The 144,179-nt window shown below is 39.0% G+C and overlaps 1 protein-coding gene across 3 annotated transcripts; it reads right to left on the reverse strand.

Annotated features, from left to right (window-relative positions):
- Positions 1-497: 497 nt before the first annotated feature.
- EFR3A (EFR3 homolog A) lies at positions 498-73,618 on the reverse strand. Of its 3 annotated transcripts, none has more exons than XM_031044415.2 (25): positions 73,573-73,618; positions 68,540-68,593; positions 62,921-63,010; positions 51,384-51,460; positions 49,522-49,649; positions 48,594-48,744; positions 39,746-39,867; positions 35,981-36,130; positions 31,381-31,515; positions 27,707-27,785; positions 26,663-26,798; positions 24,506-24,670; positions 22,744-22,858; positions 19,942-19,993; positions 16,630-16,802; positions 16,114-16,189; positions 14,584-14,745; positions 13,265-13,396; positions 12,686-12,753; positions 11,442-11,569; positions 7,868-7,956; positions 6,517-6,565; positions 5,346-5,449; positions 4,692-4,741; positions 498-3,477 (listed from the first exon to the last, which is right to left on the reverse strand). In XM_031044415.2, the coding sequence occupies exons 3-25, from the start codon at positions 62,931-62,933 to the stop codon at positions 3,372-3,374; spliced, it is 2,460 nt and encodes an 819-aa protein (XP_030900275.1). In that variant the 5' UTR covers positions 62,934-63,010; positions 68,540-68,593; positions 73,573-73,618; the 3' UTR covers positions 498-3,371. The 3 variants fall into 3 exon arrangements, with proteins under 3 accessions (XP_030900275.1, XP_030900273.1, XP_030900274.1); XM_031044413.2 differs by having other exon boundaries at positions 31,381-31,518; XM_031044414.2 differs by lacking the exon at positions 62,921-63,010 and having other exon boundaries at positions 31,381-31,518; positions 73,573-73,616.
- Between the last annotated feature and the right edge of the window lie 70,561 nt (positions 73,619-144,179).

Consider the following 144,179-nt stretch of genomic DNA (forward strand, 5'->3'; position numbering starts at 1 on the left):
AAAATAAAGAATTGTTCTTCCCCTTCTCTCAGGGTGCACTATTAAAATAAATAATAAACATCCCAATAAATGGGTGCCCCCAGAAGAAGTGAGTAACAAACATCAGTGTAATACTCAGCCTAATTAGATGGCACCACTGTTTGAAGAAAGCTCCCTGTGGGTGAACTGCATGTAGATCTTCACACACACTGACAAATTTCTTCCTTCAAACTAATACAAAGTCAGTATGTTTTCTCAACAGGGAGGCAGGCCTGAAAGCACAGCTCATCTTCTTGAAGCTTATTTGCTACTAGAAAATGATGTTTGTATTGTTCCTTTCTCAAATTTTGGTGGCCTTAGCAATGTTTTAATCATAAACAAAAGCAGTTTAACAATGCTGCAATAACATTTGCAAGGACAAAAAAGGTATGTAAAATGAGGCCTATTTTAAATGTTAAAAAATATCAGTGACATTTTAATTGTGAGCAATAAAAATTAACTGACACCTTAGAAAACACTGATTTTAAATTTGGGTTTTATTGCTTAAATATAGATTGCACAGTGTGTTCTTACATTGATTGAAACTGGATCATGACATACAGTACAGGATATATGACCATCAGAACAACAGACAAATTAGCCCTAGTCTTGATTTGGGATAATCAATTAATTTCCTCTTTTGAAATCAACATGGATTTAAATTTACTCTAAAATGACCCACTATCATAATCTATAATTTTTTAAAATGACATAATGGGAAGAAGAACCCAAAGCAAAAGCTGGAACACATTGAAACAGCTGGATTTATAATCATTGTGACAGTACTCTGTGTGTTGCAGATAACACAGGGCCAGTATGCATTACAGAGCTTGTAAGTTCTGCAGCTTGCCTCAAGAACATAAACGAGACCCGTTAAAAAAGCAGCTTTATACTGTACAACAGCATTCTTAATTCATTTGGTTTCATTCACTGACTACACATAACAACAGCTACCAAACCAATACATTTTACAGTCACTCATCTCCAAGCTGTCTACAAAGGCCAGAGTGAACCAATTCTCAACTTACAGACTCCCTGAATTTCCAGAAAGGAAGAAATTAATTATCCTGTGAACACACAGGGTGTTACAAGCTCTTCATTCCCTGCGCGATACCTGCACAACACCTGCATTTCCCAAACAAACCTCATGTGAACATTGAAAACGTGGAACCTTACCATTAGCACAAATGAAAAATACTTCATAAACAGAAAATGAAATGCTGAATCTAGTTATTTTCACATGCAGCATTCATGCAACAGAATTCAACCACAGAAACAATCCTGTATTTACAGCACAGTCTCTATACTGCAAGAGTGCAAACAGAAGTACATTCTTTATTTCTTAGACTCGGTATTTCATTTTTGTACAAAAGTGCAGTGTTATTCTTAGAAAATGACAGAGTGGACAAGTGGTTTACATTGTATCCCTAGATTTACTGTTAAAAAAATTACACTCTTTATATAGGCCACAAAACGATTACGCATTACCTTAAAACCCCCCCAAAAAGTGAAAACTAAAAGCTAGAGTCCTAATTATGTGTAGACTGTGGTCTGATCAGGCTGAAACGCTGCAGCAGTAAAAATCACAACGGAATGCTGTAGATAAGGGGCTGTTTCGTCATCCACTAACAGCTGTGATTGCACTGTTAAACTGAAAAGAAGGTCTCAATTACCTTTTGAGTTTTGTGAATGCTTTCTGAAAGTCTCAGTAGGTTATCTCATAGGTTTAAGTAGCTGATATTTCTCTGACATCAGGCTTTTGAAAGCAGGCCAGTGGAATACTGTACTACAGGTATAAAAACCTTAAAATCCTTTTTATAGTGGGTTTGCAAATGCCCAGCCAGCACAATAGCTGGCAGAGAACCATTCAGATCATGGATTAATTTAGGGTGGGACTCGTGAAGGTCAACTAAACCAAGCTCCTGCTCAAAGCAGGATGAACTGAAGTTAGTTGACTTTGTCCATGGCCTGACTGCTGTTTATCTAAATTGCTAACTTAAGTGCCTTACATTGATTATAGATATTTGAGAACTTTCATTGATGTTTGTGCTGCTTCAGTCAGATTCAGACACATTAAGGGACTCCAAAGTTACTATTCATGCCATCAGTGAACATTGTTTTTTCTTTTTAACTACAGAATTTGGCAAGTCATAAAGACAGCCTTGAAGACTGTCCACAATTCAGTGATCTCTTATATCTAATATATATTTACTATATATTCCTTTCTTTAAATTTGAATAGTATACTCAGATACATAAACCTATGAATGTTACCATATTTTCTTTATCTCTAGAAAGGTTGGAGAAATGGAACAAAAACGAACACAGAAATGCATCTCTAAAAATGCTTTTGCTTGAAAACATGTAATAAATTCCTGGTCTTTAAACTGTTTCGTCCAGTTTTCTTTCAATTTCTAAAATATCATTACAAAGCTGTAATAAACTACAGAGAATAGAATACCTCGTAGAATATATTTGCAATTTCTGTATTTATGATTTAAAATGCCCTCAGTTTATTTTTTGCTATACTAAATATACCTTTTCTGTATTTATACCAAAGCAGACAGTAAAATACTACTGCATTTCAAAAAGTACAGTCTGTAAACCATACACCTTAAGACATTAAAAGTATTGCACAGTTCAGTGCTTCAAGAGGAGACTTCTCATCTCTTATGCAAAGCAGTTAAATTTTAACAAGAAATGCAGGACATACACTGGGCATACGTATCTAAAAAACATTATTATGTGATGCATCAAAAAAAATTACTTAATAAGTGTCCATTAATTCGTCTACTGTACTTGAACACATGTAAGGTATTGTTTTTTTTCCATATATTCCAAAACAAAGAAATTGGCTACCTATGACAGCATGAACAAAGGGAGCTAAGGTTGTGCTCCACTGGTTACATTTAATAAGATGAAGCAAGCCAAAAGCATTCCTGTTAAGATATATAATTGAGGTGAAGAGGATTAAAAACAACGATCAACCACCAACAACAAAAAAGTAAAAGGCTTTAACAGGTTTTTTTTCAGTTACAGTGCATGAAATTGAAGGAATTTACAGAAATACAAATTCCTAGAGTAACTGAAATATTCACCTGTATAGCAAGACAAGTTTTAAACTTGGCTTTTACATGTACTCAAACATGAAAATGAAGAAACATGATATATGAAAAACCTAACTTCAAATATATTACAGAAGAAAACAACTCAAGACAGTCTCATAAGTTTGGCTAGAGTAATCCTTATTTGGCTCGTGTCCATCATTAGAGGAAATAAACAATAAAATTTGAAAACTCATCTTGTTCTACTGTATTCTACTCTAAATAATGTCCAGCAGACTTCAGAAGACACTTAATACACACAAAGATCTGGAAACTTCATCTCGTAGACTGGAACAGACTGGTAATGAGCATGTCCAGCAGTAATGGTCATCGTTCCTGAGGGGCTGGGCGGAGGGCTGTGTGAGAAACACAATCAATATATATAACTTATAACTGTAGTAACTGTTTTCTTTAAGTTTATAAACCAATAGCTGAGAAAGATAAAGTAAACCACACCATCCCCTCTCCACCCCCCCAACGATCAGTATTTTAACCTATTCCTGAAATGCTAAGGAAATGATAACATCTTGGGTTTTGGGGTTTTTTTGGTATTTTGGTCTAGATAATCAATTTCAGTGATGTTACAGAACTATGGAAATGCGTTTGATTACTAAATACATCCTGGTTATCCTGCATAATGGATGTGCAAAACACTGTAATACTGTCATGTACTATTTTGGGTGCTCAATATCTAACTACTTTCTCAAGCATACGGCAATGGGAAAGCAACATCATTCTTCAATACTACTGATATACATAGAAATATAAGTATACTATGACATGGTTTCTTGATATTGTCCACTATATAAAAGATGGAAAATACTAACAAGAGAAATCAAAGTGGCTGTTTTAGATGAAGTCTACTACTTCAGTGTACTGGTTCTGGCTGAGATGAGGTTTCTTTTCTCCACAGATTGGGGCTCTGTTTTGGATTTGTGCTGGAAACAATGTTGGTATCATCGGGGTGTTTTAGTTACTACTTAGCAGCGCTTACACAGAGCCAAGGCTTTTTCTGCTCCTCACACCATCCCACCAGCGAGTAGGCCGCGGGTGCACAAGGAGCTGGGAGAGGACACAGCTGGGACAGCTGACACCAACTGACCTAAGGGATATTCCACACCATATAGTGTCATGCTCAGCAATAAGAAAGAAGTAGGAAGGGGGGGATGCTTTGAGTTATGGCATCTGTCTTCCCAAGTCACCATCATGTGTGATGGTGCCCTGCTTTCCTGAAGGTGGCTAAACACCTGCCTGTTGATGGGAGGTTGTGACTGAATTCTTTATTTTGCTTTGCTGGTGCGTGGGGCTTTTGCTTTATCTATTAAACTGTTCTTATCTGAACTAATGGGTTCTCTCACTTTTATCGCTTCCACATCCCACTGAGAGGTAAGCCAGTGGCTGTGTAGAGCAGAAATGCCTATCAGGGTTAAACCACAGCATTCAGGCAGATAATACTTGCCTTAACTATTACATATGTTTAAGAACACTGTGACATGACCATCTGAAAGTAGTCACAACTGCTTTATAACTCATTTGTCATCCATCACACTCTTCATGCATAAAGTCTTACCGAATGGTGAGTTCCAGTATCTGTGCAAGCCTATCATGAAGCAAGTTTGCCTAGGAAAGGAATTAAAATTGAATTATTAACTACTATATATTGAACTGAGTTAAAATGAATGTGCCAGGTCATACTCAGTGAGTGCGTGCCACATCACCCCATGGCAAATCTAAGGCAGCATTTCTTGTCTGAATTTCTTTTCTCACTGCTGCAAGGCTTCTAAGCCCCGAAGAGGCTGAGTGAGCCTGTCTTGAAGTGCAAGGAATTACACAGTAAATTTTGCTATTACAGCTAGAAGCTTAACAAACTTGAAATACATTTACTTATTCAAAATATATAATGGGATAAAAAGTGCTCAGTTGTCCCAGGATGAAATTCAAACAAACTGGGAATCTAGATTTCAAATATAGCAAGAAAAACATTAAGATGAAGAGGGTATGAGTTTTCCTTTCCAAATGTTCTAGGAACCCTCAAAAGCACGCTTTAAATAACTGAAATCTCCCAACACTGATAACAGTGGAGACTATAACTAAAGACAAAGAACTGAACTTCTTTAGGAGTAACTGCAGCAGTGACATGGCAACATAAATCACCTTTTGCCAGTGTCTCCCCATTAATGCTTACACTGGTATCTTCAGTGATGTACATTTGTCAAAAACTCACTTTGGTTTCACACTGTGCTGCAATTTCTTCAAATGGTGCTTTCTGGAACTTTTCAATCACAAGGCGCCTTTTTTCTTTTTCCTGTTCTTCAAGCCCATTGTTATCTTAAAATAATGAAATAAAAAATAAAGACATAAGCAACCTTTGCTTATCAAATGTAAGTGATACAGACCTTCAAATGTGAGATTCAAAAGCAAAGAAGCACTGTATTTGAAGTGACACAGCCATACTCAAGCAAGCTGTCATGTGCTATTGCTTCTAAAGCAAAAATGCAGCTAGTTTCAGGGTGCTGGTTTGAGGACCCCTGTTTGCCTCTTTCTTAGTCTGCTTTAATTACTGGTCCATCCAGGCTTCCTTTTGTTTTATTATTTGCACTCAAGACTGAACTTGTCACTCAATGCACACAAGTTCAGCTTCAAGAGAAAAGAAGGGAGTATCCTCCCTCCCAGTACCATGCAGAATGGTGGGCAGAATTTTCTACCAGAATCTGGGACAACAAAGTTCAACCTCCATAGGCTGAGTAAACCTACAGCCAGCTGGAATGTTCCAGAATGTAATGAATGTAAGTACCTCAGTGATGGGGAAACAGACAGAATTCTTGTTTCAGTGTCTGTGTCTATTGCTTAAAATATCAATGCCTAATCCGTATTTTGGTGGACTGGACAGTATTAATCAGTAATTACTTATAGCAATATTAAACAAGGAAACCAGGTAATTCTAAGTTTTGGTACCTGGGTCATTTGTCAGAAAACTACTCTTTTAAGAAAACTGGGTGTTTTTGAAGGCCACAGAATGTACCTTGCAATCTATTATCTGCGCACATTGAATAATAATATGCAAAAGATATTTAAGCTGCTTTATAAATAATCAGTGAATGGAACTTGAAAATCTCATGTTATTTATAGCTTGGTCTCTAAGGGCAAATTTAACGGATGACAGGCATTTCCAGATGCTTCTCATTCAGTCAGCTTCAGAAACTGAATTCACTAAAAATATCAAGATGTCATTTCAGAAACTTAGAAATAAATAACCAAAGTTTTAAATACATTTATCAGCTGATGAAAAACAAATGTAATGTTTTAATTATGTTATTCTGGCCACACCATTTTCTCTAGAAAATGCATAATAATCTAGAGCTATGCTGGATAAATACAACTGTATTAAATCTTACCAATTGCTTTCTTCAAAGCTTCAAAGGTGATTTCTTCAGTATTATCATTCTAAACACAAAGAAACAAAAGCCTTTAAATCTCTCATATTATATACAAGATTCCAAAAAGTAAGGAATTTGATAAATACAGAAGTTTCTAATAGCTTTATTTGGAGTTTCTGTGAGAAAAATTCCTAAGCCACTGCAACTAGTGAGGAAATTTTTATCAAATGAGATCAAGGAAAATGATCCAAGTTTTAGGCAAGATGCTCTATGGCAACAATACTTTGGAAAAAGACCTGAATTTTGGCAGGAACATGCTGTGGTGTTTCTATATTGTTAAGCCTCAGTACTGGTTCTCAGACAGCTGTTGCAAATAGCTAGTCTCAGGAAGCAGTTGCTGTTGAGTTACCAGCAATGTGATCGTAAAATAACAGATAGTAGTGGAGGGTAGAGGGAAAAACAGCTATTGCTTTTTGCTTCATTTTGCAATAACTATATTTCATTTTTAACTAATGTTCAGCTTGACACCAACCACACACTCTGTTTCATGTCCCTAGCTGGTTTGCGCTTGAAGATGCTAACAGCAGGATTCATTTGCAGGTACAAACACCTCAATTTCAACAGCTAATCTCCACCACAGTCAGCAGAAATCTGGTTAATAAAACTCAGCAGGACCTTGAAAAAGATCCAGTAGAAATAGAAATAGAAATGTATTTTAAGAAATACTTCAAATGAAGTGTCAAAAGATGCAGAATAATTTTAATTATAATGCAGTCTTCCTAAGGGATAATTAGCATCAGCTCCTGTACCTTACGTACAGACTTTTTGTGGCTGCCTTATCCTTCCCATGACTTTAAAGCTCTGTGTGCTAAACTCTTCTGGAAGGCGAAAGGCAATACCGTAACATCATAGTGTATGCAGTCTGCCTAGTCTTTACCTGCTACTGCCAAAGACAGCAGGTCTCCCACTAGTCATGTATCTGTCAGCCCCATGTTGATGAATAAGTCCCTCAGAGATTTCAAATGATGCAGCAGGGATGGAGATGCAGGAATTTATCTGATTCCTCAAAATGCAAAGAAAATGTTCTAGAATATTTACTTATAAAATATGTGTTGTTCATTCTGGGGAGGGATTGCTACCCTGTATTCTGCAATACTATCTGTAAGAGCTATGGTGACAAAATATATTGCATTGTTACACAGCAAGATCAGTAGCAGTCTTTGGCAACACATTTCTACACACAAAGGAGGTAAAAACATCAAAACCCCAAAGCATTTAACACTGCTAAAACAATGAGAGACTTTCTGGGGAAACTTCATTTGCATTCCCTATAAAGATGCTGCTTTAAAACATCCTATGATTTTCATACCTTATCCTCTGTGTTGTTGCCAGGCAGAATATCCACTTGAATAGACACTGTGTCCACAATGCTCTTTCTCCTGGAGAGTCTATCCTCATCTAGAAGAAAAACAATTTACCTCACTTTCTGTATAGCAGTTGAAACATGATCAAACTTCTACACATCAGATGCAGATTTGTTTCTATAAGCCTATTTAATCCAAGATCATCTATTTTATCATTTAGACTGTTGGGAAAAGCAAGCTGTTACTGCTCTAAATTATTAAATATGGAGGAAAATATCCTTTTTATTGTTTCTTCCCCCTTTCATCCCAGATTTTGCCAACTTTCCCTTGAAAGCCCAGAAGTTTTTAAACATAAGATTTTATTCCAATACACAATAAATAACATAGCACATGATGATATGTTTCTGCAGAGTCATTTACAAAAGCCTGAACTTACTTTTTTTTGTGAAATAGAAATATTAAGGTCTTAATTTGCAGGTATTCTAAAGCAGAAAAGGGCTCTTTGGAAGATGACTCACTGACAGAAGAAATAAAGACTTCTGAATGGAAATGAACAACAATCCTTCCTTAATCTTATTGCTACAAGCACCATATTCAGCAAGCCTAAAAATAATATTTACTTGGTGAAAAATCTTCTATTTCTAACTTCCTACAAACATTTTAGCAGGTCCAGCTGGCCTAAAAAGTTGTCAGAATGTGACCAACTGTGCTGACAATAAAAGCAGCATAATAATTTCATTACTAAATAAACAGATTATGATCAAATGATCCATCAGTTGATAGATTTTCCTTTTGTGACTACATTCCTGAGACAATACAACAATAATATTTTCTCATTTTTTATATTTGATAAATTAATCATATTTAAAATAAACATAATATTTAAAATACTTTTAAAAAGCCAGTAAAAGTAAAGTAAAAGCAAACCCAGTAAGTTTACAGTTGTGTCATGAGGATCCTCTGACAAATGGAGACTTGAATGACTTTCATGTATCGCATTTACAAAACCTTGAACTGCAATGTCACGTTTTACATTTTAACCAAGATCGAGCCATTTGGACCTAGCCATTATTATTTGCTGCACTGCACACAGTTAGAAGGACCTGTAGGCACCTGACACTAAGACAAAGAGAATGACTGTAAAACTCCCCCACCACAAGGTAATTTATTCTGATTCTTCCTCAACCTTTGCTTAAACCACTTCTAGCAAAGTGCTTTTGCAGTGCAAATACTGAGCATGAACAAACAGAATTCATTCCAGCAGAACTGAACATACTCAGCATTTAAAAATCAAGATATATCTTTCAGAAGCCATATAAATGAAAGTTATTTTAAGATCAAGAGGCAGTAAAGAACATGATTAGTGAAAACCATCTGAACTGTAGTTAGCTTGGCCAGTTTCTCAGAGACCCTGACCATGTGAAGTGCCATTTGGAAGGATTTGCTTAATATTTAATCCCTGATGGCTCACTGGTACATGAACAAATGCATGTAGCATCTGAGGAAAGCCCCTTAGACCTCAGCAGTAAACAGAGACAAAACTACATCTTTGCTGCCATCTTGCTGCTTTCTCTATAATTGACATTTGAGCACTGGAAGACACATGTCTGACACTTCTCTGGATGCCTCACTGTACTTGCCTAATTAAAATCCCAATTTGTCTCTAATTTTAAGAAATAAAGTGTGTGAAAAATTGTGAATATGGTATTTTCTTCTGTTAAATGATATGAAGATCATCTCCACACACATGAAGGAGCCTAGGGTCATGAGTGGTGGAGCCCTGATACCCCACTGTCCCAGCCCCTATGAGGGGTGTTCCAGGATCTGTGGTCTCATGGTCTGGGGTGGCACCCACTCCGTGGGGCAATGGGAGCAGCAATCTGGGTTACTTTACTGACTGAGCAGTGATGGGTACAGACACAGTGTGGGATGCAGAGAACAGCATCTTGGGACTGCACAAAGCTCACTATGGGACGCTCAGCAGATGAAGCGAGGGTGAGGAAAAGGAAGATTGAGATTATTTGAGGAGAAGCAAGCAAGAAGTATGGATAAGGGGGTAAAGGCATCGCTCCCAAGTAAACTTCTTACTGAATAGTACATGTATCTGGCCATGCCCCGAGCCTTTATCCTGAACATTGAGTAGGATATATCACTGTTCTACAAACAGCTGAGAGCTTCTTCCAACTTTCTACCAAGTTCTTGTTAACCAAGAGATAATTAGTACTATCATAAAAATGATACCTATAGCCCTGAATACCTTCTCAGGAAAATAGGAAGCTACCATATTGCAGAATTCCAAACACAGTAAACAGAAAGGCAAAACTTGCAGCAGCTCACATTGCTCCACGTATATTGAGATAGAAAAAAAAGCAGAAGGAAATGCTACGTACACCAAGTACAACACAATTTCTGGGCTAAAGGTCTAAAGGCCTTCTAAAAGCATATTGGTTTTGACTGTGCACATCCTATACAGACACACCACTGCTAGCAGGAGAGCAGGCTGGCCTACAGCTCATTTTTACCTTTTGACTTGTATCTGTGTTTATGAGGCTTTTTGCCTGATGGAAATAGAGCTAAATTTAATATATATACATATATATGTATAGACAAAAAATTGTTAAATGTCCATTTAAATTACCAGCTTCCCCCACTCCCAAATAAGGAAGAGGACATGGTACAATACATACTGGAATGTCTTACAGTGTATTACAAGAGCAATCGGTTACGTACAAGCATAAACTACTCATGGTTAATAAAAAAAATCTTGAAACACTGTAAAGTTTCTTTTTCAGTGAATTGTTCAACTGGCTGCTAGAAATCCATTAAAAGCCCAACCACACAATGTAACACACAGCCAGTCATTCACACACTATCACAGAACAGTTTAGGTTGGAAAGGACCTTAACATCATCCAGTTCCAACCCTCTGCCACGGGCAGGGACACCTTCAACCAGGACCAGATTGCTCAAAGCCCTGTCCTGGGTAGCAAGAACTCTCACAAACCTTTCCCAGGCACATTTCTATTTTCATTAGATACCTATGCTAGCTATTAGACACCTATGCAATGGAGGAAAACACAACATTCTTAATTAAATCAACATGTACTCGTTGAGAATTTGACTAAGGCAAAAAAGCCGGCATTAAGGGCATATAGCATAAGGATTGGATATGTTCCATCCAGTGTTGACATAAAAATGATAAAGAACACTGAATTGTACAATCCTTCCTCGCCTGCTAACTCAAGTTAATGCAGAAAACCAGTAACAATCACTACCTGCTTCTTAGGTATTCTTTTGACAGAAAAGACTTTACAGAAGAGTCAAAGTGGATTCAAGAACATCCTACCCCACCTCCTGAATTTAAGGAAAAAGGAATCAATCTTAAAAGGTCAGAAAGATGAAACTTCTCAGCAGTAACTGAGCAGCTACTGAGAAAAAAGAACATCTTGAGAAAATGGACTTATGCTACGATTAAGTTTTCTTGCCAAGCAGTCACATTACACTTCATGTTCACACAACACCTTAAGAAAGCATTCTTAATTACAGGTACTCAGTAGTTTTGCCACTAATTGCTGCTTACCTGTCACCTGAGGTACATATGGGACTGACAGTCTTTCCACACTGTATCCACTGCCTCCTAATGATTCTGCAATCTTGTTCGTGAGGAAAAATAGATCTTTTTCATGCTTCTCTAAGGATTTTGGAAGACTGTCAAAATATGTATTTGAAGTTAATTATTTACCGGCAGAGATTTTGTTCTTTAAGTAAAGCATTTTTCCAGTGTCTGCAAGCAACTGAAAAGGGTCAATGGTAATGGTTAGATGGAAATAAAAACTTGCTCATCTTTCTAGGAATGAATACACCCCAAAATTAGCCCATTGAATACTTGAAATTGAAATTTTCAATTACCTTAGCACTTCCTGGTTATCTGAAATATGTTCCTCACTTATCCTGCTACGTCTTGAAAGAATATTGTCTCTGTTACAAAACAGAAACTGCAGAACAGTAGGATTTTCCATTTGCCAGCAGAGTGAAGCAAAAAAGGCTAAGGGTATCTAGGCTACATTAGGAGGAGTGCTGCCAGCAGATGGAGGGAGGAAATCCTTCCCCTCTACTCAGCACTGATAAGGCCACACCTGGAGTATTGTGCCAAGTGCTGGGCTCCCCAGGACAGGAGAGATGTGGACTTACTTCAGAGAGTCCAACAAAGGGCCACTAAGGTGGATTAAGGGACTGGATCATCTCTCCAATGAAGAAAGACTAACAAAGCTGGAACAGCTAAGCCTGGAGAAAAGAAGATGGATCTTACCAGTATGTACAGCTACCTGAAGTGTAGGAGGGTGGAAAGACAGGCTCCTTTCAGTGGTACCCAGTGACAGAGGGAACATAAACTGAACATCAGGACACACTCTTTACTGTGAGAGTGACCAAGCGCTGGCACAAGTTGACCCCAGAGAGGCTGTGGAGTCCCCAACCTTGGAGATACTCCAAAGCCACTTGGATGTGGTCCTGGACTGCCTGTCCTGTGTGACCCTTTCAATCCCACCCATTCTGTGATTCAGTGAAAATGCATTTTGCTGTGCTAGCATTTACACCAAGCATCATTGCGCAGATGTAAGTCCCTCTAGCTACAATTAAAAACATCCAAACCCTACATTTTTTCCCATATATGCTTTTAATCCTTGGTTTTCTTCTGCCCATCCTGTATACTATTAAACCTCTAAATTATTTTTCATGTATGGAACACATTTCAATGATATGCTGTTTTTTAATAGTAAAATAGGTACTTCACTGTTTATTAACTCACATTCTTTATCTACTTACTTGCATTTGTCTTTGAAAATTGTTTCTGGTAGAAAGTAAGATGCTTCCAGACTTCTAGTCTCAATGACCTGAAAAAACCCCAAGACAAATAGCACAAATGGAGTACCACAGTTATTTTCTCCAATGAACAAGTTGCTTGAGGAGTTTCTACTACAGCAGATTACCAATCCTTCACCAACATCTGCTTCAGCACATAGTAGGCCTTTATAGTTTGTTTTAACCACAGGAGACTGTTGCACTCACCCTTTAGACTAAAAATCAGGTACTCATGGTTTTCTGCATGCCACTACTGTTTTACCAAAGCCAGAGAGGCTGTAAAGTCTTAATACCAGATGGGGACTTAGCCCATTATATGTGGTTCCATAAACAAAATAAAAATATTTATATATACCTTGAGAGAAGACTATCCTGTGCATAATTTTAAGAGTCAGCAAGTAATGCCATCAGAGACCAAAGAGAGTGATGTCAGTGGACACAAACACAGGAGATCAACACCATAATTACAATGGGTTATTTACCCATTTTACAGCAGAATGTGGGCTCTTCTAAATGACTTGAAACTACTTAATTATGTGTTACCTTGCTGACATGCTGACAAAAGGCAGGAACTGCAATCATCTGACTCAGAAAGTTTAGATATGCTGCAACCAATGCCATGACACCACAACGATTAAACATTGGCAGATTATCCTCATTGATGATGGCAATGTCCTGAAATACAAAGGATAGCATTATACTTTCCAAAGATAAGAGGCTGTCCTGAATATATGGAAGTCAAAATGATTATCAGGAACACTAGCTGACATGTGATGATTATCTGGTATTATTTATCATTTAATACCTCTCATCTTAAAATCTTAGTCTTTCAGCTCACTCATGAATAGTTACATATTGATATGAAGATAGAGCGCTTAAAGGGTTCAATCCTATGAAAAGAAATAAATCAACTCAACTATAATAGGTTGATGACTGGCAGACTCTTGTCTCTACCACCTGCTGATCACCATTTCTTTCAGGAAAATTAGAAACAGTAGCTTAATAATAAAAATCACTCTTGTGAGTCACAGATATAGTACCATAAAGGGAATTACTTAATTCTTATTAGCATGTCTATGTTTATCCAGATTGTATTTTTTTAGCTCTAGTAAAACTCCTAACGTAAGTTTCATCAAGGATTTATTCCAGAGATATATTTTAAAATTAAGGATGCACTCTGCATTTCAGAGGTTTCATAATGCAGGTGCACATCAGGAAATACGGCTAATGACAGAGAGTGAACTAGGAATACAGGACACAATCTCACCAAATTTCTATAGCACATGCTAGCACTACTTTTGTGAATGCTTTAATTTCAACACAGACAGATCTACTAAGTTACACAGTTTCTCTAAGGACTCTATGTAAATATGAAATAATGTTTGATCCTGTAAAGGAGATGTTAAGGAATAAAGCCTGACAACACACTGATAGAATTTTACTCTGATATAAGATTAAAAAGCCTCGTTGAGATATATTTCCAACAAATCAATTAACCCAAAGCTTTCTTCCAAGGTGAGCACAGTCCATGTATTTTATATGGAACACTGACACAAGATGGCAGGTTGTAAGAATATCTTCTCAGTATGATAATGAATATATCAGTGATTCTGTGGAATGTTTGAACATATTTCTATATCTGCTATATTTCCTGAAGAGAACATGCTGCAGAGGTTTTAACAAATCTGATTAATTTAAGCTTCCCTATTAGTAAGTGGTATGTACAAAGTGCAATGCCTTCATGGATTGATCAAGTTCAGACTGAATGATGAAGGCCAATATACAAACAAAAAAGTTATCCACATCTCCAATCACAGAATAAGCTCCCAGTCAATGAACCCAACCCTGACAGAGAATCATACCTGCAAAGCAATAGCTAATCGAATGAGGTCGATAACCACTTCTTCATTGGCTAGTTCAATTGTGGTAAGAGCTAGAGATGTAAACAGAAGTTCAAAGTTTTTTTGGACATTGTCTTCTTCTTTACAACCTAAGTAGATGTGTCTGTACAACTGCTGACCATGCTATAAAAGACAAAAGAACATTAGGTTTCTATGTGATACACACTTGAAACAGTATCACATAGATAATTAGAATGAATAATCACGTTCCCCACAGTTAATACATTTTTTAGAAGACTAATCTTTTCTTGACCTGCTAAGTCTCTTTTCCTCTCCTGTCCTCTTTTCTGATGAGTGTTAGCAATATAAATATTTAGTTTGATGGTTAAATTTTCATCTAGCAAAAATCAGCAAATACAACTTAGCCAAACTGCTTTAAATCCTAGATATTAAATGGATGAATTAACATTTCATTCACTTTTTACAAAGATATATTAGTAACAATTGTCAGTGTTGGAGTATTCCTTGCGTATTATTCCAGTATTAATCAAACCAGGTATAAATACACTGCAAAGAATACCAACTGTGCTGACCTAGCAAGAACATTTATCTTGCAATACTACTTGAAAGCTGAGCATCTCTAGTTAGCATATTATAATATATGCAGTATTTTTGCCTCTGGACAAGTTAAACTGCAATTCTTCTGATATTTATAATTAGAATTAAGTCAGCACCCTGAAGACACACGTTTTTTATTTCACAGCTAATAGCAAACAAAACCAAAGCAGCATGGGATAGCTGTAAGAAATGAATGTATTTTCTCAGGCAGATAACAGTGATAAACACTGTAAAGCCTGGCTGAGATGACTTGAGCACTTTGCATCTTTTTTGTTTACAAACATCCCTATGCAGATAAACCATAGACAGGAATGAAAGAGCACATTAATTATATGAGTCTAGCCACACACTGAGAATAGGGTGTATATTGTAAAGTAACTTCACTCTGCATAAGCATCATCTAAAAAAACATATATATTTTTTTTTTTAGAACAAAACATTCTCAGAAGCCAAGTGGCACAATGCCCTGTAAAAACAAATCTTGTGAGGAGATGTCTTTTTTCTTCAAAGTTAACTTTGACATCTTTGCCTAGTACATAAGACCCAAGTCCCTTTACAAAGGCTTTTAAAAGAGAATTTAAAATAGAAATCTGAAAATTTAGCAAAATAAAAGCCATACAAATGAAAAACTATCATGAGCATAAATGAAATGCTGCACGGGGATGGTCTTTTCAGAATCAAGGCCTAGATACACACTGTTCTAATTTCATGCATGCAAGGGTTTTCGCTGAAGACAAATTTATTCCATGGAATAACATCTCAAGTCTCTAGAGCACCTCAAGATTGAAATCACTGTAATTAGAATTAAAATCAGTTGATACTGATCTCTGCAACTTGTTGCAAGAGCACAGTTGCAGAAGAAAAGTAAAGCAACTGGCTCAGTTACTTTTATCTTCTATCCAGATAGAAAAGTTAACTTTTTCATTCTATTACCTTTTTCATGAAGCTCACGTCTTGCCTTGAGATTTTGTCTCGTTTTATCTTTAAATCAGAAACATCTGGTATTATTCTACAAAGGAAACAAAAATGTCAATTTAGCATAAAGAAGCTGAAAGGGAAGAGGATGTGAAATACATGAACTATTCAAACAAATCCTGAAGCAATTTCCATTTTAATTATATCTACATTTAACAATGACATTCAAATTTCAGTTGAAGAGGAAGAACCATAAACAGAATTATGAGAATCACCACATATTTGTTCCTTTATATAAAATACCACATACTGTCTTCCATAGTTAAACCAGCAGATACTTGGAATAGTCTTAATGGTATTGTGCACTGAGGCTTACCTGTAAAACTCCTGCCATCAATAAATGACACTAAGCACTATGCACTTATCAAATCAGTACATTAACATTTCATATAAGGAAAAACATTTTAAAATCCATTTATCCTTCAGATATTAAACTAGAATTTCAAGCAGGCCAAAGCAAACAAAAAGAACTACCTTATCCCTCTGAGCTTCGCTCTGTTGTCATGCCGATCAATGAGGTTATGCAGTATTTCCAAAACCAGCTGCCTTAGTTCTGAGTCTTCCATGAGTGAAGGAGACAATAAGGGGTCCAGGAATGGGGGAGGCAGTGCATTAGTTATCGTTGTTGCTTTGTATCCTGAAGTCACCTGTTCAATGGTGGAAGTAAAGTTACTGTGGGTAAGAATTTCTTGCAGCTACCACTTTCTAGTGGGCTCGCTTTGGCATCTGATAGTGGGATTCAAATTGAAGTATTGCATTAGTTTTGAAAATTGCTAACCTCACCATGAATCTGGAAGAGCCCACGTTCAGATGAACTCCCTCATCTGTTTTGAAGTTTATTGCTAAGGATTCTTCCTCTACCAAAACACCCAAAAGAAAAAATAAAGGTATCACAAAATCCTTTAGAAAAGCTGCAGGGCATGAAATGAGGACTCTTCTATTTCAGGCACTAAGTTGCTCATATATGAGTATGCTGATGTGAAGAAAATTGGTGCCTAGATGTACATCTTAAACATTTATGAATATTACTTTATTGCAAACAAGAAAGCAAGCAGCAAACACCACTTTCTTCGAAATCTGGTACCACAGCTTTTTTCCTCCTTTTTTTTTTTACACTGCTACTGCTCCTGACATGTCTCATTTGATTACTTTCATTTAAATCTATCTCTGCAGGTACATAAGGAAAAATTAACTTCTATGTGAGAATTTAAATATTAACCAGCTGAACACTTACAGCAGTCAGGAATGTTCAAAATTTACTTTCTCTTAAAATGGAGGCTACAAGAACATTCCAATCTCAGAAAAAACAGGATTCAGAAAAGGACAAGCATCAACTATTGGGGATGAGGGAAGCAAAATTATTCAGAATTATAGTAAAAGAAAACTATTGGGGATGAGGGGAGCAAAATTATTCAGAATTATAGTAAAAGCAAACATACTTTTTTCTAACACTATACATAATTTATCTTCATTATGCATACTCCTTACCATTACAGCTTTTACTTGTGAACTGTGTCGGACTGGTTTTGGATGGAATAGCTAATTTTCTTCATAGGACTCATATGATGCTGTGTTCTCAATTTGTGGCCAAAACAGTGTTGTTTTAGTGGCTGTTTTACAGCGACAGGGATCACTAAAACACAGGGTTGTTCTAGTTACTGCTGAGAAGTGGTTACACAGAGCCAAGGCCTTCTCTGGTCCTCATCCCACCCTGCCAGTGAGTAGGCTGGAGGTGCACAGGGAGTTGGGAGGGGACAGAGCCAGGACAGCTGATCCCAAATGACCCAAGCAACATTCCAAGACCATCGCATCAAAACAGGGGAGTCTGCAAGGGCTGCCACTGCTCAGGGTCTGGATGTGTATCAGTTGGCTGGCAGTGAGCAGTTTGGGTTTAAGTGGGCTTTTTGTCTGTTTTTGGTTTATTTTTTATCACTTTTTCTTGGCTTTTGTTTTTTTTACTCACTAAACTGTCTCAATCTCAATCTACTTTTCTCACTTTTACCCTCCCGATTCTCTCTCCCTCGTCCCACTGGGGAAGAGTGGGCAAGTGACTGGGGGGTACTTTGCTGCCTGCTGAGGTTAAACTGCAACATGTGAGCAAGCACTAATCCTACAACATAACTGAATTGTTGAAAGGAAACTGGATGGCAGAGGAACATGAGAGTACATGAAGGTATCTAATAAATCACTTTGAAAATGGAAAATTACTGATGTTACATGCAGTAAGGCTGCAAATAAAAGTAAATACTTTTAATGAAGTGCCAGACTTTAATTGCCTACACACCATGAAGTTGTCTGTCCGTGTGTATGCATGACAACAGACTAATTAGGTTATGAAGTATTACTCTTTTGTGAAGAATACATGATGTACAATGCTCAGTTCAGTACACAGAAGAGGTAAGGTTCAGTAGTTCCTAATTCTTTACTACGTGCAGACTAAACCTCATACACCACAATGAAAACTTTGCTCTGAACACAGATTCCCTCCCACATTTTTTCCCCAGTACTTGTCGAGTAATTTATTAAGGACCCAAACATTCATTTTCACATCTCTAGGCCATGATGGGATTCTAATTTTATATTCTAAAAGAGGCTCCAAACGATAATTCAGTGTTAAAAATGTTAAATTCTTTCCACATGTACAACTTGAATCCCTTAAAGCACACTTACAGGCTGTGCAGCACCCCAAATAATTAGAACTGACTTCAATGGAAATTTTTAGGATTGGTGAGATGAGTAGTGTCAGGAATAGTTTAGGCATAGCTGAGTCTATCTTTAATGAAGACAATGTGAAAAATGGCCCCCTGAGGTCCTTCCTAACATGCTTTCTACCCTTGAACTGTTAACTATGAATGCTTAGCTCTTCTGCCCACCAGAATCTAGCATTACATATTTTGACAAGCAAGAAGAGTTTAACTGATTTGCCTAACAGCACACACAAGTTTAATATCAAAGCAGGGGTAGAAACTCATTCTCCAGGAATGCATTCTTTTGCTTCAGTCATGAAATTATTCTTTACGTTATTTTCTCTACTTTGGTCACAAAACAGTTTTCAGTTTCTGCAATGCAATAGGTCAGGATTCTACAGGCAAGAGCCTCCTTTACTACCCACTTCTGATTCCTGCCATCAGGGTGTATTTCCAAAAATACTCTTTGAGGTTTACAGTTGAAAAACACAGTTGTGATAAAACATTTAATAAGAGCTTAAAAGAAACTTGGGAAATACTAGGAAGGAAAGAACAATGGTGCCTGGGGCTCTAAGGCTTGGAGATAGGCATCCATCCCTATGGTTTTAAAAATATTAGTCATTCTGCTAATTACAGCTTTTCTGGTGTCAGACAAGAGAGATTATACTTTGATGTTGCCAGCACTGCTGTCAGAACTAGCCAACTCAACCTACTCTATGATGTTCTTTTGGATCTGCAGATCCAATTATAACTGATATTCACTAATCCACTAAGAGATGGAGGAATATTTCTTGAGCTGCTTGTAATGTCAGTTGAGAAAACGCTATCACAATTTTACCCAGTAGAACTACAGATCTATGTAATCTGAAGCTATGTTTAATTTCATAATGCAGAGTTGCAATGCTGTACTTACATGTATAAGGCCAGGCTGGATGAAGCCTTGCCTGGCATGCTTTATGTGAGCTGTCCCTGCCCATGGCAAGGGGGGTTGGAACTGGATGATCTTAAGGTCCTTTCCAACCCTAACTATTCTATGATTCTATAAACATATAAAGTGAAACACTGTGTGCTTATAATAGACTGAACACAGAAGGCTTACCATAAGTAAAGATCTCAACAGCATAATTTGAATCCGCCTGGTTCCCAAATCTCTACAATTAGAAAAAAAAAAAAAAAGATGAAAATTAGCTTCTTTATGTGTCTTCAAAATATTATTGTACTCCAGACATCATTTTAACAACTGCAGTTTTCACAACTGAACACAACAGTCTTGGAAGCGTTGCTGGTTGACTGCAAATAATTATCTCTAAATGAGATGCAATAACTAAATGTTTTTCAAAGTGACATTTCTTGAAGGCCGAAAAGAGAAACACACACAACTGCAAAGACTAAATTATATATGGGAAGCAGATCTAAATCTTCATGTTTCATAGAATCATAGAATGGTTTGGGTTGGAAAGGACCTTAAGATCATCCAGTTCCAACCCCCCTGCCATGGGCAGGGACACCTCACAGTAAACCATGTCATCCAAGGCTCTGTCCAACCTGGTCTTGAACCCTGCCAGGGATGGAGCATTCACAACCTCATTCAGAAATCTCTTTGCATCTAAAATATTCAGCCATTACATGCTTATCTTAATATTCATAAGCTTCAGCACTCAGAATTTCTTCTGAATGAAAATGTAATGGAGTCTTTTAAGACACCAGTAACTTTTTTAAACCAGATCCCTGAACTCTGAGACTGAGAAAAAGCTATCAGCAAAAATCAGCCAGAAAACCTGAAAGAACCCTCAGTTTTCAGATCATAGGAAAGTACATGGAATACCACTTAAGCTGTTCTTCCTTTGTTCTCATCTTCCATCTGCTAGTATAAGAAGTTAAATGCCTACTGGTATATAGTCAAATATGCACTGTTCATGCAAGATCTTACAGTACATGAGCACTTGGAATAAATTGCTCCGCTTACAGAGTCATGGAATTATTAGGGTTGGAAGAGACCTAGAGCAGGTTACACAGGAACATGTCCATGTGGGTTTTGCATGTCTCCAGAGAGGGAGACTCCACAGCCTCCCTGGGCAGTTCCAGCTCCCGTGCTCTGCCTGCTCCAGTGCAATGCCACCCTCAACAAAAAGTTCTTCGTGTTGAGATGAAACTTCTTGTGTTTTAGTTTACGGCCACTGCTTTTTGTCCTGTTGCTGGGCACCACTGTAAAGAGTCTGGCACCATCATCCTGGCACCTGCCTTTGAGATATTTGTATGTATTAATGAGATCCTCTCTCAGTCTGCTCTTCTCTAGACTAAACAGGCCCACCTCCTGGAATCTCTCCTCATCAAAGAGATGCTCCAGTCCCCTGATCATCCTTGTGGTCTCCACTGGACCCTCTCCAGTAGCTCCCCGCCTGTCTTGTACTGAGATGCCCAGAACTGGACACAGTGCTCCAGATGTGGCCTCACTAGGGCCAACTAAAGGGAAGAGACCACCCCTCTCGAGCTGTTGGCCACACTTCCCCTAAAGCACCCCAGGATACTACTGTCCTTCCTGGCACATGGCTGCCTCATGATCAACTTATCATCCACCTACCAGCACTCCCAGGTCTTTCCCAGCTGAACTGCCCTCCAGTAGAGGCCAGTCCCCAGCCTGTACTGGTACTTGGGGTTATTCCTCCCCAGGTGCAGTACCCTACACTTGCCCTTGTAAAGAGACATTTAAAGAGATTCTGCCAAGAAAGTAGGCAAGGTAGAAACACTTTTGCCCACCAAATAGCATAAAAAAAGAGTAAGCCTCTTCACGAAAGTTGGCCCTACATAACGGGAAAATTCCACCTTTCATAGGCTCTAATCCTGGCTATATCCCACTGGTAGCATCATTCACATCTTGTGTAGCAGAGACGAAATTTTCAGGTAAGTAATGCAAGATTTCATCAGCTGTCAGAAAGCTTCATTTGCTCACAATGACAAACATGCATTGTACAACAGTCAAGTTTACACAGAATCCCATGGTTGAAAATTGTACAGTTAAAAACAACCCCAAACCCCTCATAGCAACTGTTAACCCAAGTATAGAATTGTAAATAGTTTCATATTCCAGATGCCTTCTCAAAGAGTGGCAACTGTCTGGCACAGACACATCTCTATCTTGGAATATCGTCCCATACTGCAGGGACACAATACTGCAGCAAAAGCCACTAAGAAACCAGGAAAATGATGCTGGCTTCCTACTTATGCTCCCAGGGGATCAGACATATGTTGTACAAAGTGTCCAGGCATACCTGGAAAGAATAGCTACAACCTTTTCAGTGACTTTCCCCATACTGGGAAAAAGCAATCTTTTAAACATAATGATACAGGGAAAAGTATTACTTCAGCACATGGTAGCTTTTTAACTATGGGTTTACAACAGAAGTCTGCCCACCTGTGGCTTTATTTCTAAATAAATCTGGAAAATCTAAACCAAACTAATTAATTGGAATTTCTGCAGTTTATTTCTTAATCTGAAGTCATCTTGTACAGAATGAAGAAATCCCCCCCCAAAAAAATGTGTAATCCATAAAGCTATTTGAAAAAAAATTAGTCATAGTTCAACTTCCCTCATTCACAAAACACACATGTGAAGTTAAGGAATTAACCACCATTAAGAAGGCAATTTCAGGAACATTTGGACAGATTTAGAGAGAAGAAATGTTTTAGTGTAAGATAAGTTCCATTCCAATCAGATGTTTTCACATCTGGGTATTAATTTCATACATCTGACACTTGTCTTGATTCTGCACAGTATTTAATGTAGCTCTGAGTGAGGAAGACTTTGCACTTCACTGTTCTTAATGTTTTCACTTATTCATTTATCAGGATTCTAAACATCTAATTTTTTTATTAGAAATTAAAAAATGCAGGATATACAGACCCCAGGTGACTGGTATCCAGTGACTGTGATGTTGCCCCGAAAACAGGTACTTTTCCCATAATGAACATCATAATCTCTGATCTCTGATAATCTGGGAGATTGCTTCCAAAAAATCCTAAATAAAAATGCAACATAATCACACAAAAGAGATATAGGGTCCTTCTCTTTATAAGAAAAGCCTTATAAATACAAAGAATACATTAACAAGATCAAAACAGATGAAGAATGAAACTATGCTTTGGTTTAGGGGGCTTGGATTGATGTCAAGTTGAGTAGAAGTCAACAGTGTGTGCTAGCAGCCAAAAGGACCAACCGTGTCCTGGGGTGCACCAAGCACAGCATGACTAGCTGGCTGAGGGAGGTGACTGTCCCACTCTGAGGTGTGCTGGTGTGGCCTCACGTCAAGTACTGTGTGCAGCTTTGGGTGCCTCTATATAAGGACAATGAACTAGTAGAGTGTGTCCAGAGGACACACCAAGATGGTGAAAGGCCTGGGGGCAAGACTTAGGAGGAGCAGCTGAAATCACTTGTTCAGCTTGGAGAAGAGAAGGCTGATGGGTCCTCATCATAGCCTGCCCCTTCTGCATGTGGCTATGGAGAGGAGGGGCTGATCTCCTTTCTCTGGTGACTGGAAATAGGAAAGAAGGAATTGCAAATGCTGTATCAGGGGAAATTCAGATGCGACATTAAGATAAGGTTCTTCAACAAGAGAGAGGGTGGTCAGTCACTGGAACAGGCTCCCCAGGGACATGGTCACACCATCAAGCCTGTCAGAGTTCGGAGTGTCTGGACAATGCTTTCAGTCATATGGTTTAGTTTCAGGTAGTCCTGAGAGAAGCAGGGAGTTGGACTTGATGATCCTGATGGGTCCCTCCCAACTTGAAGTAACCTATTTTATTCTACTGTTGTGCAGTAATAAATGTCACTTTGACAGAAAGAAGCTTTACTTTAAAAGGCTGGGTTGTGGGTCTGGGGGGATTTTTTGGGGAGGTGGGATGTTAACATTTTAACTTAAGAGTTTTACTATAATGGTGAGAAATAATCTACTCTATACTTGCTACTGGCTGTAGAAAGCTTCATGGCATAAGCAAAGGTACAGATTAGGGAACAACATGAAAGCTACATTCCCCCTTGTTCTTTAAGTGAAGGAATACACACTGTAAATGCACTGCAATATATTATATCACTACCATCAAGAGAAAATCTGAAAAAATGGGACAGACAATTTTAATGAAATAATTGACAGAAACTGTTGCCCTTATTTTCAGTACTGTGTTAAGGAATACTTCAGTAAAGTGGTGGCAGCAGAACCAGCCATTAGGTGTCATTGTTGCCACTACGTTTAACATTGTTTTTTCAAGTAGCTCCTACTCAAATATATTACTGTGCTACTGCTTGCAATATGATTTTCATAAAAGAACTAATATGTTCTTTTTTCTAATATGTACTAATTCGTACCTCTGAGACCAAATGATGTCTATATTTCAAGTGCTATATAATAATATAATCAACAAATGTATTTTAAGTCCACAAGCATTTTTAATTTTCACTGAGCTTCTTGGCTATCTGCTCAGTTAACAGTTAAAATAACAGTTTTTCGGAAGTCAAATACATAAACCCTGAGATTCAGAGGCAAATATAACCAGAGACACCATCCTCACCATTATTCCTTTTTGATTCAAGCTGGTTTAATACCCTTTCATCGAGGATGATGCAGAAGGGGAGGAATTTTACGTGAACCCATGTTATTGTCATCACTCACCAATTGTTTGGATAATAGCATTTTGGACAATCCTCTCATCACTCTCCTTGGAGCTTGTGCTGAAAGTGGCACTTCCTGCTGAACTGCGCCTATCACCCAGCTCAAAGTCAACGCTGATGCGCAAGTGCTTCAACAAAGTGTTAAAAACCTCCAGAACTGTTGGGCCTGGGAAAAAAAACCACACAACAATGATTGCAGCTGTCAAGGAAAGATGCCTTAAGAAAATGAAAATCAATCTTTTCAATCCCTTTCCAGGAGAAATCAGATTAAGCTGAAAAGAACAAATGAAATTAACTGTCTGAGGGATATAGCCTCAGGACAAGTTCTTGAAGTGTGCCTACACCTTGATATTGGAGAAATTCATTTGGAATCAGGAGATGCAATCCGGTATATATGCATAACCCATTACTATCAAGCCGTAGTGAGCCTGGCTAGGATGGAGCTAACTTTCTCCCTCACAGCCTGAGTGGTGCTGTGCTTTGGGTTCGTGACTAAAATATTGCTGACAACAACACACCAGTGTTTTGGCTGTTGCTGAACAGTGCTAGCAAGTATCAAGGCCTTTTATTTTTCCCATTCTGTCTACAGAGTAGGTTGAGGTGTGCAAGAAACTGGGAGGAGACAGAGACGAGCCAGCTCACTCAAACTGACCAAGAGGGTATTCCATACCATGCAACATCACACTCAACAGTAAGAGCTCAAAGAAAGGAGGAGGAACTGGGGGACATTTGTTCATACGGAAATTGTCTTCCAAAGTAACTGCTCTGCAAGCTGAGGCCCTGCTTTCTGGGAAGCAGCTAAGTATCTGCCTGTCAGTGGGGAGTACTGAATAAATTCCTTTGCTTTCTTTGTGGATGCAGCTTTTGCTTCACCCACTGAATTGTCTTTCTCTTGATCCATGAAACTTCTGACCTTCTCTCTGCCTTCTCCCTGTCCTGTGGGAAAGAGAAGCAAATGGCTGCAGGCTGGAGGCAACCCACCATGGCAAGCTTTACACAAAATATGAGTGGTTGCTGAAATTAAGCATCAATACTATGTTAAACTGCTGATACTTGCACCCAAATTTCAGTTATTTCAAAACCTGCCACTGAAATCCAGTTCTAAGTATTTGATCAAATCCTGAGCTCTTTTATTAATACAGTAAAAGAATTCACAAGTTAGAATCATGGAATTGTTGGGGTTAGAAGAGACCTTAACGCTCATCCAGTTCCAAGCCCCTGCCATAAGCAGTTATACCTCCCACTAGACTAGCTTGGTCCAAGCCCCAGCCAACCTGGCCTTGAACACTGCCAGGGATGGGGCAGCCACAACTTCTCAGGGCAGCCTATGACAGCACCCTCACAATAATGAATTCATTCCTATTGTCAAATCTAAATCTACCCTCTGTCAGTTTAAAGCCATTCCCCTTTATCATATCAGTACATGCCCTTGTAAAAAGCCCCTCTCCAGCTTTCCTGTAGGCTCCTTTAGGCACTGGAAGCTGCTCTAAGTTCTCCCCAGAGCCTTCTCTTCTCCAGGCTGAACAGGCCCAGCTCTGTCAGCCTGTGTTCACAGAAGAGGTGCTCCAGCCCTCTGATCACAACTCTGACAGGTCTGTGTATGCAAGTGGATCTTGTATTAAGAGAAAGAACAGGCTCGGACTAATGAAGCAAAGAAATAATGTTTCAGTAGGAGACCAAGGAAAAACAACAGCAGAGCACATGTGCACCCATCTTCATAACTACTTTTATTTCAAAGAACGATGTTGCCTTAAATGACACAATTCACCTTATCAGCTGCTTCAAAATTACAAAAGTAAAAATGCACAAAGATCATTCTACTTGACTCCCTTCTTACCACTCATCTCACAGCACCTGTATCACAAAGCGACAGTGCTACTGACATTTCGTAGAGTCACACACAGGTCTCTTTGTGAGTTCTTACCAAACAGGAGTTTCCGCCTTTCACAAGGCTGTAAAAATGTATCCACTCATTTTTCAATGCAAAGGATTATAAAACAGTGAAACAACCAAGTAAATACATTTGAGTAACTGTAAACCAAGTAAGATAAAAAAACCTTCTCAAAACACATGCTTTCATTCAGTCTGAAAACAAAGCAAAAGTACCACCCTTCAAATCTATCCTTTGACCTGATGTCTTTAACTGAAGACAACTTACCTATTGATCCTTTGGCTGCTATTGCAACTGCTTCCAAAAGAACCTGAATAATGCCAGCACGAACTCGTGGTGAGTCTCTTTTACGAACATCAAGGTGTCCCAGAATTTCTTGTATTACATGATGGGAATACTGTGCCTATTAAAACCCAAACAAACAGAAAGAAAGGCTTAATCTGTGACTTTAATAAGAATAAACTCATACCACATTCAGCTACAGTCACAACCATATTCCTATTCCGTAACATTCTTACTCAGAAATGCATCTAGATTTCAATCAATTCATGATTAAATATGGATTTTAAAAGCTACCATGACTGATGAAGGCATCCAGCCCAGTGTACAAAGCTTTACAGCATTAAAATACTCAGGAACATCTAACAAGAACAGAGGAGGCCTGAAGCAGTACTTCATTCAGCCAACTGCAGACCGGGGCCTTCAGTTACTCTTATGAAAAAGTGCCATTGATAGAAACACTGAGAAAACTCAGATGACTTCCACAAACTTGCAGTTCCATAACTTTATGTTTTGTGTGTCTGTGCTTGATCCAAGCCAAGAAGCAGACTTTGATCATGTTTACAACAGACAATAGAGGTTGCTCACTAGTAAAAATCAATTAGCACAGCACAGTTCCATGTGAAGATGGATTCTTGGACTGCAATAGCAGTACAGCTGTATTAGCATAAGACATGACCACCTTAAGAGAGATTTACTTATCCAGCACCATGTCAAGTCAGTATGACTATCCATCTCCTTGTTCTGAGCTGGCTGAAGGACCTCCACCCTACCTTTGATTGGGAATTCCTTAATATCTTTTTTAGTTCTACAAGTTTACAGTAACTGAAAGTAAATCAGATAACTTCTCATCACAAACCACTATTAGGTCAGTATTGGAACAGTTTAATAATAAGGCTAAGGACTTATGGAAAGGCAACTTTACTTCATCTATTGTCTATCACTATTGTGGTGAGGTGAGCATTTAAACCTGTCTTATCTGCTCAAAACATGTAAATGAGGTAAGAAAAAAATCCCTGGAGAAAATCCTACCTGTATAGAATACATGATGATTTTGAAGCAGGAAACAGCAAATTCGTTGGGATCCCATAGTCTGTGATGATCTAAATGCCTGTAACCAAAAATTAAGGGACCTGAAATAATGACATTTTACAGAAATAATAAATGTCAACTTACAGTTTTCCCAAAATTCACCTCAAATTGGTTATTTCCTTACATAAAGCTTCTAAACAATAATTAGGTAAGAAAACTAGAACCTCAGAAAAGCTTTGTTTCAAGGTTTAGGATGTGGTCACAAAACATTCTGCTGTAACAGAAATTCCTAATCTTCCAGTTTGGGGAATTTAAGGAACCAGTCATACCAAAGATATACAGTTAAGAATATACTGTTTCCATATAAAGTGTATACATAAAAAATAGCTGTGACATTATTTATAAGGAAGAGAAACACTGAAGAAGATGGTTATCATACCTTGACAAACTCTAAATAAGATAATTTGTTTTGAATCAGGAGCTACAATATAATGATCACTGAAAGTTAAATCCAGAACAGAGACTCTTAAGAATTACTTTCATTTTCACAGTGGTTTCATGAATAATACATGGAAACAAAAAAAAAAAAGCACTACTCTTTGTGTATATACTCCTTTATCACTCTGAAGCATTTCAACGCTTTCTGCAAGAATTATCTAAACAGAATCAGAATGATAAATGCATCAGTTTCTCTTTAAATGGGATAGGAGCCACCAAGGAAACACTGTCAGTTTTAGAGAGGAACTCTGCTTAAGCACTGTGCTGAAAGCTATGAATAGGAAAGGCAAAATCTTCCAAAAAGAACCAAGTAACTAGAAAAGCATGACAAAAATCAATAAATATTTAAATCTTGGAGTCTGAAAAAAGTTATTTTGGATGCCTTTTAATTGGTATGATTTAGGTTAAACCCCCCTCAAAAAAACAAAAAACAAACACACCAACAAACAAAAAAATAAAGAAACCAAACAAAACCAACCAAAAGCTTCCTTACAGAAACTGAATCTTTCTAAATAGCAATCTCAGGTACAGAATCACTACTAGTCTGCCCTTTCTCAGAGAGCAGAGCAAACATATAAAGATGCTCCAAATAACAAATTTGAGAGCATACAGGTGAAAGCAGCCACTACCCTGAATGCAGGAGGACTGACTGGATGCTTTAACTTACTTTGTTTAGAATCTGAAGGTCTCAATTACCTCACTGGCCAGCTGCTACCAGCCTAGTGACCTAGTTGAGCACACAGGTCTCCTTCAAGGTTGATTAAACCAGCTGGCATAAAGCCACTCTCCACTGTGCCCTAAATTGTGCTGCAGTCCATCGCAGAGCTTAAAAGAAATACAGCCATTTTGACACATTACATAGGTTTAAATAGGAATCCCTATAGGAAATATTTTCAGGAATATTAAAGGTATCTGTCTGCCAAGGTAACAGCATATCTGCATTACTAAACATTAAACTGGACTACCTGGTGGAGATAGCTGCCTTTTTTGTGCACATGCCTAACACACAGGTACATTTAATCCTGCTTTGGGATAGAAAGACAAACAAAATTACCTCTTTAAATCCTTCAAGGCTTAGTGGTTCATCATATATTTATTCATATCTTCTTTCTCCCTAATAACATTCCAGTACAGCCCATCACTTGTGCATGACAGTTTATTTTAGCTAACCTATTTTATTTTTGTCTCACCAAACACAAAATCATACTCTCCACTGGCTTCTCCTGATTGCAGCTGAATCTCTTTCATCTTTCAGGGTAGCATGCTTTCTCTGTTACCTCTTTATCTGCCCCAAGGATTCATTCAGGCAGGCTATGGTAAGGATTTTTGGTCAAATTATACGTCTTATATCAAGTTTGTTTTTTTCTTCTCAAAACAAGACATACAGTTTTCCTTTTCCAGATAGGCAAATAATTAGCTGCATCAGGTACAAAAACTGATGGGGCGACGAAAGGGGAAAGATGACAGCCCAAGTTAACGTTTTGAGAAGTAGATCAACTGGCAGCATACTTTGTATATGGGAATTTTCCTCCTAAGAAAAGGAGTATTAGGTTACTGTAGGTGATATATTTTACTCATCAGAATGCAGGCAGTGTATGCAACACAGTTTTGCCTGTGTAAAAGACAGTTAATGCTATTTTGAGCATGCTGCATTTAGTTTAGTTAAAAATCAAGGCACATCTTGCCTGGGTTGTTTGGTTGTTTTTTTTTCCAATTACATTTCCTTTAACAAAAAATATCTATGTGAGATTGAAAAACATTTTATTGCTGGATTAACAAATGCCGAACTCTGCCTTCTACTAAGATCTGCTGCACATATGTAGCAAATGTGCACAACTGTGTTTCTGAAATTAAAAGCAATAGCAGAAGCAACAGTGCAAATAACTACTTTATCTAGTGAGAGCCACAAACAGTCCGAATTCAGCTCATTTTGTCACACATGCAAGCAGTCCTTACAGTACAAGATGATAAACTAATACTGATGATTAGAAAGTAGAACTGAGGCATATATGGAAATGTATGAAATAATCTTCTCATGAACTATGTTTACTGGAAGAATATTAAACACCAGTCTTCTGATATTCAAAACCCTTGCACTGCTGATCTGATAACTCACAAGAATGGAAATACAGTGAGATGAGTAGGGTGTAACTTGTTATACTTGGGAAGTTGTTTATATTCACTGTATCCCCCTGGATCTGTCTAATCTATTCACCATTGCAAATTCATGCTAAGTAAGTCTAAATAGCTTGTGACTGCTGACACAAAATACAAATCTTTTTTATGCAATATTAATACGAAATTTTTGACTTTTATTAAATAGTTTGCCAGATTAATTTGTCAGATTTCACTAAAAAATAGGAATTTGTGACTTTCCAGATGCAGACACTTCTAACCATGGAGAATTTCTGCCAAAGGCAAGGAGAATTAAAGTCAATCCAAAACCAGACCAAGAGACTGACTCCAGATTTCAACTGTCTTTATTACCCTCAATCATGATGCAGCACTGCTGTTCTCCCAGTTTTGCAAGAAAGTGATGGCATGCAGACTTTTTTGTAGCTTTTTTCACGTCACTTTTTTTAAGGAAGCAACTGTAGCACAGAACTGAAAAACATTGGACTTGATAGTTATACATCAGCTATAGTTTGTACTGAGTGCTGAGTACTGAGTATAACGTCCCTACTTTGTGCACGTCTGCCATTCACAACTAAGTGAGCTGTTAAAAGATATTCCTCACAGAATAACAAAACAGGTCTTGGAAGAAAACTGCAAGAAAGTAGAAATCTCAACTTTATATATTCATCCAGGCACAGTGTTCGCTTGTGCTACTTGTATTTTACGTGGCTTGTCTCTTCACTGATTGCAATGGTTATCTATGGGATGCCAATATCTAGAATAAACAGTTCCACATTCAAAAGAAAGGCCAGCTGAGGCAAATCCCTCCAAATCATTACATTGCACTTCTAAAATCAGTAAAATGGGAGCCATGTTTCTTCATAACTATCTTCAAGTTGATAAGCAACTAAGACTTGAGATTAAGAGAAGGGCAATTTCTTGAAGAAACATAAATGGAATCCCTTAGGTTGAAAAACAGGAAGGAATTTAATGCAACATAATTAGAGGATGAAATAAAAAGCAAGTCTCGAGATAAGACCTTCCATGAATTTTCAACTTACGCAAAAACTGGTCTGACAGCATTATTCATATTTCCATAGGTTGCTCTTCCTAGTAGCTCCCTGAAGCAGTTCTCAGCCAGCAGAGCAGGATTTTCCTCTTTCTCTCCTCCTGTAGGTGATGATGGAGGGCCTACTCTGCTAAAGTAAGACAAAAATACATTGATTTTACTGCTGCTTAATGTTCATCACTCTTACGTACCCACCCTTGGTTCTACAATGCTCACAAGTCACGCTTTTGATCCAAAAAATCCTGTATCTCAAATATGCATCAAACCAGAGTTTGGAATAAAATTTTATTCTCTTATAGCAGGACTATAAATCATTATCTGTCCACTCAGTAATGATCACTGTATTGGTAAATATTTATATGGCAAAACCAATGGCTGTTAACACTGATTTAACTTGTCACCCATTGCATTTTACAAACTATAATCCATTGTTAACAATGAAGGCTATGAAACCATGTAAAAAGTTAGGCAGAATCTCAAGTCATTTTGTTCAGACTAATGATCTAATTCACCTGCCCACTACTGAATCCACACTGTGTGGGTGACTGTTAAATAAATCTCCAATACTTCTGCAGGAACAGATGGCTTACGAGTTGAAAAATGTCTGATTGAACTGATTAGAACATTATCACCCACACGGTTACCTCTAACTAGATTTGTAGAAGTTAGTCACCTTCTAACTTTGCCCAACATCATTATGAAGACGATTGTACAGGGTGTCTGTGCACTGGCACAGGTTGCCCAGAGAATCTGTGGCTGCCCAATCCCTGGCAGTATTCAAGGTCAAGTTAAGACGGGCCTTGGAGCAACTTGCTCCAGTGGAATATGTCCCTGTGCATGACAGGGGGTTGGAAGTAGATGGACTTCCAACTCAAACCATTCCATGATTCTACGAATAAAAAAAACAAGAAAAAAAGATAACATGACAGAAGGGCGAGGAAGAAAGGAATGCGTGGGGGAAGAATTTATTACACAGCTACTATTTCTTCAGGTGCTAAAATACCCCAATGAATGACTTAAAGTAAAATATTTTTCTTAAGCTAGAAGGAATTAAAAGTATCATTTAAATATCAACTTCATTTCATATGGAAATTTCAACTTTGGAGTTTAACGAAACATGCTGTGCAAAGCAAGGCTTTTATTTTTTATACTAATGATCAAATGGCAACTACCAAGTTTTTGTAAGGTTCAAATACTGCCACTTCCCATTATTTCTTTTCTCTCTGTGACTGGGAATCAGGCTGACTATTTAAAATCAATGTGGTACAGAAAGAAAGTACAACTACTGAACTGAAGATTGAATCCAGACAAGAGAAGCAAAACTATAGGAATGCCAAAGTATTTTGAACAAACTAAAACCTACTGAGGCCCAAATTCTATCACCGAGTTTTGAAAGCAACAGTCTCACCTTGGAATAGCAAAGATCATCACCCACGCTGTAAACAGTGAAAGGCAGAGCCCTTGCAGAAGAGTTTCCAGTTTCCCACTTCTCATTTTTGATGCAGGCCCTGGAAATGTTTTTTTGGCTCCCTTTTTTTTGGGGGGGGGGCAGGAGGGGTTTGTGGGTTTTTAGTTGGGTTTTTGTCATTTTGTTTCCTCCTTGCCCAAATTAATTTCTTTTTTAGTACACAGAGACCTGAATTACTACAGCAAATTAAAGGCATTTGAAAAGTATTTCTGAATTAAAGCACTTCACACACCATACCATTAAACTGTTAATAATATTTCATTTAAACTGAGCAGTTGAGAGGTGAAAGACTGAAGAGGAAAGAAAGTCTCCCCTAAGAAGAACTCTAGCTACAGATGGCATGTATTTTTTTGCACAAAACACATTATAGAAACTTAAGTAAAGATTTGTTCATGTTAACATTATGTATCAATGTGTTTAGAGATTTATTTTAGTCTGCACAAGTCAGTACACTAAAACCTTAAACATATTTTCAGTTCTGCAGTGCAAGTTTATGCGTTAAATATGTTTAGAAGCGTTCATCAGCTTTAGTTAATGTACACTCCTTAGCATCCAAAACACGTAGCTTTAGAGCACTTCAACGAGTGAAATACTGAAATGCCACTCGTCAAATGAACATGTTAATATCACAGTTGTAGTATCTTCTGATAGCAGAAGATCTTCTAGTACTTCAAGGCTACTGCAGTCTAAAAGTTGCAATATACAAGTCCAGTTCCCTACGGTAACATCAGTGTTTCAGAAATTACCATAACATTGCTGGCTTGTCCGATTTTAATAATAGGAAAGCCCCAGGCACCCTGTTAGATAAGTAAGGAAAAGCAGTTTTACAAATATACAATGATTAGAATTTTGAAAGGCATGACAATTTGTACATAACCTATCATGAGCACCACTGAACCGCAGCTTCATTCAACTGCTGTGCCCCTCAATCTGCCTGTGTTTCTCTCCCTGTACTGTCTAGACCAATCCAGACAGACAGGCATCCTTCTCGGTGCAGAGAAGGTACAAACAACAGCACAGGACTGTTATTCCCACTGCTGTTTTGACTCAGATTCCCAAGAACACAGCATCAGTACAAAGTGGGTGGATGGAAAGAAAAAAGAGAGCAGGCTGCAGAACACACAGTGAGTCTGTCTGGAAGAATTATAGTTAAGGCTGTAAAAATAAGTTATGTGTTAAGCATTTGTATATGAAAACCTACAGAAGGTGGCCTCTCAGTATTGCCTGGAGTCTCATTTTAGAAGAGGTTAAAGAGAGAAATTGCAATCTAGTCTTCATGAGTCTTCAGACTGCATCAGAATGTTCAAAATCATCTCCCCTTTGTCTGTAGGAATCACTTTCTTATTTCGAACTTTTATAGCATCTACCTCTAAGTATTTCTCACTAAGAGTTCCTTCAGCATTATCAGATGAAAGATAATGAGTATAAAACTGTTTTATAGTTTTAAGGGAAAGCTTTGTACAGCCTTCCAAGTTTCCAAATTCAAATGAGCAACTTACTTTTGTTTCACTTACTTGTTTTTAAAAGAAGATCAGAAAACAAAGATCTGTTTTTTAAACAAAGATCTGACAAATCCAACTGCAACACAAATAAATTACTACTATTTCTCTGCATGCAGACTTTCTTTACTACCACAAGTCCAGAGGAGTGAAACATGAAATGCATTTTGCAATTAAATGGGCAGGAACTACTCCCTTGAACGGTTCTACCTGTTCAAGCGAGTAGTATATACTATATACTGCACATATATGCATGACAATTATTTTGTAACACAGAATCATGGTGAAGTACAACTAAGAAAAAACCCAATCTGATTTTTAGAACAAGATACACTTGCAGTTTTTTCTGATAGTCACGTACCTAGAATGTGCATACAGATATACAGACAACACCCAGAAATACAACTGTCTTTCTGAAGTGTTTAACTATTAAGAACTCCAAAAAGTGTCTCATCTGACAGGTTCTCAGAAGAATCTAGGATTAAGCTACTAAGTAAGGTTCCACAAGTAAAAATTATGCTGATCTTTAAGCTAAGCTTTAACTACATGTACATCAGCTTTAACCAAAAATGGTTATTTTCTGTGGACTTAAGATGGGGGTATTTTCTGGAATTTCTGCTCTCTCACAAATAATACTTCGATTCCATCTGCCAAAACAATGTGCTTCTGACTCCTACTCCTCCAGATGTCTCTGTTTGTGCTCCACACATACGATACCACAAGATGAGAAATTCTCTGTAACATCCCTTAAGGCCTGGAGATCAACAATTTATAAATACTGTTTTCAGCTTCTGTCATATGCACATCATAAAGGCCTCTGCTTGTCACTTGGGAAACCATTAGGGTTTTTTTTTTCTATTGAACATGCATTATAGCGAAAGCTTCAAGCAGTCAGTTCAGATATTTAACAGTTGCTTTTTGACAGATTTGTTTTCTACCACCACTACTGCGTTGCTCAACAAATGATAGAAATTGGTCATGCAGTCCATACAAACTGATCTGCTTTATATGGTTGATCCAAATCCTATTTCAGTCAGTTCTTCCATCAGCAAGTAGCTTACTTTTTTGCTAAATGGCCAACCTGCATGTAGAATCCCTGTAAGAACAAGCAAAGCCTAAGTAGGCTCTCATTCAAACAGCACTTCCAGAAACCTTTGTCTCTTATTCAGATCACTCTTCAGATGTAAAATTTAGGCAGATATTTCTGTACATACTGTGTGGCCCTCAGTTTTATGCAGTAAATAACTGAAGAATGTACAGAAAAACAACTATTGATTTTAGTAATGTAGTCTGAAAATCTGCTTTAGAAAAAGACAGGTACTGACAGTTAGAAGTATGAGAAAAGAATGAGGCTGAAGAATTGGAAAACAGACCATCTAAACCCAACAAACTAAAAATGAGAAACCTGACAGATTTAGCAAGCTGAGTGTCATATGAAAGCCTGAAAAGCGTGGTGGTATAAGAAGGCTGCTGAGCCTACTTACCAAGCGAGCTTTGAAGCAGCTTTCGTTGGACACAAAACAAACATTTAAGCTTCTTTGCATAGCTGAGACTGGTTTTAGGGAATTTTCCCAGTGCTAGCAATAAAAGTGCTTAAACACATGAGTGACCAGGAATAAAAATACCTGTCAATATCATCTATTTTCTGCATGTTAAACAGCAGTGAAGGTACAATCTTGTCCATGTGCTGAGGTTCCCATATAGTTGCTCGAAGTTCATCATTAACTGTTTTTCGAACCACTCCCTGAATGCCCCTGATTCCAGCAATCCGGATCCTAAGGAAGGAAGCAAAGGAATTAGTGAGAAGGAGAAGAAACACAGCGCCTCCCAGTATGGCTGTTTTACTAGTTGGCAACAGTAATTACATAGCCTGGAATTCCACTGGGTTCCCACAAGCAGCAACATGGAAATTTGGACAGTTCCTTCAGGTTGCCCATATTGCCTTTAAATGCCTTCAAAGCTCAAACAACTGAAGAGAAGATGATCTGTAAGGATAAGGATAATGCTGACACTGACCAGTGAATACTCAAGCTGTGTGCACCACCTCCAACAGAAGGCAAATAGGTAAAAATCCACCAGCTCTACATAATTTACCACCCATCAGTTGAAATTGTGCACAATCTCAACCTATTCCAGTGCTGAAGAAAACTGGTGTGAAGTTACCACAGCACAGCTGAAGCAATATCTAACCATGATCACATCCTTAGAAGTTGTAATTAAGGCTGTGGATTAATTATAACCAAGTTTTAAAGATTTGTGCAAGATTCACGGGATGGAAAGCAAAGGATAATGCTATCAAATTATGCACAATGCACAAGAGGGACTGCCACTTTTATCCCAAACCCATTTGAATGGAATTAACTGAGATCTGATCAACAACAATAAAACAAAGAAAAAATAATATTAGTTTTAGAAAAAGCCTTAGCCAGTCAGCCTGTTAGCTAGTTTTGTTATTTTGTTAAAAATACATCGCAGGAGAATCTGAGCAATTAAATGAATGGCAAAATGTTTTGTTGAAGTGGTAGTAACAAATCAGCCATTATAATAAATGGTAGGAATAGGATTTTACTTACTGAAAACAAGTAGAAGAAAGGGTGGTAGAGCCATCAAGTGAAATAAGCACAACATTTGCTAAAATTTAAAGTTACTTCTCTTAAAAATCCATCCTTCCTTTTTTAGATCTTAACTTCAGAATGCACAAAACGCAACTCGCCTTTGCTCAGACAAATTTGCTGAATGAAGATATTTACTAGATGAATAGAGCTCACTAAACTCTAATATTTTTCTTTAGATTTCAATCTTCCCGTTTTTCAGCTTTTTCTGACACAAACCACATACATTCAGTGTGCATCTGATACCACAATTTTCCCAGGGTTACACACAAAACAGGGAAGAAAAGGGATGCACAGCTAGAAAAGCTCTTGCTACTGCTGCACTGCAACTACAGTGCAGGATCCAGTATTAAATTTTCAATATTGAGGATCTAAGAGTGACATTTAACAGCTTCCAAAATTCCATCACTTGAAACTTGGGGTTTTTTTGCCTTTTAATTATGAGTTCTCAAGGTAACCAAGCTTTGTTGACACTGCAGGTTTAGATTCATTAAATACTAGGACTGATCTCCACTCCTGAAAGGGAAGGCTCACTTTATAGGTCAGGGTCTGTTTCAGTCTCAGAGCCTACATTACCTATGTGTGTAGATGATGTTGAAGCTCCCACCCAAGCCAGACAGTTCAGTGGAATCTCAAGCTATGCAGGTGGACAGCAACTTCAAATATCAAACCTTGGGCAACATGGTCTAGCGTGAGGCATCCCTGCCCGTGGCAGGGCAGCTGGAACTAGATGATCTTAAGGTCCTTTCCAATCCAAACCATTCTATGATTCTATGTCTGGTTTAGGACTGAATTACTCCCCAGTCCCCATCAAGAAAATAAATTACTTGTGGTATCTACATTTAAAGCAGTAATCTGCCACAGCTCAGTTCTTTTGTTGAATTGCCTCAGAACCTTCAGCAATTAGTGCACCAACTCCAATGACTGCAGTTCATAAAGATCTCTTTTGAAGAGATACATTTAAACTGTCTAGAATGAAGTAGTAGAAAAGTAATATTATCATACATTTGGTTAACCTGAGTAAAAAATTGTTTCAAAGGGGAAATAAAGGCCAGACTCATGTACTAGAGTACCACTAGAAGTGATTTCATGTTCTTACTAGTGTACAGGAGGGTTGAAAAATGAGGGTTGACTTACTGAGCAAGGTGCAGCATCAAATTTCATCGCATGGCTCTATAGGATGCTTAGATAGGTATTAAAGAAGAGATTACATTTAAATCAAGGTCATGTACAGACTTTTGTCACTAGGATGAAATTCCTCCTTGTCTAAGGGTACAACAACACTGCAAACTGCAGCACAGATAAGGTGCAGGGTGACACTCTGAAGAGCAAAAGATTAGCACAGTTCTCTTACTCCTAACAGCAATCACAATTTTGAGGTGTTTTAATTGTGGGATAACCTTATGAGTAGAAAATCATACCTGATAGACCAATGAGGGAAGTATCAGTCTCTTCATTCATTCCATGTCACAGCTCATTACTTATATTACCTCTCATTTGCCAGGGGCAATGAAGGTGAAAGTAACACTAAAAATCCTGAGTTTAATATCCTATCCTCTATGAAATGTTTCATGGTAAGTAAGCAGTTTAACATTTATGTTTTAATTTCACTAAGCTTAAAAAGGCAAAATCCCCCAAAGCTCATTAAAACATTTATGAATACTGTTTGCAATCCTCAACTTTAGGTAAATAGTCTGTACCTGACAGAAGCCTAAGTTTGAGGTAGCTGTAGTAGACAAACTGACTTAGCTAGTGCTATCTGCTTAAGAAGTTTCCATCCCCTTTGCACTTTGTCCCTCAATACAATTCAGGTCTTCCCCATACAATTCACATGGTCAGCCTGTAAAACCATTCACTGGAATAATCCTCCTAAAGGGCAAAGGGATGGGGGCAGGGATAAAAGTACAGGAGAAGCAGACTTAATCATAACCATTTTAGAGATACAGCTTACAGCAAAACCCTACACACCACAATAGGGCAGCAAATTACAGCAAATGAGAAACTAATTTTTTGGCTTGTGTTTCTTGGTTTGTTTTTTTCTTCCCTCCTAAGCAGTGTACAAAGTATTAATTCTTTTTGAAACTGCAGACTTTTGGACAAATCCTTATGTGTTGCAGTGAACATCAAAACAGCACACCCAAAGGGTTAAACAAACATAAAGCACATGGATTTTTCACAGTTGGCTAAATAACTTAGCACATGGAAATAGAAAAAATAAGTAAAATGGAGATGCAAATAATATAATCTGAAATGCCTTAAGTTTTCTGAGATACTCAGGAGTCAAATACAGCTGAACAATAAACACATCTGCTAGGGGGAGCTGAAGTAAAACCAATCGCAGAGCTTACATAAGAATGCCCAAATTTGTAATACTAACGCATGAAGGCGTTTCAGCTTCAGACAGTCTCATACTGCAGACATCTATGAGAATTCAGTTTTAATGAGTAATTCTCAAAAAGCAGACTCAAAACATGCTTTTGCTATTCGTATGAGTAGCCCCATTAATTTCTCAAAGGAGTTATGCAACTTGCACGCATTTACAATAGTAAGTAGAGCCTTTCTGGAGAGAAATTATTCAGGTAAAATTCCACTTAAATATTCCAGGAGGTTCAGCCACCTCAGATTTGCAATATTTAAATTTGCTATTTAAAATGTCAGGCTTTTATTTTCTTCCCTATGGAATGAAATAATCCACTAAGTATCACAAGAAAAGCTGTATTACAAACTATATTAACATGTTAAGACAGTTTTCCTTAACACATACAGAATGGCACTTACTCGGTTTGTGTTTCTGGATCATGGTCACATGAATGACACATGGCACTGAATCGAGACACAAAGAAGTCATAGCGTCTGTGATATGAAGGTGTGTCTTCCTCAATGTTGGCAAATTTGACAAACTGGAAAAAAAATACATTAAAAAAAGCTTTCAATACTGAATTCCCCCAAAAGTATAATGCATACTAAGCTTCATTTAAGAAGTAACATAGAACATTGCATGAGGAAAGAACCCAGATCTGCCAATACTTACATATTTCACTGCAGAGAAGAAAAAGTTAAATTGGAGAGTTTTCATTTTAAAGCTTTCCACTGGAACTTCATTTAGATCGTTAGGAGTGGGTGCCACCTCATTAAATACAACATGCTATGCAATATAGAAACATCTAACACCTCAGTAGTGAATGTCATCAATGCACTGAATCACAGAATCATTTAGGTTGGAAAAGACACTTAGGATCATCAAGTCCAACCCTTTAACCCATCACTCCCAAGTCCACCATTAAAACATGTCCCCAGGTGCCACATCTACGCATCTTTTAAATACCTCCAGGGATGGTGACTGCACCACTGTCCTGGGCAGCCTGTTCCAATGCTTGAAAACCTTGTCAGGGAAAAAAAAAAACAAACATTTCCTAATATCCAACCTAAACCTCTCCTAGTGCAACTTGAGGACATTTCCTCCTGTTCCTATTGCTTGTTACCTGTGAAAAGAGAGCAACCCCACCTTGCTACAACCTCCTTTCAGGTAGTTGTAGACAGCAGCCCAAGCAATCAAAGAGTACACTGTCACTAGCAGGTTAACTAGCAACATTCTGTCTTATCAAAATGCAAGCGAATAAACTTGGAGGCATTCTGTCAATTCTGTCTATCTTTACAAAAGGGAAAACGGTGAAGCCAGGGAATTAGAACCCGGTCAACTTTAATTCCATTCACAGAAAGACATTTAAAAGAAAAATCCAATTTGCAAACATCTACAAAGTAATGAAGGGGTAAGTAACAGTCAACATGGATTTGTCAAGAACAAATTGTATCAACCCACTCCAAATTATCCCTATGACAGGGAAACAGATGTAAATCCAGATGAAGCAGCATCTGTCATATGATAACTTCAGTGATGCTGTAACAAAAAATACACAAAATCCTAGAAGGGAAGGTAGAAAAACAGTGTCAAAAGAGCACTCCCATAAAGCAGATGCAAAACAGTTTGGAAAAAATAGAGTAATACTTGTGACATCAAACTACAAAAATGTATTGAGTGAACTTCTGAGGGGGCCTGTCTGAACACAGCAGTATCTGAGTTGCACTAGAAACCCAGACGACAGAGTGGGCTCATCAAATGTGCAAAGAACACTAAGCTGGCCAGAGCTGCAGGCACAGTTGATGCCTGGTTCTTGACAAACTGGAAATAGGACCTCAAAAATCAAGAAAGCAATTTAGGAATGGCAAATGCAAAATGCCATTTTAAGACAGCTGCACAAATATAAGCCAGACACAGCTGAATGCAGAAAAGAAATTTAGGGTTATAATAAGCTGCACATTCACAGAAGTCAATGCCGTTATAATGGCATGAAAAAGAAAACAATATATTGTGATACATCTGTATCCATGACACCTATGAAGAAATTTTTTGCCACCTAATTTGCACTAAGCCCTTAGATGAAGTACTGCATCCAGCTGGAGCATCACAGCTGAATACAGTGATTAACTGATGCAGTCCTTCACTTATTCAAGGGATGAACAAAGCTTTAGATAAACACCTTTTAAAACAGACAAAAAGACATTAAATTATCTAGTCCAGAGTTGCCTAAAAGGTATTAGTCTTACAAAATCCAGAAGACAGCTTTAAAAAGAAAAGAAATAAATTTTTTCTTTGTCCAATAGAGATAGAAAAAGCAATGATAAGCTGACACCTGGAGAAGAGAAGGCTGCGTGGAGACCTCAGAGTAGCCTTCCAGTATTTGAAGGGGGCCTACAGGGATGCTGGGGAGGGACTATTCATTAGGGACTGTAGTGATAGGACAAGGGGTAATGGGTTGAAACTTAAACAGCAGAGGTTTAGACAGGATATAAGGAAGAAATTCTTTACTGTTAGGGTGGTGAGGTACTGGAATGGGTTGCCCAGGGAGGTTGTGAATGCTCCATCCCTGGCAGTGTTCAAGGCCAGGTTTGATGAAGCCTTGGGGGATATAGTTTAGTGTGAGGTGTCCCTGCCCATGGCAGGGGGGTGGAACTGGATGATCTTGAGGTCCTTTCCAACCCTAACTGTTCTATGATTCTACGATTCTATGACACTGAAGTGTGGGCTACCTAAGTCAGACATTAAAAACCTCTCCTTTCTAAAAGAAGCAGGCTGCCAAAAGCCCTTTTGGATTCTCCATCACTGACAGTTTTAAGAACTACAGAAGGAATTAAAAAGAGAAAGAAAGGTTGAACAGTGCTGGTTCTGCCCTGAAGCAGAGAGGTGTCCCATTTAGATTCCTCAGCTTTTCCCCACCCGGTATTCTTCCTACCGGCTGCGAAGCACAGGCTAAGGCATTTCTTGTGCACTTCTGAAGATGTAGAACCTGCTTTTATCAGCACGTTACCCACATTCAACTAGACAGTCCAAATCACTTCAGCACGATCTGATCTGTGGGTAGTTTTCAAGCTGAAAGTGAAAGCTGTGTATTTCAGAAAAAAAAATACCCCATTTTTTTCCTTTTTTTAGTCTTTTTTCTGTTTTATGTAGAACACATTTCCCTTTCAACAGCATTAACAGTTCACTCACTGAAAGCTCCAAGCACAGCTGAAAATGATACAGTTCGTAAAACTATACTCTCAGCCATCACTGAGAAAAGGAGCAAAATTGTGTTATACTAATCCATTTTACATATCCTTCTGTAGAGATTATCCTGTACAGTCAAGTGGTGACAGACACTCAAACCCCAACTCTGTACAGGCTACTGCCACAGTCTGAAAGACAATCAGCACACAAACAGAAACTATATGTGATTTTCAATACAGCGAGTTACAAAAATGATCACTGATTTCTCAAGATGTCTTACATAGAATCTCTCTGGTTTGTTTCACAGAATTGTCAATTACAAAACAGAAGTAGATTTTCTAAAGGTTTTTGAAGAGAGGAACCTAATTAGGCTCTACAATTTCATAAAGCACTACATTCAAAGGTAAAGAAAAAAACAAGTTCAATATGATCTTAATATTTTCCAGATATTCAAGTGTTCAAGTCTACAACAGTCACCCAGCAAACTTCCATAAAAGTATGTAAAAGAAGAAAATGGTTTAAAGAAACAGAACACTGTAGGAGTGGCTGTAAGAATATTAATTCTGTGATTCTGTGACTTCCTCCAGCATTTAATATTAGCATATTAATATTTTCTAAAACACAAAATTATTTGATTGACAGGATCTTCCAACATGAAAATTTAATCCAATTCTAATAGCTGTTTTGCTAGAAGAAAGACTCGTATCAAGAAATTGCTTTGTAAGGATAAATGACAAATTTAGACAAATAAAGTGGCAGGGACTCTCTCCCTCTAGACATTTCCCCTGTATCATGATGTAGACTTGTAGCAGGGAAGCAAGAACCCAGAAGTTATGCCCCTCAAAATGGCACACACATTAAAATGTCCAGAAAGGGCAAAACTTCTTTTATTTCCCCATGTATATAACAAAACAATTTCACCCACTGAACATGAAGCATTGCTGAAGCATACTCCAGGATCAGCATTTAGATGACTGAACATCTAGGCCACAGGCAAGCTTAATTGTAACAACAGTTTCGAGCTACACTGTCAATTCAACACAGTAAACAATTCCGTTCCATTATAGAAATCTGTAGTTGTTTCAGTACACTTTAGCCTACAATTTCACTTTGCTTAGCAGTGGTGCTCCTAAACTGCTATCGCTGTTCAGTAAATATTTTACTCCTAAGCACCTCAGATATTTTCAACTATACTTCAAATATAAAAATCATTCAACCTAAAAAAGGACAAAACTCTTACGAAAGTCCAAGCACTTGCCTAGGATATACTTAGAAAGCTTTTAGAGATGTAAACATGTCATTCAGTCATAGTAAATGCTGGCAATCACCCACTGATAATTTATGGCAGTTTTACCAGTACAAGTATCTTCTATATTTGTACAATACCGAATGTACAAAATGGAACTGACACTGGTAATATCTTATTTCTACTAATTTTGAAACTAATAAAAGTTGATCAGTATGAAACCATATAGATCTACCTTGAAATAAAGAAGAAACATATTATCCATTCAGAAGATGTTCCAGACTGACTCAAGAAAGTTGGATTGTATTACCAGGGAGACAGAGATTGTGTGAGTCCTCTAAGTAAATCATGCAAGTTCTTAAATTAAATTTCTAAGGACATAATTTTTTATATGTATTTCTACTGCATTATCACTCTTATGTAGCAAGTATAGAAGAAGAAAAATCATGACTTTTAATGGAGCCTGGATATCTTTAAAGAAGGTCAGGGTTTTGTGGCAATTCAAGAACAGACTATCAGCATGCACCATATTTGAGTTACAGTTATGGCATTTAAAGTATCTCCCTGAAAAAAAAACAGTAGGCTGGATATGAGCAGTATTTTTTTTGTTATATTTGAGCTCCCAGTCTGTCTTCCACAGACTGCATTTTTCACAGGTTTCAGATGGGGGAAAGGGAGCGTTGATACTGAGCTAGTAGATAAAACTACTGTATTTCATTAGTAGAAAGCTATCACATACAGAAATATGATATCCTATAAGCAGAAGACTCTTCTAAACTTCCCAGGACAGCATTAATAAGTGTGTGAATACATGCATGTGCTTCACCAAAAAATACAAGACAAACACTTCCACTTTTCTAAACAGGAAACACCATATTCATATATTAACTTCACAAATACAGTATTAAAATGATCACAAATAATCAGAAGATAAGGTTGTCAGCAATAAAAAAGCCAGCTGACACTGCTCATTTTGAGTTTTATCAGTATGGGATGAACAGTTTCACTTTCTAGTTTTACTGCATGCCACTTGGATGAAAATTATCCTGAACACTGATGGTGTCTTGGCTCACAAGACACGTAGTAAGTGGGGCTATGAAACTGCAAGACCAGAGATCATGAGGTGGGGAAAGCAATACATAACTGTGACTGACCCTAACATTGCTGCATGAAGTGACTTATTTAGCATCACTTAAATTCTAGTAGATGCAGACTTAGAATTTAGAAGATAATTTAATAACCTAAAGGAAGAGAAAGAGCGCTTTGTATGCTTCTGTCACTTTGTATCTTCAACTCCTTTAAAAAAGGATAAAGCAGGGATCCTAGAGATTAAATAGTACCACTGTATATTAAATCAGCACAGGTTGCAAATTGGGGTTGTACAGCCTGGAGAACAGAATGTTCCAGAGAGACCTCATAGTAGCTGCTGTTATCTAAAGGGGTCCTTGAATAGACAGGACTTTCAGCAACCCAGTCTAGTGGAAGGTGTCCTTGCCCACGGCAAGGGGTTGGAATTACATGATGTTTAAGATCCCTTTAAACCCAAAACATTCTGCGATCTTATGAATTCTACACTGGTCATGGAATGAACGAAACATCTTGTAACAACAGTAAGTTTCCATCACACACTTCTAGATTACTATACTGCAGACAAACAAGACCAAGAAATAAGTAATCTACTAGGAATATTTATCCTGACATTCCTTAATTTCACAGTCTTGACATTTTCTACTATTTTTACATATAAATGTATTTCATTTTTGCCAAAACCAAATGCTTTTATAAGCCAATACTAACAAATACAGAAATCTTGTTATATCAGGCACTGCTCATTTTCCTGCTTGGGATACTGCTCATCTTCTTTTAAATAAGAAATTATAACAATCAGCAAAACCAGTCACCTCCTCATGCACAGAAAGCCAAACACTATCACTGTTGGTATCATTATTTCACTGCTCCTGAGAAGAAAGTGTCCTTCTTAAAAAAAGCACCCAAACAACTAATCATTTATGGTAAATTTAAAGTGTGGTAATACTGGGTTCTACATATAACTGCTATTTTTCAGATGAAAAAAAAAAAAAAAGCAAAAAACAATACTTTACTATCTAAATACAAAGAAGAATTCACCCCATCAGCATTCCAAATTAGCTTAAAATGGTTTGTATTCAACCGAATTTTCCCAACACAGTTTAAGATGAAAGTTTTACTAAATCATACACCCTACCGTTACTGACCAGCTGCTCATTAAAAACATTTTCTGGACTCTCTTGAAAAAAATTGGCAGAAAATTAAAAATATCAAAAAAATTCTGTCTTGTCACAAAAATTTTGACCACAAGTCCAAGGATTTTAAAGCTTTTCACCCCTGGACAGGAAGAACAAGCATAATTAATCCATTCTATCCTAGTAATATAACCACTATAGATCTAAGCAACACAACTATTTGTTCATGAGAGACACGTTTTCCATAATAATCAGTTACTGAAATTCTGCAAAACAGAGAGAGAAATTTAGCATTGCCATAAGTTCCTATGTAACTTACTGCCATCAGACTTCAGATTCTGCAGTACTTAAGCCAAGGAAATCTCACTTACCCCACCACATTTTTTCAGTTTCCTCACCAGCATATGCTTTCCTAGCACATGGTTAATAAAAATATCTTCCAAGATAGAAAAAGCCATTCTGAACTTCATAGACACTGCCAATTCGAAATCTGGTCTACGTAAAAAAAAGTAGCACTGTTCAACATATAACAGGTTGCCCAAGGAAGTGGTAAATGCTCCTTTCCTGGCAGTGTTCAAGGCCAGGCTGGACTGAGCCTTGGGCAACATGGTCTAGGGTGAGGTGTCCCTGCCCATAGCAGGGGGGTTGGAATTAGATGACCTTAAGGTCCTTTCCAACCCTAACTATACTATGACTCTATATCCACTAATGAATTTCAAAGTATCTGCCCATATAAAGTAGATTTACAATTTTTATTTAAAAAACAAAATCATTGCTGCTACAGGAAATAAACTTAACTTACAAATACAATATAGAAAAAGGTAATGGAAATTAATTATATGGAACCTGAAGATCAGGAATAAAAGCACATAAATGAAAAGCAAATAATTTATCTAAACCAGAAATCTTCAAGTTTGTTCTTTAAAAGTGAATCAACTTAAGTTCCGAAATTTAACCTCAAAAGAGACTTTAAGAAGACAAACAGCTGAATGAAACTTACAGGGTTTTTTGTATGATGTCAAGTACCAAGCTGAATAAGATCTGCATCCAAAACCAGATATTTGGAAGTCAGGGGAAAAAAACCCAACCCTGTAACACAGTGGTAGCTTCCAGATCTTTCCAAGACTTTAAACTGCCTGGATCATTCAGTACACAGACTTGTTTCATCTGAAACCCTGATTTCTGAGCAATTGTACGAGTCCGCACAGTTGAAGCAAAATCTGTTTGTGAGGCTAAAAAAGACCTACAACTTGAGTATTACAGTTGAATCTTACTTGAAAAACATCACTACCTTTCTGAAGTGATGAGAGGTTTCCAGTGAAGCTCTGAAAGCCATCATTGGGATGGAAAATGAAGATCATCTTATAGCCACAATCTTACACCAAAAATTCTTAAGTGTAAGGAGACTATAAATTTGGATTGATCTGAAATTGAGTTTAACCTAAGAGTATTTTGGAAACTTTTCCAAAGGTTGTCTGACATTTATCAGCTTAAAAACTTTTAGTTTCTACACAATACATTCTTCGATTCAATACCTATTTCCACTCCAAAGTGGTACACAAGAATAACTAAAGCATATGAAATTTTATTCAGTCCCTCTATCTCTACTCCTTGTTGTTTATTTCCTTCAGGAAGAGAAGAAAAAATAAGAGGCTAAATGTGATGGGAAACTTTATGTCTAACAGAATTTATTTAAAGAGCACAGTATGTCATTGTCCTTGGTAACATACAAGCTGTCAGTGCCAAGACACTTCGCTCCTCTTCAGTCAACACAAATAGAACCCATCTTTTCATCTATTAGGGAAATTAGCACAATTGGGCTGAAATTGGCTTTTTGATACTTTGAAGAGCCATATAGATTCACCCTCCTCACAGAATCCCAACACCTGATTTAGGAAAAAGTAACAATGTAAAAGCATTCACTCCAAGTTAAAATAGTCCACATCACAATCCTGGAACTTAAGAAATTTGTATTGCACCACCTGGGAAATGCAGCAGTGTGACAGAACTAGGATACTGATTGCACCCATCACTCTATTTGGAAAACCAAATCTCCAAATCTTCATTTTTGACACTTTCAGTTATGCCCCTTAAGCCTGGATCTAAATCCTGAAATATTTAAGCTACTAAAATGGTGAGGTCATAACACTGAATATTTTTACCCTGGCTACTTTTCAGTTAATAGGAATCTTTCTGGGTAGTGTCAATACTGTGGAGAAGGATGTTATGTCCTCCTTCCCACACCTTTGCTCTCATTGCTGGAGTTTAAAAAATACAACCCACCACTTTCTTACATACACAATGTGTCCAGGAGGTCTGTTTAAAGATTCAAAATATAAACTCTCAAACCAGTTTTCATGTTCCTTTCAGACAAAATTATTTCTGCAGGGGATGAGCCCAGACATCAAAAGACATTTTATAGACTGGAAGGAAACAGAGTTTCTGCTTCCAGCTGGTGTCTGATCTGTGTTTGGGCCAAATGGTATACCCTTACACATATAGAAGCTTCTCAGTTCATGGTAAGTGGCAAATACTTGGACTTCTGAAACCACTTTCCCACAGCAAATAAGCAAAGCTTTACTCTGATTCGACTCAGCATCTCAATTTACTTACAGAATTAGTTCCAAGAACTTGCAGCTTTGGTTCGCCTGATTCCAGAAGCTTGGCCACCATATGAAGAAAACTTTCCACGAAGGGCTTTATGCTTTGAGAATGGCAAGCCATTAGGAGCTGGTCTAATGCCTCCATGGCAATCAAAACATACCTGAAAATTAATGAGATGCACATAAAGGCATGCTGCATTTATCATTACTCCAATTAGCTCAAGTTAGGTCCTTAGTACAACAAAACTTAGAAAAAAAAGGATGGAAGGCGTAGATTTCCCACTGTCTTAATAACTGAAGTTGTTGGTATTTCCTAAATTCATTTTTCTTTTTTCTTCTTTTTTTTTTGGGGGGGGGGGGGGGGGGGGGGGGAGGCAGGCAGCAGTGAATTGAGTGTTTTTAGAAGGGATGTCATAATACTTGGTAACAGAGTAAATATCATCCCGTTCTCTTTCCTACCACATTTTATTTTAACTTATAAATTCCAGCTTTCTAGTCTGCAGAGCCTCCTTCCACCCAAATCACAGTCTGGAAAGCCATGCTCCTGGACAATCAAACAACATGCAAAGTAAGTAGAAAAAAAGAGTAAAGAAAGCAGTGACTAAAATTAATTATGCTAAAAAATGGTCACTTATTCATTCTATAAAGTTTCTGAAAATAGCTTTTGACATCATGGGAAGACAAAACTGATGGCCTGTGGTGGATGTTGCCTTTCTTTTCTGAATCCTGCTACTTCTTAGACTCAGTATTTTCCTATTCCACTCACATTCTTTAAAAATCTTTTCCCTGTTTTGACTCTATATTCTTTAAAATTTGAGCTCAAGTAAGACTTAAGAGTATGAAAGTGTTTCCAAGTCCCCACTAAAATACAATATAGCTAAAAGGGCTGGAAAAACATGTTAACATCTATTTCTAAATGCTGCAACTTATTTCCTTACCCATATCGATGTCTGACAACATCTCTGCTCAGTCTCTCTGCTAGGTAAGCACCGATTCGATCCAGCTTTTCTGGCGCAGACACTGCATAAAAAGTCAGCTTTTCCATGTCAGCTTTAACAAGACCATCCTAAAAGCAGACATACAAAATACATAAAGCAAAAATGTTCACAGAAAGTATAAAGCTTTTGAAGTATTTTTCCTTTTGCCTACTCAACATTTAAAGATCTGAGCCATACAGATGGGAATAAGCTATTGAAAAAACACCAAACAACCTACAACTTGAGCAAAATTGTCATCAGCTTTGCTTCAAAAATCAGCAATATAAAAAAGTAAGTACAAATTTTTTTAAAAGAAATAAAGCAACTATTTCTCCCATCTTTTTGGGGGGGATGGGAGGCAACATATGACAGGTATTCAAAAGAAATTATTTAGTGAGACGTATCACCAGTTCTAAGACACACTTTTTTCCTATTGGTACAATGTAATCTTTTACTTTTCCGCTTCACCTCCCAGAAAATGTATCTGATGAATAATTTTGACACTACATACAAACAAGATTGCACTTTAAATATTTTATTTCGCCAGTGTCGTATCTTGGACAAGGCTGACATACAGGGTACCTGAAGCATAACTGTAGAGAACAAGAGCAAAGATTAGCATATTAGTTCCAACATGAAGTGTTATATGTTATACAACACGAGGCTGTAGTTATAGCTACCAGGTAAGGACAAGGCTTTTTGTCTTTTTCTTTTCAAATAAATGACTTTAAAGCTTTTAACACAATCATTAATTAATACATTGTATCAAGCAAGTCTTCTCATGTGTATTTCCCTCTAAAACAGGCAAAACATCATGGCCTGGCTTCATCCTGCACTGAGTTCATGAACACTAAAAAAAACCCAGAGCCTAAGGAGTGCCATCTTAAAGCTACTGAGTGAGATTAAAGCTGTAAGACTACAACTGTAGTAATTCTGGATGTTTCTACACCTGTATTAAAAAAGTAGATTAAAACAAATCTATGAAACCATGTTGTTCCATGCCTTCAACACACTATAACTGCAGAAAACATTTCCCTTGAAGCCAGTAACATACACTTAGAGAGAAATCCGGACTCAGTAACAACACATTTTAAAAAAACCCCACATACTATGTAGGCTATAAGGAAAATGTTATACAAATGCTGACTGTTCTGCTTGCTTCTGCTGTAATACAAGAGAACAAAATCTGGTAAAACATTTAAAAAAATACTGCAGCCCATACATAAGCTCTTGATCAGTGTGAGCCATCACATGGTTATGTACAGATACATGCACTGCTGCTTATTTTCAGGGAGTAAGAACCAGGCTTTAATATAGCACCAAGACTGCTCCAGGGTATATGAGTAACTGAAGAAATTAAAACAAAACAACCAAAAAAACCCCTTTTGGATCACAACAGTCTACAGAACAATAAAAACACAGTCAATACATCAAGAGTTAGGAAATTAAAATCTTGTAGAAAATCAGAAAGTGCGCACACCTGCAACCACAGAACTACAAACACTTCTTTTGTTAAGTAGATATGAAACTAAACACCACCTCTGCTGCAGAATACCCTGTTTAATTAAATCTCTATTTCTCTGAACAAAACGTCCTAATTTTACTCTTCAATATACACAGCCCTGCTCTGAGAAGAGAATTACACCAGATGATCTGTAGAGGTTCCTTTCCAGCAAAATTATTCTGCTAACTTCTATTAAAGCTACAAAGTGCTAAAGCAGGATTTACTGTAAAATGTTAAAATAGGAAAATTAAAAAATATAAAGCATTAGTTACTAATCATTTTTTTTCAAATGCCTTAAACTTTTAAAGTCATCACTCACTTTTGGATCTTCAGGAAATATGTTGTCTACCAGACGCTTGTAGCGAGGTCTCAAAGCAGCACAGCAGCAGCACACTCCTGCAGAGAGATTCACCCAACAGAATTCAGAACTCAGTTTTAGGAACTCTGGTGTTTTCATTTGAAGTGACTAGCTGACAAGCAAGGAGGAGAAAGAGTGAGTTCAGCTTCTCGTTACTACCAGCAATAAATCAAAATGAAGATAACTGAAAACGACTGAGAAGTCAAATAAGCAACACTACCAATATAACACAAGAGGAAAACATGCAAGCACCTTGGGTACTAGAAATGTAACTGCCATCCTAAAAAACACACATGCAGAAAGACAAATAAATTTAGCAATATTAAAACCAAGAGTACTTCATTTGCTGTTTCATCTTCATTCTGACTATCACCATTTCAAAATATATCTAAATGTGTGTTATGTTCACTTTTCCACAAAGTCAACTATGAAGTTTTACAGGCACATATATAAAGCAATAGAAACCACAACATAAAAGATTAGCTTCAATATTCCACTATTTCACTGGGCATTAGGCAAAAGACAGTCACTTGGAGAAAGGAATTTTTTGGTCTCAGTTCTACTCTACTACTAATACACATAAAGATCATCAGAAAAATACATGCAACTTGCAATTTTATTAATTTTAAAAGTATCATACAGCCTGCTCCAAAAAGACAGAAACCTACAAAATATGGTTTAATTTTTGTAGCACTCAGGACTACTAGGATATTGAAATAATTCCAGTTTATATTAAAAAATATCACCTGAAGTAAAAACTCAGTACAAAAAGAAAAATAAAAAAGGCTTCAGACACATCGCCCAACTATTTCATCAGCGTAGGTTTATTCTAAATGAATTTAAATGTTTTGACATATCAGGTTTTAAAGGTTCCAGTGGACACAGTACAAGACCAACTCACTGGTCAGGTCTCAGATCAGCTCTGATGCACAAGAGCCACTATGTAGAAAACAATACATTGCGTAATAATACCCAAGTATGCATGCAGGTCAGTGGCTTTCATCAGTCTTCCAAATCTCAACACCCAGTGCATTCAGAGTAGCCAAGTATCTTATAAATATCTTATTACAGGTATCCATTTAAGTACTCAATCCTAAAACACTTTGCCAAAAGCAGTAAAAGCTGTAAAAGCTTTTGCTGCAAATCAAAATAGGCAAAAGAATGAAGAGCATCCTGGCACTAACTCTGATGATTACAATTTATCTGCAAACTTTTCAGGCTGTGAAGAAGTATTAGACACATGCACCAGGATTTGTATTTCTTAAGATATCCAAGTAACCTTAGCTGGTTTTATGACAAGATTTGACATGAGTAGACATTCTCCCCCTATTCCCTGTTTTCTGCTACTACTTGTCTTTTGGACCAGAAAAGGTAATTCTGCTCATAGTCTGACAACTTAATTCTTGCAAATTATTTAATCAAAACCAGCTGTCAAAGATATATCTATGATTTTAAAAGCATGCTTTAAGATTTCATCAGTGGTCTTTTAACTCAGCTCATGAACTAAGAGGGTCATACATTACCAGTAAGATGAACACAGACTTACAACTTCAATACGTAACTATGACAACAAAAAGCACTCAAATAAACAACTGGAATAGTGAGATGTTTTGTATAAAATAGTACTTTGTTACTACTGCCAAGTTCCTCTTGTGATTCCTGTTGACATCTTCTCACTGAGGTCTAAGCACTGTAAAAATCTACATTTAATAAAGGCTGCAGCTACAAACTAGTAAAAATCAAAGCTATTTCGTACGCCACTAGAAAATGTAGGTATCAAAAGAGGTTAAAAACCTGCTTGACTTAAATGATTCAGTTGCACAAAAACATTCTACTGAGAGAAATGTTGTGCATTATTTTTAAAGTGAAATCATGATAAGAAATGAGTTATTAGTGTATAAGATATCACTCAGCATTGGGAAATTCAAGTAAGATCATCAAAATCCACCAAAACAAGACTTCATCCTGTTAAATGTTTCTTGAGTTAAATACACAGGTCTGCACCTGGCTCAATACTCTTAGTACTTGTGTCTTCCTACTTGATATTTCTACTTTATGGACCTCTAGCACTGGTCCAGAGCATACAGTATAACAAAATATTATTATAATAACTGCAGCAAAATATTTTGCCTCAGCTACCTAAAATGTTACAAGAACAGAAAACACTGTAAAAAACTGCATGCAAGATAGAGGCAGCTAAAAAAAATCTTTTCATTTCTTCTTTATGTAACAGAAGAATAAAATCTTTGCAAAGAACCACAATTTAAATCTTCAAATGCTCTTTCAGAACTGTGTTAATGACATAAATTTAACATAAAACCTGCATAGAATTACTCTTTTGAGAAGGATAAAGTCTATCAGGTAACAGCACCAACTCGTTCTGGCAGCCCTATCAGACGGTTTCAGTTAATGGAAACTCCATATTGTTCAAATACTGTTCTTCACATTTATGGCATACAGTGAATTCTGACATAAAGAAAAATGCCCAGCTAAGTATATAATATAAGATTGGACAATTTTCTCTTCTCCCCCTCTGGATTTTCACTAGTATCTTTACAAGGCTGTGTATTTAACTATAGCACACTTTACATGAGAAAACCCTAAAGCAAACACAAAACAACAAACTTTTCAAAGAATTCTCTAAAATTAAAATATAAAACTAAAATTAGCATGTTAATGTCATTAAAAGAATTTTCTAAATTGAACAGAACATTCGAGTATCACAAAGTGAGAGTTAATCTATCAAAGCTTTCAGCCTCCAAAGGTATTACCAGTAGAGAAATTAAAGCAGAGCACTATCAGAAAAATAATGAAGTGACAGACTCCCAAAACAACACAGCAAAAAAGGAAACCAAAGGCAAATCCTCAAACAGTTAACAGTCATTAGATAGATTTTGTGGAAAAACTATTAACTATTGCTCAGTGTTTTGATATAACCAGTTAAGATTAATAAAAACATAGGAATAGGTTAAAAAAGAAGTATGAGTATTAAAACCCCAACACATCGCACAAAAATAAAGTCTTAACAACATACATTGAAAGTAGACTGAACTTGAAGAAATAAAACAAAATCTAGGAACATTTCACAACATAAACTGGAAAAGATGAATGTTGTAAAGGATGGATAGAAGCTAAGCAATTGAAAATGGATTCTCTACTTCTCGGATACAAATTTAACCCATACAAAAGTTGATCCAAAGCACACATTTGCTTCACACAACTAAGCTGTTTTGTAGGTCTACAGAACATGGTCACTAAGCCAGGCAAAAGAAACCCGCTTCATTTTATGCAGGTTTATCGACGAAAATTCCTATGACAATTTCAGTCTCCCCCAGGACATCTCTATGTCATTTTATACAAGTAAATATAAAGGATAAAGCAGTATCTACAGAGAAGTTCACACTTACATGACAGTCAACACAAAAGGTTTAAAAACTACTTATTATGGGATTTTCTGAGTTAAAATATGCACCTTCTCTCCTGCTAAAGGAGTCCCGCAATCTGCACTTTACATGTTAAAAGCTGTACGTATTTAACCAGCTGTACAGGTTCTTTTTAAACACATTCTACTCAACAGCAGTAAGAAGAAATAGTCCACATTATCAGAAAATGGTAATTTCACCTACCCAAACACATACATGGTCTTGGTTCAAAAGCAGAATTATAATCATAGGCTTTTTCTTGCTCAACAGTTGGAACCTGAACATACTGCCTCATTCTGGATATGATCTCACTCCCTGGGAACTCTCCTTTTTCAGAAATGTGCTCTCTCACACTAGCACAGCAGCAGTTACTTCAGGCGAGGGCTCTGCAGTACTAGAAGCTTATCTGATGAGCTCTGTGACACTTACATAAAGCCACCAAGCACGTGAAAAACTTCAGTATCAAATTCTGTTAACAAGGCCAGGCACAAGAAGAGAATAAAGAACGAAAGATACATCATCAATGTGTGATTCACAGCTCATCGAATCATACTGCAGAGCCATTTTCATTACTTTAACTTTCCCAGAACACACAGTCATTATTTCTGTGACTAGAAGCTAGAAAAACTGTATAGTTTCAGGTAAAGCTGTGTTCATTCAGCTGCCACACATCACTACAGAGTGACAAAGAAATTGGCAGAACGTACTCACTTGATCTTGCTGAAGAATGGCCAGAAAAAAAATATTTAAGACAGACTGCTGACCATAAATGCTTTTTAAACTAAAGGGTTTATCTCTAAGATCTGAGAAGCATTTAAAAATTAATAGGTTAATGAAACTAACATTATCTCTAATAATACCTCAGAATTCAAGAAGCAAGGATTACAAATTTAAATCCTTTATATCCTTACAAAGATTGTGACACATCAGGTAGAAAATCAAATTGGAGTTAAACAATTCTGAAATTCTTTTCTAGCTTCCCAGCACATCTCATCATTTTATCGTTTTACTTCCTACATTACATCCAATTGGGCAACACAAATACAAGATTTCCATATAGGTATTTCTATAAATCATGGAAATCATAATGTCCTGGTTTTAATAAAATCACAACTAAAAATTTCCACACAGTAACAATTCCATACCAATTCTAAACTTAAGAGACTTGTGCTAATAGCATAGTGTTTACTGCAAAGAAACTCAGATAAAAGACTGAGCTGCACAGAAACTGTCACCACACAGTTTATTAAAGGAACCCTGTGGTGACAATTAGAGAAATACCCATTGCAATAAAGTTTTATTTGAAAAGAGTTTGCCTGAATCTTCACTTACATCTTACTCATAAAAATTACAGGAACACAAAACCTTCAAGCTGGCTTTAGACATCAAACACCAAGTTTTGCCTATCAAGCTGAAAGCTGCCAGATTATTTTCCAATTTTTCAAAACATGCCAAAGCAGAAAACAAATGGATTGCATAATTTATCTCATGCTAGAATTTCTTCCACAATTCTGTAGTGCTAATATTGCTGTCAAATGTCTGCAGAACATTAATGACCTGAACCAAGATTTCATATTCACTCACTGAATATTTTTGTTGTCTCAAGCTTGTATCTGGTTATCTGTATCTTTATTGTCTGTCTTACAAGATTAAAAAGAGCCTTATCAAAAAATAGTATAATTAACATAAAAGTTTGAATCTACAGATAAATGCGTGTTTTGCTAATATCATAAAACGGAGCAATATTAAAAATACATTTGGTTGCTCAATGTACTATATATGTGAAAATTGAGTACTTTTACACTTTAACATTTTATTTCAGTTGTCTATACTAGAGATGAGAAATAGAAACAAAAAGTTATTGGTTTCAAATATCCAGAGTAAAGTGCATAAAGTAACACTTTGCTACACTAACTATACCTGCTTTGTTCTAAACTTCTAATATCAGCTGATGCATTTCATTTTCAAGGGCATTCCCTTTCCACTATGAAAAACAGACCAAATATTTTAGAACAAGGAAATTATTCTGTCCATATAAGGGAGTTAATTAAAAATATTCTTCAGCCTGCTATAAAAAGAACAATTGCTGTAAGGACGCGCTCATCAGCCATTGCAATGTCCTGGGAGCACACTCCCAGAGAGAATAGCGGCCTTATCACTTAGCCAGGATGAGGTCCAATCCCCCACAGAAACCTTTCCCTCTCCTCCACCTTTCACCCTGGTGTCATTTGAGTTCTCAACAGCTGGTTTCCAGCCTCTCTCCACCAAAAGTTGGTAAAGAAAACGTCCAAATGAAATCTCTGTCTGAAGAGTATGATATTCATCTCAGTGTGGACTTCTGACCCCCATGACAGCAAAATCAAAGAAACAGTCAATGTGGAAAATTCCACCCACTTCTTTGGTTGGACAATTTACATTTCTTCTTAAAAACAATTTGGTGCTCAGTTAATTTGAAACAAATGGAAAAAACCCTTTCTCCCCAGAATTTCTTCTTACAGTAAAGCTAATTATAAAGCTAATTCTGGCACAGTATGACTCCAAGGTGTGTAATTCTATACTTGGATCAGATCAACAGGGAGAGATGCACAGCATGCTACAGGGAAAAGCATGCAAAAATAACTTGAATATGAACTCTTTGTGGAAAGGAGAAATGACAATGCCTGTTGAGCTACTAGGTAAGAAGTATGAAAAAGAACCCCAAACCCTACCCTAGTCTTTGTAAGACCCTAGATTTACAAAGCTTACCACTAGGCCTCTTCAATGAAGTATTCTTTCAGACCCAGTAGCAATTCAAACAAATCCCCAGGGAAGACATTATCTTTGGGACTATGCCTTTTAAAGGCTTCTAATCCATTAAAAAGAAGTTTTGCATTACATCAGGTTCTCTGGTTGCATTCTACTTCACCAGAACCACCACCCACGGTGTTTCCATACTGTCTCTTCTTTCTCCCACCTTTGTTGTTTTCACAGAGTAACTTTGTTTCACTTGCTCATTTCTGTTCTTTTCAACACCGCCTCCTCCTTTCCTACTCTTCAGATAGTACCAGCACTCTCTATTTTTAATACAGCATTAAGAATACCTAAAATTAATCTGGTTCCAGCAAAAGCAGCTCTATGGTTTATTATGAATTTTGATTCTTAGCTCTTATTCTTACCTATCTTCCTATTAAGTTGGCCATAACAAGGTCATCAGTGAAGAGGAAATTCTGTCACCCACTACAGAAGGCACCAGGAAAGACACATCTAAGACATCTCCTTTTCTCCACATTTGGCACTGACAACCTGTTCACAGTAAAACACTGGGTGAAGCCCAACTTTCATTCCTGCTTTCAACATTGGGTTCACAGTCAGGAAATGAATTCCAGGGGATAAATCCAGAGGAGGAAAAAGAAGAGTGTGTCATAGTACTCCCATTTCTAATAAATACTGACTTGGCAACAAGCCGTTTCATAAATCAGTGAAAAATGGGGACATAAGCAAACTACTGGGCTAAAGGAGAAGGGGAAGTAAAAGGAGGCTCATAATGCTTTGTGTAATCTCTGAAGCACATGAACTGGCATCATTCCTCCATCCAGGGAAGCAATAAAGCACAGAGCAGATTTGTAACAAACACTGTCAAAACACCCACCAAAGCCTCATCCAGTAACACACTGTGACAGCAGGTCATAGAATCATAGAACCATAGAATAGTTAGGGTTGGAAGGGACTTTAAGATCACCGAGTTCCAATTCCCCTGTCATGGGCAGGGACACCTCACACTAAACCATATCACCCAAGGCTTCATCCAACCTGGTCTTGAACACTGCCAGGGATGGAGCATTCACAGCATTCCCTGGGCAACCCATTCCAGTACCTCACCACCCTCACAGTAAAGAATTTCTTCCTTATATCCAATCTAAACCTCTGCTGTTTAAGTTTCAGCCCATTACCCCTTGTCCTATCACTACACTCCCTAATGAATTCCCTCACCAGCATCCCTGTTGGCCCCCTTCAAATACTGGAAGGCTGCTATGAGGTCTCCACGCAGCCTTCTTTTCTCCAGGCTGAATCCCCAACTCAGCCTGTCTTCATACGGGAGGTGCTCCAGTCCCCTGATCATCTTCTACCTACTATTTAATTCAGAATAAAAAAAGTAAAGAAGGGTTGACATTATCACAGCAGCCTCCTCCTCCCACTATTCAACACAAAATACTTTGATCTGTCTCTCCCTGTCCAAACACATGGCTCCTCCCAGGGCCAGTAAATACAGGCAGAGCCACCCCAGTACAGGGATGACTGGCACAGAAGTAAGCTCCCAGTACCAGACAGGCTATCCTGTTCAAAGCCTGGCTTCACCTTGACCCCATCCTATTCTCTAACCAAGATGAGCAACTGTCAGAATACTGCATCCCTGAACACTTCATCGCTGCAGAGGACAGCTGCAGGCGACAGGTAAGCATGCTGTAACCCTCATAGGCACTCAGAGGCCAACAACTTATTCCTCCATGAGTTCCACTGAGAAGGAGAGCTGCAACATCTGTAACTCTCTTATCATCTTGTTCCCACTCTATTGCAGCATATTTAAAGACATAAGCTCAGGGCAGTAGCACATGTGGATTACTTAGTATCTACTGGAACACAAATGGTCACTCAAACACCATAAACAGTTCTGTCTTTCAGCAGATGTTTTGATTCCAAGGTCAGCATAACAAAAGAAATTGGAATGACCCCCAACACATAGGAAAGCTGCCAAAACATCTAAAGATCTACCCTGCTGGTCAACTGAACTCTGTATTACATAGTAGCCTCTTCTTGTTTTGAAACTGTGGCATCCCTACACCAACCAATGGAAGAAACTGTCAAACACTCCCTACTTCTGAAAGGTCATGAAGACTTTGTCAATACAACACATTCACACCATTTGTAGAGACCTTAGAGGATGGCACTGGTAAACTTTGTCTGCCACCTGTCCTGCAGAAAATAAGCATGTGCATCATGATGAAAAGTCTTGATGATGAGGAAGCAAAGGTCCACGTTCACAGCCCTTCTTCCTGGAAGCCTTAAAGCTAATGCAGTGAGAAGGTACAGCTCAGGGAACTAGATTTTAATTAATTCAGTGTAAACCACTGAATCGTACATGGTATCCAAGTGTGTTGTTCTATATACCCTTTTCTATGAAAACATCCCAAATGCCAACATAAGCAAGGCCAGAGCTTCAAAAACAAGTTTTACTCTCATTTAAGCACACTCCACTATAAACTGCAGTACATACACACTAACTATGGAAAAGCATTTCCTAATTAAAAGAAAAATTTCTGTATAGAAGTAGCTCAGTACCACATGACATTTGATGCTCCCACACATACACATTGTATATAGAAAGCAACTTAAGAAAGAGAATGGATGAAAACTTTTCTGTGAATCTAGAACCATACTGTGTTTCTCATCTACACTGAGAAAACTGAGTGAAGAAATCTCTTGAGGCACAAACACAGGGCTCAAAACTTAGAATCATGCAATCAACTAGGTTGGAAAAGACCTTTAAGATCAAGTCCAACCATTACAGCAGGACTGCCAAGACTACCACTAAACCATATCACTGAGGGCCTCACCTATATGGTTTTCAAACGCTTCCAGGGACAGTCTGCTCCTGTTCAGCAACAAAGTGTTTAAACTGCACTGACATTATTGAAAAATACAACTCTAAACAAAAATGTTGCAATGTTACGCTGAAAATCAGAGTCCCAGAAGATACACAGGGTTAAGAACTCAAATTCTTGTTTAATTGTCCCTCTAATCTTCCATGAAGTTTACACTTTGCTTGTGTCTATAATTATTCATTTGATTTTTCCAAAAGGCATTTACAAAATATGTTATTGCAATTCAGACATGTGAACATACATATAGAAGAGTAATAACACAATTTGGAATTAAAAATCTGAAAAAATCTCTTTACATATTCTTATGAACAGATCCTTAGAGCTGCCCATAGTTTCCATTTTAAAGACTTTCTTTTCTCTGCAGACAGCTTTACCTAGTTCATCCTGCCCTCATAGAACAACTTTGTGCTACAACAGGCAGAAGTGTATGCAACAACTTTTCAGTATTAATAGTTTTTAAAAGAGACATGAAAGACAGCTTTTACACCAAAATCCTTCCTTCTAGGTTAATGAATTATATCCCTGTGGTTCTTATCTTCTCATTAGTTCTAAGCAGTGCTCCAGCTTGCAAAAATAATATTCTGTCACTTCTGAAGAAAAATGTAAATATCAAACTCATTTAAAAAATACCCAAACACATATAGAAACAGCCTTGGATCCAGCTTGCACTGCATTTATTGCAAGAAAATTCTGTTAGTTCAATCATATCAGACACAGATCAATTATAATTTAAGAACTGTTTATATTTTATCCCATGAAGTTCCATCGGTAAACAGTTTTGTTGTTTTATGAAAATAAGGAAAAGCCGTTTTAATGGCATAAATTATTCTGTACTTGGTAGAACTACAGAAGTACACAAATAAAATACCTGTGAAGATTTATCTTCACGTATTGCCTTTCATATTAACAGCTTTATAAAGTATCAGGAAGGAGCACTGATTTAGTATAATGATATAGCTAAGTGTTAGGTTGTAATTCCTTACTCATTCTCTTCGTAAGGAATGACTAAGCATTCTCAAGCCACAATTAAAGGCTCAGAGTACCCATATAAAGCCAAAGTACAGATCTTAATCAGCAAAATAGTGTACAAAGTCCAAGTACAATTTAGAGTCACAATTGCACTCTTCTTGAAAAATTAAAGGGCTAAGACCTCTAATAGATCTCAAGCTGGACGTTAAAGACAGGCTGAGTTATACAGGCACCAAGTATTCTTAAAAATCTTGGGGTGTAAAATTCTACTCAAACTTTACATGGTATAAATCTTTTTTTTTAAAGCCACTGAATTTGAAAACAAAAAATGCTTATTTTCAAATAAAATCTTTATCTTTTCTCAAATAATTGTCAGGGATTTTGCACATCTTTACAAAGATTAATTCTTACTGACATGGCTTTAGAAGAACAATTCAGTGTCTGAAAGAAGTCAAAATTCTTAAACACAAAATACCAGTAGTTCAATGGCATTTATTACATGAGCTCACTTAACACACATAGATTATCAAAGGTTGAACAGTTCTTTATCTCCAAAGAAAGCTTTTTGCTCTGAATTAAAAGCATGCAGGTCAGACTACTGCAATATTTGTTCTACACAAAAAAACATATTTACTGATTTAAACCTCTGTTCCAAGAACACATAAATAGATATAACTGATTCACTATTTGTATTCTGTTCATAGGCAAGCTAAGAGGTTTCTTAGTTTACAAATTACTTCTTGACCATAAGATTCCTCAATATACCTGTAAAAGACAAGGATTCTGTAATTGTTTTAACTTTTGAAACGTAAACAATTATGACACATCCTTATGTTATAAAATTTCACGCTGACCTCTACACGGGTACCAAAAGGCTTGTTGTATTCTTCGAGCCAGCTGGGTTATCAGTAAGAGTCATAGGCCCTTGAACACATCAGCCGCAAACAGAATTTGCTAGTATACTTCCTAGACACAAACTCCAAAATACAAAATAAAGCAGAACTTCCGCTATTCAGCTAAGTACTTTCAAAATCCAAAACCGTTCACCTCTGGACATGATCGCTAACTGAAATCTACAAGTTAGTTGATGCGAGTCTCATTCATCTACCTACCCCAACTTTCTACTCATTCTTGTCTAATTCCTACTAACTTTTTACAAATGAAATAGCAATCTTTAAAAGCCAAGAGTCATGTATACAGCTAACTTCCATCCTCAGTGATTCACAAGGTACCTGATTCTCGAGAGAGCCACTGGGGATCCTAGAGGTCAATGACAAGAAAGAAAGTCCATACACCATGTAAAGAGAAAGCCAAAATATTTTTAAAAGCAGTTTATCCTGGTCTTTCCACAGAGACATGTGTTTAATGAGAGTGAAAAATTTACCCCCCTTCTAAAAAATCAATTTTCCTTTGTTGTCATGCATAAAAAATAGGACACTTGCATGCATAATCAGCAGAGCCTTCTTACCCTTTCGTCCCATGACTGCGAAATCAATAGCAAACAATGCTGCGCATGAAGGTTAATCGACTGATAGGAAAACCAACTGCAAAGCGATTTCTGTAAATAACAATAGCAGTATTTTAATAAAACCTGAGAAAACTATTAAGCCACATTTTAACTTTTGATGAACTGCACATGTATAGTTTAAAAGGCTTGGATGGGAACAGAATTAAGTTCATCTCTAAAGCTTCTGATTTCCTGTGTTATATGACCAGATCGTGCACACATAAATGACCACAGCTTGAAAAAGAAATTCTTCAGGTTTTGGTAAGGAATAGATGAAACAAAATTGTTCCTTTCTTGGCTATACTGAAGTACATTCCAAAACAAACGGAAGAAATGAAAGGAGGAATGATGTCAGTGAGGTTACTAGACATATTTGCAATCTGTTAACAAGAGTGATTTTTGTTTCCTATGGACCTGCTGCTAAACATTCACTTTCCCAAATGGAGTTAGGATGATGCACATGGAGAGAATTAACACTTTTTTAAAATTAGCAAGCTTTAAAGAAAACCATGTAGCTTCATTAAAGAATAGGGAAGCACCCGTGCCTTTGGGACAGCTAAAAAATCTTGGGTTTTGCTCTGGGCTTTTTTTGACTTGGCTCTGTCAAAGGATACATTTACAGAAGTGACCACTTTTCCCTTTCAGTGTAGAAAAGACACTCACCTAAAAAGTCAGCTGAAAAAAACGCCACCCAACCTGTATCTAAGTGTTTACATATTCAAAACTTTTATTATTTAAAGAATCCATTGGATATTTCGTGACCATAGTATTATTAACAGTTACAGATATTCTGAAATACAGCTACTTTCCTTTACTGGCCTAGGTCTGGCAAATGGCAAACAGCTGAAGGAAGCCCAAACCACAGCATGCCCTTGGCAGCTGTTTTTCAAGTTCCTATGTTGGTTAGGTCACTAGGTGAAAGATGCACTTGATACAGGGCTGCTTCTGTTTCTCATCCTTTAAGGTACTAGAACAAAGCAGCAGACAGCAATTTGAGACTCCCCCACATGACTCTTCTCTACTAACCAGGAAATTAAAATTTCATAGCATTAAAATGTATTTATTTTAACACTATTCTAAGTAGTTAACAATACCAACAGAAAACTGATAGGGCTCCTAATGCCTGTAAAATAAATTAAAGCAATTATGAAAAATGCTTCATTAAATAGAAGGTCCCATTTAGGGTTTTAAAGTATCAGGGGTACATGAGAAACATACTTGAGATGAGGAAAAAAACGTACGTTAGATAGAAAGTGTGGACAACGTTATTAATTAGAGCTAGGGCCTGATGTTGACTAAAAACATCAGAATTCTTATCCCATTAAATATTTATACAGACAGATTTAGGAATACATCTCCAGCCACCATGGGTATTTCACAGGGAACTAAATCTTCACATTAACAGTCCTGTTATTACTTACTTGTTATATACAAAATAAACATTAGAATTTTAAAAGACAAATAAATTAATTTCCCAAAGTTGATGTTGAGGGAAGAAACCCAAAGCGAGATTATCTTCCCCTTAAAATGCGTTAAGAACATTAAACACGAATTAAAAATTCATTCATTTAATATTCCATTTCAAGTGCTGTTTTCCTTCCTACGTTTGGCATGGAAGCTCTAGCCAAAAAGAAAATTATAATTTTAACAGGTTTTTTTTTGTTTAGGGAGGTAGGGGTTGTTTGTTTGTTTAAAGACCATGAAGCAATTGAACTGAAAGCAGTAACAGCCAAGAACAAAGAAAGAGACAATCACTAGTCAATGTTCAATATTCTATTTACATTCATCTCACAAAGACCAGGGAAGCCACCAAAACATGCCAACTGCAGACTAGTTGTCTCTGCAAAGACAACTGGCAAAAAGCCATATGGAAAACTGAAGAAACAACATGTTTAATACAGTTTAGTGAGAAGCAGTCAATGCCTTGAGTCTACTCAGAGAAGCACTCTGAAGTTACCAAAACAGCACTACACTGTAACCAAGAACAGGCCAAACTGAGGAAGGTTTTCCACATAACAGATAGAAGTATCTCAAAAAACAGTGTTCACTTTCTAACTAGCAAATATTTGACAGACTAGCGTAGGAGAGGCTCATATTTCACCGCAGTAATTCAAGGGACAATGTGGGAAAATGTCTTTATCAAAATCCTTCTTTTTATTTATTTACTCTCTTAATTTTTGTTATAGGACCTGCTAATCAGCAGCTAAAATCAGTTTAACCTAACAATCACTATTAACAAAACTTTGAAAAGCAAGGATATAATTATGTTGTTAGAATTAAAAAAAAAGAGAAAAAATGGAAAAAAAAAACCAAACTACACACATAACTATAAGTAAAATACATTCTTATAGACAGGTATTCTCACCTGCATCACACAGCATTTTTCTGGTCCAAGCACTTTCATTTTAGTATAAAATCTGCCTTTAAGTTAAATATTTAATAAAGTAAGTAGGTTAGCTGTTTCTGAAAAAAAAACACCTCATCTACCAAACAGTGTTTCAAGCATCTGATTAAGTGTGAATATCAAGAACATAATGTTCAAAGAGTCCTAATGAAAAAAGCGTAACTAACTCATATATCAAAACAATTCTTTAACAGAGGCATTTGTAACACTGCAATCCAAATGCAGCCAACAAAACCCTTCCAAAACCACCCATGTTCCTAGCAGAACCACGTTAAACAAAATTACCAGCTCTTGAAAAGGGAAATTGAGAGCACAATTGTGACAAATGTAAAACACACACTGTCTGTACTGAAAAGGCTGTCTGCTTACAAGTTCTTTGGTTTTGTTTTTAACTAAAACAACTAATTCATCTTTTCACGGTTTCTCTGTGATAAGGCACAGCTAAATCAGTCAATAAAATAGCTGTGGCTCAAATCAATCTACTCCTACTGTATTTTATAACAGAAATGAGAAAACATATTTGCTTTCTGCACACTGCTGCAGCAGTTTTATAGCATTACACCTCCACTACAGCCTAGATGTCAAAATTATACCATGCATGGCTACACAAAAAACAAACACTTTGACATCTTAATCTTTGATTAGGATTGAGAGAGCAGATTGAAAATTTCCTATTTATGGGCTATTATCGTACTAAGACTAAAACCTTAATGTTATTTTATTAAGGATTCAATGGAGCATTATGTACCCATATTCTTAAATAGGATCATTAAATATCAACTACAATAGAAAGCTTTGATGATCCAATATGTAAAGCATAACTAGTGCTAAGACCAGCACACATGACTGAGGTGAGGTTATACAAGATGAACATTACCTTTGGTTAACTGTGTACATTCACCTCTCTCCCTCTCAATACCACAACCCAGGTCTGAACACATGCCTTTTTTTTTTTGGACAATTAATATTCACAGAGACAAAAAGCAAATTGTCCTGTGAAAATTTCACGTACAATAACTTCAAGACTGCCTTCTAAAGCATCTCTATGAACAGCTAATGTCTCCAGAAAGACAAATAACATCTCATTGTCCAGTCTGTCCATAATGCCAGTATCTGGACCTCTCCAGATCTTCCAAGCCACTGTTTTTAGACCTAGGAATTCTCTAACTTTTATACTCCAAAAATGGGGTAAGAATATTAACTGACATAGAGACTCAGGGAAGCAAGCACTACAACATGGGAAGAGAGGGAGTTGGTCAGTATGACCCAAGAACTCCATCAAACTCTCCTTTACCTAGATGCTACTACCTTACTTAATTTACAAAGAATGCTTTCTAGAATGACAGAATTTTTATTTTTGTTTTTATATTTCACTCTAACAGCCTTTTCCATCTTTTATTCAGAAAGATGCTCAGTGCACTTCTTGACGTGTGGGATGAAAGAACTCCATGTGGGGAAAAAAAGAAACAAAATCTCAGCCTTTACAAACAACTGAGATTTTTTAGATTTCAAGGACAAATACTTTCAGATTTCAAAATAACACTAAATAGTAGCAACCTGTTTTGTCAGTATGTTCTAAAATGAATCCTGCAGAACAATCCTAAATTAGCAGGCAGAAGCTTGCCCTTTCACAAACAACAAAGTTGAAGTCTTGAAGGCTGTCTCAATGCACACTGATGAGAAGTGATGCTTGTTTGCATTGCAATCTAATTATACTTCTTCATCACCACAATTTTTGGAAGGAAATAATTTAAGACAGTTCTGTTACTTCATACGAATTGCAATGCACACACATAAGTTAGGTTACCTTCCCTTTATCCATACACTTACAAACCTTAAACATCTACAAAGAACAGAACTAAATGGCTGCATTGTTCTGAATGTCTCACTACAGGTAAAGATAGGAATTGGCTGGTTTCATCTCCTTTAAGTTCCATCTGACTCTGTAGTAATGCAGGCTCCACATGCATTAGGATAAATAGTGTTAATAATAACCCTGAACATAAACCTAGCTGGTTTAGAAAAACAAAAACATCTTACTTTTGCAGTTTAATAATATTGCTTTTCCAGTCTGTTTAAAATAGCCACAAACTCCTACACAGCAGAAGTGACTACCATGATAAAGGCCTTAATATAAGCACAGCAGTGAAACACTATTACAAAAGTTGATCCCCAGAACAGTCAAAACTATCTATGGCAGCTGATTCTTATGCACAAGTACAATAAAATATGTATTTGCCATTACTTTGTTACAGACCCTCATGTCTATGTAGAGAAATAATTTCAACTATTTACCACAAAAGCAGAAAGCATCTAAGGTATACTACATGACTGTGTTTCAAACAATGTAACGTAGAATTACTGTAAAATGTTTTTGGTACCCAGCAGTTACAACTTACTACAAATCTCAGGTCACTGCAAAACCAAAAAAAAGGTCAAATATTTTCCTCATTAAATTAAACATTTGTGAAATGTATTACAAAACTATCATTAAAGTGCATTCTATATGACAGTTTATGAAGACTTCCTTATCTTCTGGATAAAGCAGAGTGCTTTACCCAAAGCCTGATGTCAGTAATTTTACTAGAGACCATGCAGGATTTTTCTAAATAGAAAAATTAAAAAGTAGCTGGATTTAATACTATTGTAACACATTTCACAACTTAAGCCTTTGTGCGAGGAAAATTTCCTACTCTTCAAGGCAAACAATAATTTGATTCTTTGAAGCATCTGCCTCAGAAATCTCATTTAGGTTTGAATGTTAAAAATTATAAGTCTTATCATTTCATATCCTAAATAGTAATCTTATCTTCTATAAGCAATGTCTGGAATTTTCCACAGAAAGGATTATAGATATATCAGAATGTCTTTTTATTTTTAATACAACTATTTCAGCACGTATTTTAAAATCACAAAATTCAATGTTAAACAGTAAACCTCGGATCAAATAGGAAAACGCAGAGTCTATGCCAGGTTCCTTTGAAAAAAATAGATTTACAAAGGCAAAAGCTGGATAATGCTGAAATTAGAAATATCTTATAGATTACAAGTATCATATTTTCTTTCGGTGTATTTTAATGTTAATTTCGGTAGAACTTTTAACCCCCAAACGACAATATCATAATAGTAAACACTCCTAAATACCATTTTAATGTACTTAAGTTAACAATACTTACTGCCAGGCATTGTCAATCAGGAATCAGTCTTCAATTTTGCAAAACTATTACAAACTATAGAGAAAACAAAAAAAAAAAAAAGTCAAGACAATAATTTAAGACAATTTACATCCAAGTAACATTGTAACTTATGAAGAATGAGCCACAGTCACATTCTTCAGCTCCAGCATGAGACTGTTACCACAGAAACCCAGATATCCCTTTATCCGACCAGACTAAATGTAGGCTTTGCCAGTGCTAGATATTTACTCTTTCTGATCTTGTATTGGATGCCTGAGTAAACATTTTTCTCTGTATTTATTGGGATGACCTTTCAAACTGCCACTGTTTAGGATGCTAAATGCTATACACTCTTTCAGGATACTTCCCCTTCAAATGTAAATCACAGCATTTCTCCAGAGAAACACCTGCCAAAGGTTTCTGTTCTGTACACAATAAAATGAGGCTGCAAAAGCTGTGTGGCACTTTCTAGGATGTTTTGCTCCCAGTCTTAAGAAAAAGGCAGATTTTAAATCAAAGACCAGATTACTATAAACAATAGTTGCTCACAGGATTTTTGATGCAATTGGGTATCTTCATACAATGAACTCAACTGAAGTTAGGACAATCTATTTTGAGGATAAAAATAGCCTAATCTACCATTTAATTCTTGAGCATTAAAATGCAACTTGTGAAGATTTTTCTATATTAAAGTGGTGCATCTGAGTTTCATTAACTGCCAAATGCAACCTCCCTGCAAATGTACCTTTCAGTGCACAATAAAAAAAACTCAGTTAAAGAGAATGAGTTACTGTTCCCAAAGCAAAAAAAATATAATAAAAAAGTAAAAAATTGAAGATATTCAGCTAATAGTTGTTTATATATGCACATCAAAATACCTATAATTCCAGGCAATGATAATGTGAGAATAAACATTTATTCAGTCACAAGACACAAGAAGTGTTCATAGGTGTTAAAAATAAACCTTATTGTACATTTATTTCAGTCAGGGGGTCTAATTTGCTGATAGCAACTGTGATTAAAAATAGTGCTTCAAAGCAATTTATTTAACATGTGCTACCCTACTAGAAGGCTGCATGTCCCTCTCCAAGGACAGAGTTAGTAGCAACATAATTTTCTACAAGGAAATGAGCTGCGCGTTGTGATGTTCAACAGACACATGGAAAAGTGAAATCTCTAATACACAGTGTAGTTAAGAACTCAGCTGAGAGATTACAGAAGACATTTACTGACATATTAGAACATAAAAATGCAAAGAGCCTGATGAGAGGTTCAAGGGAGTCAAGCCAGACTCTGTTTTACTGACCATCACAAGCGATCAGGAGTTCAATACATTTTGCTACTTTAGCACTGTTGTTGCCAGCAAAATCAACAACCTTTAGAATATACTCATTACTAGAAAAGCTGCATAAGCAACTAAGACAAGTGTCCAACTCGAAGACTTTTGGTTCTGTTTTTAAATAATTCACTGGATTTTTAATCATTTATTATTTGTAATAGGACCAAAAATTCAATATGGAGGTGGCCTAGCTTCTACATGCAGAACAGGCTACACAATTTCCTCTCCATAAAGTGCTCAATCACTGGCTCATCAGGCCTAGGGCAAAGCTTAGTCCAGATGCTGGTAGCTGCTACACTAGAACAGAACTAAATATAGGAAGCTTCACATCCTGAGCATGTTCTGCTGTTTGTCACTGAATTAGATTTTACATACCAAGAGAGGGAAAAGAAGAAACAAACAAAACAAAATGCAGAATTTTATGAAGCAGAACTTGACTACAATTAAAACAGAGAGATAGCAAATCATGAGATATAATTTAGTTTCCTAAATAGTCTAACACATACTAACATGTTCCATGTAATTTTGTGGTATTTGACAGATGACCAGAAGCAACTTAAGGATGCTATGTGCCTATACAATGTCTCCTGCAGCAAAGCAGCTGGCCCTGGATACTAAAGAGGTACATAAGAGTCATGTCTACTTTCTGTGGAGGACTAAAGCTATTCTGTTTTCCTAAAGATGCAATAATAATTCTAAACACAACTGTAATCAAAGTGTAACACTAGTGATTGTACCTTAAAAGGCAGATCAACACTTGTATGATACATAAGTTCTTTTCTTAACAAAAAACAGTTTAAAGAAGATTTTAAATGATTTGCCTAAGATAAGGAAATCCAAAGCCCATTAATTGTACTAGCAGGTTCAAGCTGTACTAACAGGAATAAAACTACTCTTGGTTTGACTTATTGGTTCCAATAATCAGCTTCCTCCATTACATGCATACATGTGATTTTTTTTCTTCATTACTTTAACTAAACTGGGATCTGAAATTAAAGGATAGTTTATAAGCAGAAACTATTTCTTATTATCACAAGATTCCATAAATGTCTGTGAAAGCCAAACAGAAAGGCAGACACCTTTATCTTGTCTGCCTTAAAACAACAGATCTCTGTAAAAGGTCTAAAATAGAAAAATGTACATACTCTTGTGCTCCAGGCAAAGAAACAGAAATCAGCACACCTAAGGTTTTGTATTCTCTATCAGTAAGTCCACGATTATGGTAGTGTATTATGTAATGCTATAAATTATTCACTTGATTTTGAGTATTCAAAACAAAATTGCCATCTGGGTGCCTATCCACTCCTCCAAATTATGCCAAAGAGGAGAGGTTTAAGCACCGGTCAGAAAGGCAACATAAACTGGGCAGGCATGAACTGAAAAACATAAAATTACACTACACATTAAGTTTTTACATCACTTGGTTCCCCACCCATATTTCCTACTTGAAAAATCAATCAAGGCCTTCAGTTTTGAAGGTAGGCAAATGGCCAGTGCAATGTAAGATTCATGTCACATGCTCATTCCTAAATATAGACAAATAGGCTCCAACGGTAATTCCCAGAATCAAAAAAATGCAATATTAGATGGATTCACATACCACAGTGCAGTTCTGTGGAAGTACCTTACTTCATTTCAAATTAGCTTTCTCACCTGGAAAAGCAAACCCTGGCATGAGCCTGGCTGCATTAATGAGGCTGCCCACCCAGGAGAGTTCAGCTAAACAGGCACATGTGAAAGGAAATTTGTCCTGCCTCACCTTAGAGAATTCAGTCTTGAGCAGACAGCTTTAGGACAGGAAAAACCTTGCACATTAAATAAGTGTTCCTTAGCAACCTTTCCCACCTTCTCAAAGGCTAGTTTAACCCAATACCCATTTCATTAGCAAAATCAAAAGCAATGCTCCTCTGCCCAGGTACACATGTTGCCAGTGGAGGGTTAAAAATCCATCAGATAAATAGGTCTTACTCTAAACTAACTACAGAAAACATGTTTTGCTTTTACTTAAAACAAACAAACAAAAAAGTATTAAAAAGTTGTTTAAAAATAACACAGTAATTTTGCAATAATCCCTTCATTACAGAGTTAGACTGGTCAGTTAAACACACCTGATACTGACCAAAGCTGTTCCTAACCTGTGCATTTTACAACTTAGATTTCATAATTATAAGTACTAACCCCTTTCATTATACTTGAAGTTCAACTACGAAGTCTGATTAGCATTCTTCTGCCTCCTTCCACTTGCATGTAATATAAAATTTGTTTATTCTTTTCTCCTGTACAAGTTTGGATCAGAAGTAGAGAGAAGTTACTGCTCAACAGCTGCAAACTTTTTCATAACAAGGATGCCAAACTTAATTATTTAATTTTAAAGCAGTTATTCAATTATAAACTGTATTCTAATTCCCATTTTTGTGGGTTTTTTTTTCCTGAATCAGAAATTAATTGCGTTCTAGCAGCCTTTTTTTTGGACAAATATTAAGTGTTATTGAGAGCTGTAAATAAAACTTATGCATAAGCCATTATACATATCAGAACACTACAATCAAGATTTTAACCCCAAACAGCAGTTTCTCAGGGATAGTTCACACATTTCAGAGTATGCATACACTGAGGCTTCCAGCAAGTTGCCCTGAATACTAAAGTTACTCCAGAAAACACTTCCAATAATTTTAAATGCATTACAAAGGCTTCAGGAATTAGAGGACCTGTATCTTCCCAAAGCCTTCTCTGTTATTCAGGTTTTTGCTCACCTACTCAATTTGCAAACATTTGATTTAGCTTCATAGAGTAAAACACCTAGGCTTGCAAACTTTATTTTGAAGTGGGAATTAAAACACTGTTTCTGAGTAACAGGATTTTCCACAAGTTCTCCAACAGAGCACATAGATCTCTCAGTCCACATCAGGATCTTTTCTTGCTAGCATCTCAGCTATGGGATACCTTCCTAGGTGTATTCAGCACAACAAAGGAGAAGTTGTACTATAATTAGTTCTCAGTAACAGGATTTGTGGACTTACACCTCAATTATCCAAAGCATGGCTCCATGCTGCACAATTAAAGCAGAAGATTAAATTGTTTAAGAAAGCTCAGTGTAGCCCTATTTTACATTTGCACTGTGCTCACTCAACGCTTAGCAATACCTCGCTGTGTTATAGCCTATTTGACGGAAAACAGCTCCGGGAAATCCCAAAGCCACAGTTCTCTACTTCTCCGCTGCTTTCAAACTAATGCTACTGGGATATCCCACTACATCAGACACGACTGGCAACTGATAACAAGGTTTTGACTTATGATCGCCTCATGGAAGGCCTCTATCTCTTGAAGGAGCGTCACGCAGGGACCATTCAGTAGTGACAGGTCCACAAGTCCTCTCCTGGGAAAGGAACTGGTGGGTCCCGCTCGCTAGCACAGGCCCCCAGGACAGGGCTTGTGGTGGACAGTACCCATCCCGAACCAGCCGCGCTGCCCACAGCCTGCGGGGCGCCGAGAGGCGACGTCCTGAGGCTGCTTCTCCCTCCTTCCTCCCGCTGCCCTGAGGGGTCCCGCTGCCCAGCTCAGCACCCGCCTGTCTAGCCCGTCCTCCTCGCTCCCAAGCGCGGAGAGGGGGGAAGTAAGCAGAAGAACGGGAAAAGGAGACGGCTGTGAAGGTGAAAACAAGAAAGACACCGCTTCCTGGCGGCCCCAGACTCACCTCAGCCACCTCTCCGACTCGCTTTACCAGTCGCCATCTTCCCCCCACCCCCCTCATAAGTCGTCGGGCGCAAAGAACGCCGGGAGTTGTAGTCGTGTGAGGAGCTGTGCCGCGTCTTGTCTCTGTCCATCCCCACACACACACAAGCAACAACCAGAGGTGACAACGGAAGAAGAAGCACCCCGACAAGGCGCAGCATTCCCGGGACAAGGGGTGTTCTGTGCCCGGCACCGCGAAGGGTGGCCGGGGCGGGCAAAGAGAGCCGGGGGCAAAGGGAGCCGCTGGAGGACACAACTCCCGGCATGCTTTGCGGTGGGGTACAGTCGCTGGCCCAGGGTCGGGGCGGCCATCAGGGGGTTGTTGGTCTGACCGGGGTCCGGTACTGGCACGGTTGTCCGGGTGAGCTGAAGCCCTAGCGAGAGAGACATGGGGCTGTGCTGCTGCTAAAACTCATGTGCCTATGGTGGCTGCCCTGGCGGTGATGTGTGTGAGGAAATGGAGTCACTTCTGTGAAGGGCAGTGGGGTGCCCAGGAGGGAAAAGGCGTTCCTTTCTTCAGACACAGCAAAGTAAAAGTTGGACCCTAAACAAGCGTGTTTCTGCAATGATTAGTGAGAATTGGACAGGAGCTGTGCTCGGTTCCGGTTACCACAGCGGAAGGAAGGGTCCAGCACGAAGTCCATGATGCACAACCCCAATGGAGACCCCACAAAACAGCTACTGGTATGAGGCAGTAATCTCTTAATCCGTTCTCCTTGAAGTAATACTACTGGATACAAAGCCTGTTGCATTTGATGCCCGAATTTCTAGACAGCCAAGGGGAAATCTGAAATGGATATACCTCATTTTAGATAGCTCCTTCTGAAAGGAGACAGCCCAGTACAACTGTCAAGTTAGATGGATGAGTCAAAGGTATTCTTCACATTTGAATCACGGAATCACGGACTGGTTTGGGTTGGAAGGAACCTTAAAGCTCATCCAGTTCCAACCCTGTGCCACTGGCAGGGACACCTTCCACTAGCACAGATTGCTCCAAGCCCTGTCCAACCTGGCCTTGAACACTGCCAGGGATGGGGCAGCCACAGCTTCCCTGGACAACCTGTGCTAGCCCCTCAGCACCACCCGTGTCAGATGCAGCTTTAATCTGAAGATCTTCTGACCACCAGCTATAGGCAGCCTGTGCTCTTTATGGAAGTGTTTTATTCAAGCTGTATTTCTCTAGCAGGCAAATGTCTATTAGTTGTGTGTAAGGGCAGGCAGGTTCCAACATACCTGTCATGCCATATGGTTTCAGGATAACACTGGCAAATAGTGCAGATACTAGTTCTTACTAGCTGCTTGAATGAGACAAGCAGCAACCGAGGTTGGTGTTCATTCAGCCACTACTCACAGGTTTAAATGTAGCACTGTACCATCCTGATTTCTCATTTTTTTCTTTTGGTTTAAGAAACGCTAAAATGGTTTAAAGCCAAATTTTCAGTTGTCTAACGTTACAGCTTCTGTGTCTCTGGTTAGTACCTCAGAGGGGTTTTGAAATGTTTTCCTCCTGCTTTATTATGGTATAAACATCTGTGAGTATGGAGTAGACTTGCAAAGCTCAAGTCATAGGGTAAATATCGTGTTGGAATTAAGCTTTGTTTGAGGAGATCTGCTATGCTTGGAAGCAGGGCATTTTTATGACATTATTATATAAACCATGTGGTATCTAATATTCCATAAAATCCATTAAAGTCCTTAGCTTAATTGTAGTGCTGTTGTTTAAAACAACTATTTTCCTAATTCAATTTCAGTTCAGAGCAAACAGCTGTAGCTCATGAATACGTATGTGTTGATTTCTCTGAGCTTCTTTATGTGCTATGTAATGGGTAGCAAATTTACTTGTGGAATACAAGAGTTTTTCATTTTAGTGAGGACAACAGAAGAGCATCCACCCTCCTTTCTGTCCCACAACAATTTGTCATTAGCCATCTATGACAGATGGACCTGATCCTTTGACCACATCTAGGGTGACAATCAAACTACCAAGTAAGATTAACAAAAAGTTGCATTACATACCCATGAAATTTCTGCATGCCCAATTTGCAGCCAGACTGTCTGGTTTTGCTTCCCCTCATCTCAAGCCCATCTAAGTGAACTAGCCAGTTTTGACTGAACATCTCCTAAGTCTTGAGAACCAAAAGTTCATACATGTGTTGATCCACACATGCACACAACTCTGTGTCCCATGTGGCCTGATTTTGAATTGCTTTTAAAAGTGATAATAATCCTATAGGCATAACTTTTAGAGCTTTCACTCTAGAAGTATCTAAAGGGTGAGACAGAAACATCCTGTTCTGTGGCCAGTACTAAAATGTGAATTGCATTAGTAATTTGGCAGTTAACAGTTCTATGATCTCTAATTAGATAACTAAAGTCACATGAATGTACAATCAAATGTTCAATGTCTGCAGCAAGCAGGAAGAAGTACTTTAGTTTGAAAAGCTAGTAGAGTTTCAAAAGGATAACAGGAATGATTAGTTACCCTTAGATGGTCTAAGAGTATGAGCTCTTTTCAAGGAATTTTAAAGAAAAAGAAGGAAAGTAAAAAATCCTAAAGGAATTAATGTACCCCAACAACAGTAAAATGCAGGAATGGCAGAAAGTTAATGTTGTAGGAAAGATACAATTATATAGATGGAGAAAAATAGATAAGTAAATGTACAGTACTCATCAACAGAAATGAGCAAAGGGCATATTGATGACCGACTTACAGCTGCTCACCACTGCACTTTGAAATCCATTATAGCAATTAATTTGGGCTTTTGCAGAGAGAAAGCAGTAGTTTTCGTAGCAATAGCTCTATGGTTTGCTCAGCTACCAGAAGAGAAAACCATTCACATACATTTTACTGAAATATATTTCATCTATATAATCAGTTGCCAATTACATAATCATTAATACTTATTTGGTGATGTACTTTTCCAATCACATATTTTTATGCTTGATTTTATAAATGGGTGGCAATTACAGTATTCTATAAGTTGGTGATAGAAGATGTTTCTACCAAAAATAGTTAGCCTGCAGTGATCAGATCCTCAGGGCCTGTGTGAAGACATTTACATTGTTCATTTTGGCAGGAGGCACAGTGGATGCAAACTGTCGATATGAACCAGCCCTGAAAGCAGAGCAGAGAGTTCATGCCAATTCCACCCCCCCCCCCCCCCCGACCATCAAGCATCTTCCTAGTAGATATCTTTTTTTTATCCCCAGTCTCTTCTCAAGCAACATTTCTCGGTGACAGCTCTGCTCACCAGGAAGACAGCTGTCAGGGGCACAGCAAATATAGATTGGAATGATTATAACTCTTTAGAAATGCTCAGAAAGTGCTGAGCAGCCGCTGTCAGAAAAGTTAGTGCCTTGCAGATGTCTCAGAGCAAGAATCTTCAAATTGCATCCAAAATCCCCAAATACTTGTCAAGACTATGGCCATAGATATTCAGAGAATAAATTTCACATCAAAATTGAAAATGTCAGGTGTGTAAGAAAAGTTCTCATATGATACATATATGCACACATGTATGTATTTGATAACAAATAATAGTTTATGATGTGTAGGTGCTTTATTCTTAAGTCATTAATTATTCTAAAGTTAAAGAGTCTTTATAACAAGTCTATTCAAACAGAGAAGGAGACATTCTTTTTCCATTGGATTACATACTCTTCATCCTTTCCTCTGGCATCAGGATTGTCTACAGTTGTCACTTTTCTGGCAGATTGGATTAATTCTAATAGGTTTTATTTTTAGGATGGGTAGTGTTTCTGTAAACTAAATGGGTTTATAATACTGTATATAAATGAGGTCTGTGTTATTAAAATTTAACTTACTTGTCCAGCTGGGGACAGAAGGGGAATGAAGTAAATAACTTACCAATACAGAGTGGCAATGTGGCGCCTCGGATATTGTACAAGAAACTCAGATTTCCTGAAGTGTTGTCTGTAAAGGGCTGGCTATGTGGATGAGTCCCAGTTGATCACCTCACAGTTTTCCTACTCCAAATCAGTGACCTATAAGTCAAGTTCCAAATCCATTCCACTGAGCAGCTGATGTACCTCAGCATCCTCTGTATATCTTCTTCATCTGAGGCGTTCTCTTCCCTCTGCTATATAATAGGAAATTAATGTCAAAATTTATGATTACCATAACAGCCAAAAATAGAATCTAATTATTTTGATCCATTTTCAGTCTCAGCTGGATTATTTTTTGAGAATCAATTAAAATCCTCTAGAAAAGAATGAATGTGCTCCAGTTTGGCTGCAAAGAATATTTATTCTGTCAAGTACTGATAACAAACAATGCACATTATGTTCCATGCAATTAATTTTTATTTCTTTTTCCTTTGTTTCTAAGGCTTTTGCAATCACACTGGTCAGTCTCTGCTATCTTATGGGCCAAAAGGCTAATTTCAGCCACAGACAGACACAAATAGAAGTCTCACAGGTAAAATGGTTCTGAAGGTTGTGTGAAAACCTGTAGAAAGTTGAGCAAAAGTGATGTGAGTTGGTGACCTCACAGAGAGAGAAGAGCATCACATAAATTCATTCTTTATGTTGCTTGGCCTGGTCTGCTTAGGCATGCAGTGCGTACAAGCTATAGATACACCACCAAACTAGGCCTGACAGGTACTTCCTTCTTAGATGATAGTGAGGGCATGTGGGAGGGCTGCTAAAAGTATTAGAGAATGAATGAGGTCATGATAAAAAAAGAGAGGAGCTGGAATTATTATAGTGGAGGTACAGGTGTGTAGGATGCAAACCCATGGGAAATCTGGTTTCACCACTTCCACTGATCAATGAAAGAAAATATTTATGTTTTCCTGTCAATTCCTTTTGGAGAAAGACTCATCACAGCCATTAAAATAAACGTCTCTAAAAGGACTGTGGGTGACAGCCTCCACTGAGAAAAAAAAAACCAACTTAATTTCCTATCACAGTGGGCCAGATTCTCAGCTTGTGTGAACTGGCAGGATTAAGCTGAAATGAATTGAATTGTGCTGACTTGGTGCCAATTGGCCTGTTTTAGGATGTTAAAAATATTTCCAAGCAAATACAGATAAACAAAAAAATTAGGCAGGAATATGTTTAGGGAAAATGGATATAAAATTACAGTATGAAAAGCTGTTACATTGTAATACATAATGGTAGGAAGGTAAAAAACTATTTTCAGATCTACTATCAAAACTAAGTAGGAGATTCATCCCTTTTCACTTCAAAACATTTCTCAGTGTTCTTTACGCTCTTACAAGAAGTAGTGTTGTCAAGAAGACCTAGGCTGGGATAAAAGCTTGAAGCATGGATACAAGGGAAGAGTGATTGTGAGGAGGACTCAGTGGCATGGTGAAACACTGTGGGAATGGTTCAAAATCAAGGATGTGCAGTCGTGTCTCTCTCAGGCCTCTAAAAGCAAACAAGATTATAAATAATAAGAATAATGGGTTCCTGACCAGTCACTATCAGGAATTCAAGGGTACACAACTGTGTCTGCAAAAGAAGCATGTGTAAGAGCAGAAACTGGGGCAGAACTGATGACTTTTTGTTCCAGAACACTGGGACAATGCTTGTATGTTCTTGAGGAGGTGAGGTTGCCGAGTACGTGAATATCCTGTTTGGCTGCATAATCAAGATCCTTGTCTGTAACTATAGAAAGGACAAGAAAAAAGAAATAAAAGACTTAATCAGATCACATACTGAGTCCGTGTCTTTCAGTCTGCCGCAGAACACGAACTGACATTAGACCAGAGCCTGGAAACCACTCTTGGTTGAAATGCACAGTCATTTTGCTGGCTTTGGCTGGGATAGAGTTGATTATCTTCATAGTAGCTAGAATGGAGCTGTATTTTGGATTTGTACTGGAAACGGTGTTGATAACACAGGATGTTTTCCTTACAGTTAAGCAGTGCTAACACAGAGTCAAGACCTTTTCTGCTCCTCACCCCACAGCACCAGCAAGCAGGCTAGGGATGCACAAGAAGTTTGGAGGGGACTCAGTCAGGACAGCTGACACAACTGACCCAGGGGATATATTCCAGACCATATGGCATCATGATCAGCATATAAACTGGGGGAAGAAGAAGGGAGAGGGAGACATTTGGAGTGGCATTTGTCTTCCCAAGTATCCATTAGACATAATAGAGCCCTGCTTCCCTGGACATGGCTGCTGAGGGGAAGTGCTGAATGAATTCTTTGTTTTGCTTTGCTTGTGTGTGCAGGTTTTACTTTACCTATTAAATTGTCTTTATCTCAACCCAGGGGTTATCTCACTTTTACTCTTCTGTTCTCTCCTTCATCTTCTTGTGAGGGGAGTGAAGGAATGGCTGTCTGGGGCTTAGCTGCTGTCTGGGGTTAAACCATGATAGCCATCAATGCTCACTACAGCATCTCCTCTCCTGTACTGAGAACAGCCTCTAAGGCACAGGAATCCCACCACTCCCCTGTTGTTAGCTGATCTTTATGAGAAGTATTGCCTAACTGGAATTGCTGGGGTTAGAGGTAGCTAACAAATGACTGTTCCATGTGTGTCCCAGTAGAGCTTTTTTATCTCTTCAGATTTTGCTTTTGAAACTTAATTTCCTTGTGGACTTTTGCCTTAGTGCTTGTTGAGACTTACCTGAGTTCTTCCCAAAATATAACATGTTAATTTGCTTTGCACAGCAACTTCTTGAGATGAGCAGATAAGACACTTTTACCTCCTTTGAACTGAGGCACGGAGAGCTTAAGGTTTGGGATGTCAAGTTTTCAATACAGAAAACTTGTTGGGTTTTTTTGTTTGTTTTTTGGAGTATTCGTCTGGAAGGGCAATTGCTACTGCTGTATGAAAGTGCCCCTTGCAGAAGCAAGTCACTGCCGGTACCTACGTGCTCACTTCCAGTATGTCCATGGTTTCCCACTCCAGTCTTTCTCCTAGGTCTAAAGTACATCTTTTCTTTTCTTAATCCCTCTGAAGGTGGTATGTGTGGAGAAGAGTGGATGTTGTTGCTTCTTTCCTGGAAAAATCCCTTCCCTTCCCTTTTTCATGCATTTAGTTATGCCACTATGCCAAGTTCATAAATAGAAAACTGTGATAAAGGTGTTCCTTATCTAGTCTGTGTTGAATTCAGCAGCCTGGGAAGAGGACATGCCCTGATGACATCTGTGACTATCAAATTTGGAGCTAGCTTCGGATTTGCTCTCAGGTATGCCAGCTGGTCCTGTGTGCTTACAACCTGGTTCTCTACGCCCTATGTCTTTCATTAAGGTTTCACATGAGGTGTCACATTGAAGACAAAATTCCTTAGGGGTAAAACTGCTCAGAAAGGTGTCAGCCAGTAAGACCTGCGTTTCCAAAGCTAGGTTACTGCTATCAGTAAAGTACCATGGTGCCGGCTATCATTCATGTTCCTTTCCTTCGGCACTGGAATGTATTGTTTTCCCAAAGTGATCTAGAACTTGCACAGCTAAGTGCCATGTCTTGCCATGTCCATTTCAATCCCATAAACCTTATCTCTGCTCTCTGGGAACATGTGGGATTCTCAACTTCATCTGACTTTTCCAAACTAGTTGGGATGCCCATTGAGAGAGTGAATGAGTGAGCATGTATTGAAATAGTATCTGATTTGACTAAAAAAACCAAAACATGACAAAAATTTAAAGAGAACGTGGTGTTAAAAAGCAGCTTTTCAAGAGTGCTGAATTCCATAACCACTTTAAGAAATGCTATTCAGAAAATCATTGATAGGGTTGATTTCTGGCATCATTTTACCTTGAAGGAATTCACTGAAATAAGCAAGACTGTATACAAGCGAATGAACAAAATTTACCTCAGAGTCATTCATCAGCTCTGACTGCTACATAGAAAATACCTGTTGCTTGACCATATTCTCTACTTGGTACAGTTTTGACAGAAGAGCAGTTAGGTCATTTATGCTGTGTCTAGCACATCTGAGCAAACTCTTTAAAGTTGTAAATAGAAAAAATAACCCTTTCTAACCAATCCTCTTTCTACTATCTAGGTAATTACTGAGATTAAACAAGTATCTCTAAATAGCTTATGTATTCCCATTGCTTCTATTTTCTGCTGGCTTTATGAATGTCCTTCTAAAGAAAGCATGAAAGAGATATTTGCTTTATTTTTCTGAAACATCCTGCAGAAAAAATTACTTTCATTTTTGGGAATAACAGTAAGTTGTTGGTTTTGAGGAATAAAAAGAATACTCTGCAATACTTGAACTGGTTTCCACTTGAAAGTTTCTGAAGCAAGAGAGCTTGCATGAATTTTTAATCTCCTAAATTTAAATCCATAGAGTATTGAAGAAAATAAAGCAAACAAATAAAAAGTTCTAGTTGAGCTAAAATAATAATGCAGCTCCCTTCTCCCAGAAAAATCTCATTGATAAAAGGAATTGCAGTGCCTGATCCTCAGACTTAGTTCCCAGCTCCTGCAGCAATAACAGCAGTTGAGTTTTTTTTAATCCTTGCTATCATAGTGTTGGAGATGCTCTTCCCATAATGTTTAACTGTAAATAGGAATAAATCATGATCCAGTTAAAAGGTATTCCTTATTTTTAGCAGAACCATGATTTCATTCATAAGTTCTTGCAGTGCAAACATGAGCAGCACTAGGCACAGGCCTTAGGTGTGCTAATTTCTGGTTCTTGCTGAGTTTTCCAAGAGGAAATTTTTTATTTTCTGCATGGCCTTTCATTCATGAACCACAAAAAAGATACAATGATACTACACAGTATTGGTAGGACTCATCCATAAGTTGTGAGTACCATATTTAATGCCTTTTATCCAACATAGCTGGACAGATTTTACAAATACAGACTCTGCAAGAATGTTTTCCCAACTACTTGCCTTCCAGTCGTTCCTAGGGTGCCTTGCATAAGGTTATATATATTGTAAATGGGTTAGTGAGCAAAAGGTAGTTGCAAGCTCTTGAAGTATCAGAATCTTTTGTTGCCTTGTTTAGAAGTTAGTATGGTGGTTTTGCATGGAGAACAGAAAAAGACAATAAATCATTGCTTTGTTTACAGAGTAGTGTATACAGCCTGTTGATATATGGGGAGGAAAGCAAATAGGTGTAGCAACTGGAAGCACCATTCCTTGTTTGCCGCATGAATGGATTTTCAATGCAGGATTTAATTTCATTTTTTTATTTAAGTATAAACTTTATATAAAATGTTTTTAATCTTCTGAATAACAGAGCCAAGTAATTGAAAATATCTACTTTTATCTCAAAGGACTCCTAGAAGTAGTATATCGTGTTGTACCTATTGCAATATCATGTACTTTTCTTAGTTTTAATTTATGGAAGGATAACTGGGTTACTGTAATAGCAGTCATCTATTTCCTCCCACTAAAATGGTTTCATTGTTCAGATAATTTGATAGAATTAGCTGACAAAAATGCTGTCTAACTGAGAAATCTTTTACTGTCTGCTGTGTTTTTACTACAGTCATGTCACCTACTTACATTCCCATCCCACTTTGCCGAGGAAGAAAACCAAAGAGCTCAGAAGACCCCAGTAAGAAATTAAAATCTCAGCTGAATGCTTGCAGTTTAGTTGATGTGATAGTCCATTTTCTATGTGGTGATGAGCCTGGTGAGGAAAGAAATCAAGGCCAGTAACTGATGTCACACAGGCTGCTGTGTTGTGATTTCAAATTCAGAATGATGAACAGCTGAAATGGTGTCTTGTTATGAAGCTTTTCCCCTAATGTAAGAAGTACTCTTAAGGTTCAAGCTGATGCTGCATAGTGAAGAATGTGCTAACAGATCCTGTATTGTAGAATTTTATGTTTATAAAATAAATTGTTATAGACCTATCGTTACATCTGCTGAAGTGAATGGTTCATTTGAATAGAGATGCTAAGCAGCACACAATTCCTCATTTGTAACACACTAAACTGACAGTTCAATGTTACGTGAAGTGTTCCAGCACTGCAGAAGATTCCCTTATTCTGGTGACTTAATTCTCTGGAGAGAACTCAAGTAAGCTGTGTGAGACAAACATAAAGGGTGAAAGAAATTATAGTACCATTCTTTGATCACCCAGTTCTACTGACCTGCAAAAGCCTCTCTTTATCTCTACCAGCAGGTTTCAGGCTAGTGTCTGCAAGGGACACCTTGCAAGGGGATCTGCAAAGCCATTCTCCATGGCACTTCTTCCACCATTTAGGGGCTGCCATTTGATGGGAGTAAGGGAAGTGCAGGGAGGGACAGGCAGGACACTGTCCACAAGCTTTAAGGTACATTCAGAACTGGGAGACAAAAAGCAAGAAGGATCCACTGGTCTTCTATTATTTGTATTTCACAGAATTAATCCCGTGTGTTTTACCCACAAGGAAGAAACCTGAGATTTCAGAAATGATTAAGGGATAATAGCAGCCCTCTTCCTCCTCTCCTTAATTTTGCCTGCTGACCCAATTCTGTGCTTCTTTTAACATGACAGTATCTCACTAGAATAACAATATGGTTCAGCTCATACACAACATCCCTTGCCATTGCTAAGATTCAGAATATAATTGAGTTATATATATAGCTATTAATTTCAGGATCCCTAGGGATATACTGAGACACTGATGCCTACCTCCTACATTATTTTACAATGTATCTCACAGAGATTGTAGGAACATTTTTATACATTTTCATACATTTTCCAGTTCTGATTAATAAATCTATCTGCAGGAAATAAAGCTCATATCAGAGCATTTTGTTGCAAATTTATCTTTCCTGTTAAACTTGTTGACTGGTTGAAGTACAGTTTGTATAAGCTACTCTTGTCATGAACTCTCCATAAGAGGGACTCAAGACTCCAACTCTGTCCTTGCCATACAATGTGCTTAGGGGCAAAACACTTCATCTGTTCTCCTGTTCTATATTTGATATGGGATCAATAATTGTTGCATCCTGTATAAAGAACATTCACTTCTACCAATGCAAAGCACTTGTACTGGAGCAAGACGTTCTAATAACATAGCAAACTTCCCATCCTTCCACCTGCTATCTTGGCCTGTTATGGCACACATAGTATCAGTAATCCAAGCTCTAAAAATGCGTTCATCTGTTCTGTTTTTCTTCCTGCATCTTCCAAACCATAAGGTTGGCTTTGCCATCCTAAGATTTAAGCAATAATAAGAATTAGATCCTTCAGATGTTTGAGACTTACAGTTACCCTTGCGTCTTTTTTCAAGCTTTTATTCAGGGCAATCACAGACTTAAATTCTTATGTGAAACTCCCTTTCTAAAATCCAGCAGTCAGGGCTTTGGCACACAAACAGAATTCCATAAGTTGTCTAAAATCACAGCAGTTGGTGCACAGCCTGGCTTTTATCCCAGTGTAATTTTACATTACCTGATCTCTAGTGTCAGCTGCACGTAAACTTTTAGTTCATGTAGGTCCACTGCTCCTCGCTTCAGTTGAACTCTGATACTCTGAACTGCTGTGTTCTTTTTGCGAACTGAATTCAGTTCCTGTTGAGAGGACAAGGGAGTGAGGGCAGCTGCATGAGCATATGTCAGCCACACAACTGAAGGAATTCTGCTTCTTAGAATTTGGTCCTGAACATTGATCTTGATGCCTAGAAGAATCAGGTGTTAATTGTGGAAGCTCAAACAGGCCTAATGTAGCAAAACAACCCACTTTTCCACAAACAGCATATATTCTTAAACTAAGCAAAGTGCAAACTGCAGGAAACATACTTTGTAGCACAAAGTTACTCCTTGCAATGCATGCTGCTTCACTTTGCCCCAGTGTAATATTTTAATAAAAGTACCTTTTGAAATAGAATAGTAATGAAAACATAATCACATCTATAAATGCCCTGAGTATACACTAATCTTAAAGTAAGCAAAGAGAAGAATGTTTCATGTGTGCTATTTGGAGACTAATCTGACCTGATAAATAATTCATATGAAACCAAACAAGCTGCATGTTTAGTCAGTTTCCTTCTGTAGATTATCTGCAGTCCATTCCAGTTATCTTCATATGCTGTTGGCAAGTTTAACTTGTTTCTCAGTGTATGATTAAGAAGTGGGGTGAAAGAAACATCTTGTTCCCTATTTACCTTTTGCAAGTGCCATGCATTGTAAGTTCTCCTGCCAGAGCAGTCAGTGGAAGGTCAGGTGTTTTAAACTCTTGGGCTTTGGCCTAAACGTTGAACAATCTCAGTAATTTAGAGTATATTGCATTTGTGCAGGGAAAAGGGGAGAATTTCTTATGGTGCTGGATTGTGTGTCCATGCCCAGGCACTGGCCGTGGGGCTGCAGGGCAGCCAAATCTTTGATCCCAATTCAGCCAGTTTTCATTCCACCTGACTGTCCGTTATTTAGTCGGTATTTCATCAGTTTGTCAATGAAGAGATGTCAAAAGCTTTGCTAAAGTCAAGATACACAATAATCAAGATACACTTTCACCTTGTCCACCAAGCTAATCATTTTGAACTAGAAAGTTGTTAGGTTGATAAGATGTGATTTCCTTTCCATGAATCCTTGCTGACTATTTCCATTCACCTTCTTGTCCTTCATATGTGTAGAGATGGTTTTGAGGATTATTTGTTCCATTGTGGAGAGCATTGCTAAAGACTGGCTACGTGAACGAGGACATGGAGACAGCGACATGTTGCAATTAATTCAGATCTCGGATGGAAAAATACAGGGAAACAAAGTAAACGTGTCTTGGTGATGAATTCCAGCCTGATGCCCACGTGAAGCCTGACATGAACCAAGGATGAAGAAAACTGTGGGTAAAGAAGCAAAAGTAGCAGTGCAAGCAAGATGAAAGGAAACTGGGATGTGTTAAGACACAATAGTGAACTGTTAGCAAGTTTTGGAGACCAGGCTCTCATCCGCTTATTGCAACCAATTGTATCTTAGTTGCTGTGTGCTACACTGTACGTGTATCCACTAATACAGCAAGCTATTGATTATGTATCCAATCTTAATACAGCCAGTTATTGTGTATGTATCAAAGTATAATACACTGAGCCATTGTAAGCAGACACAGGCATTCTTAGCCAATGAATGATTGTTACTATGCTACAGGCAGTAGAAAAAAGGTATATAAACACTGTAAACCTGAGCAATAAACGAGACTTTGAAAGCACTGCTCATGTCTCCCAGCTTTCTGCAACACTCCATCACTTTCCCAGAGATTGAGGTGAGCCTGTAGCTCCTAGTTCTTGATTTTTCCAGGCCACTTAATGCTTCTACTAGTTCTGGAAACTTGCCTTCAGCAAAATGAGACAGAATCAAATCTACTGCTCAGTATCACAATCAAGACTTTGATTCAAGCAAGGGTTTGTATTTTTTTGGCCAAATAACATATCCATTATGTTTTAATAACAGCTTCCAGTTTTCATGTGTAATATAATGAGTTAAATTCCTAAAAAAAGGCCTTCTCCCTATAAGTTTTATAGTAGAACAGCTACCTGTAATGATTCACTGAGCCAAGATGCTTGTGGAATATAAACTCAATAACAGAGGTTCAATTTTTGTATCAGTGACAGTAAAAACATCCGCTACCAAAGCTGCAGAATACTTCAATTGAAAATAAGGGTTCAGAGGTCACCTTGAATTTATAGCCACAACTGATGTGAAGTACACGTGAAAATCAGCTTTACACTGGACAAATCTCTCAGTGAGAGGGGATACAAATTCTGCCAGCAGCGGTAGGGCAGACAATATTGTAATGCTTTTGTAAAGAGGCCAATGGTTTGATTGTAACAACCATAATGTACATGAATAGAACTTGCTTCCCACCCATCTTTCCCAACCATCACTGAGCGTCAGATGAAACTTAATGCTAAAATGAACATACAGCACCACCTCTTGATGGAATTGTCTTCTGCAATGTGATCGTTGCAGCTTTCCTCTCCTCCCAGCCCCCTTGATAAACGTAATTAGAATTTGGGACAAGTTACACAGTATTTTGCTATTATGAATCAGTAAATGTACAATTTTTTTGCCATCCCTGAAGTCTGCAGGATCAATCTTCCTGCACAAGTCCTGTGAAGTGTTGCCATTTACCACCCTCAGGTTAGACCTATCCACTTGGGGCAAAATGCCTGCTGAAGACCTCTGCATGTTGACACCCCAGGAGTACTCCAGCTATGCCAGCACATCTGCTGTGATTTAACCCTGGACAGCACCTCAGCCCCACACAGCGGCTTGCCCTTTCCCCACCAGTGGGATGGGGGAGAAAATCAGAAGAGTAAAAGTGAGAAGACTCATGAATTAGGGTAAAGGCTGTTTAATAGGTAAAGCAAAAGCTGCACACACAAGAAAAGCAAAACAAGGAATTCATTCTCTCAAGTTTGATCTGCTTCAATCAACAAAGTATTATGGGTGACAGCCTTGTATGGAATAGTAATTTTTATCTAATTCTTGATTTTCACTATTTTGATTAAAAAATTGATCCTTTTTGGGGCCGGACTTTTCCTCAACAGACATTAAAGGAGTAAAAAGTACTCTCAATAAATAGGAACCTTTGTTAGAGAACCCTTAAAGTCTGTTAGCATCTAAAAAGTAAAAAACCCAACATGGATCGATGGTAATTCAGGCACCTTCAAATTTAAATAGCTAAAAAAGCCTAGAAAATTTTAGAGGTCTGTAGAGGCTGTGTGAGAATCTCTTATACCTCTTGTCTGGTTTTATGTATAATTTCACCTTTCTGCAGCAAAGGTTAACAGGTGTCATCACAGACTGACTGGCATAAACAGGTATTTTCAGGCAATTTCCTGCTCTTACAAGCTTTCAAAAGAGTTGCCCATCTTGGACAAAGTAAAAGAAAAAAGATGAGGCAGTATCTATAAGTAGTCCAAAATGTGCAGATTGAGAAGAAAAATGGATTAATATATGCCTCATTTCATTCACAAAGAATCATAGAATCATACAATAGTTAGGGTTGGAAAGGACCTTAAGATCATCCAGTTCCACCCTCCCTGCCATGTGCAGGGACACCTCACACTAAAGAAACAGGAGCTCAGAACTTTGAGCACCTAATGCTTAAACTAATTAACCTGCTGGCTGACTAGATCCTTGTAATAACATCTATTTTTCTAAGTCCTAGTGGTAACAGATTCTTTGAAAGTACTGAATTCTATGTAGACTTGCATTTAAGGAACAGAATAAACAAGCATTTTCTGTCAGCACAGAGCCTGCTATGGAGAAAACATAGATGCATGTTTTTAGTTAACATGAAATCTGTGGTATAGTCCTAAGTTTTTTCTGTTACCAGAACATCTGACACTGCAGGAATTCACAGCTCTGTGTGTGTTATCCATCACATTAGAGTCTTGTGCAGATAACATCATAAAGTGCCACAGGCTGATTTATGTTTTCAAGGTAATCGATGGTTTAGAGTGTATGTACCAAACTTGTGGTCATTGTCTCAGAAAAATAAATCACTTTTTGTCATTTTTATTTTGTAGGCTATTAAAAAAAGTGACGGGTAATTAGAATGAAAAAATGTTGCTTTGTTATTCATTGACTTGAGCTGCATAACAATGCACCATCAAAAGTCAGTTAAATTAGTAACACCAAACTTGATAGTTTCTAAAGAGTGCATATAAATAATGAATCTGAAAGAGGAATATAAAAAATTCAAAGTAACTTGAATCTTGTGAACATGTGCAGTCCTTATGCAATCAAAACTCCCACAGAAACAAGAAGAAAGATGAGAAGACTCCAGGGCTTAGGAGATGAGATCAGCTGAAGGAAGAATGAGTGTTTTATTAAAAACTATCTAACCTGAAAAACTCTTTCTTGAATTGAAGCAGCAGTCTAATCCTTCCTAATAGACATCATTATTTTCTAATCCTGCTTTTCCTTCCTTATCCTTTGAAACAAATACAAGAACAGTGATATACAAAGGAAGATGATGCCGTAAGAGCTTGTTATTAAAAAGGATCCATGCCCATGACAATCTATAATACTGAGGGGAAGGGAGAGTGCATAAAGCAAAGAGGTAAGATGGAATTAAGAACTGTTTAGTGACTTTTCTTCTGCTGCCCAGCTCCAGGAATAGAGAAATCCACAGTTTATGTACTTGAGAGACAATGCAGACCCCTACTACTCACATGTTCCTAGCTACTCTTTCTGTTCTAGTACATGTTTCTACGCTTAAATTACAGCCACCTTCCCCAGAACAGCTCCAGCGAATCCAGCACAAGACAAAAGTCAGTTGGAAGAAGTAGAAAGCTTAAAATGCTTAAGATAAACCTAGTTAGCAGAGAGTGAAGACTACAGGAACGGTGATGCTCTGCAGCTTGTGGCTGTACTTGAAATAGGTATCTGTCAACAGGTACTACATGAACTTCTGACAACTGTGAAGTCGTCAGCTCCTCTTGAATCTCCTGCCACTGCCATGCTCTTCCTTAGTCTCAGAGAAAACTAAATAGTGTTTTTCTTCTATTTAGTTGTGAACTTTGAAAATTCCTGGTGGCTCCTTTTCCTGAAGGGCCCATGCCATGAAGGATCCTGTCAGCTCTGCTCTGTCCTTGTTCTCCTGCAAGTGTGGAAAATGCCATCCTCTGGAGAAACCAAGTCCAAGTCAGTCACTAGAAAACCCTGAAATGAATGAATGAAACATCTCAAACTCTCATGCATACATAGGACTATATTATTAGAAAGCATAGTTATACATTCTAGGATACATGATCATTGCCTTCACATTAAAATATCCTGATCATATCTAATCGCTGCAGACCTATGCATTCACCTTCACTGACAGTTTGCTGAGATGAGCAGGAAGACGCAGTAACTGACTTGTAACAAGTTCATGCTCATATGTCCTCACAGGAGAAACAATTCTTACTCACTCCCATAGCTACATTTTAATTAGGCTTCTGTGACCCTTGTTTTTCTCTTGGACCTTTTTCAGCTTGCTTTCCTTGTATATGACATGGGAATAGATGGGCATATGCACACTGACTCTTCAGAAATCCTCTAGGTCTAATTTACTGAAGGCAGGAGCAACTGGATACAAAAACATGAATAGAATCATAGAATTGTAGAATCATAGAATAGTTAGGGTTGGAAAGGACCTTAAGATCATCCAGTTCCAACCTCCCTGCCATGGGCAGGGACACCTCACACTAAACCATATCACCCAAGGCTTCATCCAACCTGGTCTTGAACACTGCCAGGGATGGAGCATTCACAACCTCCCTGGGCAACCCATTCCAGTACCTCACCACCCTAACAGTAAAGAATTTCTTCCTTATATCCAATCTAAACTTCTGCTGTTTAAGTTTCAACCCATTACCCCTTGTCCTATCACTACAGTCCCTAATGAACTTCAATTTAAGTAAAAACCACAAACATTTTGAAAATGGAATTCTACGATTACTTCCTTTTATTATTTTAGGTGATAACATAGAAATGTACATGGCCTTAAATATCAGTGGAAGAGCTACCTAGTTACTGTCTCATAAAGCATGCTGTTCTTCATTAGTGCTTGAGCTTTTAGAAAACCTGTAAAGATCTTTTTGTGTTTGAAAGTGCAAAATGAATTGTATAGAGTGTCATCAGTCTTAGCAAAATGAAGCTTTCAGAGAGCCATAACGGCAGAGAACATAGTGGTGTTTAAATTACTGAGCCATAAAGGATGGAACTATCAACAAGTGAATACATACCCCATCAAGAAACTCCCAGAGCAAAGTACAGTTATTTAATCCCATTAAGGGATTCAACTTCTTTTCTCATTTTTGAAACAGATGGTATGACAAATTGGTGATGCTCTACAGCATGAGCATAACCTAACTCATTCAAAGCCAAGCTGAAAATAACAAAATGAAACTCAGCATGGAAAAAGACTCAAACTAGCACGTGTGGGGAAAGAAATTCGAAACAAAGAGATGCAAGCAGAAGAGGAAACCTGGAAAGCAACTGTTCTGAAGGAGGTCAAAAAAGAGTTGGCACACAGATGGTGTCCACTCAACAGGAAGAGGGGGTTTTGGCCATGCAGATTTGAATTATCCAAGCAGGAATATGCTTAGGATGTTGGGACTTGCACTTTCACACTTAGCTAATAGCTGAGTGATTTCATTGAATCATAGAATCATAGACTGGTTAGGGTTGGAAAGGACCTTAAGATCATCCAGTTCCAACCCCCCTGCCATGGCCAGGGACACCTCACACTAAGCCATATCACCCAAGGCTTCATCCAACCTGGCCTTGAACACTGCCAGGGATGGAACATTCACAACCTCTCTGGGCTTTTAATGATAAGTCAATAGACCTTGAGTTTCTATGTCTTTTCTAAAATTTGCTATGCCTTCCTGACCTGCTTCATGTCAGATGCACCGTATTTTATGGTTCAGGTAACTGATAAATCTTGTTCTGAGAGTTGCAGCTCCGCAGGAGGATCTGAGCCGGCTCCACAGTGCCACCTTCTGAAGCACTAGCGTTGAGTGCCGTGTATTTGTCAGGAAGAAATAAATATTCCCCAGGTCCGCCTGTGTGGAGCGAGGTCACACAAAGTGTCAGAGCCACCCTTCCCTGACCAAAGAGTCTGGGAAGGATCTGTGCCTTTCCTGGTTCCTTTTTGTATTTATGGGAATATTTAAGCACTTATCATACGTGGCAATTCCACAGAATCATAGAACAATTTGGGTTGGAAAGGACCTTAAGATCATGTAGTTCCAACCCCTCTGCCATGGGCAGGGACCCTAGACTATGTCTTCTAAGGCTCAGTCCAACCTGCCCTTGAACACTGCCAGGGATGGAGCATTTATGACAGTGGGATTGGATCTTAAGGTCCTTTCCAACCCTAACTATTCTATGATTCTATGATTTAGAACATTCCTTTATAACTGGTTATATATAATAGTTCAACATATCCTTTGTTTATTTTCGTGTGGGTGAAAAATGAAGTTAATTATAACTCATTCAGAGATTTGATGGCCATGAGCCATCCTATTCATCATTTTCAGTACTTGTGGGTTTTGTCCTTTTATTGCTTGTTTCTGTAACACCTTCAATACTTTTCTTAATCTCTTTGTTGTCACTACTAATGCATAGATTCAAAAAATTTCCTGTGTTTAATCATCTCTTAGAAAGAATAGGAGAGATACTTCATGTAATGTTTAATTTTCCCTGAAAGTCTCAGTTTTTTTTCTTTTGAATTAATAGACTTTTGCTCTACTAGCTTAAATTTAACATTGATTATTTGGAAATAAAGACCAAACTGATCCAGTTTTTCGTGAAAATACATTAATTAAAATCAATTCAGAAACACTGGTAAACCCTTCAGAATGCAAAATGGTTTCCTGATAGGTTATGAAGGAATCCTGACTCCTGTTCCACTTCCCAACCACTTGGTACACAATCAACTCAAGTGCTTTCCTTGCTTCCTTCTATGACGTGTGTGTCATCTTGTTTGATCTGTTCATAATGTTCATAATAAAAGCTGACAAATCCAGGAGTTTTTTGCAAATTTGCATTAATTTCACCAAATAGTGATGCCAGGTGCGGTACAGAAAGAGAAGAATGCAGCAATTTTATGGAATTCTGTGCTTTGTTTCCATACAGACTGGTGATATCTAGCTCTGGGCACCTCCGCTTTTGACCAGCAAAAGTAGCAGGATAGTCATAATGGAGTTTTGTATCATGAAATTTGATGCATTGAACTTTTATTTATAGAATCATAGAATCATAGACTGGTTTGGGTTGGAAAGGACCAAGATCATCCAGTTCCAACCCCCCTGCCATGGGCAGGGACACCTCACACTAAACCATGTCACACCCAAGGCTTCATCCAACCTGGCCTTGAACGCTGCCAGGGATGGAGCATTCACAACCTCCCTGGGCAACCCATTCCAGTGCCTCATCACCCTAACAGTAAAGAATTTCTTCCTTATATCCAATCTAAACCTCTGCTGTTTAAGTTTTAACCCGTTACCCCTTGTCCCATCACTACAGTCCCTGAAGAGTCCCTCTCAGCATCCCTGTATGCCTCCCCTTATTTCCTTAAGGTAAGAGGCTTCTTTCATTAGGGTTGCTACAGAGGATTTGGGGAGACACAGTTACACCCAAAAGGGTGCCTCAGAACATGTAAACTACATTAATCTTTTATCTGACTTTCTTTGGGAAAGCTTTTTCCTGCTGACTGACTACCTCTTCTTCCTCAGCCTGGAAGATGTGGCTGTTGTAAGGATCATGTCCTCTGGTCTCAGTAGTTGATTATAGGATAGCTCCCACTAAGGCAAGTGGTTATACCCTTTCATTTCCTTCTCCTGAGTCCTTCTTAGGGTCCTTTAGGTTACTGTTTTACACATCTTTTCCTGCCTGCTTGGCTTTTCCTCTTCCAATTTTTGAAAGCTCGGCAGTGCACATGCTTATTTTGGGCCAGGGTTTGTATTTTCCAATAACACAGCAGTTACCAAGGAAAAGTTTTGCATTAGGTTTGTAAAAATCATTACAAGAGCAACAGATATTTGATGTTTCCTGAATACTATTGCACATTCCTAATTAAAAGTAGCCTTTTGCAGAAAGTGTCTTTTCCTGACTGGGTTTTAAGTCATTACCATGACTCATTAAAATATATTGTTTCAGAAAACTTTCTACAACACCAAATGAAATGTCATACAGACACATAGATCATCATCTGTAATGCTTTGCTTTGCAATTAATATGACTTTTATAACTCAACTCTGTTTCTTTTTTAACTGACAATGTGTCCTGAACTTCTTTCATTCTGTTTTGGTTTTTTAACAGCGTTAAAGGCAGCTTTGAAGTGCTGAGAATCACTTTGGTGCATACAGAGCGGGGTGACTATGGGGATGCATCCTGTCATTGCTTCTTGGTATGTAAGTACTGCATGTCTGCACTTGTAAGAGCAAAGGTTTACCATGGGACTTTGTGTATAGAAATGTAAGAAGCTGTTTCAAACCCTCGTGGTGAATTTAACATAATTGTAGCATATGCAGCATGCCAGCTGACTCCACAGGTCCCTGGTGGGATAAATGGCCTGTACTGAGGGGAAGGGCCTGGCCAAGACATCAGAAGGTTGCAGTAGTACAAGCCATAGAGAATGGAGAGAAAGCTCTTGTTCAGTTTTACCCAGCACTTGAGTGGACTTTGGACCAGCTGTATCCCACTCAGAAATATGCCCTTCTACCCACCTAGAAAGGCTGGAGCCTTTCATTTTCTCCTGTTTATGCTTTTGAATGCTCATTATATCCCTGGGCATAGATCTAGGTTAGTGTCCTGACCACAGTCATGGGGGAGTATTTAATGTAGTATAAAAAGGTCAAACTGAAATCTTGCTAAATGGGCATATTTGCCACAGCCAAACAAGGCATTTGCCTGACAAATCCAAAACCTGTACAAATCCCCCTATCAAGCAGATTGTTCTATTAAGAAAAAAAGAGATGGGTTTGGTTTTCCAAATTGACATGTTTTCCTAATCTGTGTATTCAGCTAATAAGCTGCAATATCAGATGGGGAATTCATCAAGGATGAATCAAGCAGTCAGTGCTGAGGATGGTGCCTCCAGATGCTCTGAACTGCTCTCTGGGAATGCAGCTCTCCCTGCTGCCTCTGTACCCAGCCTGGGGAGATCAGCCTGCTGGTACAGGCTCAAAGCAGGCAGGGCAGCAGACTGCACACAGCCTTCCACTGCTACATGTTCATGCCCCGATGGGGCTGGGATCCCCAGGGAACTAAATCATGCTTCTAACTAGGGAAATAATACATTTTGCTTAGGCACATCTAATCTCCTCTCACCTTAATAGCTGGACTGTCTAAAACACTGCTAGCACTATTCCCCTTCTGCTTGCAGGGTATGCTTGACTAAGTTCATTGCTTGAATAGTTTGTTCCATCTTTATGTTGTGGCATTGTTACCAAGCAGTGGTGCAATAACCTCAGTAAACATGATAGTGTAAGGACAGAAGGGATTTCACATCGTGGTGGCTCGACTGAGATAGTCTGCTTTCCTCTTCTTGCTGGTTGCCTGGCTGCTTTCTTCCTTCTCAATCCTCCCTTCTCACTCTTTAACTCTCCTTCCTTCCCTCCTTTCCCTTATGAAAGGATAAGTGTTCCCTCACCAATTATCTTTAAACTAATGGGAGGTGTAGAATCTCCCAGTTCCATTTAGTTCTTTGGCTCTAATCTAACCAAAACACACCCAATGAGGGTTTTATCATGCTCTGGAGATCTTTATGTGAATCTAGAGACTAATAATAAATATTCAGCAGCTCAATTATATGCTATGGAAACAGAGACAGATAACCCAGGGGAAAGAGAAATAAAAGGTCTAATCAAAGGAAAGAGATAACTTGAAGATAAAATGTGATGGAACTATATGAACCAGAGAAATAAAAAAGGCTCTTCCAGACTGCAGAGGTTGCAGAGGAGAAAGCTTTTCCCTGTAAAAGATAAAACCCTTTGTGAAGAAGAGTCACTGAGATCAGGAATAAATATTCCTGCTGTCATAATTATGGCTCTCAGATCAAATGATACCTTCATTTGACTTTGTCCCATCAAGATGGAGAGGTCCAGCTGCTGGCCTGCTGTGTAGATGTGGCTCATCCATCCAGCCTAGAGCAGCTATTTAGGCAGCAAGAGCTACCCTAACGCCTGAGTGCTTCCTTTCAAGGCCAGAATATCCCTGTATGAAGCACGTTATGAACTGGTCCTGCCCCTGCTGCCCAGAGGGTGAAAAAAGGAGCAGACCTGTGCTTGCACAGTTGAACCTCATCTAGCTGAGATGGTGCTGTCACATCCATGAAACCTGCAAGCAAAAGGAATACATTCTCTCCCCAAAATCTGCCCCTCACAAATAACATATTTGACTCACTTTTTGGACATGCTGAGCTAGATTAAATGAATTGTCCATAACGAAACCAGCAATGAATAAAAAGCCATCCTAGCTGAAAAAGCAAGTCTGGTAATTCCTTTCCAATGCTCTTTGCTGTTCTGTAAGGTATCTGATTTTAATTCTATTTCCTTAACACATTAATAACAGGACACAGCCCCAGGTAATTACTCTTTTCTTCTGGAAATGAAACTGGAAGTATTTGAGCCTCCCATGGCTGTGAAGGGTTTTCTTGCTGGGTCATGGGGGACAGCACTGAAATTAATTTGCAGGTTTTCTTCCTTGGTTTAGAATTTGTGAATGACCAGCAAATGGTTTTCTGCCATCAGTCAGGAGCTGTGCTTTATCTGAATTATTAAGAGAGAACCGCAAATTCTTGTCTCAGTTTCTCTTTAGCAAAAGCTGTAAAGGTAAAAACTACTTTCAGATTGAAATATGATGTTTTGTGTTTGGGGACTGAAGCTGAGTGGCCTTGAAACATACATTACCCAGTCAGCTACACATCTGGGGAGCATTCTCCATAGAGCCTCTCAGAACTTAGGAATTAAAAAGCAGAATCCATTTAGTCAAGTCCCCAAGCAAAGCAATTTGGACTTTGATTTCTTGTAGCATCTTCTGGCTGATTTATGTTATGATTAAAATTTTTGTTGCTGATGATGCATTATGCATGCAATATCTGATGAAGTAAGATCACAGTAAAATCTAAAAATAGAGTCATTCAAGTATCCTTAAAAGAAAACCTGACATGAATACTAGCTCACACATCAATGAGACTGAGCTGCAAAAGAGCACTCTTCTTATTCTCTCCATGCAGAATTTCAGGCACAGACAGGTCTCTGTTGTGCACATTTCTACCATCTAGGTCTCAGATTTGATTTAATTCAGTTTAACTTAATGAGACAAGAAGACCAGTGTCCTGGCAAGGTGTACACATACACACGTCATACAGCAGAGGTTAAGAGCGTTTGGCCTGTTTTACCCTACCCAATTAATGTGTTGCAGTTGGCTGGTTATGACACCTCCTCAGCAGACCGGTGGGTGCCACCACAAGTCAGGGGTAGCATTTCTCAACAGTTTTTACTTTCTCTCAAATAAAAGAATGAAGCAATTCAGCCTTATCGACACCAACAGAGGAAAACCTCTTGCTCTTTATGAAACCAAGCAGCCACAGACTAAACATCTGCTCTCTGCCTGAATCATTTATTCTTTCCTTGATCTGAAAATGTGCTCAGGAGGGTTCAAAGCTTAGGGCTGATTCTTATAGCCTGCTTATTGGTATCCTAGTAGAAGGATTGTCTGCCTTCTTGAGTCACTGGGAACCCTAAACCCTGTTGCTGTCTTCTCTTCCCTTGGAGTGGACACCTCTAAGGGTGGGAACATCATTCAGCCTCCTCCAGGGTGATGGGGAAGGTAATGAGTGTTTGGTCAGCTAAACAGAAATGTACACATGCTCTAATCTGTGGGTAAGATACCCACAGATGTCTCTGTGAATAAGATACCATTATCCATCTGGACCGTGAAGAGACCATTTGGACTCTTCGTTAGATACTGTAGTGATAAGACAAGGGATAATGGGTTAAAACTTAAACAGGGGAAGTTCAGGTCAGATATAAGGAAGCAATTCTTTACTGTGAGGGTGGTGAGGCACTGGAATGAGTTGCCCAAGGAAGCTGTGAATGCTCCAACCCTGGCAGAGTTCAAGGCTGGGTTGGATGGAGTCTTGGGTGACATGGTCTAGTGTGAGGTGTCTGTGGCCGTGGCAGGGGTGTTGGAACTGAAGGATCTTAAGGTCCTTTTGAACCCTAACTATTCTATGATTCTATGATTCTATGATCCAGAGCATCATAGAAGCTCCTTGGACAGCATATCTTTTCAATTTACCTCCTTCACATAGCTTGAATGGTGAAAAACTGGGTAGAGAAATACTAGAAAGTTATAGTAAGGGATTCTTCCAGTTTAGTCACCGAAGAATACAGTGAAAGGTATGGAAAACATGTATGACAGTTAGAGAAACAGGGACTGTTTGGAAAAAGAAGAAACAGCAAAAGCAGCGTGACCTCTGGACTCTTCCCTTCTCAGAGTCCAAGTGATCTTCAAAGCTTCTTCAGTGTGTATTTTAGTGTTTGCCTCCGTGCTGACATTGTTTTCCTCTTCTCTGGACTTAACACTGAGCAATATAGGTCTTCCTTTGAAGAATGTGTGGTGCAATTCATTATTTTGTTTATGGTGTGACAGTAACTGCTGTCAGCAGATGGAAATGGACAGTGGGCTTTGGTTCTGAACACAGCAGCTATAAACAGAGCTCCCTGCAGAGACATGGAGTTGACCTTGCAAACATTGTGTACACTATTGACAGCAGCTTGCTCCTTAGTGAAGGGATTTATTTGTTTTACCTCTGTATATTCAGCAGTGGAAGGCTCTGACAGAATATCAATGCAATGGGTTATTTCTCAGGCACTTAAAGAGCCTTCCCCTGAAATCAAGTTTTCATCACTTTGAGACTTGAGAAAAGAGCATTTTTTGCTTTCCCCACTGCAGCACGTAGTGTCTCTAGCTGCATCATTTGAGGCACATTTGAAGTATTTAAGTGAGCTTCCACTGCTTCACACACAAAAAAGATACAGGCTTCCCGGTAAGTGTATGTACAACAATTAGCCCATTAACATCCAGCAAAACAGAGATGACTAATTATTTCATTTGCAACTGCTACTTCTAGTCTGTTTTGCTTTGAATAACACAGCTATGGCAGTTAATGACTATAGCACAGCTAGAGAAATCAACAGTGAGGTAGATGTACTTGCAAGCAAAGCTACGTGCAGCTTCTCTTCATGACATGCTTGATTCTTACCCTTTAAAACTGATCAAATGAGGGCTCTGCATTGTGTGCTCGCACCTCCCTATTCAATATTATAAACAGTGTTTAATGCATGCAGATTTGCCCTCCCTATAGTGAGTAACAGGGACTAGAGCAGCCTGTTATTTAATAGAATGTGACAGAATTCCTGCTTTTGCTCAAATTGTGTGGATCTGTACTTTCAGAGCTGAAAGCTCCAGGTTTATTCCTAGTTAATGACAGTAGCACCAGTGCCTGCACACGTGAATTATTTACATAGAAACAAAATTAAAACTTTGGCAGAGGAGAATATGTTAGGTAACTTGTTGCTGCTTTCATGAACCAGTGGGAAGCACTGATGCCATAACTGAGAGAATAACACATTTAGACCCATCTTTGGTACACCCAGAAGTGGCAGCTCAATTTTGCCAAGGGTCAAAGCATTCTAGACCCATTCCTGACTAATGAGCTAGTGATCCATCTCCTCATCAAATAAGGTACTTCCACACCATGAAATTTCACAAATGACATGAAATCCACACACCAGAAATGCACCCTGGGAATTCTTCTTAAATTATTCAAATCTGTGAGGAAGATAAATCCATTAGCCAGAATGTAATTTGTTTTTCTGTGAATCCAACAGTCTAAATAGTACACAGGTAAGTTTGCGGTAAGCTGAATTGCTTGCTGGTTTTGTCCTATACTTGTAAAAGACAGACAAAAGCTCCGTTCCATCTCCAAAATATCAGTTCTTTCCTTGATCTAAGTCCTTAAACACTGGAGGAAAATATTTCATTTAAGCCAGCCAAGACAAGAATATCCAATATCTATTGGGAAGATAAGTAGGTTTGACTCCTGAAATATTAATGGAAATATGAATCCCTCTAGTGTCAAAGTCATGAAATTTTCAATAGTTTTAGAAGTAAAACTTATGAGCATGCTTACCAAAAAATCTCACCTATTACTGTGAAGGTAAAAGAAAGGTTTTATCCTCCCATGCTCACCCATGTGCTTAAAGTATAGCTGTTTACAAAGGTTTAAGGTAAGACTCCATTTCTGCTCCACTTCCTTCCCTTCCTGCCGGAAAATGGATTTCTCAAAACAAGCATTTTTTTGAGACTTTCTATTTCAGGAAAGATGGCATTTCCACTCAGTGACATGAGACCAGTTCTGCATCAATCCTCAGGAGTATGACAACCCAAAGATTATTCTTAAACATACCTGATTGTCACTAATGCCCTATGTTCTGAATATGTTTCTCTTGTTTCCCAGCTTCTTCATTCCTTGGAAAAATACTGGCTTTATTATGATATGAATTGATACAGTCATACGGTTTCTAAAATGAAACATTTTAAATTCATTTTGATGTTACAGATTAAATACTGAACTGCTGAGATCAGCCAGAATTTTGCTTTGCTTTTAGAATATATTCTATACCTCAGTAACCTAATAGCAGTCTTATAATATGAGGTGCATTTAATTGTGCTCCAGCCTCATTCCCCTTAAATTATTCTTGTCATGAGTACTCCACCAATTCTGACTAGCTGAGAAAAAAGAAAAGGCATAATTTGCTGTTAAAAAGTAAATATTTGGACTATTGAAGGCACACCTCAAGAATAGATTCTGATGTCAGCCAGTCCCCAGGGGAGGGCAGTGTCCTCTGACTCCTTCCATGGAAGCCAAATATCTGCACCCCTGAGGATCTCACCTCTGGTAGGAGAACATGCAGGGGAAGACAATCCTCTTAGATAGCTCTAATACTATGTGAGATGCACAGAGAAAGAGTAGAAAACCGTATCCTGCATTAGGTCCTGAAGGATTCAACTAAAACAGGTCTGAAATTAGCCTGAGCCTATGTTTTAGAATCATAGAATAGTTAGGGTTGGAAAGGACCTCAAGATCATCCAGTTCAACCCCCACTGCCATGGGCAGGGACACCTCACACTAAACCATGTCACCCAAGGCTTTGTCCAGCCTGGCCTTGAACACTGCCAGGGATGGAAAATTCACAACTTCCTTGGGCAACCCATTCCAGTGCCTCACCACCCTCACAGTGAAGAACTTCTTCCTTATATCCAATCAAAACTTCCCCTGTTTCAGTTTAAACCCATCATCCATTGTCCTATCACTACAGTCCCTAATGAAGAGTCCCTCCCCAGCATCCTTATAGGCCCCCTTCCAGACACTGGAAGTCTGCTATGAGGTCTCCATGCAGCCTTCTCTTCTCCAGGCTGAACAGCCCCAACTTTCTCATCCTATCTTCATATGGCAGGTGCTCCAGTCCCTGATCATCCTCGTGGCCTCCTCTGGACTTGTTCCAACAGTTCCATGTCCTTTTTATGTTGAGGACACCAGAACAGGACAACAGGGGACATTTTCAAAGCTGATCTAGACAAAAAGATGAAGATCACTTGGGTATGGACATTTCCAACTCATAAAAGCATCTGTGTGGTGTGTGATTACACAATACCAGGTGCTTGAGAGATGCTGCAAATAGGGGTGACTCTGCAGATCTAAGGTCTCTATGGGCAACCAGGCTACAACACAATGTTTAGCTCAGTGTTTATGAACAAATAAGAGTAGCAAATTACATTCATAAATAAATTCACCTTTTCTCAAACCATACTTCAATTTTAGCAGGTGCTCAGCACAAATTACACTGGAGGGCAGAAGTCTACTGCTGGATCAACAAAGCCTCTCTCAGTTTGATAGCTGAATAATTAAGAAAGTGCTTTCATCAATCCTTTCTTAACCATGAGTTGCTTCTCTGCTATATTTACAGCTGTTGCATAATCTTAAAGTTTGCTTATGATATAATGAAGAAACCCAGCAGGTTGCCAGTTTAAATAGTATTTAATATGTGTGTTAAAATGAGTTATTCATCCCTATTCAGTTCGTTGTTACAGTACTGGGACTTGGGCAACCTTCATTTTGGTTTATTTACAGTATTATAATAAATTTTGCTGCAGAATGGAGCTAAATTATATTTTAAATAATGATGCAGATTGGATTATTACTCAAAAACAACCAAAAACCAACAGATGTAACAGATATATTTAAACTAATTACCAACACATCACAGCAGAAACAGGCACATGGCACGTGGATTCTTTTTCCTGTACCAGCCATCTGATCCATGCCTGTAATCATTAATTTAGCACATGCTGAACTGTATTTTCAAGTACATCTCAAAACAAATGAGCATGTTCTTCAGTTTTCAGATTCCAATTATTCTGTCGTGGACACCCTTCATTTTAAGGCTGTCTGGACTTCGATAGCCAGCAGTATTATTTGTCAATGAAATGTTTAATGGCCCAGTTCTGCAGATGTTGAATTTATTAGATGATGGTTGTCTTGGCAGCAATCACTTTATTTCCAGAGTGAAATTTATCAGCTGCCACAAATTGAACTCAAACTAATGCTTTATAATATGAGTTTGGTGTGGGGGACGAGGAAGGGGAGGAAGATTGACCCTTGCAAATGGGTTTGGTGAGCTGTAGCAGCTAGAGTTGTCTTTGTATCTCCCACCAGCAAATCTCCAGTGAAATTATAAAAAATACAGATTGAACTGGGATTGGCACAGGTAAAAGCTGTGTTAGAGCTTCACTTTAAAACATGTAATTCTGAAGAACTAGATAGAAACAATTCCTGAAGAGTGTGAAACAGAACAAGTACAGTATAAGCAAATGTACTTCCATGAGCTGTCCCCTTCATGCTAGCGAGATGGCTCTCATGAGTCAAGTTGCTTGCATTATTAACAAGATGCTGCAATTTGCACCTTTTGTTAGAAAGGAAAGCTGTCTCTCTTTCATATGGAGAAATTGCATATTTTTACAGTTATTCAAGGTCCTTGCAGAGGAGGTTTCTGAGTCATGTGGCTTTTTATTACATTAGCAACAACATTACCACAATGAGTGATATTACACCTATGTGAAGAATAGCACAAATATTTGAAGCATTCACATTGGCAAGAAGGACAGCAAACTTGCTCCTGCCCAGTGGCTGTTCTGGGCCCTGAAGAAGTAGACTGGGTGGCTGTTGCTGAGGGAGATGCTGACATTTATATAGAGGGACATTAGTAGTTAGTGTTGGGCAGGAAAGATGTACCATTCTAGCAATAATAAATGCTGTCTTGTTTCTAATGCATTTCTGAGGCTCTAAACTTGGATATCCAATGAAACTCAGCTCTTTGTTATCTTCCTTTCTTTAGCCACCACTCAGCTCCTGAGATGGTTGCAAAAGAATGGGACAAAATAAGGTATTGAAGAGACCAGTGAGATTTTCTAAGGGTTTCTAATGTACCACTGATAGCTGAAAGGCAAATCACATCTCTAGTAACCCAAACATATACAGTTGATCTGTGTCTATCTGGTTCGTAATGTGTGCATGAATGTAGTACTGAAGACCCCAGCAATTTAGACTTTAACAAGATGATCTTCATAAAGAAAGAAGGAAAGAAAAAGTAATTGTTCCTGCTTTACATTTGGAAAATAGAGATATACAAAGATGACATTGGCAATCTCAAAAAAAAAGCAGGCAAGAAGAAGCAAATTACAAGAGGCTCAGACTGTTGCACAGAGATGGGGAGATGTCTACATTGGGACTGTCTTATTGCCTGGCAGAATGTGACTTCTGCTCTTCCCATCTGAGCACTCTCCAAAGATACATTTGCCTCAATAGACAGAACTGCACACTCCAGCTTGGGTGGCACTCTGGAAGGTGCTGGAAATGAGAAGGGTCTGTATATTTGTCAACAAAGTTGGGGATTATTCCTCCATCAAACAGCACCACCCTACAAAACTTCTTAAGATGCTCCCTAACCTACCCCAGCTCTTCCCTTGGTGGCCTTTGTGAGTCCATTCCATGACCTCACCCTCATGAAGTACAAATCTCACAGTTTCCTCAAACCTTCAGCTTTCCCTAGCCCCAGGGAGCTGCCAGTTCCATGACTACTCTTCTTCATCTCAGGTCTCCAGGTTCCTCCTCTCCATTAAATTCCCTCACTGTTTGGGATGAGCTTAGATGAAAAGGCAGAAGAGAGAAGTGGAAGTCTGCTACCTGCACCTGGTAAGTTCTGATAAAGCCTGCTTAGAGCCAGGGTGGGCAGCCAAGCAGCAGTGGTGAGGAGAAACTCTCAGTGTGGCCATCCATGCCCCTAAGAAAAGGGGGGATTGCTCTTGCTGGCTGCTGTTCAGGAGCATTCACTGTCACAAATTCCCTTGCTTTAACTGGCTTGATCTGTGCCCTGCAGGTCCACAGCCCACGTGCATCAGGTACAGAAAGGTGAGGGTTGCAGGAGCTGGATGATGCAGAGCAGCCACAGAACTTTTCCTTCCCCTCAGCCTGAGACAGACACGGCACCAAAGTGACACAGAAGTGATCTCATTCAGCCCCTGCCTCCACAGGCTCTGCTCATCCTCTGCCCTGTTAATAAAGACCACTTTGAGAACAGCAGGCAGGGAGGTGGGTGGTAGCTAAGGGGAAGATTGAGAAATAGCAGACTGAGGTTGTAAGAACAGTGAGAGAGGCAAGTGTGAGGTATTTGGTATTTTAAAGTACAGCTCATAAGGACCCTACAAAATCACAGTTTTCCAGGCAGATGCAACAAATACTCTAGTCCTTCTGCAACCCAGAGATAATTTAGAAGGAAGGTATATTAAGTGTCCTGGCATTGCCTTTTTAAAGCTGTGAAAGCTTCTTTGCATCTCTTCAAAGAATTGCTTCTTATGTGGGAAAACTGAATAAGCTGCCTTTTGTTTTCAGGCAAGCTCTGCAAGGTTGTGGAGGATCAAGCTGTGTGGCAAGCAACAAGCACCACCTCCACATGGCTACAAACATATTACTATGTCAGTATATCCATCCTCAAAATTCTCTGATACCTGGTAGGATAAAGGCAATGCACCACCAGTTCATCTGGATTCTCATGGCAGCTGCTGCTTTAAGCCAAAGTGGATTTTGAGGTAAGGATGAGGTGCAGGCTTAGAACTTCTAAAATTATATGTATCTCACACAAGAAAGATGTCAGAAAGGAACTTGGGGCAGGAAGGAGCATTTAAATCAACAACACAGCCACCTAAAAAGCAAAAGAAGGAGCAGACCCAGCTGATAACTGATAAGAAGGATAGGTGGGCAGAAGGAACCTTTGATGATTAGAAGGATAAACTGAGATTTGCTTTAGGGAAAGAGGATGTGAGAACTGCCAAATGCAGAGTAGCAAGATGGTAACTGCAGCAGCAATTATACTTAAGGCAATACTGGAGGTAACACAAGATCTGGGTGAAAAGTACCAGGTCCACAGCAAATTGTCAAGTGTGCACAGCTCCCCACTTGCTGTTCCACTCATGCACCTCTTCACATTGCTGCCATCAGTGCTGCAGCCACGGCCGACAACATCCTGCTCGTCCACTTAGACCCAGTACACTGCTTGCCCTAACTGCAGCTGCTGCTGAAAGCCCGTTCTGAACAAAGCAAACCATTTCAAAGTGCCGCAACAGAACTGAGTCTCTGGGTCTACTCATCCCTTCCTGCTGCACTTAAGGTTTTAGAAGCAGGCTGCAGACAGCTTCCTACCAGATTCTGTAAGGTAAGTGCGGTGTCTAAAGTAAGAGTAAATCGTTTAATAAAGCTTCTTTCCAGAACTTGCATAAAAATGCCTTTATGGAATTGTTAGTTTAGCACTCGAGGGACTTTTTCTCCATGCACACCCCCAGCCTCTTCTATTAACAGTCTCTGATTTTTATTATTAGAGAATCAAATTCTGACTTCTCTGGGGCTTCTGGGTTGGTTTTCTGGTTGGTTCATTGTTTTGAGGATTATGATGTTGTTTTTTGGGTTTTTTCCTCCCAGTGAAGACAGTGAGCAGTATGTTTGTATAAAAGAAAGGAAAATAGATGCACATCTTAACTATACAGGAAAATGGAGAATCTCTCCCCCCTGCAGCACTCCCTTGCTAAGCTGATGTGAGGAGGTAATACTGGTGATTCATTTTTAATGTTGTTTTAGTGGTGTGGGAGTTATAAAAGAAAGAATAAACTAAAAGCCACTTGTTTTAGTCTTTACACTTGGAGGCTTTGCCCATTGTGCTGGGTTTTCTCTTGCTTATGTGGACTGTGATTCAACCATCTTCGTATTTTCAAAAGTAAACCCTTCAAAGTGCTCTGTGTAATGTGTTAAATAACACTTTGTTTCAGGCAGGTGTCTTTGAGACTATCTACTTACTACTGGGTTTACTGAGAAAAGACTAATAGCCCCTTTCAGACCTTGAAACCACACAATTTGAGCAGTGTAACTTTATGGCTTATTAGGAGGAAACTGTATAGTCCTGCTGGGAATGAGTAAATGTCCATCAGCCCAGCAAGGTTTATCCAGCCCTAATACTCCACTTCCCCTTAGGGCAGCCTCTAATCTGTTTCCAATGATCCCAATATGTTTTACCTCAACCACCTTGCTCTGGAAGCAATGCACACGTTTATGGGTCTGTTTACCAGCCTCAGACTGAGCTCTGAGGGTGGTCTTTGTCTTTCCTTTTGCATTGCAGGCTTTTTAACTTAGGCAGAGTTATCACACACGTCTCTTGCCTTCTTTATTCAGCTAAAACAAAGGGAGATAAGTTACTTACAGGTTCCTTCTCTTTTCTTTCTCTTACCCAGAGAAGCTGTGGCTGCCCCATCCCTGGCAGTGCTCAAGGCCAGGTTGGACACAGGGGCTTGAAGCAACATGGTCTAGTGGAAGGTGTCCTTGCCCATGGCAGGAGGTTGGAACCAGATGATCTGTAAAGTCTCTTCCAACCCAAACCATTCTGTGATTCTATGATTGCTGTACAATATCCTCATGTATTGGAAATCTTGTAGCACTGAGGCTGAAGCCAGTACCCAGGGTCAGAACTGGGTGTTGAGTATGTGCCATATGGATTGTTTTAAAAACCTAGTATTGAATTCTGAAGGAGTAAAATGCTTTTTTTTCCCCCTGGGAATTGCTTTTGCCTGAAACAAACTATTTTACACTATCTTTTTTTGGTTAGATACTCTTTTCTTCTTTGCCAGGTGGCTTCTTTTAGAGGGAAGATTTTCCTAGAAACACTTTCAGAAGCAAATAGAAACCAGTCTCATTTTCTTGAATATGGCATATCTGCAGCATGCAGTCTGACAAAACCCAGACCTCTTACAAGGCATGTAAGCCGTGGCATTCTCTGTCTCCCAGAGACTTTAATGAGCTCTCCAATTGTCTCTTGCACCAGAACATATCCCATCTCCTCTCCTAGCGTCCATTTGGTGTCCATTTTTGTCAGATTAAAAACATTTACCTGAGAAATTTCCTTCAGTTAAAAAAAAGGTTAAAAGCTGCTTCTCCCATGATGGAGCATAATCCACAGTTTAGAAGCAACCAGATTGTGTGGAGCAAACAAATGAAACCCCCTGATCACGTTTAGCATCAGGACTCTGGTTATATGAGAAGTGTGGGGGATTTTTTTATTTGTTTGGGGTTTTTTATACTGGTAAATTTAACAGAATGAAAGAACCAGTGGAAAAAAATATATATATAACCATTACTAAGAAAATTGTCCTTATTTAATAGAACCATTCAGTGATGGAGTCAAACTGTTTCCCTTAACTTGACCTATGCTTAAGTGCTTTTAGCATGATTGCTGAAGGGGGGAAAAAAACCCTAGTTTCACATTGCTTGAATGCAGCATTGCAATGTCAGTGGGAAGTACAGAGGTGATTTTTCAGGCTGGGGTCGACCAAAGCGTTTTAACCAGGAGCTGTGAGCAAGGAGAGCTTTAGCTCCATAGAGGTGTCATCTCTGTAATGCAATGCAGAGCATGTGCCCTGGGTGATGTTAGTGGGGAAGGCTACAACTTTCTTATATGCTTCTGTCAAGCCATTCTCCCTGTGGTTTCATAGATCAGACCAAATGAAACTTCACTTAGAAACTGAACGCAGCCTGTATGCATCACAGAAAGCCACTTCCAGATACTTAGCATTCAGGTACAACATACCTGGCTGCCATGTTTAGCATACATTCAAACCTTTTTCTCCTGCAGTGTTCTCACTCTGTGCTTACAATGCTTATGTATGGACATGCTGACCAAGCGCCACGAAGTTCTCACTGTTTTTTCCCGTATCCATTTATAAGGCTGGATTTTAGGCTTTCCTACTGGTGTCCATTCATGAAGCAGCCCATGAAAACTGCTGTTTTCATGCTGAGGGAAAACTGCTGAGGGAAGCTAATGGATTAAAATTGGCTGCATGAAACTAGCAGGATTTGTACAAATAGCTGTTTATACAACAATGAGAATGACAGAAATATTTTCATTAAAAAAAAGTTGACAAATTATATTTTCCAAATTTGGCCCACATTTGCAGCGGATGTATCTCCATGAAAAAGCATTGCACTTGTATCAAGCAGGTTTAAATGTGCCTTTACCATAGCTCAGTATGTTTTTCTTTCCTCCTTTCTTGATTATTCTCTTGTTCAACATGATTGCTAGTTTTCAATACGCAGCACCCCAGTTGAGCTATTTGCATTCATTAACCTTTCAACCTGTATTTTGGATTTCAAATTGACTTTGTGGCTTTGGTTTTATTCCTTTTTTTTTCTCTTTCTCTGCTAGATTCCTTCCCTCACCCCTTCCTCCTTCCTGAACCGAAGAGTCAGAGACACACTTTGGCTAAAAGGAGAACAAGTTTTAAAGAGTAATCCTCTGTGCAAATGAGCCCTCCAGGTAAACCTACCAGTGGTTTTTAGTTCATTTATTTCTTGGATGTTATCAAGCAATTCTTTGCACTGTTGCACCTTCCCTCAGGGCTTCCCCTTAAAATGCTCCCATATTTTTCCTTTCCCACTGATCCCATGAAGAAGAATAGCCTCATTTTTATACCGCTGCAGGGTTCTTCAGACCAATGCAAAATTATGCCTCTAATTGTAGCTTGCACCTAATTTTTAAGTTTCATTTCCTTCCCCAGTAGTTGCTATCAGCTCTAGTATCTAGTATCAGTTGCTATCCCCTAGTAGTTGTTATCTGTTCATTTCAAGAACATTCTTGCTGTCTAGTTGAATGGCTCACATCAGTCATAGCTGCAGGGACAATAATTGTCCTTACCGTCCTGTTTGACTTTGAATGCTTCATTGCAATAGGGAAAATCCACCAAAGTGGCATTTGGACTTCATGCAGATGCTTAATGATGCTCAAGATTCTGGTTCTCCCAGCCGTACCCTTCTTCCTATTCACACTTTCAGATTTTCTTCCTCATGTTTCATGTTTCAAGTGCTTCTCACTTCTTACGTTCAGATGAAGTCTCAATCTTCCTTGTCATAACTGCCAGACAAAGGACTTGATGCAAATCTCAGCTCAGCAGAGGGGCCTCACTCATGCATTGAGGATAAGTCTGTCTCAGAGGTGATAACAGGTAACACACGAGGCAGTTCCACTAGTTCATGGAACCTCTACCCTAAAAGGCAATGTGCCATGAGGAATTGCTTGGCCTAATCAAAGGTGAGTAACTCCATCGAGCAAATCACCTCTATCCTCTAAAAATACCCCCCAGATTTCTGGGGTTTCTCCTTCTATTTTTTCCATCTATTTCTTTTCTTGTCTCCCCTGATGTTCAGGGTGAAGGTGCTGAGACTGGATATTGAAGCCTATGATGACTTTACTCTGGATTGTTCCTTACAGGGAGGGAAGAATAGGACTTGTGTGGGCAAGAAAGGGGAAGAAGATAGGTCATGAAAAGATATATGTGAAAATATAGTTACTACTTTGAAAAAAAACCCTCCAAAACACAAAAAAATAGAAACCCACAAAGAACTTTGGGAAACCTGAAGGAGGAGATGTGAAGATCAAGCAGTATTCACTTATTGCAAGTTTTCAATCTGTAGAGAAGTGTTCATGCAATGGAATTTCCCTCTGGCTGGTCCGATCTGGCTTACAGTGTTCTTGCTCCTTTGCAAAAGCCCTTCCTTGATCCTCCTGAGCTCACATTTCACTTTTCTTCCCTCCAAATCATGTCATTTCCAGAAAAAAATACAGGTGACCTTTTGCCTATTGCCCTGTAGCCTCACTTCCTGTGTGCCCTTTGCTGTTGAAGTCTGCATTTGCTGTATTGCATTATGTCATTCACAAGTCAATGGTAGATACTGCACATGGCAAGTTGGCACTTACTCCTCTGAGCAAGGCTGGAGTAAAATTCCAAGCCAGAGCAAGTGTTACGAGATGTATGTGAAACAGGGATTAAAACAACAGTTACTCAGGGTTAAGTTTTCATAAGAGACCTTTTCAAACTGCTTTCAGTGGTAGTAACATGAGAGAGTATTACCCTAGCTCCAGTACAAATGGATTAATTCCTGTTGCATGCAGAATCACAGCCAAACTGAAAACTTCTTGGTGAATAGTAACAAGTAGCTTTCTTATGTGGAAAATCACCTGCTCGAAGAAACACCATAGACAGAAACCTGTATCAGAACTGAGCAGTGTCCTTGTTGTTTCCTTTTAGCAGTGAAGAACCTGGAAATGAGGATGCTGAATGTACAACTAAGCCTCAGAAGAGCATTTATTTTCATCCAAGAAAGAGAAAAACAATTTAAGATAATGAGGTTGGAATAAAGAGCTTTTATTTTTTTGTCATTTTTTTTTTCTTCTTTATTCCCCTCTTATTTTCTTTTTAAGTTTGCAAGTGAAGAAATTTATTTTTAAGCATGTACATAATTCTCACCTAATGACACAGAGCTGGCACTTCAGAAATAATGACATAAGTAGCAGGAGGCTGAGGATAGGACCATATCATCACCATGATGCAGTCAGACCATAGCACTGCCTAGGGCCAGGACCAGAATCCCAGGAATGGAGTATCCCTACTGTTACTGTTTGTACATGCAGCCATTCTGCCTCTTTGCTTCTTGGTTGTCTCATTCCTGGAGAAGATGATACCTATTGCCTGGCTTTCAGCAGTTCCCAACCATGCTCTGGGCCTCCTGAGCTCTTCTCACCTTGGGAATATTTACTGTCTAGTGGGGGAAGATGTAGGAAGATATAAATCTCTGGATAACTGAATATAAAGAAGGTGGTAACTCATATTCTTATAAGATGTTCAGAACAGGAACTGTGGCCTGTTATCCACAGCCCTGAGCACAAGGTATTGCAGATGAGCAACTTCTGGACGTTTTTTGCATGTTTGCTGGGTAAAATGAGAAAACTCCCCCTCCTGAGTTACTTTGGATGAGGGTTCTCTGGGATTTTGATTGCTTTCTTTTTTTAGAGAGAGAACAGTCTTTTTAAGCCAAGAGAAAATTTGCCTTTCTGCCTGAGGGTGTCAGCAGATATTTGGGATTCTCCCGGTAAAAAGAAGAGGCCATGAGTCTGTCTTAAAAGCAATCTGCACTCTCTGCAGTCTTCTGAAGGAAAGAACATTTCTGCACCAGCAAGCATTCATCAGATTCTTTTAAATATGTGGCTGATAAGCCTAAAGGAACATAAGGTTTGCTCATGGCTGTTAACACCTTGACCTGCATTTTCTGACAATATGTGGTCCTCATTTGGCTCAGAATCCTTGCACACTGACTTTAATGGTGGCTTGGGTTTTTTTGCTATCAGTGGTAGTCTTCAGCAGCCCAAACTGTATCTTAAGTCTTGAGTAGTCAGGTAGCTCCTCTTTCACTTGGGCAGGAAACTGTACAATCTGCTTGACAGATTGTTTTAGTGTATGGATTACTCATCCTGAGACAGTTAAGGTTTTGCCATGAGTCCTGCATAAGGGCTCAGTGGAGAGCTGCTGGACACACTCCCTTACTCAGGACAAAACACCTTACACTGGAGATGGTGTGGATCAAACAGACACTTGGACCTCCCCATCACAGCAGCATGTAGTACATTCACTCATGGGGCCACTGCTATAAAAACAGGGAGTCTTGCCTTTCTGCCAAGCAGCACTTGGTGATGATCACCACCTCTTAGCTTTGTGTGAGTGAGCTCCACTTTCCCCAGGTAAGTGGGTTTTGAACACAATCATCCTCTTTGATCCACTCATTCCTACCTGCATCCACTGGTAGAATGAAAAACATGTTAAATTATATATATGTCCATGTTGTTTTCCCTTTTATTTCATATCCCAGATAGGATCATTGAACTGTAGAATGGTTTTGATTGGAAGAGGCCTTACAGATTGCCTGGTTCCAGCTCCCTGCCATGGGCAGGGACACCTTCCACTAGACCAGGTTGCTCCAAGCCCATCCAATCTGTCCTTGAACACTGCCAGGGATGGGGCAGCCACAACTTCTCTGTACAGCCTTTGCCAGCTCCTCGCCACCTTCACAGTAAATAATTCCTTCCTTATATCTAATCTATGTCTCCCCTCTTTCAGTTTAAAGCCATTGCACCATGTCCTGTCACTGCGTGCTCTTATAAAGATGTTACTGTTCAGACTTCTGATGAGGAGGATTGCTGCATGGCTTCTAGTATTTAATAATGAGCAGCTGGAGACACATGGAAACTTCTCCCTTGCAGTCATTGTTCTCTCAGTGATCTATTGTTAGCTTTCAAATCAATGTTGATTCTTTCAGGACATCACCCATACAACTAAAAACTTTACCTGCATCCTGAGGCCGTTTCAGTTAGATGTGTCTTGAAAACTTAGGAAGAAGCATTGACAAAATGCTGAATGTCACTGCATTTTCTGTGGAAAACCTCAAATACCTTGTGCATATGTACTCAGATTCACAGCACTCGACACAGAGGAATTGAGTTTCATGATTCTCATAACAGATTTTTTTGCCACTGTTGTGCTTTCATTTATTTTGTAATGGCAGCAACTGACCCATTTTGGTATGACTGTAGTTTATATGATTTTAATCTGAAATGTTCTGTATTCCCAACTGTATTTAATATCCTTCTTCTAAACTAATATATTTATTTATTTTCCCACAAAGTGTTCCAATCTTCCCCAGAAATATGGTGTTTGACTACACACAGAAATAATTTCCACTTACATCAAGGTTCAAATTGATTCATTGTGTTAAAGTCCCAGTGTTATTCTACAGATGGCTAGCTTAAATTAACGCCAAATCTTTCATGAGATGCTCTTTCTCATCTTCTTTGCAGTCAAATGCATAAGGAAAATGGAAATAGCGCATCAGGTATATGGTCTGAGTTTATATTTCATGTTCAGTCACTGGGATTGATTCCCAGAACATAACTCAGCTGCTTCCAGAAATTATTCTTTAGAACCAGACTGTATCCCTAAATCCCAGAGTAAAATCTGAGATGTTAAATGAAATGACACCCAAAAGAGGTTTTAACACACCTCTGGATCTAGCCCTTTTCAGACAACTATCATCGATATTTTCTCCTATGTTTCCACATATGTTTCTCCTGTTTCTTATTTATGTTCAATATATACAGGGTTTGCTGTTTGCTATTTATCTGAATTCACTGCAAAGATATTCACCTAGTTCTTAAAGAGAATTCCCTCTCTCTTTGCTCTCTGAAAAACATCCATTTGGGGTAGCAGCGTAAATGTCTACTCTGAACTTATGTTATCTGTTGAGCTCCTCTCTAAACAATTGTAATCAAAGTCGCATCTTTAAAAAGGGAAGCCCCTCAGACAGAAAATCCTACACATTATTATCCTCATGTGTACTGCAGCTGCTGCTCTGTAGCATAGCACATTATAGTGCCAGCCTGGGCTTTCATTTGGTGTACACACTAGACACAGAGTGAAAAGCAAAAATAACAACCTCCCCTTGCTGATAGATGCTGGGTGGTGTCCTTGGGCACCTTTAGCCACTTGTGCCTCTTGCTGCCCAGTCATTCCCTGTCTTTCCCAGGCAGCTGTGGGAAATGCTGGAGAGGGGCTCTTCATTAGGGACTGTAGTGGTAGGACAAGGGGGAATGGCTTGAAACTTAAACAGGGGAGCTTCATGTTAGATATAAGGAGGAAGTTCTTTACTGTGAGGGTGGTGAGGCACTGGAATGGGTTGCCAAAAGAAGTGGTAAATGATCCAGCCCTGGTGGTTTTCAAGACCAGGTTGGATGGGGTCTTGGGTCACATGGTCTAGTGTCCCCCCATGGCAGGGGTTTAGAACTGGGTGATCTTAAGGTCCTTTCCAACCCTAACTATTCTGTTTCAATGAATACCTGTATGGAGGTACAGATGTACTAGTAAAAGAGTGGGCCACCAAAGGGAAAGGAGTTCTTTGGACCATGCCAACAGGGCAATGAAGGCAAGACCTTGTACAAAATGGAATGTCTGACAGTGTTTAAAACCACTCTAGGTGAGTCATTATCAGCTTTAAAGGTTGGAAGTATCCTTAATATAATTCCTGTATCTCCTCATAGCAGCCTTCCAGTATCTGAAGGGGGCCAACAGGGATGCTGGTGAGGGACTATTCATTAGGGACTGTAGTGATAGGACAAGAGGTAACGGGTTCAAACTGAAACAGCAGAGGTTTAGATTGGGTATAAGGAAGAAATTCTTTACTGTTAGGGTGGTGAGGTGCTGGAATGAGCTGCTCAGGGAGGTAGTGAATGCTCTATCCCTGTCAGTGTTCAAGGCCCGGTTGGATGAAGCCTTGGGTGATAGGGTTTAGTGTGAGGTGTCCCTGGGCATGGCAAGGGGGTTGGAACTGGATGATCTTAAGGTCCTTTCCAACCCCAAATATTCTATGATTCTACGATTCTATATCACATTACTTTAACAATGAGTGTATATTGGATATTAATCAGGTGTTGCATCTTTACATAACAACAAGAAGGAAAAGCTGAAGGGCTTGTCACAGCAGGGGAAATAATTTTCCTGTTTAGCTGGTAGAGACACAATGGGGGCTTGTGTTTGTGCCTCATTGCTGGGGCATCTAACATGCAGCAATTCCACCAGAGGAACTTGGAGGCAGGAAAGAAAGTCAATATGTGAAGCATGAAACATAAATAGCAGGACGTGCAATAAATGTTCCTCAGTGTTGCTAAGCAATATGCCAGGCGTGGGCAAGAGCGATACCATCTTGGGAGCTCTCCAAGTTGCCAGCTCTTAATGGGATATTCTTTTGCCCAAGATGCCCAAAAGGCAAAATGTGTTTGAGAACTAGGGGAATCACAATGGAAAGCACATTAGGAAACTACTGAGGTGAAAGAGAAGCTTTTGAAATACCTAGCCATTAATAAAAGATGTGCCATAAACTTGAAAGGCCTTGGTAGAGTCATTTCCAAAGGCACCAGTGAAGTTTATTTGCTCATTTCTTAGTTTGAAAATGTCTCCGTGTCTTCCGCCCTTCAAATAGTCTCCTATTTAGTTCCAAAACATGGCACAGAAACCCCTGCATTTGGTGGCCTGGGCCTTGAATGCATGGAGCAGCAACATCTCTCAATGCTCTGAAATCCCACAAGGAGGACATGAGGATATCCATGATGTTCTTGACACAGCTTTTTCAGGGTTTATTTGGCATTTTCTGGATGAAGATCTGATACCCAAAAATGAATAACCCTCCTGGCCTGGAGAATAGAGGGCATTTGGAAGAGCATGCTCTGATGAAAGAGCACCTGTATGAAGGGTAATCATGATGACACTTTTAAAAGTGAATGTGAAGGTGCTGTTCATCATTTTCCATGGCCAGTTTGAACTGTATCTACCCTACTGATGGATTTTAAAAGTGTAGAGGCAGCTCCTATTTCTGGTCTCTTTCACCCAGGCTAATGTCCTTTTGAAAGCATGCTGGGAACCAGTGCCCTCAGCAACAACCTGAGCCCACAGCTGCTGAAGATGAGCAGCAAGCTCCTCTTTTCTTTGAAATAGCTCAAAGTCTATGGAAGAATCACATACCTGCTTTCCTACATAGCCAGGAAATTCCCAACTGCTTCCTTCCTATTTCAGCAAGAAAATGCTTTATTAGGAAGATTGAATCTGAAAGGAATCTGACACCTAAGAGGTTAAACAGACAGAAAGGGGTTGTAGGATTTGCTCCTGGCCACCAGGAAAAGTTTATGTATTAACCCATCATTCCTATTACCTTTTATCATCACTAACTGTGCAGGAACAGAGTAACATCGGTAACTTTCCCCATCTCATTTGTTAGCATGTTTCCTCTCTTTGCTCACAAAGAAATGGTATTTCCAGGAGATGCAGTTAGGCAGCTGTCTGGGTACTTAATAAAACAGCAAATCCCAGTCCTGAATGCTCCCCTAAGTACCAATCTCTTCCTTCATTTCTAATTTGTCTTCAGCATGACATACTGATGCACATCAATTCAGTAGGACCATGTACATTCAGAGTTTTGTTCCCATCGTCTGTCTGTTGGTAAAAATACCAACCAAAAACCATGCAGAGAGGTGGAGGCTGGAATTCAGTCCTAACTATACCAGGAACTGTTATAAGCATCTTATATTAGTTACAGGTATACAGAAAATAAAATGTAAAAAGAAGAAACAAATCCCTGCATAAGCACATACCAGGGCTCCAGGATTCCCTTTATTATATCTGAGTTGTCTAAACATTATCCTATTGATTAAAGCTTCTGTCTGGGCTTTATCCTTCCTGTTTAATAGATCCTACAGTCATTACTGGATGAAGAGGTGGTTTAAATGGGACCACAGACTCATTGGGGTTTGAAGGGACCGCTGGAGGTTGTCTAGTCCAACTGCCCTTCTAAGGCAGGTTCACACAGGACAGGTTACACAGGAACACGTTCAGGCAGGTTTCAAATGTCCCCAGAGAGGGAGACTCTACAACCTCCATGGGCAGCCTCTTCCAGTGCTCTGCCACCCTCAACATAAAGAAGTACTTCCTCATGCTGAGGCATGGTCAGATACTTTCCAACAACAACCTATTCACTTGATAATTTACACACATATTTCCAGGGAACATAGGTTTGAACACCCTGGGGCTGAGAAGACGTCTTATTAATGTTGGATTTCTCCTTTTCACAGCTGAGTATACTAAGCCCCAGAGTAGCCTTGACTGTATGTGTAGAAGGAGGCATTTCTCAGAAGAGCAGGGGAAATTCAGGAGATGCTTTTAATGTGCCAGGGTCACATTTTAGTGCGATCTTTTTAATCATGGAATGGTCAATGGTCCATTGGTCTCATATTTACTCCGTGTTTGTGCTTCCCTCTTCTTGTCTTTCTATTTATGCTCTCTTGTTATATAATATAACAATACGGCAAAGCAGACAAGCACTCCTGTGCTACCACAAGCTGCCTTTTCCCAGTTCAGGCTGCCAAAGGCTGCTCTATTAATTTGACTTGTTGCTTCTAGTATCTTTTCTCTGTTGACCCGTGTTCTTTGATCCATAGATGTTCATGTGATCTGTTTAGCAGGTTAATTAGTTGTATTTTGTTCTTCTCAAAGGAAGAGAGGGGTGAGGTTTCACAATGCTGACCAAATTTAGCTTAATTTTTAGATGGCTAAATTTCTGGAACAAAATCTGGTTCCTGAGGTGTGATCTCTCAAAGCTCTTGGTGTTAATAAAAATGCAGAAGTTCTGCTCTGAATTCTAAGCAGGCACAGCCAATCCTGCTTCTCTGCATGAGCTCTATAGCAATTTTTTCCCCTCTTCCCTACCTCCTACAGATGATTTATCACAGATATTAAACTATAGCCATCCCCAACAAAATACTTCAATTTTCTGCTAAGAAGCAGATGCTTGCCAGCTCACATTTGTTATATAGTAATGACATTCCGGAGCCAACTGCAAATGGCATTCTGCAAAATTGAAGGTTTTTTTGCTTTCCATTCCCATTTTCTCTTTCAGTCAGAATGATCATGGAGAAACTCCACGGTGTTTTGCCATCATGCTGTCCCATGAATGACAGCTGTGGTGGATTTATTTATCAAGGCATGGGGAATGTAGTAATAAAAGTGTCAGTCAGCCTGTTTTCTCGTTCCAGAGAACACATGGTAAAAGGTGGATTTTTAGGTCTTTAACACTGGTGTAAATCAGGACATCTGTTGACATGGAGCTATTGAAGCCCAGATCAGAATTAGGCCTTTGGGAAAAGGGAAGAGTGCTTACAAAGTTAAATGTTGCGACAGTATTTCTGAGCTCTTGGCTTCACGTGGTCATTCTGACCTGAGCACCCACAGAAGTCACCTCCTGTTCCAAAACCTGAAGGGCCACTATGCTGTCTGAAGGGCCTGGCTTCTTGGCTTGGAAAAACCTCAGCACAGAGGTGCTGGGGGCTACAGCTATGTTTGTAAGTAATTTGGCACAATGGAAGTGAGTCAGTAAGTTGAAGTGATTTGTGCTGAATCTTTAGCATCTCTTACAAGTAGCTCAAAGAAATGTCCAGGAATTAGTTTAAGTCTAGTTGCTTGGGCCAAACATCATCACTGCATATGTGGTGTGAAACTTCCTGGAGGGAAACCAACCCACAAACATTTGCTTCCTTGGTCATAGGCTCTTCTACAAATGACCCTGTTACTTCCTCCAGTTGGCATGGGCTTGTCAAAGCAGGTCAGCATTCCTCTTTCCATCACTCATGGAGAAAAGGTGTGTTGTAATTCCTCCTGTGGTTTACAAGTGACACTTCAGTACCTGTTGCCTTCTTCATCTCCCCACTTGGAGTTTTGATAACATGCACAACAAGATGCAATATGGGGGTAATGAAAAACTGAATCTTATGTCTTTAGCAACAGGATCTACTTATTAGTGATTGAAAGGGCCCCCCTTCCCCAGGCCTCACGGTTTCTGAGAAGGAGGATGGACAGAATGGGTCACTGGGAGTCCTTGCCATTACAATTGCTTGGCCCATGATCAGTTTGATGCTTTAACCCCTGGAGCTGGGCTGGGAGGGCAAGGAGTGAGGCTGCACTATCCCTCTGGGTGTAGGGTGACAGGATACAGAAGTTTTATCAGAAGCGTGCTGCTGTGAGCTCCTCCAAGCTTTACTCCTCATGAAATATTGGGAGCCCACTACTTGTTTGAAAGTCTGGCTATATCACCTTGTGGTATCTCACAGCCCCCAACTCCTACCAGCCATTAGATACTTAGTAGTATAGTCACATCCAGGCCAAGTGGCCATGGAGATGTGTGGGGTCACCCATTCCCCTTTGCCTTCATGCAGTGCATAGCACTAATTAATCATACAGCCATTTAGTCATTTATTCTCTCTGGGTGCCTGAGCTGTGAGGACACTGCCGACAGGGTTCATATTCCCATCTGGTGTCCTGTTTATAGTGATTACAGATGTTTAAGTGGCAAGAGTCACAATCCACTGTGGGGTCATACAGACTTTATAGCCTTCATCTTCAAGTAAACAATCAAAAATCAGCAGGAAGGATCTGGAATGTACATAGGGGTACGATTAAATCTGTCCTCATAATTCCCTGCCTGTGGTAGGTGGGTTGGAACTAGAGGATCTTTAAGATCCCTTCCTATCCAAACAATTCTATGATTCTATTCTATCATTAATATTTCCAAGAACTGAGAAAGACATTCAGAATTAAAGAAGAGAGAAGAGGGCAATTGTTATTCTGTAGTGTGTTTAAGGCTTTCAGAAGAGCAGTCACAAAGATAAGCTTTCTCCATATTCAGATGAATTTCAACCATGGTGTTTATTTCCAGCCCTCCCTGGCAGAAGAAGGCAGTATTTTCCTGTAAAGCCATTTGGTTCAAAACCTAATAACAGCATTTCTCAGATCAAAACATGAAGCCATTTAGTTTCTTGAGGCCACAAAGGCCATGCTTATTTTTGCTAAGAAAGTATCTTCTTGGCAATCGAGCAATATCTAAAAAAACCCTTAAATGAGGGTTGTGAACAAAATTAAAGTGAGCAAACTTGTTATTTTCTTCCAGCCATAGTTTGGGAAAATAAAATGCATTTCTTGGTTATTTTGTTTTATTCTCACCTGCTGTGAAACGCCTCACAAAACCCCTTAAAACCTAAAAAATGCTTCTGGGAAGTCCAATGTCTCTGTACTTGCGGGAAGAGCTAATGAAACATTCGCTATCAACCAAGATCCCCAGGACAACATGCAGTGCCAAGATTAAAGAGAATATATTCTTATAGAGAATATAAATATGTATAAATAGTCGTATCCTTAACTACTGCACGCCAAAGAAAGTCAGAGGGAGAAAACATAGAGGCAACTGCTGTGTGCTCTGTGTCATACTGCTGTATTTATGACTGAATTGCAGGTAGCCACACTGCAGTCAGTAAATCATAGAATCATAGGATAGTTAGGGTTGGAAAGGACTTTAAGATCAGTGATTTTGTTTCAGCTCATCTGGACAGCCTCAAAACCACCAGGAGCCCCACTGGGTTAGTTAGGTGTTATACAACCCATAGCAAAGTCCATTTCCTTACCTTGGCTGTATTTATATGCACAGGCTCAGGATTTCAGGGTCTGCAGAAGAAAATTCTCCTGTTATTGGTGCTGCAGTAAGTGAATAGGAAAGCTGAGAAAAGTACAGGTCTCCTCCATGGCTGTCATGTTCTTTATCCCTCAATTACAGTAGTGCTGAACTTCAGTTCCCTTAGATAAAATTGCTTCTACCTTCTGCTGGAGTTAACTGCAACATACCATACTGTAATAAGACCAAACCATTTTATTAGCTTCCTTCATAGCAAGTAATTGTTCCTGGAAAGATTAAAATGAATTATGGTGACTGCTGCAGGGGGAAACTGCTCAATTCATGTGGTTTATTTCAAATCAGGAACAAGGCTGTTTGTGTATATGTTAACGACACATAATTAGGAGGCAGTCAGTCAACTGTACATTCAGGATCAGTATTAGAAATACAACAGATAAAACACAGTACTGGACAGCTGCAGAATGCTTAAAGGCCTGAACTAAACATGCTACTATAAATAGTCAAAGGTCTGCTTTTGGCAATACCAAACCAGGGTCTGTCTGCAGGTGAGTTAACCTTGTTTCTCTCCCACTACTACACATCTTATTAATTTGACATACCACAGAGGCACTATGTGAGGTTTCACTGATGGTTTGTTCTTGTGATGATGGTGCAAACTAGGACATAAAACAGAACACCAAAGACAATTTTCTCAAAGCCTAAACCCCTTCCTCAATTTTAGTATCATACACAGGTTCCTGAATCAAAGGATATATATTTCCAACTCCTTCATGATTAGTTAGTATTTATATAACAAAGTGACAAATATTGTGTCTCCCATTTGTGAATTCTGCAGATGAATCGATAGTTGCTGCAGAAGATAATACAGTAAATAAAGTACACAGTGTCAGTTGTTATGCTTTGTGGAGCCTCTTTAGCTCTCGGGGGAGAGAAACTATTGTGGATCTGGAAAAAGAAGCACAGGGTTTTTCAGTCCTGAGTTTTTCTTTCTTTCATGAACATGATGGCAGAAATTGGTTTATTCTTATGGATTTGAGAAATCAGAAGCTAAGAATAGCACAAGATTTATTGATCAGTTATCTGGTCTATATTCCTATTTCTCCTTCTGCTCCACATCCACATACTCCCCTTTGACATCAGAAGAGAATAAAAACCCCAGATCCTGGCATTATAGCAGATTCCTGTCCTCAGCAGGCAGTGAGGTCTCAGAAGCAGCAGAAAATTCCACAGTGCACAATTTTCAGGGCACAGAAACGCATAAAAATATGTATACTTAACAATGGAGGTATCTGGACTGCAGAGGAAAATGTGATGGAAACCGGGCACCTTTCATAGTTGTCATGTTGCCAGGGAATAACTGTCATTTGATAAGAACAACAATGACAGATATTGGTGTTTTCATGAGGAGGCTTAATTGTATCAGAACATAAAAATACTGTCAAAGCTAGGGATCAAATTCACATCAAAATGCAAAGCATAGGAGAAAAAGACTCAAAGATGCTCATTCTGCCAAGCAGAACAACAAAAACGCAGATAAAAATACAGTATTTATGAATTTAGCCAAGGGTCATTAGGAACTAAACTAGTTTCTGTGGGAAATGTTAGAAAACATTCCCTCTGCAGTTCATTCTATGAACTTACACATTCACATACGTGAAAGAGCAGCTTTGCAGAGAGCATTGCCTATACACAGACACACTTTTATCTTTGATGACAGCAATGTGAAGTTACTTCAGACCTTTGCTGGACATCTCTCTGACAGATATGCTGAAAAGAGTGTCCCTGGACTATTCATTTTTTCCCACAATGGTTTTTATTGTTGTTAGATTTTGTACCATTGTCCTTGGAGAAATGTTCTAGAAAGGAAAACTTAATGAGTATGAAACAGATAACTGCTATAGGCAGTGACTACTGTTACAAACCCCATAACTCTTGGGCAATTTATGATCTTTCCTGATGGTCAAAGGACAGGAACAACCACAGGTAGAAAATGGAAGTAGCGAATTTTACCTTTAATCATTCTGACTCTGCAAAGGAATAAATGACAGTTTAAAAAAAATGCCTTTCCTTTGCTCATTTTCTTCTGTCACTGTTAAAAAATAGATTTTGTCAGCAAAAGAATGGCACCGTTTAGGAAGGCAGTGGAGAACCAAGGAAATACAAAACATGACAAGAAAGATAAAAGTATTGGAGAAAAAATTATAAGATATGGAGGGAGCAAAATTTATGTAGTCTATTAAAGTGAAGATTCAGGAAGGATGTGATCATAGTTTATATATATAGCTTCAGAGTAACTGTAAATATAAAGTAGATAATGCTCAGAGGATGATATGGTAAGAAGCAATGGTGTGAAACTGCAAGCAGAAAACTTTAGAATGGATATTATGAGGTATTTTCTAATGAGAAGGATAATCAAGGGGAACAACTGAAACAGCATCTTTATGGAGAGTCTCACCTGGGTAAAACGAAATCTTGTCCTTAACGATCTTCCCATAGTTTTGAAATACCAGACTGATGTTCAATAGATAGATATTTAATTAAGTCCAAGAGCCCCTCATTTCCACTTTTCTTGAGGGCAGTAATGAATGTCTTTCTAGAAGGGGCTTTAGATCACTGAGGCTTGTTATAAATTCCCTGGTTTTCTGATGAGAAATAACAGAAATCTAAATCTTGTGGATCAAGTTCCTGACCCAGGGAAATTTATCAAGCAGGTCACACATTACTTTGTATTATTTGCACTTCTTTTTGACCCTGAACGGGACTTTTTCCAAGGCTCACAGGCAGTATGCCAGTTCCCAGTTCCCAGGACACATCCGTGTCTCAGGAACTGTCATAAAGTCCCTGAAAGTAGTGAAGAAATTCCCTTGCTGTGTGTCAAAATTCATCAAACCGCTTTGTAGCATACAATGCACTCTTTATTCACAGGCTTAGTCCTGCACTAAGAAAACAGATATGAGCACCATTTTGTTATTGCTACCAAAACAGCACCTGAAAATACCTGGGAAATACAAAAAATGCCAAGGCAGAGATGAAGATAGTGGTTAGCATCAGGTGGGAGAAAGCACTTTCCAATGGATACTATGGCATTACAACATATGAAGCACCTTGTCATTGAAGTTAGCAAGAGATATTAATGATAAGCTCTTAGGTGGGATAAAAGGAAATCTTTGAAAGAACATTTTAGACCTTGAAAAGCACATTCAGTCCCTGGGTGCCTTGCACCAGGCTCTGGGTAGATATGTTGGGCTGAGCTCAGTAGAATGCATGAGAAATTCTTCAAAGCAGAAAAAATGAGGCAATGCTCTATCAATCACCTCCAGACATATCCTATAGTATATATGCCATATATAATATTTAGTATTATTTTGAACCTCAAAACTACATCCTTTAAGTGTTCCCTGGGAATGTGTCTTTCCTCACCAAAGCTGTTAAGAGGTATGAAGACGTGAGAACTAATGCCATTCACTCATTATGGGTTCACCAAGGAAGGACAAAATCCCAGAGCTGTTTCACATGCAGACTTTATTCCAGTCTTTGCACTTTATGTGAACACCAGCAGGTCTGTCTGGGATCCTTGCCACTTGGTAGAACTAAAAGATGGTGAGACCTCTATATTTTTCTATTTTTCAGTAAATTGACATTATTATCCTCATAAACGTGTGTGCAAGCATTAAAATATATATAAAACATATGTGGTATCAGAAGAAGGAAACTGTTATGAATCTGTTCTGAAAGGAACATTTAGATTCTTGAATGATGAATACCTCAACTTTTGACACCCTTTTCCCTCCCCACAGATATCCATCACAAAACACTTCAGAAGGTGGGGTTAAGGGTCACCCTTGCAGGGAAGGTGAATTTCAGAAATCATAAAACTCCTCACAAAAGATGAATTTTTGCCCATTGTTGAAGCTTAATCATATTCTTCCTTCTCCTTTTCTGCATGTCCCAGGGCTACATCCCATCTCCAATGGTCTCTGCAAGCACAGTGCTGCCTGCAGCCCTCAGTGATGGCACATGCAGTCCAGGCAGAGCACCAGCTATTCCAAAGCAGACCATAATTTTGCATAGGAACATACAGGCAGGTCAAAAACTTCCACCTAGTATTAACTGTGGGTACCAAAATAGCATACCTGTGATTAATAACCTAACCTGCAGGCATAGGAACCTGAACTAGATCTGCTGTTATCAGTTATAGGTTAGAGGTGAATCTGTACTATCAGATAGATGGGTTTTATACCCACACATGCTCTGAAGGATCTGATTTTATCTGAACAACCTAAGTCATAGAGACATGTTGCACACTGAAAATGACCAAAAGATGGGCCCAGACAAGTACTGTTAGCAGCCAGGGGTTGGGAGTTGTTATACTGCTGTTTCAGACACATTAAAACCCCCCTAAAGCTGATAAATTATGACAAGAGTTGTGGATGAATTAAAGGCATATGGGTATTTTTTGGAATTGGGGTTATTTTTTGGTTACTTTTCTCAATTAGACTATCAGCAGAATTTTATTTTGGGCTTTTAAAACCCCAAGATCTTGCATTTGAGCTAAAGAAAAAGGTTTCTCCACTGGAGTTTTATTGAACTAATTCATCTTTCATGTGTATCAGCCTCTAGAGGGAACATAAAAAAATACATGCCTTTTCTCTGACAAAAATGACAATACTCAGGAGGGATTTTGTTGATGATTTCTCTTCCCTGGTAGATTGTAAACTATTATTTTTTTTCCTTAAGATCTGATATATTCCAGTTAGAAGAAAGTTGTTCTTTCTTACAGAGAACGAAGCACTGTGGGCTGAAAAGCAAAGAAGCAGCACAGTCCCCTATTGTGGAAGGTGGAACTTTGGAACTGCATTGACAAAAATCTCTGTTCATAAATCTGAGCTGAGAGTCTCCAAATAGGTATGGAAATGGCTTGTGTTAAGTTGTGGAAAATAATTACGGAGTGCCAGTTTAGCAGGAAAATTTAGGAGCACATCACTCGGAGGCTGGCTTTTTTAAACCTAAATTGGAAACAGACACACTTAGCATTGATACAGTCTGTTTGCAATCTGTAGTGATTTAATGGATCAGGAATGATCCAGGGCAGTGGAAAAAATAATGCTGCCTAGTGACTTGGAATGTAGGATAAAGACTTCATGACAAAGCAGTGTGAATGTTGTACTTGGTGTTACATGGGCATCTACGGTTATACAGCTTGCCTTTAAAAGAAAGCATATGGTGGGCTTGCATTAGCAGTGCGTTAGCTGGACACCTGTTTGTGTGTTGTAAAGGCTAAATTTAGAGGAAGTTACATAATTTTTTGAAGATCAACAGTTTCCACTGAGAATTGTCAACATTTTGGACGTGACAGGAGAGAGAAGCCAAGCAACCAGAGCAGGAATTGGTGTGTCTTGTGGCATATGCTGTCTGCCTGGGTGAAATTTCCTGAAGCATCCATCAATTACCTATACCTGTCAAGCAGTCGGTGAAGAAGCTCATTGCATGAAGGTGAATAGCTACAGGGGTTTTAACCACTGTAAAAATCATATTTCATACAGTGGTTTTTATCTGAAAAGGAAGTGACTTGCTAAATCATAAAAATATTGGCTGTGGTCTGTAACATCTTTGTTATAAGTAGGTGATGAGTTTTCTTTGTTTAATTTCTATTCTTTGGATATTGTTATGATTTTGCAGCAAATCTGGAAATTTTGGTTTATTTTTTTTTTCCAAAGTTCTTCTAATCTTACGAAAACTATTACGAATATGATGTGAAATGTGTCAAGTCTGCTGTAGTTTACTCTGATAGTTTCATGGATAGATTTCTGCCACTACGATGTTTTCTTTCACAAAGAGCTATTCTGGGTTTTCTGTTGCTTTTAGTTTACATATTTCTGCCAGATGACTCATTCCACAATCTAACTCGTGTTTCCATTTTTACTCTGGTGATACTCATCCTATTTTTTTCTGCACTCCTAATCAGAGAACGACTTCATATAATCATGAAGACTATCCTGCTAGAGAATTTCTCGCAGCTAAATTTAACCAATCTGCAAACTTCTGCAGGGGATGAGAAGAGTGAGTGGGCTTAGGAAACTTATTTAGTTGGAGTATGGTGCTAGTCTTTCATCTATGACAAGCAATTTTGACCTTCTGTTTCAGCAGTGCTTTGATAGATGTTTTACTTTTATCTTCTTTCACTTCCTTCAGATTATAGAAGGGGATATTTAAGCTCAAGTGCTATAAAACATTTCACTGATCTAAAAGTGCTGCACATCAGTAAAACATGATGCAGCACTCCTTGATAGGCTGGGCTAGACCTGAAGGTCTTACCAGTTACATGAAATAAAATATGTTAATCAGAGATGGGGTTTAGCTGAAGTAATGGCTAGGAGTTTTTCCTGTTGTTTAATCTATTACCATGGACTGGGGCACGGTGTGGTCTGTACCAGCTAGTTCTTTCATGAGCACTGTCTGGACATGGTTCTATTCCCTACCAGGGACCCATGTTACTTGATGTTACATGAAGCCACCTTTTTCTTCTGGTGGTGATGGGGAATTTATCTACATGGATGATAGCATTGCTGTGCTGCTTGGCCTTAGGGCCAAAGAATGAGCATTGGCCTGTTCTATTTATTATTAACCATATGTATAAACTAGGATCTATATTGTGCAGTGCTAGATTAGAAAGCGAGAAAATCTGCAAGTAGATTACACCACTTCTTCTGGTACCATGGATGATACCATAAGAGCAGAATTTCACTGCCTGCTGCTTTCTGCTGAACGAATACATGAAGACCATTGAAACCAGATTTGAGGCTAGCCTGAACCATTTAAGATGTAAAAATAAGAACTTTATTATTGTAGATGAACACAGAACTATGCAAGAAACCTCAAGAGATTCTCAAAATTTCTTATAATGAACATAAACCCTCCTGACAGCTCTGAAGTGAAGATACCTACACCGTCACCTGCATTGGTACAGCACAGAAATGGTTTATAGCAGATTTACACCCTTGGTTGTGATTCATTCAGCCTGGGAAAGAGATCCACAACACTCAGGTACAGAATTCCCACGCCTTGTCTAACTTTGCTGATATAGTCCATCCTACTGAGCAAATATATCTAATGGTACATCAGGGACAAATAGCCAAAAGCAGGAAGATGTACAATCAACTGCACAAATTAATGGCTTAGATGTACGAGGAGGAACAAACATCCAGACAAGATTTCCTCAAGAGATGTAGGGGAGAGCAGGAAAGAAACATACACTCTGTACACTCATCCTGTTTCAGAGAAGATTAATGTTAGAGAGAAGGAAATTATGGAAGTGTCTGTCAAGCACATAAATACAGCTAGGTGTTCCAACTTCAGTGAGAAAGTGAATGTATTTCCTTAGGAATAGACAAGAAAGATTATCCTAAATTATAGTAAGTGGCATTTAGATTGAACTTTAGGAGAAATACTAAGAGTAGGATAGTTATACTCATGAAAAGGTTTTAGGATTACACAACAAATCTCTTCTATCACAAATGATGTCAGCATTATGAGATTGCCAGCTATGTGGCAAGGGACTTGATGACTTCTTCAAGTTGCTTCTAGACCATTTGTTTGGTGATTTTTCTATGGATGGAGGTGGAAGTGGCAAATTTGTTTTAGGCCTCATCCAAGAGTTCTTGCATTGATGTTCATACTACTTTACAAAGTTAGAATCAAGAATGGTTAGGCTTATATGAAAAGTAGTGTCATTATTGTGAAGTTAAACAAGGAATTCAAGCAACTGTAGCTGCATGGGAAGAAGAATGGTTTAGAAAAACAGGAGTATATTAAAAAAGACATCTAAAACTTCTGCTTATAACCACCTCCAATGCTAAGACATAACATTGGCTTCCTTTGATAATTTGTTTTAAGGTTTCCTGCTTCCAGAAATCAAAGAAAGAAACACGTTTGCCACTGCCATTTTAGTCAATAACAGGGAGCAGAGAAATGTCAGAGAGCAGCTGGTAACATGGTTAAAGCAAGTTTTGGATCAAGCTGCTCTAAGGATGTAAAGGCCAATGAGTAGAAGAGATTCTAGCTGCGGAAAGCAGCTTAGAGACTTTGCTCTTGTAACAGCCTTTAAACAGAAGCTTCTTAGAACAGCAGCTCTTCATTTGCATTTGATTCTGGACTGAGGTCAGTGGAGAATGACAGGGGTGATTGTCAGAAGTCTACAAGTTGCAAGAATGAGCAACAAAGGGGGAAGAATAAACTGTGGATCTATCTCAGGCAGACTCAGAAAGGAAATCTTATTGAAGGAGGTTATGTCTTACCATGCAAGAGATAAAGGCCCAAGAAGGCAGAGAGAAGACATGCATATTTCAGCAATGGTTTACACTGAATTTTAGTGGTTCTGGACACATGAGTATGGGATTGGGCAAAATGAGTGGTCAGTGTATTTTATGTCCCTTTCTGAATATTTCTTCTTGATGAGTTTGTGCAGAGGGACAAAATCCTTGTGGAGAGGCTGTTTCTTTTGATTGGCATGGTTACCTAGGCAACGGGTTGATTCAATGGGCTCTCTGATCCATGCTGGGACCTTTTCAGGTTGGAAATGAAGGCACAAATGGGATAAAAAAAACCAGTGTGTCGTTCTTGGGTCTACAATGTGTTCTGCCCATGTGCAGCCAGACAGGGTGGATAACTGCAGCTAGATGGGATACATCTTACCTGGAGCAGTTATACAATGTTTTGCTATGGTGAAGGAAAGGGGTAGAGGAATATTTAATCCCCAGCTGACTTCATCAGAGATCTCCCAGTCTACTTTTTGTTGTTTGAACCATTCAAAGCTGTGAGAGAGAAGAACCCAGCATACAGGGCATCTTTTACCATGATCAAATAGTGATGTCCAGCACCCCAGCAATGTTAACAGCAGTTGGCATTACTGCAAGAAACTGAGATGCTGTAGGACTCAGAAAGCTGCTGCACTCAGGATTCCTTCTTAGGTGGAGGAATGCTTTCAAGGAGCTGCATCCAATATATATTGTGCACAGCATCTTCCGTAAGTTTGCCAGTCAGAGATGGAAATGCCTCATTGAGCACCAGTGACAGGACCAATAATGGCCTTGCTGCCCAAGGCTCCCAGTCCCTGCTGAGGGGATGATGTTCCTGAGAGCTCTTTAGACAAAGAATCTGGTGGTACTCAGTGCAGCTGTTTCCGTCCTAGCATGACTCACTCTTAGTTAAAACATTATGATTCATGGCAGAGTTTTAGCTCCATGATTCATTCACGTCCACTTTTCACTACTGCTCAAATGCTTGTAATCAGTAGGTGACTTGCCTTAGCCAAGAAAAACTAAAAATGAGCCAAAGTAAGCAGTTCTTCCAAAAGAAAATTAAGGCCCTTCTCTTTCAGAGGTGCATAGCAAGCAGTAGGACAAGATTAGATACAACAAAGCTTGGGATATTCACAAAGCAAAGGCATTTGAGCCTGAACAATGTAGCATAAATATTAATAATAGCATAATAAAACCATAAATAAATGGTTTTATTATTGATGTACATTAAACTGGCATGAGCTGCCAATTCTCCCTGATCTTCTGCACGTAATGTTCCTTCTATTCAAGATACTCTGCCCTGGGGTTTCCAACAGCTTTCCTTCTTATAAATGCATAGAATAAAAGTTTTTTAATATGTCTTTAATATTAAATATAACAGACCTAGGATCAGAAAAGGGTACAGGTTCTTGGTCTTTCAGTCTCTTCTTTTCCTGAAAGTTTTCATGCTGTCAGTGATGCTGAATGCTGGATCAATTCTTTGCATGCTTCTACTGAGAAGGCAGAAAACTTCAGCATGAAAGAGAGAACAGGATGAAGCAGATGAAGGCAGAAATATCTTTAAACGGTAAAAACAATATTAATCTGCATAGACATTAGCTATGCATTGTGAGCTATAATAATTCCTTGGGGAAAGGACAGAGATAACCATGTTCACTCCATTATAAATATGCCATTTATTGTGACAGCTGCTGGCAGTTCTACAGAACTGGTTTCTATACCAGCTATAGAAATAAGAAGTACATTAAAGAAGTGTCCAAACCCAGGTCCTGTATGCAGAAGCATTCTGAATATATCAAATAGTGTACAATTGAATTAGACAGGGTCCAGAGACTCCAGCCAGAGATTTCAGCATCAACATGTGTGTGTAAAACCATTCTTTGATTCTTGGAGATACAAATAAGCATTAACAACTAGCAAATGATTCTTCGATTGTATGTGCCATAGGAATTGCACCAACAGTAAATTGGATCTTTTGTTTTGGCAATAAAGATATAACCATGTGGGATTTGAGGGATACCAAGGTAATGAATTAGAGTCCAATCAACATATTGTAATGAACCAGTTTGTGTGTGTGACCAAATAACCTCCCTAAAGCCTCCCTCATGCTCTGCAGCCACAGGCTTACCATGGGGAAATCCCTCAGTTCCAGCATTCTGGATTCTAGTGGAGGAAAGAGTCACTGTGATAGCTGAAATTTAGAGAGGTTAATTTATGACATGGATTAGTGCCAAGCCAGGGGCCTTAGCTCCTGGCACTGAGGAATCTATCTCTGTTTCAGCTCTCATTACAGTTATACTCACCGCAGCCTCAGTGGGGTCCCTTGTGTGTGCCCAGGGTGAACCCTAGATCAAATCCAGATGTGTTCGCTTCAGTGGGTTAGAGCTCCAGGAAAAGAAACAAGGTGCCTGAAGGCATTGAAAGCAGCATGCACTCCCAGTTTAAATCTGGGGCAGGAGCAGTCATGGTCAATCGGCTAAAGAGAAATTAAAAGTCAATTCGATGTCCTTTTCCAGGAGGACCGAGGGTAAACTTCTTTTTATACAAAATCTGTACAAATGAGCCACAAAACAAGGGGACTCACTGACTCATCTTTCTGGAAAGAACAGTGTGCAACAACAGTGGCATCTCTCCTTATGTAAGTTGAGCTTGGATGGCAGCCAGATGGAGAAGAAGCATAGAGATGCACTTAAAGCTAATTCAGCTCTGGCCAAAGATAAGCCTGGGCTCAGCTGGGGCTGAGGAAGTTAGGAAAGGAAAGGCTGGGAGCTGGTGGCAAAGAACAGTTAAATTTTGCCAAGCACTATACGTGGTATTAATTTGAATGTTCTGCCTCTTACCAAACCTGTACGCATAAGTGTCTGTCATAAACCAGAACGAGTTTCCTCCAAGGCACTTGAAAAACAAGCTGAAAAATCACTTCAATTTCTGATATAGGCAATTGTGATCTTCCAAGAAATCAATTCAGTGCACTGATCATGCAGTCAGCTCTCTGTCCATAAGGATCTCTGTGTCTGTCCAGGGTACCACACTCATATAGCTTAGGCTAATGTTTTGAGCTTTCTATTTTTGTATTTCATGAAAGTGTAGCATGGTGGCTGATGCTGGCACCATGTGTTGAAAAGCTGTGTTTTGTTCTTCTCTTTCTTAGCACTCAGCTTAAATTTTTTGAACATGCATGTGTTTGAAAACCAATTTTGTGCATTAAAAATGTATGATGAAAAATTGAATTTCAGGAAAAACTTGATGTAATATATTTAAAATAGTACTTAAACGTCACAGGTACAGGTATAGTATAGCTGTATAATAGTATAGCTATTTCCCACAACAGGAAAAGGATCAAGCTTCCAAGTTTGTGATATCCTTACTCTATCTGGGATGAACAAGGCCCTTTCTCACCGTCAGAGGTATTCAAAGCTGTACATATGCCTGGCACCTGCATCACATTGACAAAAAGCCATTTCTGACATACCTGTGAGGCAGCACAGGACACAAGTGCCTCCTGTTGTCCTCTTTCCTTCAAGCAGGCTGGAACAGAGACAGAGAAAAAGCATTGTGGTGCCCTATCTCCTCAAACCTTTGCTTTACTTACGTGTAGACCTGGGGTCCAATGCCCCTGCAATAGCCAGTTCCCAATTCCAAGGGTCCAATTGTTTTATATCTCTGAGGAGACAAAACTTGAGGTTTTCCCTGTACTCACCAGATGACAGTCATGTTGAACTTCCTCATTTGATTAAAACCCAATCAAAATTGGAATAAAAAAGAATAATGATATTAAATGTTCACAACTGTTGTCAGTCACTAAGGAGACCTTGCGGTAGAAATTTCTGTTACCTTTTAAGAAGTTATGACAAATAACAGGTCTCAAACTGTGGTAAGGAGATAGTAATCTGAAACTATGTGAGAGTATGCTCTCTGTGGGTGCCCACATCCAATTCAACCAGGGTGTGAGTCTGAGCTCTACTTTAACTCCCACTGATGCCAGGGTAAATCCAACAGGATATTTTTTTGTATGTGGAGGTGGAGATGGTGATTATGCTGAGCTCAATTTACTACAGATTTGGAGTAGTAAATTGTCTTATCCATTACTTCGCACTCGCCTCTCTCCACTTTCTAAACTGGGAAAACATCTGAGCACTGAAAATTGAGCAGACTTTAGCACAGAGTCTGAGGAAGCTGAATACTGAGTCATGAGCATGGAGCCCTTAAAAATATCCCCATCAATGTAATCTGTTAGCATGCTGGTTTAGTTCTGATTAGCTGTACTGGTCACCAGGAAGACTGCAGAGCACAGAGCTGTCCTTATGGAGAGAAAAGCAGAGTCAGGAGCAATGAGTGGTCTACCTAAAGAGGGGTGGAAGGAGCCAGTCTCTCTGTGAAGCCATTTGGTAGCTACTTGGTTTTCCTAATAGCCTGTGCTGATGCTGTGCTGTGACTTTTAGAGCATCTTTTGACAAAACCCCTCTCAGAATGATTCTAAGCAATCAGGGTATCAAACCACCACCAGTTATTTTCAGTGCTTAATGCACTTTGGTTTTGTAATACTCTACTCAAATTTTCCTCAAGTCTTTCCTCTTTTAGCTGTGGCTGGTATCAGCTCTTTTTCCTTTTCACTTCCCCTCAAATTACATGGAGAGCACTAAAGAAAGCAGTCTGCTGTTGGGTAGTTCCTCTCCTTGAGCTGATCTCTGTTATCACTGCAATGAGACAGTTTTCCCAGCACCATGAGAGACTGAATTTCCCCCATTCAAGTGGCAACATGCTTCTGGGTTTTCTAATATATGGATGATGTGATGGCAGGTTCCTTAAATACCATCTGATATCAATAAGTTCACTTGGAATAGGGGTATGCAGTGTCCCACACTGGGATGCTGCACAGAGATCTTTAATAAGGATACTGGCAAAAAAAGAGCAGGGAAGCCCTTTGAGTAAAATAACCCTGCTTCATTCTCACAGTTGAGATGGTAATTCCCAAGAGTTATAGGCTCTTGATGTATTCATTTTTTATTTCAACATTCACCAAACTGGCAGGTACTATGACAATAGAAACAACGGGATAAATGTACACAAAAGGGCTTTTTGTGCTGAGAAGTACATGCAACTGTTGCTTTGCCTCTGGTTCTCTGTTTTCATTAGGTATTCTGTGGTTTTGGGAGTGCTTCTTATGCACATTCAGGCAAAGGTTTACAGCTGTGAATTCAATGAGATGGCGGTATTCAGAGCTGAAAACTGAATATGCAAGTGACATTTGCAGGCTCTGACACCCAAATTAGCAAATTCATGCACAAGTTAAATTTGCAATCCTATACTTACACGATATTATAATTGTGCCTTTTAAAAGCAGGTGTTTGTTGAAGTTGTTTATAGGTTCATCTGAGTAAGCTGGGGTTTTTTAAAGCAAAACAGTACTTTCCTACTCCTCTAATCCAGCTGGAAAATGGCTCCAGCAAATCTTGTTTAACTTCAAAAAAATAAAAGGAGATAGCCAGCTGGTTGCAATCAATCATAGAACATTCATCCTGCAGGTGAGCTTTTCAAGTACTGTGCAAATGGAACAGAGGTGTTAGCAGATTCAGATTAATGTCTTCACAATGAACTGTACATGCCTAATTCAGTGGAAGCATTTGTAGGGCAGAGATGTGATATTCCAAAGGTATGGAGCGAAATTTGTAACTTTAACTACACCTGCTACAGTTCCCTGTGGTATCACCATGGCAACTCATGGATGCCACAAGGTACAAACCCAACTATTGCAGTTACACAATAGCTCTATTGCAAGAGTTATTTTTGCTCTTTTACTGTATTTGTGTACGTTTCAGTCAATCTCTGGAGTTAAGTAGGTCAAACCATGCTCTGCATGCTCACAGTTGCCCAATCGCTGAGCTCTGTTTGGATGAAAAAGAGACAGAAAACAGGGCACATGCCAGGTTTCTTTTTGCTTGTTGCACTCTGGAGCAGGTTTTTACACATAATTGGGCATCAAAGATGCCAATAACTGTGTTGTTGCATATTCAAAAGTCCAATTTTTCCTCTAGGGTATGTTGGTGGTTCTGAAATTTCACCAGGATAATCATCCTTAAATACCTCGTTTTCAGCCAATGGATGAACTTAAATAAATTACATAACAACTGTGCCCATTCCCTAATCTTACAACTATACAAAATGTTGCATTTGTCTTCAAAACTTATGTTCACAGAGGTAAATAAAGTCTATTTATGCCATCTTTTGAAAGAAAACTTACAGGTCTGGCTGGAAAGGGGTTTCAGTTGTTGCTCCAAAATGCGCTGAGGTGAATACAAATATGAGAGAACCCATATTACAGCAGAGAGAATTAATTGTTCCCACAGGGTCCTCTCCATTGCTGTTAGAAGCCTAAACAGGAAAGTATCACTGGTTGCTTGACATGTAGAGGATTAAAGGAAGCTTGGATATACTTCACTTCCAGGCTTAATAGTATAGCCTTTAGGCTCACATGATCCAGACTGAAACACAACTCTAGTTTATATACCAGGAGTCCCAAAAGGAAAGGTTTGGTGATCAGAAACCTCAGCTTTCTGGCATATTTTTCTGCCTGCTTCTGCTGCTAGAGAAGGAGTCATGAATCTTTGCTTCATGTGGTGTCTAATGGGTGCAAAATATCTGTCAGGGGGATGCCTTCACGCTATTCCAGCTTTAATGAGCACTTATGTGACTGAGAAAAAGGTCAGGGATGGAACTGAATGCTTTCAGGCTTGTAAGTTGCTGGCTTCCTACCAGCAACTTATGTAATCCACTACAATGAGAAATATTTGTCCAAATATCATTTTAAAGGACCACATAAACTCTTTGATTACATTAATGAGTAATTAAACAGACACACTGGATGTTCCACATATATTTTTCCAAAAATTAATCTGAATTTCAGTGTAGGTCCAAAATACAGCTGTTGGGTTGTCCCTTCTCTCCTCCCCAGCAAGTTACTCAAAGGGGTAACAATTATCCAGTGCATGACAGTGGATGGATAACTGGGGCAATGCTTTCTACACTTCCTGCTGGCATTTTTGTTATCTTGCTGAAGCAGACTATGCCATGGATTCAATAACCACAGGACCTGAATCTGTCTTGTCAGCGGGGGATAAATATGTAGCAATGACAGCTTTTTGTGATGGTGATTAAGGATGTCTGGCTGTCATGCTGTATTTGCATTGGTTGGTGTGACTACACAGGCCCAGAAAAGAGTGCAGCATATCCATTTTTGTCCTTAGAGGCAGTTCAATTGAAGTGCTACAGCACCTGATTGGAAAAACGTGTATCTCAGTTTATTCCTGTATTGTATAGATCATTAAAAAGCTTTTCTTCATAATGGCTTTGTCAGGGAGGAAATGGAATTTAGAAGGCTGTAAAATTACTCCTGCCCCATGTCAGGTCACAAAGCTTACTTCTTGCTAACATCATGCCTTGTACATCATGAGTGTTTTCCTGCCTTCAAAAGAATTTGTAATCAGATGTATCGCGAGCAATTTCTCTTTCTCTGCAATGAAATGAACTAGCTCAGCAACGTCATGTGTGGGAAAGAAATGCCTTCCAGCATCTAACTCTGCCTAGCACTCACCCTTAAGCATTTTTGCTTCCCTGGGGGTAACACCAGGTTGCTTATAACTGTTTCTGCTTCCATTGCTGGAGACTGCACATGGGGAATATCATCTTATGTGTCCCTAAGACTAACTGAAGAGAGCAGTGCACACTGCATCAGAGCTAGTTTCTCCAGAGCCCAGTTAGAAACTTGGGAAGATCTTCAGCTCATGACTAATGAATTTAGGTACTTAAATTTGTATGTCCATGTCATGAGTCACATGTTTCAGGATCCCACTGCAGCCAGTAGAGGTCTAAGGCTTTACTCATCTATCTAAATTGGTGCACGTCAGGTAACCATGTGGGCCTGGTAAATCTATGGCTGACCAGAGCACTTTTAGACTGGCAGCTGGAGTCCAGGCTGGATATTCTGGGGCATCTCAAACACCACTAGCTTCTGCTGAAGTCACATCTCTAGAAATGGACATTCAAATTAAGATGTGTCTGGGGTGGTGCTGAATCCCTTTGCCAGGAACATTAATGGCCACAATACACACACTTGTTGATAGAAGCAAACTGGAAACTTCTCAGGTTTACAGCAAAGTCTGCAGAAGTTGATGCAGATTCATTAATGGCTTTTGGAATAGTCCTTAAAGAAAAGTTGAGGTTTAAGGTGTGATTCACAGAAACAGCTTTAGGTACTTTTTTTTCACAGTATCTAATGCACCCAGTTTACAGGGAAGAAAACTAATGATGTTTCTTTTAATTAGCGATGATATCATCTGACTCTGTTGCTTTCTTTTTTCCTTCCCACTTTACCACATTTTCCCACTAGATATAGCATATCCAAATGAATGCACATTCGAGTGTCTTTTTTTCTTTACTAAAAGTAGATTGATGTGGTGGAAGTGACCAAAAAAATACACAGTTTTTTAGGTTGAAATAGAACGATACAGCCAGCCAGACTGACCACAAGCACAGCAAAGGTCTGAGAATCTTACTAATGATGCCTTCAGTGAAGAGACCTAGTCTCTCTCTGGGAAGGATGCCCCAGGTGATCAGTAAAGGTGAGCAGGTAATTCACTCATTGACCTGTTTTCTTGCAGCAGGTGGAGAGATATCTGTTTAAGTCTATTTATCTATTTATTTATTTATATATATGACAACTCAAAAATGGGGTTAAGTTGCTTAATTTTACTAGCCATCATAAACTTTCTTTAACAAATAAATACTGTTTAATAAATGATCACTTCATATTAAAAAGAAATGAATAGTTGTAGCTATGGGTAAAAACCAATACATTAATCCATTGTACCTGTTCAACATCCACACATTTTTCTATATAAAACAATAAGTATGTCACTACGATTTTCCTTCTACATCTTTTTTTATTGATCCCATGTACAGAAGTGTGCATCTAGGCCATTGTGCTGCTGAGGGGAACCTTTTCCTGCCTCTAACAGAGATGCCAGTTTAAAATGTGGTTTTGGTTGGGGTTTTTTGAGCACCTTGATGAGAGTTTTCTGAAACATCTTTGAATTGCTCACTGGAAATTCACCTTGATGTTTCAGAGCTGACTACCCCAGAACCGTCACTGAACTTTAAAATGTCACAGAACCAGAATTATATGCTCTAAAAATAGAGGAAAAGCTTAAAGAGGAATTAAACTGAGTTAGACAAGTTTAATTAATCACTTTGCTTTGGAAAAAAAAAGGTAACTTGCTTTTGTGTTCAAGTGGAGAGACAGTTAAGATAGAGCTTGGGGCTTGCAGAGGCGTTATCAGAAGACATTTGTGTACTAAGCAAGAGCAAGCCCTGTTCTTTTCAGCTCCTGCTTTTGGAAAGCATGACAGAAGCCTTTTCAATACAGCTCATGTGATGTCAGTCAACTAGTTTGCACTGCTGGGGCCTCATTCAAATCCACTAGCAGCAAACATCTCCTTGGCTGAGTGGATTGAATCCATGCTCTAGTATGTTCTCCACATGTTCATACACACTTACCTTCAGCTGTGTGACCAAAGAAAAGAGCAGAAGGGACCTGGGACTGGAGGGAAAGGAGAAGAAGGTCCTTGGACATGTTGTTATGTGTTAGATGGTTAGAAGGTGAGATTGATGGCATTTGTGGTGCAGAAGAGAACAAGGGTCATAGAATCATAGACTAATTAGGGTTGGAAAGGACCTTAAGATCATCTAGTTCCAACCCCCCTGCCATCACCAGCACCACCTCCTGCTATGCTTGATTGGGCTTTGATGCACTCTGGCCCTGAATCATCAGGAGCCCATTGTCAGGAGCCCAGCCCCACTCTGCTGCAGGGGATCTGTGTTCTACAGCTGAGGGCACAGTCTCTATTTGTGCATCGTTGCAGGGCTTGCATCCTTCCTGGAGCAGCCCCACTCCAACCCGCTCTCTGACATTAGGTAATGTTGACACATCTTTCAATTAGCCCCTGGGGAAGCAAGTTCTCACCTACCCATGCCATCAGTGTCCTCAAGGGAGAAGCTGTCTTGTTTTGAGTTGGTTCACAGCTGCCTTCTTGCAAGGAGGCAGCAATGAGTTTCATAAGCCCCTTCTCTGGTCAGCTCTCCAGCTATTACTCAAACATGAAGGCTCATCTATGCCTTATTTTAGGCTTGTTTGGGGTACACAGATCCATCTTTTGGCATCATGCAGGTGAACACCAAAGCACCAAGAACCTTTTCTTTCCTCCTAAGTTCACTGCATCTCACCTGCCTATCAAATTCAGCAGTGGTAAAATGCGTAAATGTGGCTCAGCTACACTGTGAAAACCACAATATTTTAGTAAATCATTCTCTGCAAAAGGACTGTTAATATCAGCATACTTTTTTTTCCCAAAGAATTAATCAGTAAGATCAATCCCCCATCTTCCCCATAGGAATAGAGACAGTTGGGCACAGTAAAACTGTTTCTGCAGCTGAGCTGCTTCCGCTGGATCCTTTCCCCATTTGAGTAAAGGGGTCTTATCCTGGGTGATTCTTTCAGCCCTGCATGGATGTTGCCAGCCCCAGGAGCCAATTCAGATCCCTGTGCTCTGTAGTCTACCAGATGACATGCTTCAGCTGCCCAAGTGACTTGGGCAAGGTTGTATTCATAGCCTGTGTGCAGCAAGGATTTTCACAAGCTCTTTGCCAAGGTTAGCAGCGCAATCACAATCCCATCCTCCCTAAAATCATGCAGAGAAGTTGCACTCAGAGTATATTCTCTTGTCTGATCTGTAATCCTTTGAAAACCAGAACTTATAATGGGAAAACTGATAACCCCGCAAGCCTGGCAGTGCTCTTGAGTGCTACTGTAATAAGGTAGTGTGTATTCAATGTAAGGATAATGGATAATGTGGGATTTGTAACAAAGCCATAACTCAATAGAGGGAGTCCAGATGATATCATGAATCGTAGCCATGAAGTATGATTGATCGATGAGATCATTAGAAAGCTGAGATTGAGTTACAGGTCTAGTAATTTATCACTCTGCAGCCTGAGCTTTTTATGATATTGGAGGAACACATGTATGCAAGTTTTCCTCCACTGTTTTTTTTCAGGTCCCTAATTATACATAAGGTACCTGCAGATGCTTTTAAGTCAGTGGGCAGTCTGGTGTCACTGTCTTTCACTGTAATCAGAGTTGCAGGCATACAGTGAACTTCCCTTTTGAATTATTTACAACATAGATCACTGCAGAATTACAACATAGCTTTTTCTTCCTCAGTGCTCAACAGGGCAGTGGAAATTTCCAGTGTAATAAGACTGGAAGGCAAATTCCTTTCATAGTTAGCATTTTATTGTACCAATTAAGAACCAAAACAGAAGAGGAGTCTACATTCTATGTAATTGTTAATCGTATTTCATATTAATTAATAAACATACAGCAGTTAGTCTGAAGCATGACATTTTGCAACTCCTTCTTTTTCATCTGGTTTAGTAGATTATATCTGCATCTTTGTGCATGATACCCAGCCCATCACTTGTATATACATAATAAGCTGTCTGGAGCCATAACAGTTTGATGAAGTTACAAGGAATTTGCCTTCTAGAGGGTGAAAATTAACAGTCATAGGCAGACCTGCAAAAGTAATAGATTCTAGTTCATTTTCCAGCTCTGACAGCTCCTAACCCAGAGCATTATACTGTGAAATGTCCAGGATGGCTGCGTGTTTGAAAGCAGTCTCCACAGTCTGTTTGAATGGTGAGCAAGTCGTGAGCACACCTGGGTGATATTTCTGGACCTGGCTTTAAGAAAACATGAAGCAGAGATGCCACTTACACGTTATGTCGAATCAGTTTGACACTCCTGTCCCTATCACAGCTGGAGGACAGGGACATTCTGTCTTGCCTCTTCCTTGCTTCTTCCAAAATGTCTCACTGCCCAAAGCCTCTATCCAGTGCTGACACATCTGTGTTTTTTACTCCCTCCCTTCCAGTGTTATGGCTTCTGCAAAGCACAGCCTATGTGCCTGCATCTCCCTTGCCTGTGACCCCTGGCTTTCTTAGTTCTTTCAAGAGGATTGAGAGTGATGGAATTATTGCAGGCCTCTGTTTTCTACTTTTGTTTTGAACTTTTGTGATGGTCTTTTTCATGTAGCAGAACGATAGCTATCTTATCCCCTTTGGGTTCCCTGCTGTGCTGCTGAGAAAGGGTAAGATTACCCTGCTTAGTTCCTTTCCTCCTCCTTTTTGTTTTTAAAAAGAAATTCCCTGTTGCTGTCTGGCATTACTGGGGACAAGCAGCATTCCCAGTTCTGGGGAAATTTTACCTAAAACATGTGTTCAGCCTGAATTAGTGGACAAGAATATTAAAAATTGTCTATGAACTGGGGATTCCAAGGAAAATCTCATGTCTTATACACCAGATTACTGTGTTTACAAAACAGGAGGTTCTTCTTGCAGCTGCAGTGACAAAATGACATTATTGGGAGTTCTCCTCCCTGTACAGCTTCAGAGAGGCTGAGGAGCATGTTAGTGTCACCATGGGGTGGGCAAGATGCTCAGGATCGGTGACTCACTCACACCCTGCCTTGTACTGCTCAGCTGAGTATGGCTGGGGTACAAATGCTCACCTCCGCAGTGGGGACTCTGCAGGTTTCAAACTGTAGGAGACCTTTGACAGCTACAAGCTCTCCCTTATCCTGCTGAAAGCACTGGGTGATGGTTCCTCACTTGGAGCTCTGAAAGCATCTTAAATCATCTCCCACTGCATGCCAAAATTGTGAGCAGCAGCAGAGGCAATAGTGGCTTCTGCCTGCAGGCCAGCAAACCCTTTCAGGTTTACTTGGGGCTGTTCAGCCTGGAGAAGAGGAGGCTGCGTGGAGACCTCATAGCAGCCTTCCAGTGTCTGAAGGGAGCCTATAATGATTCTAGGGATGGATCCTTCATTAGGGACTGTAGTGATAGGACAAGGGGTAATGGGTTGAAACTTAAACAGCAGAGGTTTAGATTGGATATAAGGAAGAAATTCTTTCCTGTTAGGGTGGTGAGACACTGGGATGGGTTGCCCAGGGAAGGTGTGAATGCTCCATCCCTGGCAGTGTTCAAGGCCAGGTTGGACAGAGCCTTGGGTGACATGGTTTAGTGTGAGGTGTCCCTGGGCATGGCAGGGGGGTTGGAACTGGATGATCTTAAGGTCCTTTCCAACTCAAACCATTTTTTGATTCTATGATTCTACTTCCAGAGATGCCAGCTTGTACCTTATGCCACAACGGTTTTGTCCACAGTCATTTCTCCCTCAGTGTAAAACTCATCTCTCATCCAGAATCCTGTAAAAGAGATTATTCTGTTCTGTCACTAACATTAGCACCATCAATATGCAGGTTGGGCTGCTCCTGTGTTAGGGTCTGCTATGGCTGCAGTGCTGTAGTACTGGATATGCTCTCATTAACATAGCAGCTATTTTAGTATTAATATTCTTAAATGTCTGGTGTCAGCCTTGTGGCATGAATATCAGTCAAAATCTGCCCTATTTAGGCTTATTTGTAATATTTTTGTAGCTCTTGGTCTAGATTGCATGAGCATTTCACAAATATCAATGGCAGTCTTTATAAACCTTTCTGAGATGCTAAGATATGATTCTCTCTGAGAGTGAGACAGCACAGAGAATTACAGGTAATCATAAGATAATCTGGGTACTCGGCTGACATGGCTGATGCTTGCATTTTCAGAGCTTGTTGCCTGTTTCTCTGTCTCTGAGCAGCACAGTTCCCGCTGATACAAAATGCAGCTCTGAGTTTTCAGGTAAGCTGAAAGTCATCAGCTGCCTCCCAAAGCACAGCCTGGGAGGGAACTCCTTACCCCTTTCAGTGTCACTGTAAAGACATGGAGGTCAAATCCAGCTCTTTGGGGCAATTTTAAGCTTCCTCACCACCCTTTCCTTGTCCACAAATCTGCAGCCACTTCTCCCTACCCTGTCCTCCATCAAAGAAAGGAATGCTGACAACAAATCACTCCAGTGCACTCTATGAGACCAGGGTCCTGCTGAGAAGTGATCTTTGCATTAGAGTGTCTATTGCTGCGCATGTGCCAGCAAGGCAGGGAATGATTTACAGCTATATGGGGCAGCATCCTTTATGTTTTTTCCCAACCTTTTACACATAGGTCTTGACAATATCCATGTTCTGTTTGTTCATTGAATTAGTTACGAAGAGACCTGGCCCTGCTGAGCAGATGGTGATGATGTCCCCTGGTGAGACAAGGGCCAAAGCTGCCCAAGGAGAGCTGTATGACCTTGCTCTTTCAGAAACCATGTATTTGTATTGCATTGTATTTACGTGCTGATGAAATGAACCATGAAATATCAAACCACAGCCAAAATAGAAAAGTAAATTATATGCCTCTCTAAACCACTCCTCACTTATCCTGGGGAGGTGGTGGGAAAGGGAGCTTTCCAAATCTGGAGATAAGTTATTTGTTATACTCTATTCCCAGCTGAAAAGCTGCAGAGATTTAGACAGTTCTTATGTTACGGGGAGGGTCTTACATGGCAGATGCTGAGAGAGTTTCAGTGTTGATAAATGCAGCTCCTGTAATCCATGATGCTGACAGCTGGGTTAACCCATAGCTCCATTAGCACAGTGATATCCCACCAAGACATAACCCTTATTGTCCCCAAGCCTACAAAGAGAAACAGATGACCTTCCTTCCCTATGTTAGTTGCTTACTTTAAAAAAGCAGGTAAAGGTGAGAGGATGAATCCAGGCTGAGCTAAGAAACGAAGGTTTTTTTGCTCTCTCATAACTCACTCTTCATTGAAGGTGAGGTCTTTGTAGATTAAGTTGATCACTGGATTATGGTCACAGCTCCTCAAAGAGAAGAACATCTCCAGTGTCCTCTCCATGGTAGATGAAAAGGCCAGAAAGGAGACAGCAACAACCTTGGCATGGCTACAGCTCATCCAGAGGGTTTTCCCAGGTTTTTTTTTTCCCCAAATATAGTGATAATTTTCATTGGAAATGCAAGACCATATCTCACATGAACGTTACTTACTGGTGGAGAAACCTCCGTGGTGCTTACTAGGTTGTTCCGGTGGTTAATCTAACTAGCTGTTGAAACACCTGCAAGCTCTGATTTCCTAAGCACAAAGGGATATCAGCATCTAAGAATGTCAGCATCTAGAATTCTAAGGTTCAACAATAGATAAAAGTAGAAGCCTATTTACATACCAAATATAAAATGTTTAAAGGCATACATAATGAAATCTTGCAGTTGAGATAGTAAATTCAAAATTTAGGGATAATTTCTGCAGTGCCTTATGGTTCATTCCAGGCACACCTAGACATATATGTACCTGTATTT

Source organism: Melopsittacus undulatus, chromosome 1 (assembly GCF_012275295.1).
Source record: "Melopsittacus undulatus isolate bMelUnd1 chromosome 1, bMelUnd1.mat.Z, whole genome shotgun sequence".
Lineage (NCBI taxonomy): Eukaryota > Metazoa > Chordata > Aves > Psittaciformes > Psittaculidae > Melopsittacus > Melopsittacus undulatus.

Coding starts and splice junctions, on each gene's coding strand:
- EFR3A (XM_031044413.2), bottom strand. Junction 36,131..39,745: donor GATCCAGAAACACAAACCGA/GTAAGTGCCATT, acceptor TTCCTTCCTTAG/GATCCGGATTGCTGGAATCA. Junction 31,519..35,980: donor AAAATAGATGATATTGACAG/GTATTTTTATTC, acceptor GTCTTACTTTAG/CAGAGTAGGCCCTCCATCAT.